This window comes from Ixodes scapularis, unplaced genomic scaffold (genome assembly GCF_016920785.2).
Source record: "Ixodes scapularis isolate PalLabHiFi unplaced genomic scaffold, ASM1692078v2 PGA_scaffold1__304_contigs__length_218370807, whole genome shotgun sequence".
Classification (NCBI taxonomy): domain Eukaryota; kingdom Metazoa; phylum Arthropoda; class Arachnida; order Ixodida; family Ixodidae; genus Ixodes; species Ixodes scapularis.
The window spans coordinates 10,565,263-10,709,441 of NW_024609846.1; the positions used below are offsets into that span (position 1 = coordinate 10,565,263).

Consider the following 144,179-nt stretch of genomic DNA (forward strand, 5'->3'; position numbering starts at 1 on the left):
CCAAACTCTCTCAGTATAAACGGCTCTGGGTATACCGGTGCCATCGGTGCCATGAACAAGTCGCAAGCTATCGATTTTCTGTTCGGCACACCTCCCCTTACAGCCACCATAGCACCGCTTATCCCTACTGTAGTAGGCTGGATCGCGGATCGGGAGCCCGTCTGTGACACCACCGGCGGCCATTGCTTGTCACCAGGCAATACACGCAAGTATATGTGAGAAACACACAGTAGTAGTAATATTAAAACTTAGACCTTTTTAGCCTGCCCGATTTTAGATGAAATCACCCATATATATTGCAGCGGTTAGGTAGGTACGACACCCGGAATCCAGTTCCACAACAAAAGTGTTTATAACCTGTCGACTCCCCAGCGGCGACTGGCAGAGTTGGCCCCACTCATATAGTGGGGGGCGTGGTGCTTTCAGCGCCCCGACTCCGCTTGAGCGCCCGAGCGCCCCCACACTATGTATATATAGAGAGAGAGATTATGTACGCAGCAGTACGAGGTCCATATTTGTACATATACATATTTCTTTCTCAAATTCTTAGTACGGTATATTGCAAAATCAATATACCTCAAGAGCTGCGCTCTAATTTCGCATTACAGAGATTTGTAAACGTCTTTCATTCTTGTTTCAGTTTCTTGCTAGCCGACCCTGGTCATCTGCAGCAAACAACGATTATAATTCCTGCAAACGAGATCATTTCCACTGCCCAACCAGCAAACCTACTACTCCATGCGTGCCAGCAGGCCCAAGCTACCAAAGCAAACGAGAAGGCCCAATAAAGAAAAAAAAAAAGCAGCTCGCAGCTATTTCCGGCGCATGGCGGCGCAACGTGCGTGCCCATTTTAGGGTGCCTACATGTCTGTCTGTCTCAGGGTGAAGACATCCATTGTTGCCCTGAATGTGCCAGCGCGTAACGCTCTCGAGCACTCGGTGCGTGACTTGGGCGGTAAAATGGCATCTATCTATTAGCCGAAGCTACGCGCTCGAGCTGAGCGACACCGGATTGCGCGAACTTCAAAATGCATAAAAAAACGATTGGGAGGAAAAATGGCTGAGATGTCACCACTCAAGCAAAAGCACGTGTGTGTATGAACTCACTCTAGCCCATTTATTAGAGAGCCTAGACCAGATTGTAGAGGGGGTCGATCTCAGACGATGGGGAGCGATTGCACTTTAATGGCGGACGCCTCCTGCGGAGATTGGTCGTAAGCGCGCATGCGCTGCCTTTTTACGTGGCGAGGAGGAAAGAAAAGAGGCGGAAATGCGGAGACATTCGCGGACGATTAGCGCTTTCGGCGCATCCAAGCAGCGCGTATTGCAAGCGCGGGCCAGAAACCACGTGACCGCGAAAGAGCAGTTGGAGTAATGCAGGCTTCCTACCAAATATTTTTTTTTTTTTTCAGTCTTTTTCGGCGATTGGAACGGCCGGAGGAGAGCCCTGCGTGCCAAAAATAATGGAGGCTATAACTCATCTCAAAAAGAAGTTTTCACGCGTTTGCGTCGCGCCATCTGTGAGGAGCAGCGACAACCGAACGGTTCTTACCGTTTGAACGCGGTAGCGTTTACGAGCTCGTGTCTCAGAAAAGCCGGCACCGGCGCCGGCGTCGGAGTCAGTGGGACCGAAAAATCCTGATTGGTCGATAGGGACATGATGTCGCAGACATATGTGACGTCACGTGTGAAGTCACGCGTGACGTCACGCGTTGAATGAAAGTGAATAAAACATGACATCTGAAGCGAAAGTCGACGCACAGCTCAAATGATTTCACTTCATAAAGTAATTCATTTGCGTTAAAGAAAACATTCGAAGATTTTTAGGGGAGGTGGGACTCGAGCCCGCGACTCTTCTGTTGCGAGCCAGACACGCTACCGACTAAACCACGAACACATTTTTTTTTATAGACCACGTAGACACGCTTGAACGATTTGGCCAGTCGTTTCGCTTCTACCATTGGCCACCCAAGCCAGGATAGGACAAGGGACGTCGTGAAGGAGGTTATTTTTCGCTCGTTTTATTTGGCTGTACCTTTTGAAAGGAAGCGAATTTTGTGAAAAAAAGTTTCTATAAGTTATTACGTTCAGTAAGCTCAGTTTCGGTGCAAATAAAAGACCAGTCAAAAAGTCGCTGCAGGGCCGCTTTAAGGGTGAAGCATAAGCGTTCCCCAATTTTTTCCTCCTCTGCGTAGGAAAACCATAGATTTTTATGCCTCATTTTATTTTTCCTGCAGCCTGATCTCATGAACTTTGGATATAATACGTGCGCTCCCGAAAGACCTTTTTTCGAAAAGTTTAATTCCACTCAGTTCATCGCATTGTTTCTACAAGTATTTTACACCATAATATACCCTTTCTGAAATTCAGTCTGGCCACTTTGATCACTATCAGCATCTGTGGAACGGCATCTCTGCCATACCAATGGCGGCCTCCTAGAGACTGATAAAGGAAGACGTTGAAGATGCTCCTAAGCGGATGATGCGAGGCCTGTGTGTTTGGGGGTCAGCAAGACGCGACGTAGGAATAAAAAACAAGAGCTACGTAAGTGTTTAGTTCTAATAACTCAAATTCAGTCAATCTGTGGGCGGCACACAATTTGCTTTAAAGCCCTTTTGTGTATAGAATTTTCGCGAGGCATCTGAGTGGGTTGGAGCTTTGCTCTGAATGCAGGTTCTTGGTCACCATCGACCTGAAAGTGATCGAGAAAGAACTCACACTGAACAATTCGTCGCGTGCCGTTGACTTGCGAAAGTGACGGTGCTGATACAAGTTCATCTCCGCCATTGATATGGCAAAACCTAAACTGCTTTACGAACCACCAGATGGCACTAAATTTCGGAAAGGGTCTATAGCACCTGGAAACATCCTGGCCGTGTTCCAAAATTTACTCGATCTTACTCCAGAGTAAGGGTTTTATTTTTTGGCGTTCCAAAACCTACTCGCGTCCAGCACTTTTCAATCTGTGATGTCACGTGACACTACCCGCGGGAGTAACTCCGATCTATTTGGGCAAGATTTGGAACCTGGGCCGTGTTTTACAAGGGAGTAACCCAATCCTCTGCGTAACGATCTTATTATGAGTGACTGCATATGTTTATTCATTGATTCATATATTTATTTTGTAATGGCTTTCGAGGACCGCCTTGACGAAGTTCCCATTGTTTGGTTGAAGTCAGTGACCTCCCGCCACGTCCCTGGCGGCGCGAAAAAGAGACATGGGGCGCAGCGTCTCCGTCTCGGAGTCTGCCTTTTCGAGCGTCGCCAACACGACGGGACCCTGCTGGTAAGAGTCGACCGTCGTGTCGGCCAGAAGAGGATCGGCGCGGGAATGCTCCGCTTTGCGGGAGCGATTCAAGTGGACTCGGATTTGGAAGAAGGCGATGACACTCAGGCCGCAGATGACGACCGCAGCGATGCCCAGCACCAGGAACGGCCTGGGGCCACGTCTCGACCGCTGCCTCGAAGGGACCAAGGGCTCCGGTTCTGAAAAGGCCATAGTTCGGGACGCAAGCGCAGGCAGAACGGGTTCCATCTCCTTCTTCTTCCTCGTGTAGACTGCTGCGGTAATCTCCCGTCATAACCTATGACAATGCTGAGTTACTTCTTTTTCTTCGCAGATCATAAAAAATCGACAAAAATTTAAAGTTAGTAAGAAAAGGTTCAGAAAAACCAAGGTGAGAAACAAATATATATATTAAAACAAAATTCTGATGAGCTGCCAATTGTATACGCTAAAGTCACTATATGAGCTGCGCTTAGGTTATCGGCACTCTGCTCCCCGATATTGTTGTGGTCGCCACCATCTTGGAGCTTGTGCAGAGCAGACGCAACTGCCGATTGTGATGATCCAAAAGTGCGACTCCCTCAGCATTAGATTCGGTGTTAGCAAGCTCATGTAACATTGCTTTGCTCTGTCGAGATCTGTTCAAACATTTGTGGAGGACGGAAAAGCGTTTCCTCTGATTTCAGGTAAAACTTAAGATAACTAGCAACTATAATATTAAACCAGAAGGATAAGTTAATGTTGTTAGAGTGTACTATAGTGTCGTTACTCTGAAGCGCAGCTCTCTCTGACGTCAAGGCACAGCGGTGGCGCTGCTGTCGACACTGCACAAGCGCACACCTTGCGCAGATCTTGTTGTCAACAAGTATACATCTACGGTGTGTGCGTAAGGTCATCCAGTTTCTTAGTAAAACATTCAGCAGATTATTTCTTTAATGGCCAACAAATCAATAAGCAAGAATCTGTGAGCACCTTACGCGCATGTCGTAGTTCCAGAACATCTGAAGGAGCAGGGCAGCTCCGCGATAGTTACCGAAACAATTTACGCGTTCGCTTCTTCTTTGTCAGCTTCTCCAGTTTGCTTTGACCAGGGTCTATCCACCTCGGTGCTAAAGTCGCGTGTGAGGAATGAAATGCGTAGACGACGTTTGGACACACAAGACAACAATATTACGGATGATTAGAAGATATACACAGCCACATAGAGGTCCGTTCGTTTTCACAGTTCTGTCGGCGTCTGTAGCGGTCCCGTTCCCCCTTTTCGTTCCGATCTCTTCTCCCCGATTCTCCTCATTCTTCTCCCTCGCTCTCCAGACTCGACTCTTGGCCCGTCCGACGCTTTCCTCCTCCAGCAGTTTAGCCCGTGCAGTACAAACTGCTAGCCTGGATTCTTTCACGTGCATCACGCAGTAGTGACGCACGTTAAAGAAAACTGGAGAAATTACTCGGCTCGCTTTTTTTCTGCTGGGCAGCCAAGCGTTTGCAAAGGCCGGAGCGGAGCGCGAAAAAAATATCGGAGGCCATGGTGAGTGTGTTGCGATGTGCAAGCACGCCGGTGCTTGCACATCGCAGAAATGTTTTGGTTGTTGTGCATGAGAACAACTTCCTGAACTTCATTCACGTGGCCCGACATTTGTTCTACATATTTCTCGCTTCGAAATGAGAAATCTTAGCCTTTCAGTCAGCTTCTTACTTTCCGATGGTCTGTGTGTTGCGGCGAGAGGCGGGGCTAGGCTCTTTAAATTGACCATAAAATCGGTTTCTTTTTTTTTTTTTTTTTTTTTAGTTATCGCCCAACGATTTTGCGCAGCGTTTCCCGGGCAGTGGATATTTTCGACAACATTTGCTAAGAGCAAACTTTCCTGAGGAAAAAGTAAAAACAAATATGAAAGACGTTTACAACTTCCTGTAACCCCGATTTAGAGCGCAGCTCTTGAGGAGGAGGAGGGGAGGGTACTGAGGGAAGGGTACGCCCCTCCTCCTCATCCGTACTTTCTCCTCCTCCCCTCCTCCTTCTTTCACGCGCGAAACGCGCGTCGTCACGCGACGTTTTAGCGCGGTGCATTATGGGACGTTTCCCATAATGCAACGCGCGGTTACGCCGACGCCGACGGCGACGGCGATACCGCTCCAGCCGGAACGGGTGCCTAAGAGCTGCGCTCTAAAAGAAAAAGGCTTAACTCCTATGGACACGCGACGAAGGCACAAGTCTTCAAACAATAAGGCGCTTTGCGTTTGAAGAGCGATGGCCTCTAGACGACAACGGCGTCGTATAGAACGCCGTTCTTGACGTCGTCTATGACCCCGTAACAAAAGGATGGGGTAAACATGACGCATGCTATTGCAGTTCATGGACAACTAACATAAGCGGTTTCTGCAGCCAACTTTTACAGCGGGGCTGTTAAGGACTAGGTTCCCCAGGATTGGATTCCCCGCAAAGGAATGAAGACACGGAACTCTGGACACCTACCGCCATCTATGAGCGACGGCAGCAAGCCAGGTGTCTGGTTGCCACCGTCGCTTATAGATGGCGGCAGCCTTTCCACTCTGGCTTGTCGTTTTGCAGCCGGCCATTACTTTCCATTGTACAGCTTCGCTGGGCTTCCTTCTTCACCAGAGTTGAAAGGCTGAAATGTTTTTAAATCGAGGATTCAATCGATAAATGCGATGATCAAAGTTACAATGAGCATGAATGTTGCACTGAAAGTATGGGGTGACTGCCAAGAGTGAATGGGTCTTCACCTCTCTCTTTTAGACAATCAAATGTAGGCTTAGTGCTAGCTTCTAGATTTTATTCACGGATCTAGCTTAGAAGTGCATTCATAATTCCCTCCTCCCCCTTCCGTACCACGAGTACAGGTCTCGACACCATTTACTCTTCCTCTCTCTCTCTCTCTCTTTCTATGTCCCTTAAAGCGGTCTAAATAAATATTTTATATTTCAACTATACTTTACTTGCTCACTCTCCCTGCGCGAATTGCATTACTGAAATCTAATCGTATTTTGAACCTTGTCATTAGCCGAGACCCTTCTATTTTTCGCCGGGATCGGCTGTCTTCATGTTCCGCACAAAAGTAAATTCCCACACTTTTTTTTTTTTTTTAACTGGATGCCCTTTTTGGAGGTGGCGGGCGCACTCGTTTCGCATTTACAATATAAAAGGCGCACCCAGGAGAGAAGATTCATTCGGTTCCAAACCGCCCACGCTTAACTCGTTTATTTATTAACAGAAACACTCAACAACAATGTATCAATATTCTAAACTATGTAAGGAGGGTGCGGTTTGCCGTAATGAAACATTAGTTTCATCATAGGATCATAGACGAGAGCTTTGGCATGGAGGCCTATGATGAAGTCGAGGTGGGTGAATGTCGGGTCCGGTATCTGTAAGTCGAGGACCAGTTTCGGCAAGCGCTTGCTGAGCAGAGCCACGTCTCTGGGATCTGCGAACCAGTCGTTGAGGCTCCAGTAGAGAGCGACGGGAACGCTAATTCCGGTGACGTTGTACTCTGGTGGTATGGCCTGCGTGGAAACGATGTTTTAAGACCAACTGAAAGTACCAGAGCCGGTTGCACCAACGCCGCTTGGCGCAAATCTGAATTTACCGCCTACCCAAGCTGAGTTTGGGTTCTGTTCTTTTGAACCGAAATTGCTTATCGCTAAAGCGGACATTGAAACACGCCTATTGCAAGTTTTCAAGATGGGGCGCTTTGCTCTTTGCGTGTTTCTTTAATCCAGGATTTTAAACATGGCGACTGATTTCCGGCGGTCGACTCGGTGGACAAGACTTGATGTCACACGTGTTCCAGGTTTCAACGGTGTAAAAGTTTTCATAAAATTACCTTCATTAGTAACAAGAATGCAAAATATTGAAATGTGAAGCGTTAATCAACCTTTCTTTTCAATTCAGCTATTCACTCTCAGTGCGTGTTAGCCCTAACCGGGAAAGCTACGCAGCGGTAGGTAGCTGTGGAGCTGACGCTGGTTTTCTCGTCCGCTTTTCTTTCAATGTGCGTGATCGCACGTATTTATTTGCATATATCTGTAACACGCTGCTGTTTACAACCTTGTTTATTTTTGCGTTTAACGCACATCTTTAATTTTTATTGAAGCTTTGGATAGCGGCCGTGCATGCTCTCGGCGACCAGTGGATTTTCGACACATCTGCCTTTCGCATATGATTGTGGCAAACGAGGCGATTAAACAATAAAACTGTGAAAAACACCATTTATTTTGTTTTTAGAGCTTCGGGACCTACTTCAACGAAGTGTCTTTGTCTCTCGTATACAACCTTAGTTTCGAAAGACTGTGTCGCTATAAATTAAAAAGAAAAACGCAAGGCCTACGTTACGTTACAAGAACAGTGACCAAAACACCGCCGACTTAAAAAGAAGAAATAATGTTTTCTCATTTACAAAGACGAAGAGGTTGAAGATGTGTCTGCCGCATACGACCTATAACCACCCCCAGAGATGGGGCCAAGTAAGCTTCGAAACGTCGGGACTATTTATTACAAATTTGTAATTGGAGTTTCTTTTTTTTTTTTAGCTTAGTCATTTTTTTTTTTATTTAGACAGATTTCTTCCGAATATGTTTACCTTCTAATGATCCGTTATACCGTCGCAACTTCTCTGGTGATCGCGCCTTGTAGATACATTTGCCTTTATACCATTCCTTTGTGGCGACGACAGATCTTTGTGATTACGATGCGAGATTTGTTCAGCGCTGTATCGGGGCAGGTTACGGCAGGGGGCGCGAAGAGACGACCATTCTCGTCGATACAATATGATGCCCTAGTTGGAGTTTTCATACTTCGACGACTACTGCCTTCTGTTTGTTCAAATAGATAGAAAACAGCATTGCGCTTAGTGAACTTTTGATCTGCCGGTTATCACTCGCGAACGAGCTTCTGGTTGTTTCTAATCAACAAGAATCAAACGATTCTGGGCGACCTCTGGGTGTTCATGAATGGATAGTCTGTATGATCTTCAATAAATGCAGCTTTGGTATCGCTTTGATAGGTAGGGGTAGTTACACTCTTTGTTATTGTTTTTGTTATAGTAGACGCCATTCATCTCCACGTATTGGCTGGTTTTGTTCGCAGCCGTTTTCTCATTAGGTGTTCTCGAAAATCGCGGGTAGCTTATGAATCGAATAACGGTCCATTGTAGAACTTTGGCATTTGGTTCATACCGTTACAGCTACATTGTGGAGGAGACTAAACGTTCGGCGACGCGTAATCTACCTTTTAAGATAAAAAACATGTTTTTTTTTGCTCCAGAACGTTGTGCACGTCGAATGCGGTGATGCGTAGTCTATTTCTGAAGATTAAAACGCCGTGTTTTTTTTTTTGTTTTTTTTTTAAGGCAGTGGGCACGTTACGTGCATCATTTTGGAGAACACTTTACCATTCACAAAATTGGGAATACAAAGGATAGCGTCCACGTTTTCGCATCTCTGGCCTTGCGCCTGCTGCACGACTGGTAACTTTCCCGCACCTCCGCGTTTCCCACGCGCCGCAAGTCGTTATAAAATTTACTGATTTTGGTGTTTACGATGACGCTCAGCAGGTTTGTGATTGGAACCATATGTTTATTTTCGTTAAGTAAAGATGTTATTTACTAAGTTTTCGGTAATTACTAGAATAGTTAATATTATTTTCTTTTTTTTAGAGTTTCAGAAATTCGCTGTTGTTGGCAATTTGTTCCCGGAAAGAGTTTCTTGTTTTCTAAAACACCCTGGTTTTAGGTTACCTTGAATGCCTTCTCAGAAACACCCGGTGCACGTTTGCAAGTAGGGCCTCGGGGCGCCGCCATCTTGCTCGCTTGGGGTGTTCTCGTTCACGGAATAATCGGATTACGACGCTTTAGAAAGCCGTCATAACCGGATTAGGACGCGCCCAAGCACACACCAAGCGAGCAAGATGGCGGAGACCTGAGACCGTACTGCAAACGGGTAAATACAAAAAAAGTATGCGAGGCCTCGTCGTTCGCCAAACTTCCTTTGTAGATAGCAATGGTTACCTCTTCGGTTTAGCTTTAGTAAAAATGTGCGAGGGAATTTCTTCACAAAGTTACAGCCATGCTTCCTGTGCTCGGGGGTAAAATGCTGCGGCCTTCTTGAAAAGGGGTGGAAGGCGCGAATGCACTGCTATAATATGCACTTTCGATGGGCAAGGGCACGCCCATCGAGAGTACAGTGAGATCGGTCTATTAGTAAAAGAAAGTTTGGCATAAGGTCGCAGACACGACCGTCATCTTACCTGTCCGTAAGCCTGCCGGTTCATGTCGGTTCCATAGTCAAACATTTGAAATCGCTTGTGCAGGACCATCTGTTTTGAAATTGAAATGCACTGAAATGAGCTCCCTTTCACGTATTTGTGCTATTTTCTAGGTGATAAAGTCTACCAGTGTTCTCACCTGTGCATAATGTACCATGTTCCTCACAGACGTTCCTGCCGGTGTGTGGCTGATGAAAACTGGCAGACGTGTCTGTAGGAAAAATCGAACTGTCACCATGTTTGTTTGTTTTTTAATCATATATTTTGGTACATTTTGCGTGATATGTTGGCGTTTCAATGTAGAATAATGATAGTGTTATAATAAAGACACTTTTACACAGGAAAGTCGGAAGTGTTTCGCAAAATGGAGGGGGGGGGGGGGGGGCATGAGATTTTCCTCGTATTTCTTGGGAATTCTGTAGCAGAAATGTCTTATATCTCTGGAAACGGAACCGCCGGGGGGGGGGGGGGGGGGGGGGGGAGACCTCACCGCCTCTCCATTTTTTTCTGCCCTCCCCCCTCTTTGGATGCCACTGTTTGTAGATCAATAGGTTCAAATGGCAGGAGAGAGCAGTCTTTGTTGGAAATTTTGAGACATGTTTTAACCGAGCAGTAGAATATCTCAGGCGCGAAACCCAAGCTTCTATCTTCCCGATATGAGAAAACCTGGTTCCGTCTCTGTGATCTTCAACTTACCAAGTTCATCTCCTTCATTTCGGTGCCGCAGATAATAAACATGGCGTTCTCGCAAATTTCTCGCGAGATGGCGTAGCGGCACATCGTTTTAGCCAACAGCCTTATAAACCAGTTGCTCGGCAAAAAGTCGTACTCGCCGAAAAAACGTAGGAGTATCTGAAATGTAAAATGGAACACATTACTCATTCTCAAACCTTAAGGCACATCTAATTAATGTTTTTTTTTTTTCGTTGTTCCCACGTACCCTATAGAGCCACGACATAGGCAACGCTTCACAGTAACGAAACATTTGCCATCTTGGTGCTAGAAATCCTATTTATCGGTTATTTCAAACTCTATCTGAAATCGCAGGAAAGGGGTTTGAGTCTTCCAGGAACGTTAAGCCGGTTAACGACGAAGCAATATGACATCTCTTGAGCTTCCCGACACCGTAACTGAAGCTCACGGAGCTGCATTCTTGAATCGTAACGATTCGCAATCGTAACGATTCCTGAACCGTTACGAATCGTAACGATTGCAAAAGACACCCACTAGATCTGCACTAAGTACCGAAATGGCGGCGTCCACAAAACAATATTTGGAAATGGAGTGTGGACACTCTAAGCTTATTGTATTCCGCGACTCCACGTAAACAGCTCAGGGATGCTTCCAAGTCGCTTACTTCACCGTTCATTACGGCTGTGACTTGACAACCATGCGCGCATCGTTTTCAGCCGCCTAGACTCATCGCCGTTGACTCTCTCGCGCCGTTGAACTGAGGGAGTGATACCGGCCTGTGTTTTCGTTCAGTAGCACCCCCGCTTGCGATTGTGTTTACACATTTTACAACCACTATTCTCGACTAGAGGTTGGCCAGAGTGTGTGTTTGCGCGCATGCCCTGCCCAATTCGACCAAAGCTTTCCCTCATTTCGGTGCAATAGTCTTGCCACTGAACGACCAAATTCTCTGAATACGGATCTACTTCACACTATGCTTCAGCGAGCACGAGCTAATCATATATTTTAGACTTTAACTCTCCTGTTATATTATATTGTTGTTGTTGCAGCATGACAGTCCCAAAATTTCCTCGAAGCGCCAAGTCAACGACGGGTGTTCTCTTATGATCACTCCCATCTAGAGAAACGCGTAGCGTGACCATCTTTTGGCGTCCTTGTTGGTGATACTTTTCGCCGTCAGTACGGCGAGTAAATATTCTGAAAAGCGTTGTTTTTGGCGCATCGGAACGCAATGAAGAGAACGCCAATCAGAAGGCAATTTAGGGAACGCGTAAGGAACGTTCAATGACGGTCGAGGCAGCCAAGGGCGCGCTGTCATGCTTCGGGTCGGGAGGGGGGGGGGGGGGGGGGGGGGGGGGCACGAAAACACATGGACGCTTTCACGGGGGGGGGGGGGGGGGGGGGTCGAACTTTCACTCCGTATAGTCAGTTTAGCAAGTCGCCGAAGTGACCAGTACCTTATTTCAATGGTCCTGCAGCTGCATAGTTACTTAAGGAATGCAGAGCGCGCACGGAGTCACGAGCGTTTTATTGTTCCTCCACAGCAAACTAAGGTATCTGCCGATTAAAACGCCGAACAGCGGATCGTGAAACGCGACGTGTGAACATGATCATCTGCACTCTGACTTTCTCAAGCTGTCAGTAACTCTACATCGGGCTCATTCGAGTTACCTCAACTATAGCCTGCGCCGGTGCAAAAAAGTGTAGCGTGGTGCAAAAAAAAATTGCAGGGCAATGTAAATGCGGTTGTGTTTTTCTGATGGGCGGCACTCCTAAATTTGTATACGGCGTTTTGGCAGCGAGAGCGGCTGGTGCAGAAGAAGGTGCGGGCGAATTCGAATGAGCTTAGTGGTAAAAGAGATGAAACCCGTCCTACCACTCAGTCTGAGGCACCATTGTAGCCCGGTTGTTCTCGTCACTTATGAAAGACAGAAAGATAAGGAATGAGTGCTTCCATTGCATTACTCAGCGGCACGTGTGCGTCGGCGTTTCTAGATGTGTGTACAGTCGTTCGCGGCGTTTATACATCGTAAACATTTTGTGAGAATTCTTAAGAAGGGTTTTGGCCGTGCAACAGATCTACGGTGTGCGAAAACAGTAATAGCGGTTTTTATCCGGGGACTTTATAAGGCAATCTTCACGTATTGTAGGCACAATTTACATCGGGGACTTTTAGCTTAGCACTACCGCCTGAAGCGCTGTTACTATCGGAAGTTCGCTTTTCGATTTCTAAGCGTACTCTCAATGGCGTGGTCGGAGGAATATCGTGCCTGCTGTATTCGCGACTCCAGAGAAATCGACGCCGGGTAGCGGCAGCGCCGAGAAGTTCAGGAGAGGAAGTCGTTTCGACTCTGTCGTCTGCTATCGCTGCTTGGTTCTCGTAGGGAGCATAGAAACAAACATCGTTTCCAGTAATTATTTTTATGATTCCGCCATGTCATTCCTACGCACTGACTAGAAGAAGGTTTCTACCGTCAAAAAATCCCGTTGCTTTCAAATGTAACACTGATTTTACGTTGCTGTGCAGGAATTTGGGGTGGTCCGCGTACTGAACGGCGAAAACGACCTCCTTTCGTCCGCCATTTTTCCTGAGCAGCGCGCCCTCTATGGTTCGCTGGAGTCGCGAATAGCCACCGGTATAGCTCTGCTCAAACTCTCCAATAACAAAACTTAATGCTAAGTCGAGCGAGGTTTATTTCTGTTTAGTTTTTTTTATAGTGATTGTAATGTATTTGATTATGAATGAATCATATACTCTTAAAGAGGTCATAGCAAAGGTACGTTTCTTACACTACTGTCCTCCGCAAATGGCGCCAGGTATCGCACTGGGGATGTCATGTAGCCCACAGTTGTCACCGGTCCCAGGGCTGAAAACAACTTGATCTAGAAATTAAGGGAACAAGAGAAAGAGAGAGAAAAAGAAAGTGGGTCAGACAAAAATTAAGGGTGTATAATGCTGTGAGCCTTCCAATTCATTCCTCAAGCATTAAAGATGTCCCGCGTACTGTCTTACCTGTTTCGTGAAACCACAGCTGTGGGTATCGCACACTAGTTTGGTCTTATTACATTATTTTGCAGCACCCGAAACTTTTTGTAATTATTGTAAGTTTCCAGGGGTATCTGTGCGTGTTCATATGTGTGGTTGGAAAGGGAAAGGGGGGGGACGGGGGATGGCGGACGTCACACTTTGATAGGTGTCACGTCGTACACAGGTTTGGGTATTTGTAAACAATTTACGATGTAGCCCATACTTTTACGGTAACCCCTAACTATGCCATACAATTTTTTTTACATATACCAATGTCCCTCTGCCGTAAAATCAGCCCCGACTGCCAGGTAGGGGCCCTACCGATCTTTAGACTTTGGTGTAACTGAAGATGGATGCGCAACGAGAAACTGAGAAAGAGAAGAGAGAAGAGAGTGCGCTGGGACGTCAGAACAACGAGCTAGGGTGGCTGAAGAGGGAGGTGTGCTCATCGCCTGCATCGATTCAATGCAGTGATTCAGGGCGGAAGTAGATGGCGCAGTCATCGAATCTGACCAAAATACCTGCCGAGCACTGCGCGCCCTTTTCCTGCGTCGCTACACGTGCTACGAACATCTGGTATTGTAGCAATCGGCAGTACTCAGTTGCATGCTGCTGCTGACCGCTGTGCAACCATTGCAATTTATCTCCTTTCCCGTAAAGGTCTCCCGCTGCGATAATGAACTCGTGCCTTTATGAAAACCAAAACGCTCAAATAGCGAGAGGTCGATTCGCCTCCGAGATTTGGCGGCATCGTTCGACGCTGTGGAGAGGAACTTATCGAGTGCGGTCTGGGACCGTTAACCCGAGGCCTCTAATGTGCTTTGCGCTGCTGTGATTACACGACCGAACGCTTGTACGATTTCTGTCCATGCCAATACAATCAGGGACGCCACTCAGGTAGATGATTGGCTGAGCAGATCCATAACGATTGCATCAGATTCGATCAAAGCGCATCCACATTTGTCCAAAAGTCGTGGATTATTTCCCTCAATGTGCCGAAACTAAATTGGACAATGCGGAAACGTGCGGTCAATGCTGGGCAAGGGCTACATAATTGAAATGGTCCTTATGGTCAAGCGATAAAGTCTACACGTCTTTAGAAGCTTTGAAAGTACACGCGGGTGCTGAAGACAAATAAGATCTGGAGTCATGATGAACAGAACAGCGCACACAAAGACAAGGGCAGAGAAAAGGAACATGCAGGACACACAAGCGCTGACTCGCAACTGAATTTATACACAAAAGAAAGAAGAAGAAACCGTTCTGAAAGACACGCAGGGCACGCAGTGCTTATGACACGCGACACAACACCATCTAACTGCAATGTCTTTGCCCCATAGTCCTTTCTAAAAACAAGGTTTCAGTGTTTAGTAGTGTCACTGATGGGTGGCTGACGCAGCAGTCCCCCAGGCTGTTGATGCAATGTGCTTCTAATACCCCTGTCAGACGGGCTAGTTTAGTGTCACTACAAGCGAGTGCACTTCAACCCGTCGAAACACACTCCAAGTGTGTTGGTGCTACGCGGGAAAACTTAGTGTCATTCCAAAATGATGGCAATAACGATGGGTAAGTAATGGCACGCAACATATTACAGTGCATACGCATTTTTTCATAAATAACTTCGTCGTCTTATTAGAAACACGTTACCACACATTGTTGCGCTAAGTCACGAGTTTTAATCCAAATTTAAATCTAATTTCATCATTACGATCAGCCATTACAAGCCAGTGATACACGTCCGCACGCCGGTACGATACTCTGTTTCACCTTATGATGTACCGCAGAAAAGGCTACAAGTGCGAGCTCTTTGCTCTAGGGCATATCAAGGCGGCACAAGCTCTCGTGCGTTAAGAGTAGCTCCCAACGCTCTGAGCTCGCGCATCTAGCCTTGTCTGCGGTACAACATAAGGTGAAACGGAGTACAGACCGAAACGAGCAGAAGTAGAGATTGAACCCAGGATTCCTGGGTTCTGCAGCGCGAGCCTTCGCTCCACGTGCTCCGAGCTGGTGTGCGCGAGCCCACTCGGCCACTCGCCACTCGCCACAATGAAACATCATGGAGTGTGTGGAGGACGAGCCGGAGGGCAATATCCGCGATGTTGGACAGTGGAAGCGCATGTTTGGGGCACTTTTCTCTGTGAGAGCCCAACGCCTTTCAGATAAGAGGCAGCTGGACCTGGATGCCGACGCACAGGCAAGAATTTCAAGTAACATCGATCAGCAGCTGCAGGCCAATGCCTTCACCATAGCCACTCTCATGACCGACAACCTACCCGTGATCAGTCGACAACGGTGGACTTTCCAGAGGAACGAACGGTGGTTCGAAGACACCTTGCCCCATTTGGGCGAGTTCTACTTCAAGAAAGCCTTTCGCGTCTCTCCTGCCACCTTCAGATTCCTGGTGGAGTCGTGCAGGTGCCTCCTGGCCTTCGTCGGCCGTCGCGCAGGGGCCAAGGCTGGAAACTAGATTAGCCGCTTGTTTTTCTACAATGCACTACTTTCCTGCCAACAGAAAACAAATGCGCATCTAACATTAGTCTTATCAAAATAATACTAATTTTACGCAGCGTTAATTTCTTTTGTTATTTTAACTCATTAAACACTGCTATCGATATTACACACTTCGTCTACCGGAGCGAACGTAGTGTGCTCCCCGAACTCACTTCATTGGAAGTGTGTTCTTCGGGCAGGGCTGGGGATTGAGCTCAGAATCACTGGGTTCTCCTTCTCCAGCGCGAGCTTCCTCTCCACGTACTCCGATCAGGTGGGCGCTAGCCCACTCGGCTTCGATACCCCTTAATAAAGACACTTTAAAAAAATTGACGTTTACAATTCTCTCAAATGGCTGACGCAGCAGTCCCCCAGGCTGTTGATGCAATGTGCTTCTAAGATTTCGCGAGTTGTCTTGTCTCGATAGTGTCCAATTATTGTTGTGCCTTTTAGAATCGGAGCACACGAGCAGGAATTGCAGTGAACGGGAAAGTGACCACCCACCGTAGATTTTAGTGAACGATCATGCTCGAGAAGGCGATCGTTTAGGCACCGTCCGGTTTGGCCCACATAGCTTCTACCACACGTTAATGGGATTTTGTACACCACGCCAATTGAACACGGCACATAAGGGTGGCTGTGGCGTTTCTGGCACTTGCCTTTGTTGAGGTTATCCGCTATCGAGTGAACCTTTGAACAGATTTGCGCCATTCTTTTAGGAGCCGAAAACACCACAGCCACCCTTATGTGCCGTGTTCAATTGGCGTGGTGTACAAAATCCCATTAACGTGTGGTAGAAGCTATGGGCCAAACCGGACGATGCCTAAACGATCGCCTTCTCGAGCATGATCGTTCACTAAAATCTACGGTGGGTGGTCACCTTCCCGTTCACTGCAATTCCTGCTCGTGTGCTCCGATTCTAAAAGGCACAACAATAATTGGACACTATCGAGACAAGACAACTCGCGAAATCTTAAAAGCACATTGCATCAACAGCCTGGGGGACTGCTGCGTCAGCCACCCATCAGTGACACTACTAAACACTGAAACCTTGTTTTTAGAAAGGACTATGGGGCAAAGACATTGCAGTTAGATGGTGTTGTGTCGCGTGTCATAAGCACTGCGTGCCCTGCGTGTCTTTCAGAACGTTTTCTTCTTCTTTCTTTTGTGTATAAATTCAGTTGCGAGTCAGCGCTTGTGTGTCCTGCATGTTCCTTTTCTCTGTCCTTGTCTTTGTGTGCGCTGTTCTGTTCATCATGTCATCATGCCAACTCGCCCAACTTACTACACTTCTGCAAGATCTGGAGTTCACCTTAGCAAAGGCTGATATCCAAAATATCTTCAATGTCTTCTCCTTTTTTCGTTTTGGTCCCAGATAACACGTTTCCTAACTGGCTTGAACAAGGGGAGGTTACCACACGTGACTTGCCTGAAGGCCTTAGCGCCACCTTGCGAATCTGCCACAATGCGCAGAATCGGAGGACACCCACAGCAATACTTCCAGCCTACTATGCCGAACTAAGCAATGAGCACACACACTCGCCAGCCCACCCTAGCCGAGCTCTGACAGGATCAATGAATGGGTAGACGGGAAGCTAGCTTCCTTTGTCCATACACACTGTTCGAACGCGTTCGGACGTGAATACCGAACGCCGGATGTGGGTGTTCGGAAATCGGACGCGTTCCAAGAGCTAGTAGACACAAATGCAGCTATAGCTTTGTGTCTCCACCTACTAATCGCTCCAACCAGAGCTCGGCATTCTGACGTCCCTGCACTATCTCGCCTCGTCCTCTCCTTCAGTTTCTCGCCACATAGTCACTCACAGACAAGGCGTGTCATGGTAACACACCTAGTGTGTTACCATGACACGTAATTCACTCGTGCACGTACGGTTCAGCTCACCTTCTTGCTGTACTCGGGCATCTCTGACAGTAGACCGAACAGCATCAAACTTCCCTGCGAGTGTCCGACGTAGAAGAGCTCTTCCTCCATGGTCTGGGCGAGCACGAAATCGAGCATCGCCGGCAGGTCGTACCTGATCATCTGGTCGAAGCTACCGCAGCAGCCGTGTTAGTTTGGCACGAAATACCAAACATGATTCATGCCCTCGTGAGTCGGAAGGCTTCGCGTCTCATAAGGAAAAGAAATGTGGCAACTAGTCTTGAAAGGTTTACTTCATTATTGCGTAGTATTGTTTCTCATCTGAAAACTTAGTTCAACCACACTACCTGCCGCGGTTCTGCCTTGACATAGGCAGCTCTCCAAAGCATAGTCCGAATTCAGTTTAAAAAAAATGAATATAAGTTGTCTAAGTAGTTGACAGTCTTATTGTTATATAATTACGAAGAATATGAGGCGTCCCTCAAAAAGCAACTTTACTCTTATGAAGGACTAAGGACATCAAATTATTAGGAACAAGCCACATCACGTGGACTGTTTGATTTTTTTGAACTTCGACTGACTAAGCTTAGCCGAGTGTGCACTCTCTTCGAAATTTTTTTACGCAAGGGTTGTCAAAGCGCCGTCTGAGAAATGTGGTAGCACGTGACATGGAAAGTAAAATTATATATTAGCTTATTTAAGCTTAAATACACACAAATCTACACCTTTTGGCTTCGTGGAAATATTTATAGTCACTGACAGAAAAATGGTGAATTCGCGAGGTGCTTTCAGCGCGCTCTAGAGAACTTTTTCGAGAGCGCTCCAGATCGGAGGTGAAAAAAGAGCGCGGCGACGTGATCAGCTGGTTAATTCCGAGGGCTTCCCTCCCTTCGAGAGCGCTCCCTGGCACTCTAGAGCGCTCTAAAAGCACCACGCGAATTCACCATAAGAAACGCCGGGCGTGGCGATTCCCAAGCATCGTAGTATGGCTCTGCGCCCAATGAAATTGATGCCTTAACCAATCAAAACGTCACACAACGAATCAACAAGTAAAAAAGCGCGAACATGATAGCTACTGCCCTGCGTCTTTTTAACTGTCAGTAACAACAGTGGGTCGGTGAAGTTTACCCACCTGAAGTCCCAGAATTCTTTCTGCTTCCTCGTGTGCCTGAGATGACGAGAATACGTATTCCCACGTACGTTGCCCAGCCAGACATCATACCCGGCGTCAGCCAGGAGGTAGGCTAGCAAAACAAATTGCGTTGCAAAGAACAAAGTTAGGAATTTTATTCTCAATGCTGCGAGGTGAATAGCTACCACTACAAATCATTCAAACTCTTCAAGGGCTTTATGGGATCCATAACAATGTCTGAAGTTTTCTCATTCTCTGGTAATCGTATTTTGTTTCCAAATATTACAATGCACAGTAAAACTTTGTGATTAACTTTGTAAACAAAGTTAATTTGAAGCTTTTGCATAGTCTGACGAAGGGCGTGCGCCCGAAACATTGCTTATTGCAGCGAAGCTGTTTCTGTCTAGGGTTCCGTGCATTTTTAGTATCCGTGTGCAGAAAGTAAATCACATGTGAAAGCGCAAACTTTTGTCACCTCGATATGCATCTTGATATCGAGTCACCCTCGTCACCTCGATGTGCATTTTGATAAGAAAAGACGTCGAAACGTGTGATAAGGACGATCCATTCGAGAACAATGGGCGTTCCCCGGCTCGAGTCGGGTGACGTCACTGCTTTACAAATATAAAATCAGCGGTTTTTTTGTAGATGTAAAGCATCATATCTATAGGTTTTATTTTAGCAAAGAATCTCACCAAAGTTGTAATGGAACCCATTAGTGCATATTATAGTGATCACAATGCAATCATCACTACCGTTTCAAGACTATCTAAATAAGCATTTGGTGAACTGCTTGTGTGTGTCCCTAGGTGAATCATGTGGGGTGGTGCTCTACAGCTTCGCTGGCCACCCACCTTCACAAAGTGGAATGGCTCACAATGTTTTCCTTCCTCCTTCCTTTTGTACGTCTTATCTCTCATGCTTTTAGATTTGTTTCAAAAGTATCCATCTACTTTTTTATAAAAGCTCTGTTAGAATCTTCGGAGTTTCATCACGTGTTTAAAAATTAGCACATAGTGATGTGGTTTTTCTCTCTAAAACACGGTTAAATTAGATATATGCTTCACGAGGCGCCACTTCATTACCTAATGGGTCGATCATAGTTGCCTAAGTGTGTACGTCAGCAATAAAATTAAGAAACTATGATCACAACAACTGAACAAACGCCAGACGTGGCGAGTCCCGAAGATCTTCTAATTGCTGCAGGGCCAATAAAGTTGCGGCTCTGGCCGAAAGGATCCCTGAAGAACCAATCACGGAGCAGGAAGTGCGAGTCAGTTATTATAGTATCACGCTGGGTAGAAGGTGAACACGTCGGTTGCAATCACAGATTATTGAAAGAAGAAACACAAGGACGGACAAAAAGAAGCGCTCCTGTAACCTCCGGTATAACGCAAGGATTTGTCCCTGGGCCCCTACTTTTTCTCGTGTATATTTAATAATAATAATAATCGTTTATTTTTCATGAAGCATGGTGGAGCAAAGGGTAAAAGCCTTAAAGGAGGCTTGACCAGCCCTCGGCCCCATACATTGGCATTGCAGCTAAAAAAAAAACAAAAAAAACGTTATACACACACATATATATATATATATATATATATATATATATATATATATATATATATATATGCACCAGATTACAGACAGTTATTAATCACCTAAACAGATGGCATGCACAGTTGTTGCAGACAGAAATCCGAAAAACACAAAAAGAGTGCATTATATATAGCATAAACAATTTTAAAGATTCATTTAACTGGGGGAGGTAAATCGGTGGTACAGATAAAGAGAACGCAAAGCCTTGAAGGAGGTAGTGTCAATGAAAATATCTTTTTCTAGAAGGAAATTTAACAGTTTTAGTATGGTATATCGCAACATTTGCCTACCATAGTTAGTAGAACAGTAGACAACCTTCCAATACTCCATGTGTCTAGTTAATTGAACGTGTAGATTTGGTGTCAATGCCGCTAGAGTCGACAACGATTTATAATGTTTCCTGTTTTCTGACTTTAAAGGGGCACTGACACATCAAAATCGTAATTTATTTTATTTTCCGAAACGATTGAAAATGATGCCGGGACATTACCCTCAAAATTCGAAACTTGGGAATTCAGTATTTGTGAATTAAAAAAACAATTTCCAAATGCCGAATTTGAAGTTCCCGCGCGATCCGCGCCAGCGCAGTGAGTCAAATTTTGCGGTCTCCTGCGACTCGACTTTCTTTCGGACCTCCGCACCACGCTGTGAAGCAAAGCGCCGTTGCTACCGCGACCCGAAGAGAGGAGGAGGTGAGCAGGCGGGATAGAAGGGAGCCGACGCGGGGAAAAACCGGTCTTCCCCGACTCGGCGATAAGCCTCTGCTCGAGCGCCGCCAAGGTTTCCGAGGGAGAACACAAATTCAGGAAGCGACATCACACCGAAATCTGATTTTTGGTATTTCAAAATGAAAGGCCGTAGTGCGTTCGTCATTGCGTTAAAAAACATGTTTTACGATTGCCGTTATTAAATGTTATAGAAATGTCGCCTACAAAGCTTCTAAATTTCCTGATTTTTGACGTCACCGATCAAAAGAAGCAAGGAGGTTAGCGCGGGAAATATAAACGCCAAAAATAAAAAAGCGCGCGCGCGCGCGCGGGGAAATTTTTTTTCGCGATGCGGTTTTTTTTGCGTGTCTATGACTACAACTTGCATCGTTTTAGACAATAAAAAAGAATACGACCTTTGGGGTGTCAGTGCCCCTTTAAACTCCGAATACCTGTATTCATAAAGGCTATGAATTTTTAATAAGCTAAACATCCTGTATGGAAATCATAAGGCAGGTTGCATATTATTCTAACCATTTTTTTTTTCTGCAATAAAAATAATTTTTGCGGGTTTGTGAATGTGGTGTTACCCCAGGCGAGCTTGCAGGAGCTCGGACGAGAATAGAATAAAGAATTGTAAATTAATAGCTTCGCACTGACTGGGAGTGTTTTGCCGTTACGTAATGTCAGACCTATGATGGTAGATAATTTTGCAAGTAAGTGGTTAATGTGACTGCTCCCACAACACATGTTCCAAAAATATGACTCCAAGACTTTTAAAATTACTGACAATTTCAATTGGCGTAAAGTCAAGCACAATGCTTCTCGTTAGATTTATTATTCTAACTATTTCTTATTCGTGGGTCGAAAAATTATAGCTTTAGTTTTATCTGTATTAATTTTTAAGCAGTTATCTTTTGCCCATGCCCCAAGCTTGGACAGAGTGTCATTGGCGATTGTGACAAGATCATCTCTGTTATCTGAAGAAAAGAATAGGCTACTGTTGTCGGCATATATCACAAATTTTGCAGGACTTATGTTTACAATGTCATTAATGTACATATTAAAAAGAAACGGTCCAAGATGGCCTCCCTCTTTCATTGCCTTCTAACGTCGGTTTTCTAATGACTGTGTGGTCTATAGAGCCATAGCTAACACAGATGATTTCCTTAACCTACAGGTTGATCTAAACCGAATTAACAATTGGTGTTCAAAGTGCCAGATGCTACAAGTATATCAAAATCCAAATGCCTCTCCTATCGAACTCCTTCAATGTTTTCACTCTTCCTAGTCTGTTGGTAATCTTAATAGAGATTCTGTGTCAATTTCTGACTCAAATCGGGCTATACGCCTCGCAAGTGGGCTCATTTTCGTCTTCTGCGCATGAAAAAGGAAGTAGCGGTGACGTCAGAACGCCGAGTCCCGATTGGCTGATCGCGACCCCCTATTGAGCGTCGTCTGCTCCTTTGCAACGTCGTCTGCTCGCAAAATCGTCTGCGTCTGTCTTACCTTTCCTGCGACTTTCGGAGCGAACTCGACTTGGCCTTTAAGGGAGGGCAGACGAAATAACTCGAGCGGTACGTTGTTTTCGTCTAACAACTAGCAGACGCGCATCAAGGAGGGAAGTCAAAGGACTCACTGGCGAGGTGTCCCGGGGCGCCGAGGTTTGTTTGCTTTGTGTCCGCAAGTTCCCTCCCAAATACTTTTTCCCTCCATTCGTGTGCGGCGAGACCCCTCACTCTTTAACGGCGCCGGCGGGTTGGCGCAGTTAACGTCGTCTGCTTTACGTCTGCTAGTCAAAGCGATGGCTGCTTTACCTTTCCTGCGTCTGTCGGAGATTCGCCGCTTTTTCACCGGCGAGAGTCACCGTTGCCTCGGGAAACAAGGAGATAACAAGAGGAAGAAATTGACCTCTTTATCTAAAATTGAGGTCAGCGATCAAAGTATAACACGAGAAGGGTTCACAAGGGTCGCGCGGGCATATTCCATTCAGCACGTCAGCCGGTCGTGGGCAGACGGTCGCCGAGTCGCGGAGTGCCTCCTAGGCCTAACTGCCCAGCTCGTTTGGTCGCGTTCGGTGGAATCGTCGCCGTTGGAGCTTTTCCCCGGTGTCTGTGGATCCAGCGTTCTTGTTCGTCGTGCTCTGTTTCAAATAATTTTTACTTTTTTTTTGCTGCTTGAAGTCAGGACGCGTGAGAAGCTCACGTAGAAAAATAAACGTCCGTGGGTCGTCGCGACCGCGACGCTGTCGGCCATGCTGACTTGATCGTAAGTGCGTAACAGCTTCGGAGCTGTCGTAGGATTTCGCCGTAACCTGCGCAAAACTTACGAAAATTTCGTTTCGTGAATACGAATTTGTTCTTAAGTTTTGTCTTACGCACATTTTTGGCGTAAGATCGTTTCGTGAATCTGGCCTCTGCACTTCCGAAAGTCGCAGGAAACGTAAGACAGACGCAGACGACGTTGCGAGCAGACGACGTTGCAAAGAAGCAGACGACGCTCAGATAGGGGGGCTCGATCAGCCAATCAGGGCTCGGCGTTCTGACGTCACCGCTACCCCCTGCGCAAGGAGCAGACGAACTTGCCCTCCGCATTGGTCTCTTGCGCCGTAGTCTTCGTCTCGCGTCCCCATCTGTGAAGCGACTTGCATATGTCACATTCGTACGTCCGAAAATAGAATATGCGTCGTCATTCCGGGACCCTCATCTTAAATACCTTCTATCCGACCTCCAGCCAGTTCAAAATCGTGCCGCTCGCTTTATAACGTCTTGATACTCTAGGTTTGTTAGTGTTACTGAACTTAAACAAAAGTCATCACTAACCCCTTTGTGTCCACGCAGGCGCGTCGCTAAATTATGCATTTTCCATAGGTTTTACTTCGATGATCATCTACACAATTCATTTATCTTGCCACCTTATCGCATATTACCACGGATTGATCACCATTGAAAAGCTGGCTTTCCTTTCATTCGAAATACATCATTCCTAACTATTTTTTCTCGGCGACTTCTGTGGACTGGAACGGCCTGCCTGAAGCCATCGAAAATGTTCAAGACATCGATTAATTCCGGGTAATGTTAATCTCACTATTTTTTTAACCCACTCCCTTATGTAATACCCTCACTCAGGGTTTTTAAAGTCTTTTAAAAAATCAATGAATTTACACTTTTTTTTTTTTGCGTTTTGTCCGCCCTTGTGTGTATTCCTTCCGCAACATCCAGTATCACGTCGCAGACTATAAAAAAGTTAACAAAGATTAAAAAAAAAATATTTATAACCAAATATAAGTCTTTTCGTCCCATAATTAGATGCGATATAGTATAGGACGCAAGCATATCAGAGATCATTCGCTTTGGGATCTAGCTCCCTCCTCGGATCGAACAGCAAACATGTGGCGAGGATGAACAACGCACCGAGGCTCTGAGACGGGTAATTGACGACCCAGTCAGCCGAGGAGCCCAGCAGACCGTGTTGTAGGAACACGGTCTTCTTCGCTCGGAGATGTGGCCTGGAGGAGCCAGTCTTGCCGGACGGAATCCTCTGCACACCTATGACGAAGCCGTCACTCGTAACAACCTCGAACTCTTGGACCGGGTAGCCCTTGTCGGCAATAATCTGGGACTAGAAAAAAAAGAGAATTATATTTTTTGAAGGTCGGAACAAAAAATTATCTTTTTAAGGGCTGGGGAAAGAATTATATGACACTATTAGTTTTATGTCTAGTATAATTTTTGCCATATACTAAACAAGGAAGAAGTCAACAGCGATAAAATCGATGAAGCAAAGAGCAAATATATACTATACTCCGTTTCACAAGTCCAACACAGACAACGCTTCGATCCGATAGAGCCAATAAAGTAGTCCCAAAAGTGCAACGTCACGCTGCTTATCGCCTTGGTGCGTTTCCTATCACCTGACTACTCCAATCACAACTGTGAATGAGCCTCGGTACTGACTAAAGCAAAAACAACGTTACTAGAACAACTCAGTTGCGAAACTACTGTAGGGCCTGCTTCGAAAAACGCTCCGATCCGTACTCAAGAACCGAACTAAAGGCGATCGCGACGCCGCCATTTCTCCCGCAGCGGCCAGTCCGGGAACTGCACTGCTGCACGTATTGGTTCAGGTCAAGGAGGATAGATGGGTAGGAGAGGGCATGACGTCAGCCGCGTAGCCTGCACAAGCCATGCACCTTTGACGCCTCGCCTCTTTCTCATTTTCCTCATACTCTTTTCACTTATCAGCCCAACATGACCTCATCACGTGACCGTAGCTAGCCTTCGTCTAGCCTTCGATCTGATAAAACCTACCGGACGGAGCGCGAGCAAGCCTGCAAGGAATCCTCCTACAATCAACCATCCATCTCGCACGTGACATGTCACGCGCACCAATCGCCAGAGAGATCTGCGGTCACGTTGGGCACAATATGGTTCAAACTTTTTATGACTAGGCTTCACCAATATTGCAACGTGCCCCCCTATACTTCGTTTCAGCTTCGGTCCGAGCGCGGCAGATGTTATGAGCAAAAGGGTCAATCAAACAGCGAAAGAGGCACAACGTCATGGCGTGCTCTTTGCAGTTGATAGGACCAGCGTGCTCTCTGTGCGTTCTCCTTCGCCGGCTAGTCCTATCAAGCGCAGAGCGCACGCCATGACGTTGCGCTCTTTACGCTGTTTGATTGGCCCTTTCGCTCATAACATCTGCCGCGCTCGGACCGAAGCTGAAACGAAGTATAGTACTCATACCTCCTTGGTTCAAGTCGAGTCACGCATACAGTCGTGCAAGGGCCGGTGGCGCCATCTCGCGGTGCCACATCGCAGTAGCTTTATAAATTACCTTTCATGTCTCGACTCGTCGCTAACGCACGACGCTGTTATCGTATCCAGTTCGGTCTCGGTGGACGCGAGCAGTCCGGGTTTCAGGGGGTGAGTTTTCTAATTGAGTGTTTTAGTAACGTTGAGTAAAACGAAATATAGCGATATTGTTTTGTGCGCATACGATGAAAAGATTACTACATTACATAATAAAACGAAGAAAAACAATCTGTTTTAAGGGATTTGCGATTTATTTATGGCAGGGTGGAGATTTAAATCATTATTTATATCAAAACTTAGGTCTTAATTTCGGTCAAACCAGTTTTCCTACAATAACATAAATCGTGTTGAAAATTATCCGAGACTGTTGTAAAAGGTGGGAGGCATATAGTTGTTTCCTCTCTTAGTAGTTTCCAGTAATTTTAAACAAAATCTACATCCACCAACTCGCCTGCGCACCCGCTGCTTTTTTCTGTTTTTTTTAATTAAATTAAATTTTTTTCATTTTTGCATAAATAATCCTGAAAATTATTTGTGTTTACCTTGTGTCTATCATTTGATGCTGTCTATATTTATTTGTGTTGTACTGAAATCAAAGAATCATCAGGCAAGAAAGTCTTGAATTAGGTTGAGCAAGAGAAAAAAGCAGTCTTCTTCTGAGAAAATCTGAGCAATGATCTTTCGTTCTACCTGACCCTTCGCTCGCCAGTCGTCAATTCAAGAATGTTCTTATTCGCTGATGATATCAGGCTTTTCTAGAGTATCAGCTCGATTGATGATTGCGAACTTCTACAAAGCGATGCCCCGCGTATTCTAACCTCATGTTGAAAAAACTGTTTGGTTACTAATTCCAATAAAACGAAAGTCCTGTATTTCAGTAAAAAATGTGAAACAGTGCCTTATTGATATTATGTTGATGGTAAGTGTATTACACGAGTGTCAATGCTTCGTAATCTCGCAGTCTACTTTGATTGTTCTCTTTCGTTTAGTTGTCATGTAACTCATATGGTCGGTTCTGCAGTTCGAATGCTCGAAATTATTAATCGTTTAACTAAACGTTTTGCAAATCATGCTAGCTTATACTTCTTCTCTTTTTTTATCAAATCAAGACTAGAATTTGGCTCTATTGTGTGGAATTCGCTTAGTGCATGCGATGAAGCGAAAATGTAACATGTTCAGCGGCGCCTTGCCCGTAAAATTATGACAGATATATAGGTCGAAGGCTTTTTCGCAGTTATGAGCTTCTTGCTAAATTCGGCCTGCAAGGACTATCCGCCAGAAGGGTGCATTTTTGGCGCAAATCACTTTACAGGGACATTGACTCTCAACTTTTGTGCACTGTGGATTTAAAAATACCCCTTCGGTCGGATAGGACTGCTATTACTCTTTACTCTCACAAGCACTACATGGCATTACCCATAACTCTGTGGTGGCACGTGCCCTTTTGCCGAAACAACATTCGCCGAAGCTCCTGCAGGCTTCGGGGATCGACAAGTTGAAGGCAAGAAAAAGATGGGACCCGAGCTCGGTAGATGCGCGAGGATCGAAGGAACAGGCAGAAGGCGCGAGACATCACCTTCAATCCCTGCTGACCGACGGACGTCCACGTTCTTTGTCTAGTTAGATTGGTTTAGTTTTAAGTAAATGATTTAGTAACGTTCCTGCTTGTCTGGATTATTACCCGTCGCGCACGCGAGCCCAATAGGAACGCGACAACTATAATGCAGACATTTGTGAATAGCTTTAGTCATGCGTACCTAGGCGTTTTTGAGAACTCTGGGAATTTTAAAAAGGAGTCTGCACTATACTTCGTCTCACCCTACGATGGGCTAAAGGCAAAAGCTACAGACCGCCAGATCCAATCACGAGCCACTCAGAAATTGTGCGGTATTTCGCTTCGATGCACGTATCGGTGCCCGCGTCTCGAATCACTGATGAGGGGACGGGTGGACAGTGGTTCGAATCGAAGAGCACTGAGTGACTCAACAATTTTACATCGCAAAGAAAGCCACGACATATAGGCTCTTTGTAGCGTCGAAGCTATAGAAATGATGTGGCGCTTTTGGATTCAAGCATTATTCGTCCACCCCTCATCAATGTTAAGCCTGTCATAGTATAGCGTGGAACGTGATTGGACATGGCGGCCCGTGGCTTTGGCCTTTAGTCCATCGTAGGATGAGACAAAGTATATATAAATTTTCTTCCTTAGTTATGCATTTTCACTACTTGTCACATGTAAGTTCAGTGTCTCTAGTATATTCGTCACTTAAACTCAATTATGGTTTATATATGTAATACCTACTTCTTATTGTGCCATATTAGAGACCTATACTGGTTGTTTACGGGCAGAAAATAAAGACATTATCATCATGATTATGATTATGTAACGTTCTATTCCATTCAAATCAGAACGCGAAAAGAAGAAACCAAAACTAGAAATGTAATGTAATATTGCAAGCGTATAAGAATACGAAATACAAAAAATTAGGCATTCTAGCTAAGTAAAAAAAAATGTTTATGTTTTAGTATGGCGGGGGTTACACCAATAAAAGCTGTTAATTAAACTGCACTTTAAGTTTACAGAACTTCTTCCGCATCAGCGGTCGGACAGATAGATCAATCTGCCATGTTAAAAATAATGTTGTGATAAAGAGTAACTACTCTCTAGCTACAGTGATTGAAATCATACTAATTTGATACTAGAGCAGTAAGAAAGTTCTTGTTCGAAAACAAAACATTTTAAACGTTGCGATACTCTCAAGTTTGTCACGTGTGAAAGCTGCAAAAATCTCAGGACGTGTCCCTTCTGCCCTTTCGACGCCCAATACTCAAGAATACATATTTTTCAACAATTTTAATTCCCAGTTGTTTTAGACACACAACAATCCACTAACATACATTTTTCAAAAAATTTCGAGGACGCACTTTTTTTTCGAACCATTTCAGATGAAATCACTTTGAAATGAAAAAAAAATTTTGAAACTGAAAATAAATACTTTATTTTATTTTAAATCGTGATTTTTTTTACCCTAATTTACAGTCATGAGTCGGCCTTTTGGAGCGAAACACCTTTGGCACAAGCTTGATATCATCGAATCAGTGCAATCCAGTTTCTATAATGTTTTAAATGCGTTGGGCAATTAGAACTCTCGAAACTAGTGTGGTACACTACGAATCAAGATTGGCAGTCCAAAAACCAGTTCTGAGTACCAAGCTAAAAAAAAATGCAATGATGCAGGAACAGGCAAATTCGAAATTCTAATTTTCTGTACCCGTTTTTTTACATTGTAAAACATATACCAAAAGCTGCATAAGTAGACCATTATTATGTTTTCATTGTGAAAATCAATACTGGTTATCACACGAAAGAAAACACGTTTAGCCCATTATTCATATGCTGCGCGGAGTGGTTCTTACAAGATTCGGTTGTCGATGGAGGAAGCGACGATTTGTGCTAGTCAGGTGTGTACACCCTGATAAAATAACGTAAATCTAATCTGAGACACACGTACATCTACCTAAATGCAACACAGAAAGTGGGAAATTCGAAACGTTACATGAGGAGTAGGACATTCTTACTGTGGTTCTTGAGGTAAATGCGTGCATAGTGGTTTTCTATTTAAAGGTATAGTGACCATCACACCAAACTCGGGCACAAAGGGAACCCTGATCTGTAAAAAATTAATTTGTGTAATAGCATCTGAGCATATTTGTGCGTACCAAAGATAGCGCGAGTAGAAAAACTAAATCATCAGAAAGTCGAATAACTTCTACACTAGCTCAAGAACATGTATGGAATACAACAAAAGACAAAATTATGCCAAGAGTATACCTACGATTTTTTACCCCTAAGAATGAATTATTAGAACTGTACGTATTATTTCTTGTCTTAGTATACCATTCCTTATCACGAAATTACAGCGTTTCTTTGTAACATGTTTAATACATGAGCGGCGTTTAATTCAGCCCAGCTGAGCATACACCTTCCCTGAATTTACTGTGTGCACACTGTCCCGTAATGCCTGCGGGGAACAAGTCATTGGCCTTTATACCATGATTAGTCATTGGCGAGTCCAAGCAATAGCTCGCCCCACCTCCTACAACAGTAACCTTCGGCAGAAAGCTGGACGCCTTCTTTCCGCGGTAACCACATGATTAATGATCTAAAAATCGGTAGAAACCGTTACCTCCAAAGTCCTACAATGCATAAAATGCAGCGCTTAATGAGCGATAGTTCACGTTTATTGCGAAAACATTTAAGCAGTGGCACCTGAGATTGAAGTCTGAATCGCCCGGATAAGACATTCCGTCAAATGCAATGAAGGTACAATACCACTTTATAACGTTGATGGGACTGGGCTTGCTCGTGTTGGTCACACCTATAGTAAATGGACCTTCGGAAACTAGCGCCCATCTCCCCGTATTTGTCGCCATTTTGGTTCCTGTAATAATCAATTTCTTTTTCACCTTTCCATTCTTCGTAATCTGATATAAATTTGCTGGTGAGGGGTAGCTCTAGAGAGACGTTTCTTGAATGCCGACATTTTGTAATCTGCATCCAGGCGAAGCAAGCACGCATCTTCGCACCGCAACCACAAGTGGCCACGGTGCTTGGCGACATTGAAAAATAATTGTATGGTCTTCATATAGGCAATAACAACAATATCAATATAAGAGATGTGTGTAAATAAGCATGATTGATAAGTGTATGGCACGCACAGCTCCAAAAACGCTTATGTTGACGAGGAACGCTTTTAGCACGATGATGCTCCATAACGATTTTGAAGCGACTGGCTCAGAACGATCCTTTGGAAGATTCCGAGATTTCAATGGACCGAAATGGCGATTGCCATGACAACTGAGGCCAATCAACCAATCACCTTGCGAAGTTTGGTTGTCTTCGTGTTAGCATTTGTTTCTGTCCCTCTAGCAGGCAGGGAAGGCAATAGCGCTGTTTTCCCAGGATCCACTGACTTTAGTCACACCGTAAGAGGACACCGAAGGTGGAGAGAGAGGGGAGGTAGGGAAGGGTATGTAGCTGTAGGGGGGGAGGGAGGGGAGAAGAAGGGACAAGGGAGAGACAGAAGGAGGGAGAAGGAGAGAAGGGGAGAAAGATGGGAAGGAATGAGAGAGAAGAGGGAAGAGAAAGGGAAGGATAAGGGGGAGGCGAAAGAAGGGAGAGAGAGAAAGGATGAGAAAGGAATGAGAAGAGAAAGGGAGGGACAAGGAGGAGGGAGAGGGAGAGCGAAGTGAAAAGAGAGTGGTCGGGAGGGGGACTGAAGGGGAGGAAGGAAAGTGGAGGAGGTAGGTGCGGAGAGAGGAGTAACGGAGAAGGGAAAGAAGGGATGTTTGTGGAGAATGTGAAGAGGGGGAGTGGGAGAGGAAGGAAAGGGGGAATAAAGAGAGAGGGAAAAGGGTGGCAGGTGGGAGGGAGGAGGGGGTGCAGTGGGAAGAGGAGTGAAGAAAGGGAGAAGAGAGGGGAAAGGGGAAAGAAGGTGCATGCGTTGTCACTGTACGTGAGTGGGTCACTTGAAATCCCTTTCCTCACTAAATTTAGCGGGGTTTGAATTGGTATATGGATTGCGTGACGTCAATTTTCCCACTACATTTAGCGGGTAATTTGAATCGGTGTATTGGTCATATGACGTCCAAGTCTCCCATTAAATTTAGCGGGGACACTGAATTAGTGGGCAGGTCACGCGACGTCCATTTTCGTCGACAAGTGCCGAAAACATAGACAGGGACAAGAAGTTGACGTAAACACTGGAGCACTCGCAACAAACATTTATTGAAAGAACAATATCTTATATAGCCGCGAAAAACGTCAATTATGACTACAGTTGGTGTAGCCCCCTATCAAGATGTTAATATTTTTGCCGATAATTAGCTTATGGATGTGTCACTTCTACACCTTGTGCCTTTGGCTTTAATCTCAAACGCCTCGTGTAGCTCTCTAGATATTTTATCTTGGTATCTAGCCAAAAATGTCTCATCATCAAATGACGGGGAGCAAGGGCAGCGGCTGCAGTGCATGGCAAGATGTCTTTATCTATAACCTTATCGGCAAAACAATATGAATGCTTGTTCCCCGCCATTTGATGATACCGAATTTTTGTCTAGATACCCAGATAAACTATCTGGAAAGCTACACGAGGGGTTTCAGATTGAAACCAGAAGCACGAGGTGTACAAGTGGCACTTCGAAAACCTTATCGGCAAAAGAATATGAATGTCTCGGTAGAGGGCTACACCGCGTGTAGTCATGACTGACATTTTTCACGGCTATATAAGATACTGTTTTTTGAATAAATGTTAATTGCGAGTGCGTCAGTGTTTACGCGAACCTCTTGTCCCCGTCTATTTTTTCGGCGCTTGTCTATTATTATAAACCAACTGGCCTAAATTGCTACATTAAGACGTTTATTTCTCCGTTAAATTTAGTAAAGGAACTTGCTTAGGTCACGTGACGTCAGGTCAGGTGACGTCTTCTTCGCTCTAAATTTAGCGGAATATGCTCGGACGGACATAATTCTGGGATTTAAGGGAGGAGTTCGTTAAAAAAAAAAAAACATTTTTATGCTTTAATAAAAAGAAAATTAAACACTGCCGAAGCTAAACGTGACTCGCCCTTGTATCACAACGAAGTATTCGCGCAGTTACTCCCGAGAAGTGGAAGGAGTTTCTGGATAAGCGCAAACACTTATGTATCTCCATGAAAGTAAGACCTGGGTTCTTCTAATCTGCACACTCGGCTAAAACAGTCGGCGACGAATTCGACGGAAGTGATTGGTTGGCGCCGTGCTGGACCTCGGCGCCGAACAATCACGGCGCTCGTATTTCTCGCCGACCTTTTCCGCCAAGCGTCCAGATTACGGCCCCGGGGGTCCGAACATCAAATGTTGCGCAATTTCCCGTTGCGCTTGTTTGGAGCTGACGCGAGCAAAGCAAAAGAGAAGTTTATTAACATTTGTTTTCCTTCGAAAAAATAAACAAAAGTAAAGTGAGAGAAGTAGGCGTTTATTAAAACAGCGACGTCATCCAGCGCTTTGTGCTGGTTTGCTACACTGTATAAGTTCCGGACAAAAACTAAGGGCTCAAGCGCAGGGTTAACTGGCGTCGAATACAAAGAGCTTCACTGAAAATAATGTCCGATATCCAAGAACAAATAAAACAACTGTCGCGGATCGACAGATGACAGATGGAAAACATCTGAGCGTGCCTTTCGAACACCCGGTCCCCAGCACGCGCCTTTTATACGTCTTCCACCGTGCTTTGGCTGCGCGCGCGCGCTCGAGGGTCACAAAACATCGAAGCGCCATCAAAGGTAGGAAGCTCCCGCCAATGACGGGCCGACTGAATCTTCCTCCTTACCGTTCTCGCTTTGTCAGTGACTTCAGAGGTTTACACCCCGAGAAAGCAGACATAATTTACGTAAAGGCCGCTTCTCATTTCGATTTCTTTACATATCTATGATTGGCGACTCCCCGACGTATTCCCAGCCCACTCACCACATTCCTGTTCGCGTCAGGATCCACGGGTTTCTCCGTTGGCGGCTCCTGTGCCGTGACCAGCACGACCAGGAGCAGCGGTACGAGAAGACAATGGAACACCGAAGTTCCCATGGCTGCAGTGTCCAGACAGCCGATGAAGCCAGTGGACAGGCGTCGGGGACGCTATTGCTTGGGTGAAAGTCGGCGTAACTCTTTTATCGTCGGAAGGGGCGGGAGGCTGGAAGGGGCGGGATGCGTCGCCGACGCCTGTTTTCAGGAACGAGGCCCGAAGGGCTATCAGCGGCACTGGCGCTTCGTTCCTTCGTATCTTGGCCTCCGGTTGATTAAGTTGGCCAAGGTTGGACGGCACAAACATGCGCACGCGCTCGCTGATGTGGCTTCCCGAGAAAGTTTTTTTTTTTTTTTTTTTTGCGAACTTTTGTGTGCTATGTTGTTTTGTTAATGTTTATTCGTCTTATTTTTAATTTTTGGGTCAACGTGCTCGAGAGGTCAGCTTTCGAGAAGATTACAACTTCCCCCCTGACCAGCCGAGATTTACCAACTAAACTAAGCTCGCGCGCTTAAAAAAAAGAAAAAAAAACTTGCCCATGCAAAACTATTTTGTGTAGGTTTACTCCCATATTGTTTGGGTCATTCCTTTCTTTATTATCTAGATACACTCACAAAAATATTATCCAGGGTCAACTTTTTTTTAAATTTAAAATCAATTTAATGTAAAGTGATTTAGAAGTGTTATTTTTTCTCCTGATACTGTGTTTTTCTGCCGCGGCATTTAAGAGAACGTACGCCATGATTCGGCCGTACCGCAGCCTGCTAGGCAAATCCTTTTTTTTTTTTTTTTCTCTCTCTAAAGTTTAGTTAGAGGTAACGGAATATTGTAAGTGTGCGAACGCGAAAGAAGGCTTATTTTCCCCCTAGCACTCGTGGTATCTTACTGGAAAGGTGTTTTGTCAAGTTTTTAGTGCGCAAAAACAAAATAGAACAATTTATGAGACTAGTTTAAACGTTTAGGAAATATCATACTCTTAACACTGAGTGCGAAGAGGCACATTCGCTAAAACGTTGTTCGGTAGACTGTGCATATTTATTTGTAGTCTCTCGTTAGTTATCAAATATTTTGCATAATCGCGATGTTTGCAAGTGGAGAACTATAAAAGCTGTCTCAGGGGCAATAAATGCAGTAAAAGGCTACAGGAAAACGTGCAGAGGTCTCGTTGAAGTTTGTCCACGCTCTGGTATGGTTTTGCTTTACTTATGACGACGTCTGTCGCTACTCGATGGGGGCCTCCTTGTTTGTTGTTTTTTTTTTTCTTCTTTTTTCAGAGTGACGTGGCTATCAGATAGGCTACCTGGTGATAAGAGTATCGCACCTGGACGCATCCTGTCCCTCTCAAGTTGCTACATCGACACTTTCACGTTTTGCACAGACAGGATACCGGCAAGTTGCTGCCCCCGCCCCGAATCAGCTCCTTCAACCACACTAAAATCGCTGAGTGATAAAAAAAAAATGCCGCCCGTGGTTGATTATACCCACGTATATCATATGCTTCGTGATTTGCTCTTCGGCATTCTTATCGGCTAAGGTTAGGGTTTGCCACGACCAGCGCCTCTTACCGGTGTGGTGCAACAATATTCAGATGGATTTTTTTTTTTTTTTTCAGTTCACGCAAGCTTGGTGGCACTAGTGGGACCTAAGTGTACTCCCACGCAATTCCACTGACCAAGAGACGTCTATATGTTCCGGTGTAATTAAAAAAAAAAAGTTTGCTTATTTTAGTTTTTTTATTTACAAAATTTGAGGACCTATCTAAGATGTCGCGGTGTTGGCACAATCACCCGAGTGACGAGTTCTCAACTTAGCTCATAGACTGAACCCGAGCATAACGCGAGCACTCAATTGGGGCTTGTGATGATCAATGGCTCGACAAACATTCGGGAAGTGGCTCGTGTCCAATCGCTACAATGACGACAACAGCCTAACCATAGCAGTGTCTCAACTCAGCGTGCGTCCTGAGGTTCGCAAACCCCAGCGCCGATTCCATAAACATTGGTGGAATCTAATCTAATCGGCTCTTGATCACGTGGCTTCTTGTTCTGACTACGAATCAAGAAAGCGGACTCTGCTCGTTTTCTTTCACTATAATTTCTGTAATCACTATTGCGTGGAAATAAACATAAACGCGTCTCTCATGGGCTATTACCATAATATATGCATTCTAAACAGAATTTGCGCTAACTACAAAAATCGTCGCAGCGCCTATTTAGGCTGTCACAGACCTGAGCAGATTTGCTCAAAGTCTTTCAATGTTAAAGAAGTACTCCGGCGACTTTTTAGAAACCCCAACTAACTGTACCTTCGGAATCACCGGCCTTTACCCTTTCCGGTATAATATTTAGTATCGCAAAATTCAGAATACTTATGGTGAAATCGACAAGTGACATTGGTGACAAAACCAATATTTAAATATGCCGACGATTTTCAGAGCAGTCACGTTTATTTATTTATTTATTTATTTATTTACTTATTTCAATACATTAAGGACCCATTGGGGGTACATAAAGGGAAAGTAGAAAACACAAAAAAAGGGTGGCGAAAACTCATCGAGAAATAGCGCATAGAAGCAATTCAAAGACAAAACGTCGTAGTAGATGAAAAATATACACACAAAATAGTTCCGCACAAATTTGGACTACGAGGCCTAATAGAAGTGCCTCAAATTCTGTTGTGTCAGGAGTTGCGACAACGTTTGAGGGAAGACCGTTCAAATCAATGGCGGTGCGTGAAAATACAAAAATTTGAAACGCGACTGTTCTTGTTTTTGGGCGTGAGCACAGCCCGTATGATGATGACGGGGTACTAAAGATAAGATGTGTGATAACCGGAGGCAGGGGCTGCAATAATGCGTCCCCTCTCCTCGTCCCCTCCTCCTCTCCTCCACCTTTCTGATCTCCTTCTCCTCCTCCCCTCCTTCGGCAGCTTCATGTGAAGGTCACGTGAAGGTCACGACCTTCATGTGACCTTCACAACCTTCACTTGAGCTTCACTGTGAAGGTCGTGACCTTCACGAGCGAACTTCGTGACGTCAATCGTGATGTCGCGTGAGACCCTGGTGACCTTCGTGACATCACGTGTGACGTCATTATTGGAAACGTCCCATAATGCAACGCGCGGTTACGCCGACGGCGACGGCGACGCCGCTCAAGGCGCCTAACCACTCATTGAGACTGGAAGCGGACCCGCGTTCGCAAAGCGTTTGCGAACGCGATTGTATAAAGATCCAGTACAATTGCACGCGCACTCGATGACATCAAGTGCGCGTGCAATTGTACTGGATCTTTATACAACCGCGTTCGCAACCGCTTTGTGAACGCGGATCCGCTTCCTGTGTGAATGAGCGTTAAGAGCTGCGCTCTAAAAGGAGCCTCAAGATAAACAAGAGTCAGAGGTGACGAACGGGTATCGTATTGATAAACCGCTTGTTTCTCTTAAAAAAAGGATAAAATGAAAGGTCTAGGTGACTATATATATATATATATATAATTATTTATTATAATATTCTTTATATAAAGAGGAGGAGGAGAGGAGAGTACGGAGGACCTTCCCCTCCTCCTCCTCCTCATCTCCAATCCTGAATTCCTCGTCCTCCTTCTCCTCCTGCTCCATACCCTCCCCGTCTCCCAAAGTTTCTCCGCCAAATTTAGCTGGAAAATCGGCGGCACGTGACCTCAACACCAATTTAATTCCCCACTAAATTTAGAGGGGAAACAGAATTGGTGTTTAGGTCATGTGACGCGAGTTTTACCGCTAAATTTAGCGAGAGAACTCAATGCGCAGTGTTGTATTATAGGACGTCACAGACGTACACACCAATTCAGTTTCTTCGCTAAATTTAGCAGGGGATTGAAATGGTGCATAGGTCTCTGACGTCCCATAATGCAACGCGCGCAGTTACGCTGACGGAGACGGCGTCGCCGACGCCGCGAAACACGAGAACGAGCCCCTATGAGCTGTGCTCTAAAACATTTAGCCAATATCACGCTCGATAATTCATTGTTACTTCTCAAAACTTTTACATTTGTTTCATCCATGCCTGCTGAGGAAGACATATCTCTTATATTATGTGGAAGGCAGGCTTTCAGGTCAAGCGGGCAGTCTAAACATGGACTATGCCGAGAATCTGCAGCCAAGCTTCGCCAGTCCACTGAACGTGTCGCGAATCTTCCACAGGAGAGAGCGAGAGATGCAACTTTATTAGGCCCAAAGAATATGAGCAGGGGGCCTCAGTCCAGGCCCCTCTGGTGGGGTACTCCAGAGAGGGCTTGATGCACGCAGACAGGAACACTTAATTTAAGAATGTGGTGGCCGTAGTGATCCGCTCGGGGTTGGAGAGGAAGGTCAGAGAGGTGGGGTTACCGAGGGGTGGAAGAGGGAGATGTGAGATCCATAAAATGTGATGGGCATTGCCCACGCTTGAGCAAACATTGTCAGTTGCTGGGTAACGCTTTTGTTTGCCACGTGCCGCCACGATCTCAAGCGCCCTCATCCAAGTTTGGACCGCCTATCTGTACCGTCATCTCGTTTGTAGAGGCCGCGTCACCACCACGTGACCTCGTCAGAACGTTACGTCAAGGATCGGCAGGACGGCCGCCTCGGGATTTGCAGCCAAGCCAGTGCACTAAACGTGTCGCGAATCTTCCACAGGAGCCTAGCCCACCCTTGAGCGAACATGGTCTGATGCCGACTGGGCAGTGCTTTTGTTTGCCGCGTGTGCTACGATCTCAAGCGTCGTCATCAAAGTTTTGAACACCTATCTCTACCGTCATCTCGTTACCTGAGGCCGCGTCACCACCACGTGACCTCGTCAGAAGGCTACGTCAAGGATCGGCAGGATGGCCGCATCGGGATTTGCAGCCAAGCCAGTGCACTAAACGTGTCGTGAATCTTCCACAGGAGCCTAGCCCGCCTTTGAGCGAACATGGTTTGATGCCGACTAGGCAGTGCTTTTGTTTGCCGCGTGTGCTACGATCTCAAGCGTCGTCATCAAAGTTTTGAACACCTATCTCTACCGTCATCTCGTCACCTGAGGCCGCGTCACCACCACGTGACCTCGTCAGAAGGCTACGTCAAGGATCGGCAGGACGGCCGCCTCGGGATTTGCAGCCAAGCCAGTGCACTAAACGTGTCGCGAATCTTCCACAGGAGCCTAGCCCACCCTTGAGCGAACATGGTCTGATGCCGACTGGGCAGTGCTTTTGTTTGCCGCGTGTGCTACGATCTCAAGCGTCGTCATCAAAGTTTTGAACACCTATCTCTACCGTCATCTCGTTACCTGAGGCCACGTCACCACCACGTGACCTCGACAGAAGGCTACGTCAAGGATCGGCAGGACAGCCGCCTCGGGATTTGCAGCCAAGCCAGTGCACTAAACGTGTCGCGAATCTTCCACAGGAGCCTAGCCCACCCTTGAGCGAACATGGTCTGATGCCGACTGGGCAGTGCTTTTGTTTGCCGCGTGTGCTACGATCTCAAGCGTCGTCATCAAAGTTTTGAACACCTATCTCTACCGTCATCTCGTTACCTGAGGCCGCGTCACCACCACGTGACCTCGACAGAAGGCTACGTCAAGGATCGGCAGGACAGCCGCCTCGGGATTTGCAGCCAAGCCAGTGCACTAAACGTGTCGCGAATCTTCCACAGGAGCCTAGCCCACCCTTGAGCGAACATGGTCTGATGCCAACTGGGCAGTGCTTTTGTTTGCCGCGTGTGCTACGATCCCAAGCGTCGTCATCAAAGTTTTGAACACCTATCTCTACCGTTATCTCGTTACCTGAGGCCGCGTCACCACCACGTGACCTCGTCAGAAGGCTACGTCAAGGATCGGCAGGACAGCCGCCTCGGGATTTGCAGCCAAGCCAGTGCACTAAACGTGTCGCGAATCTTCCACAGGAGCCTAGCCCACCCTTGAGCGAACATGGTCTGATGCCGACTGGGCAGTGCTTTTGTTTGCCGCGTGTGCTACGATCTCAAGCGTCGTCATCAAAGTTTTGAACACCTATCTCTACCGTCATCTCGTTACCTGAGGCCGCGTCACCACCACGTGACCTCGTCAGAAGGCTACGTCAAGGATCGGCAGGACAGCCGCCTCGGGATTTCCAGCCAAGCCAGTGCACTAAACGTGTCGCGAATCTTCCACAGGAGCCTAGCCCACCCTTGAGCGAACATGGTCTGATGCCGACTGGGCAGTGCTTTTGTTGGCCGCGTGTGCTACGATCTCAAGCGTCGTCATCAAAGTTTTGAACACCTATCTCTACCGTCATCTCGTTACCTGAGGCCGCGTCACCACCACGTGACCTCGTCAGAAGGCTACGTCAAGGATCGGCAGGACAGCCGCCTCGGGATTTGCAGCCAAGCCAGTGCACTAAACGTGTCGCGAATCTTCCACAGGAGCCTAGCCCACCCTTGAGCGAACATGGTCTGATGCCGACTGGGCAGTGCTTTTGTTTGCCGCGTGTGCTACGATCTCAAGCGTCGTCATCAAAGTTTTGAACACCTATCTCTACCGTCATCTCGTTACCTGAGGCCGCGTCACCACCACGTGACCTCGTCAGAAGGCTACAACAAGGATCGCCTGGACGGCAGCCTTGAGATTTGCAGCCAAGCTCTACCATTGCACTAAACGTGTCGCGAATCTTTCTACAGGAGCCTCGCCCACCCTTGAGTGAACATCGTGTGTTGCCGGTTCGGCAGTGCTATTGTTTGCCACGTGCCGCCACTATTTCAAGTGTCGTCATCTAAGTTTGGAACGCCTGTTGCTACAGTCATCTCGTTAGCAGAAGCCGCATCACCCCCACGTGACATCGTCTGAAGGCTACAACAAGGATCGGCTGGACGGCAGCCTCTGGGTTTGCAGACAAGCTTTACGTACGTGTGCGCACTAAACGTGTCGCGAATTATCTACAGGTGTGTACACTTAAGTACCTCCTCAGTCATTGCCGTGTCTTTTGAGTTACTTTGGCTGCAAATCACATCTGAGTGTATAAATGGGTGTTGACGTTGTGACGTACCGAATACGATTTGGAATGCTTTCGTCCTGCTCGAAAAGAAAGACTCTTCAGTTATTACAAAAACTGTTCAACATTTTTGGTTTGAGAACGTTTAGTTATTTCATACTTTTCGCTGTCCAGACTTAACTTTTCCTGCGATTTTTAATCAGCAGGTGACGTTGATCTATATTCAGATTCTACTAACGCTGAAAAAAATAGATAAACTGCCTGAATTCATTGATAGTTTGATAGCAAGTAGCAATTAAAACCAGAAGGAAAACACATCAAAACTAAACGAAATAAACAAAGGTATTGCGGACCTGGACAATCTTGTATCCAGCCTGAAAGTCAGAGTTGCTGAATTCGGCCTAACAAGGGAGAACCTGGCTAACGTGACCGAAACACTTGGTATTGTGGAGCGGGAATCTGCGAGCGCGCATGAGCAACTTTCTGTGTTAAGGAACTCTTTGGATGACATGAATGGGCAGATGCGCAGAAACAATCCCATATTTTGCGGTTTGTAGGAACGTGGAAACGAATCCTAGCTGGAGTGACACACAAGAAGTGGTATCTAACTTTATAAAAAAACTGACGCCTAATTTTGGCTAAATAGAAAAAGCACATCGACTGGGGCCAAAGCGTCTAGGTTCTAATCGTCGAACAGTTGTCCGATTTCTCAGCTTCAAAGGCAAAGATAACGTCCTCCGAACGCTGCCAAATTAATAAACGTGTCAGCGAGGGTATAGTTTTTGGAAAACTTTTCACCGAATGCACGTTTCCAAAAAAAAAAAAAGTTGCTGGGTTTTGCCGCCCGGTTTAGGAATCAGCATATGAGGTACAAACATTCGTTTGATAAATTACGTGTTGCTAAAGAAACGCATGTGTATGACTGTGCTACTGAAACTGTTGCACCTGTTCAAAGGCGACATGAACTTGTCCGCGCAGACGAGTGACGAAACCGGAATGTACTTCAACGTTTTGTTAATCCCCCATTGTCCATTCTTGTTGTAAAGTTTCGTAGTTTACCTGCAAAACAAGATGAATTTGAATACATTTCCGCCTCTTGCAAACCTGACATAATCATTGGAACTGAAACCTGGTTGACGTCGCGCGAGTACAACAAAGAGTTAACACTGAACAAATCATATAACTTATATCGTAAGGACCGTCCAAACGTAAGGAGCGGTGGTGTACTCTTTAGAGATAAAGCTAATTTAAAATGTGCGTTAATAACTTATGACACGTTCCTTGAAACGTGGATACGTCTGCAGCTGGTTTTTCCTCAAGTTTTCATCGGTGCCAACGTTTCATCGCCAAACACAAACTCCAGTGAATTTCATGATGCCATGTATAGTTGACTGGGGCTGTTAAGAAAAGCTCAGTCAAACAGCGACGTAATATTAGCAGGCGACTTCAATATTTCAGGTTAATGACTGGGCGACGCTTGGTCCCTCATTTAGTGTGCAAATCCAGATCACTGCAATGTATTTCTTGCCTTGTTTAGTTGTTTCGGGCTGCACCAATTATACCTATTTTTTTCAACAACCCTGACCCAGCAAAGCATAATAATCATTCTTTATTTCATGAGTGATCATGTGATTATTCGCGTTGAAACTACCTTTACCTCCGAAAACCGAGCAAACAATAGCAAGATAATGTATAACTACGCTCCGGCAAATATGTAAGCTCTGAATATCTCGCTAAATGAATGTTTTTTAATACTTTTTTCCACATTATGACGATCGCTTCGTCGAAGCAATTTGTACTCTATTTAAACACGCAATTCAAAATTTGGTGTAAACCAACATTCCCCAAATCAATATCGCATCCGACTATGTCTCACTCTGATTCACAAATTCCCTGAAAAGCATGTTGAACAAAAAGAAGAGGTTGTTCCAGAAAGCAGAAAGAACTAACTGAGACGATGATTGGTTTGCCCATGGTCTTTGGTAAACAAATATAAGAAAAAAATATATAAAGGCAAAAAAGCGGTTTTTCGGAGACAAACTGCCTGAACCCCTGATCTTCAATTTACGTTTCTCGTAAGTTCAGGAAAATATTAAATCTTAGTGAAGCTCGAAGTAATCTATGTGTTTAATAGCTTTTTCTCGATTGTGTTCACTCAAAAAACATGTCCGCTTTCTTCGCCCCCGGAGTTTCAATTTTTACCCATGCCTCCCATTTCATTTACAAGTACCTGTATCGCCAGAATTATTAACTTCCGTCTCACTGCGCCCCCGGCAATGGTGCCATATCGTCGAAGGTACTAAAATGTTAAACCACTCGGCCTTTGTTCTTTTATTTCTGCTTTTTCAGCAAAGTCTGGACACTGCTACTGCTCCAACTGACTGGGGTTTTGCTATCATCCAACCAATCATCATATCTGACATAAAGTCCGACCCCTCCAATTATCGGATTATTTCACAAGCGCTCCGTGCAGGGTAATGGAGCACGTCAATTTTACAGCTATCATGTCCAACCTCGACGGCAATGAATATCTTCTTTCGAATCAGCACGGCTTCAGACAAAACCACTCACGTAACACTCAACTATTTGGGTCCATCACAGATCTGCACTTTGAAACTGATGCTGGCACCCAGGTTGATGTTATCTTCATCGACTTTGCAAATGCAATTGATACAGTTCCGCATGGTCGCCTACTTTTAATATTGTCCCATCTTCAAATAGATTTATATATCCTAGAATGGATTGCAGCTTTTTTGCGTGGTAGAACACTATAAGTAAAGTTAAACGATACCCTTTTCTCCAAACTTTCCGTGATATCAGGCGTTCCTCAGAGTAGCGTAATTGTTCCCCTATTGTTTCTCACTTATATCAATGATCTACCATCCACCTTAACATCAAAAATGAGATTTTTTTGCACACGATTGGGTCATATACTGAAAATTAACTAATACAGATGATACTCGGCTCGACAAAGTGGCCTTGACAAAATTAGTGATTGATACTTAGAACGGAAACTTAACATTAAAAGTAGCGAATACCGGCTAACGAGAGTTAGCAATAAAACGAATTTGATATTGACCCAGTACAGCCTCCTCTCTTTCGAACTGGAAGTTCCCACGTCTTAAAAATATCTAGGCGTTCTTTTCAAGTCCAGCTTAACTCGCAACGAGCACACTGATCAGATCATGTTAAACGCACCCAAAACACTCGGCTTTCTAAGACGTACACTGTACCAGGCACCCCAGGAGACACGCCTGCTTGCCTGTAAAACTTTAATTCTACCAAAACTATAATATGTAGTTTTAATCTTTAACCCTTACCAAAATTACCTCGTCAAAAATCTTAAAGCCTAACAAAATAAAGCCGCCCGCTTTATTTCTGGAAAATACTCTTACCAAACCAGTGCCACGAGTTTAAAACAAAATCTGAGTCTGCCTTCTTTGGAGATAATAAAAAAAGCTTTTGCGCTTGTGTTTTTTTTTTTTTTTTGCGTCTAATTCATTACAGTGACTCTACTTTCAGAAAAGCTTTATGTGGGCCTGCAACCCATATTTCGGCCCGATGTGATAACATCCAGAAAGTGGAATTGTCTGCATCACGCACTAGTATATTCCTCTCTTCTTCGTTAGTTTGCAGTCTTACAGATTGAAACGCGCTCTCAGACTCTGTGGCAACGGAACGTGACGTGTTGTTGTTTAGAAAGAAATGGCAAGGTTTATTGTTGATTTAGTTCCAAGACGATCAGCGGTTTCGGCTTCAATATACTTGACGTTGTGTACATAACTTGAATCAATCAGGGGCATCTCTGATCTTGTTATTTGTTGTTTGATCTTTTTTTTTTCAACCGAAAGATTTATATGTTTTTTTGCTGCTCGCAAATCCTCGCTCATATAAAACGTTCGAAAGGGTGTCTTTGAGGAACAATAAATAAAGTGAGACGAAATAAAGTTAGCAAATGCCGTGCTGCAGCGCGGGTACTTGAGCGAGCTTCTAAAGCATTCATTTGACCCCATGAAACTGCATGTAATTAGTTGGAAACAAAGTTTACAGTCCGAAGTATGAACCCATGCGACCCGCTGACGTCACCTAGTTATTGTGTCCAGTAGAATTTCGCTTTGAAGAAGACGGTGAGTACCAACATTGTAAATTGAATATATTTGCAAAAACAATTATATTGAACCAATGTTGGGGTCATTATTTCAGCTATGTTTGTTGGTGCGTTTCGAACATTTTCAGGCAAATCGAGGACTCTGAAGAAATCGCCTATCGCTTGTTGGAGGTAACTATGTCGCATGTTGTATTTGTTGATGTATAGATCTTCGACAAATACTCAAATGTCATGTGTTTATTGTGATGACGTTTTCCAGGTCCTGACCAACAATACCAGGGAGGGCTATTCTCCGGCTGATTTGTAGCTCGCCATCAGCTTCATCATAGGCTCATAGACGAGCGCCTTAGCGTGGATCCCGGCGGCGAAGTCTATGTGACTGAACTTTGGTTGGGAGACTTTAAAGTCCAGAACCACGTTGGGCAGACGGCGCCGCAGCAGGGCGACGTCCCTGGGATCAGCCATCCAGTCGCCCTCGCTCCAGAACAGAGCCACGGGAACGGCAACCCGCGACACGTCGTACTCCGGCGGCGTGCTCTGAAATTGGACCATGAAGTCAATTAGCCCTTTTAAAAACTACATCAAGCACCATGTGCGGCCGCAAATGTTTGGGAACGAAGCATGTGATTGGGCTCGAGTGCTTCTACAATTTTAAGTAGAAGAAACATACACGGGAGTGGAAGGTCTCAAACCTACAGCTGAATCATTTATTTTTCTTGCTCCGTATTTTTAGAGGGTTTTGTTATTTCTGTGAAAAACATCTACAAATGTCGATGTCTTCCCCTTTGTTAGACAGACTGTGCTGTTCATGTGAAAGTGTTCTATCGGTCTCAAGGCCTTCCTTTTAAAAATCGCGTGTTTTGTTAACAAAGTATTTGTCTGTGAAGAAAGTCGGTAGCGACGGCTTCATCTGTACATTTGGAGCCAGAGAAATCAATAGTGTAGCGTAGTTGGCGGCGTTCCTCTAGTGTTCCTCTTTCTTCGACTTAAATTTTTCTTCTTTTTTACTCTCACCACAGTTTCGGTTGCTAAACAATATGATCAACTGTCCCCAACTCGCCTGCAGACTTCCCGTATTTTCTTTAACTGATATAAGCAAGCTAAAAGAATGTCGGACAAGCAAATTGCGGAAGAAAGAATTCCCAAATTACGAAAGTGCAAGAGTGCTTTAGAAGGTTACAGTGTTTACCTAAATCGAGGGTCACCCTTTCAAGGCTATAGGCACTTACAGGTGAAGAAACATAGGGCGAGGCGAGTATCAATTATCTTCGTATCTCTGCGCAGACGATGAAAAAGCAAAATGATAAGAATGCCGAAGAGCAAATTGCGAAGCGAAAATCGTGAACGCAATAAGCTGCGTCCTGCATTCCTTGAGCTATCAGTGGATGGGCACTTTTCCAGCGCTCATCGCCGAGACAAAAAATGCCGAGCCACTGGGCCGAGGACGCACACGTGGAGCCCGACATTTCTCGAAAGAGTGCTAATGCGCGTGACCAGAACGTGGTCTTGTTGCACCCTTAACCGGTCGCCGACTTTAGATGAGTTCACTTGCAATCTACATAGCAGCGGTGTGACAGCAGCCTTGACTACAACAAATCGTTTGACTCCTGGAAATTGTTTGAAGAGCGGATTTCTACTGGCTGACTGCATGCTTGACACTGCTATGTTTTGTCAACAAGATCGCGCGATCGTTTCATCGACCCCTTTTGTTGACCATTTTGTTTTAAGGCGAAAGCCTTACTTGTCCCATTACACGAAAAGCCAGCGGCGTTGTGCCCGAAAGATGAAAAAAATACGTGATTGAGCTTAAGGTCAGAGCGGACACGCTTCAGAAATAAAACACAGAAAAAAACACAGCAACGCAGATGCTTCGCCACGGAAGCCGTGGATCCGGCGGGGGCGCCGCGCATGCGCAGTGGGGGAGCGTGACGTCAACACCGGAGCGCCGTGTGCAAAAGGAAGACACACACACACGGAATCTAATACCGGCAGAAACAATTTGAATACGTGTAAAAATATCACTCGAAAACATTTCCCCTGTGGGACTATAGTGTTTTCGCATTCTTATACGTAAGCAGTGTTAAGTGCCTTCGCCTAATTTATTTTAGAGGTTTCGCCCGAACGAAAATATTTTAGCATTGCGTGACATAGGTCAGATTAAGTTATGCGAGGATAGGATAGGCGAACTTTTGCGAGCATGTTATGTTGATCTTAGCAAGCACGTTATGTTAACTTTCGCTTTTGCTTCGCATTGGTGAGCACGTTAGGTAAACCTTTGCAAGCAACTTGGTTTAACCCATTAGGTTAACGTCCGCAAATGCAGTTGGTTACGTTTTGTATTAAGTTGGGGCAACAATCGCAAAAACGTTAGGTCAATCATTTTATTACGAGTACAATTGCCTTCCTAAAGTTGCTAAGCACGTGGTTTAACTTTCGCTTTAAGTTAACGTTCACAAAGTCGCCAGGTTAGCATTGGAAACCATATTAGGGTAATCACTTCAAGCTTGTTCAGAGAATTTGTTAAACCCTTTAGAAACACTTTACACACGCACAGCCAACGTTATCTGACCTCCCTGTCTACCTTCTCCGAGCTCAGTGAAACCAGTACTCTGGTCTAATTTACCTAGGGATACAAATATTTTGGCGGCAAAACGTCACTGCACTGATGAAATGGGCATTGATGAAATATGTGTCGATGAATAGTTGTCGATAGAATATGCGTCGCCGAAGCAACACGGACCCCTAGTCAACAAACTAATGTAATGATGTTCCTCTCCTGCGTTGCGTAATGAGCAATGATCAAAGGCAAACCACTTTCACTAAAAGCAACTAAAAGGTTATAGGTAATTTACAAATTTTAACGACTGAAACAGATCTTAAAAGTAGAAGAGTTTCCTATGGTTGTGGAAAATTATTTGGACAGCAAGCACATAATTTGAGCTATATGATCAATTTTATTACCCGATTCAGGCAAGCATAAACGGCATTTAATTCAGGCATCTTAAATAATGTTGCATTAAACAAACTCACCGCCCCGTAGACCAACTGATTCCTGTTTTCACCAAAGTCAAACTTCTGGAAACGGCCGCTTATTAAAATCTGAAATTCCAAACGTAATATAACAAAAACGCTGAGCAATACAAGCAACAGTGATGGCGATTGTTTATTTAAGCGTGCTTCGTTGATTTGATACGCGTTAAATTGTCATATAAATTTAATAAGTTAAGGTTCTTAAATAAAGCTTCTTATGGCTTCGTCAAACAGGATTTTAGTTGGCTTTACTCCAGAAGCTTGCGGAACTCGTTGCTTTCCTGAAATTATTAAAATTAACACGAACCGTTTTCAAAAAGGTTATTGCAGAGTAGAAACACATAAATTTTATTCGACGTAAAAAAAAAGAATATAGAATGCTATATTGTTTTTAATATTCTTGAAACCATGAAGATTTTCTCCCATCGCGATTTGTAGAGTTTCTCTCAATGTTTAGATAATATCAATGAAGAAACGCAAAAAAAAAAAAAAGGTCAGTTTGATCTTTCTGGAAAAAAACGCACGGCGGGTCCTTTGCATTGAGTTCCTTCTCACCTGAGAATAGTGAACCATCGTTCTGACAGAGGTTCCGGCTGGCACGTGGCAGAGGAAGACCGGCAGGCGCGTCTGGACGATAAGAGCGACGAAATTAGAAACCGCGTGCCTTTGAGGGAATGTGATCTACCACCATTCGGTAGTTTTCTTTTGCCGTCAAGAGCACACTTAAATTCAAGCAATATTTAAAGACCAGGTATTTTTTTATATCATCACTCAACGACGGCCACTTTCGCCGCGCACAATAGGCTTCTGGCGCATACCCCTAAGCCCAATGTCTTTAAAACTATCGTTGTCCTTGGGAAGAGGTTCGCCGAACATTTGGCAAGTCTCGAGCTGCTCATCCATCGGCTTAAGGACACAAAACCTGAAGCTAATTTCTAAAGGATTCACCCTCTTCGCTCAGAAAACTTGGTATATGAGACACATTATTTCCGCCAGTGGAGTTTCTCATGAAACAGAAAAGTTATGTCCTAACAGACTGGCCGGCCTCGATACCAATTGCGGAAGTTCTCAGCTTCTCTGGCCTGGGGACTTACTACCGGCAATTTGTCACTGGTGTTTCACTAGTCACCAAACCTCTTTATACTCTGACTAATACGTCTAAAGTGTTCAACTGCTCCGCCGAATGTCAATAATCCTTTGATGCACTCAAGCATGCATCATCATGACCCCTCGACTGGCTTACCCAAGGAATGACGTATTGTTCATTCTTACTACATATGCAAGTAACACTGCGGCCGGCGGCATTCCATCTCAACAACAAATGTGGCCACGAACAAATTATTGGGTAGTGCAGCAAATAATTTAATGAACCAGAACGTAACTACTGCATCACAACACGCGAGCTTCGTTTTTATAGTCAAGACGTTCTCTCACTTGAGTCACTATTGTGCGGCAGAACATTCACCATTCGTACAGAGAACATGACTTTGACATAGCTGCTTGGTTTCAAAGCGCCAGAAGGTCAAGTCTCCAACAGTAAAACTTGGAGACCAAGCCCCTTGCTCGATCACATCGCACCAGCGCTGAAGCCCTCTCCAGACAATAATTTAAAGAGAGCTCCTGTCGACAGTGCTTGGTCCGACGTTATTAGGCCCGGAAAGACTCCCTCTGCCAGGTAACCACTTCTGACAACATGTAGTCTTCTCAGGAGCTTCAAGAACGACAGTTGCGCTGTCCTGGAGTTGGCCTAAGTGTCGAATGGAAGCGTAGCGGTGCTCCTGAGGCACATGCCAGAACCGCCTGTTATAATACTATACCTTTAGTTATTTATTCATACACCTGTTAATTTTATATTTAGTTGTTATGTGTAGAGAAGTCACCTGATTTCATGATTAACATGGCTCTTCCATCCACAATACAGATTATGCTCAACACACCTTAAAAGAAGCTTGGTGCAGCCCTAAATGCTGCCTTGGCTGTAGTCTTCATTGTAGCTCGAGCATCATTTGCTCGAGCAAAAGATATAAATGTGAAGGTTTTAGGGCAAGCGCTCAAAGAGTTTCTTTGTTCAATTATTTCTGTCGAGTCTTTAGTGAGTGGTTCACGAATTTCGCAGCTTCAACATGTTGCCGCAGGTTCGTCATTTTGGACATGGAAACGTTAATGAAACAATGACAAATTAAGCGGCAGAAATGAATTTTATCTCGAAGTTTTAAACTCACCACGTTCAGCTCCATCGTTTCGGGGCCGTAGATGAGGAAGACGATGTTCCCGCACACGTCCCGTGGGCCTTCATGCCTACACACGGCGTCGACGAGCAACTTCATCACGAAGTTGTTTGGCAAGAACTCGTACCTCCCGAGGGAGTTGACAAACGCCTGAAAAAAAACTATACATAAAGCGAGGAACTCTATATGTGAGCGCAACATGAGGTAATCCTGACCTTTTACTTACTACATTGGAAAAAGATAGGCAACCAATTATACGGAGAAGAGCATCATTGTTCTTTTTGCGGTGAGCGACAGGGACGCGACTTACCCCAATGTATTTGCCGAACGGACTCATGTACCGCATCGGTGACCTTGTATTCGTGATGGCGGACACTGGACCTAAGGCACAAAATAACTTGATCTGAAAAAGAAAAAAAACGGCAGAGAGTAGGTGTGCAGCGCTAAATGATCGATATCTGGGTGCGACAGATTAATTCTTCGGATACCCAAGCGCTTTTCTGCTCCATGGCTCACTGCCTCTAGTAGAGCGCGAATCGTCGAGCATGACTCGCATGATAAGCGAGCAACATTTCGAAGGTCAGGAGGAAGGTGTATTAGACAGAAGAGGCCAATTACTGAGTTGTTTCCCGCGCAAGTTCTGAGTAATGGCTCCTAGATGATAGCAAAATATTCTGTTTCATATTCAACCTTACCAAACCGAAAATTGCGTCCACGTTTAGATGCCGCTCAGAACATAGCAAGTGCCATTAGCTGCGGCGAATGAAGGAAGCTCCTCAAATCACCTCCCTCCTTGATCAAGGACCAAGGTCTCGGCTATAACACTAGCAATGACTAAGCACGTGTTCATGTTAAATAATTTTACTAAGCTCAGACGTCAGTGATTTATCTTTTAAGTTCTCTTTGGGCATGTATATAGACTAGCGGATATGGGTTAGACTGACTACTGAAGGCAGTATTCATTCAACAATAGAACGTTGTAGACAGACGAGCGTGTTTGTTGAGTTGAGGAACACCGAAAGCATAAGACACAGGTGGCACGAGGAATGACGTGCACTTTCCTTCATAAAGCTTTCACTTTCATAAAAAAAAGCGTACGTCGTCCTTCGTCCCACCTGTGTCTTATTCTTTTGGAGTTCCTTAGTTGAACGTTTGTTGTTTTCAGCGGTGCACTTGCCTTCGCAAGTTCAGCGAGTGCATAAAAAAGCGACGAAAAAAGCGGAGGGCTTTAGACAAAAAATGAATGGAATAGCGCACACTTTGTGCTTGTATCTGCATTAGTTTCAACCTAGATTGTAGAGCCGCAGCCACACGGCTTATACATCATACAAAATACACGTTGTTCGCTATAAACATGATGACAAAATTATCCGCAGACGCTCCTCCAACCATGATTGAAACATGTTTGCATCATACATATGTTCTTCGAGCATGTCTTAAGTCAGTTCTTGCATGACCAACGGGACAAGAGCGTCATACAGAAAAGACACACACTTCGGACAGTGACTGCAGACTGCCGTTTGAATTATGCCTTAGGAGTGACCATGGCCAAACAGTACCAATGTTTATCCCCGATGAGCCCATAAGCGCATAAACTTCCAAGCTTTGTATGGTACAGTAGGACCTCCTAGAGCCTCTATGAGCTCTGTGCGACATTCCCTTGCTGTGGTTTCTACCACAGCATCAGGAATCCCTCGAAAGCGGAGCCTCCCTAATGGGCTTTCGGCCCGTTAATAAGGCTAATACAGCTGACTGTCAATAAGCAAACGTGTGAATACAGCGACAACCAATGGCGATCACTTCGGAAATCGTGTTATGGTGTTCCGTTGCGGTTTCGTTCATTCGACCAAACGCGATGAAATGTGATAGCTTTAGAGGAGCATCGCTAGTGGAAACAATTAGGAAACAAAACTGTACGGTGATGAAATGATTGTAATATGCTGTACACACGTTCCTGTCCGTGTCCTCGTCTTTTTGTGCGCTATTTTTTCATCGTGTTCAACCAGAACCAACTCGCCCAGCTTACCACCTTACTGCCGTACACACATTTCTTTTCTTTGTTTGACGTTGAGGACGACATCAAGGAAAGGATCGTTTGCTAAAGACGCCGGCTCTCGGCGCTGTGTACTCGTTCGTTGGTGGCAGTTGGCGTCGCGACCACTTGCGCCATCTCTTGTCTCCCGCCCGAAGCGGCGCGAGAGGGCGCCACTAAAGCGTGTTCTGGATAGGCTGCATACAGCGGGCGGCCAGAGCGGCTCTCATTGCATTTGCTGCACGATTAAACACTAATTCGGCATGGCACTTCATTAGCCACAAACGACAGCAAACACGGGGTAAAGATCAGTTCAGAATGGAAGCCACTTCGCGCTGCCGTATCGCGAAACAGCCAAAAACGCAAGACAAAGCTGCTCGCTGAAGGCCTTCGGAACGCTCGGAGCCGGTCGGATCCTCCAGACCGTAAACAACCGCAGCGCCGCCGCGTACATCCGGGACCTTCCATAGAAATCGAATTTTGCGGTCAATTTAAAGAGCCTGGCCGCTCCTTGAATCACCCAGTAGTATGCGGCGGCTTTTCTACTGTTTGGTGGCGGGTATGTCGACGTGTCATTTCTTGTTTCCGTACTTTGTGAACTGCATTTGTTTCTTTTCTGATCTAAAATACTGAACAAAAACTACTTTCATACATAATAGAAACGGTTCGCGCCACTTATATTTTGTATTTCGGCTAAAAAAAAAATTAAAGAAAAAAGCTTTTAGCGGATCTAACCAGTAGTAAGGCCAGGACCAAAGACCTCACATGTCGCGTGCTTTCGGCACCGCGTGTCGCCCTCGTCGGTGGAGGAGGTTTCCGCATCGTCCGGTTAAAATATGACGCACTGATATTTAGTTACTTTCTCCGTTCCCGCTGGCTTGCCCGAACCCCAAGAGACGTGGAAACCGCAAAAAAAGTTTGACGCGTAAATATGATTGCAGCGCCCCTTTAAAGGGGCTCTGAGGAGATTCCTGAGATGGCCTAAATATGATAAGTCACTCTAGGGGCTCTATGTGTCGTAGAACTTCATAAACGATAATGATGTGCGGCCGATTGTTTTATTAGAGAAGCGATCAAAGAACGAACACACCAAGCCCTCTCTGGCGATGGAAGGAGTATTGTTCCGGCAGCCAGGACGACTTGTGCCCAATGAAAACGCGACATTTCGTTGAGTTGGCAAACGCTATTTTTAGAAAATATGTATGCTTTTGCAGATAGTAAAAGCAAATACGAGTAGTCGGAACATGTTATCTTTCACGGAGAGGGAAAATAATCCTGCTACAATCTTCTAAAAATAGCACTTTTTGCTGTTGTTTTCTTCCGCGGGAGCGATGTGTCTGGTCCACGGTGTAAGGTACACTCTTCAGGTGAGGGCACAGCGGAGCTGAACGAGCGGCGCGAGGAATCAGATAGTGTTCGTTCGACGGGCATCCGAAAGGCGGCATTATTCCGCGGTCACCGTGCCCGCGGCTGACAGTGTCGCCGGTGGCTAAACGGCGAAACTACAACACTGTAGCGAAACTGTGTGAGAGCGAAAAAAAATTATCTCGTCGCCATGACACCCCGGTACACCGTGGTCTTTCTGCACGAGCGACAACCTCGCTGGAGCTCTGCCCGTGTGGAGCATGAGGCGGCACGAGCCGTCCTTGCCGTGCCCACGGGTCGACGAGTCCACTTCCGGCGCCGCTTGAAACCATAGTGAGAGAGAGAAAGAGAGAGAGTGCAAAGCGAACTTTATCTGCACTGCGCGAGGAGCGCGCTGTCCTCACCTGAAGAGTACTTATCTTACACCGTGGTCTGGTCGCTAGCTCTCGAGCGCTCGCTCGCTGGGTGGAATCGCAGTCCGAGCCGTATGGGCAACGAGCCGTGCGCATTCGAGATATCACTCCGCGGTTTCACCGTTCGGAGTCGCGAGGATCCTTCGCTTGCTGACAGTAAAACACCTTTATACGAAAAAGCAGCGACATCCTTTGAAGAATGCCGCCTGCTATCTTGGGCCAAACCAGGCAGCGCAACCGTCGACGCGCTGGTGTAAAAAAGCAAAACGTAAAGATAAAAAGTGTGCGCGTTAGAGGAGGAGGGACAAAGAGTGCCTATGATGTCGGAGTGCAGTGCATCCTATGAGCTCATGTCGCTAATCAAATAACGCCAACTGTGCAACGTCACGGCTTTCCATCGTCTTTCTTTGAGCATATCCTTCAAGGCTGGCAGACCGTGACAGTGCGCTTTTAGCCTGTGTGCATGTATTTGCGTGTCTTTCAGCCTTTGACTGCGCTCTGACTCAAGTATAGGAAGGCCGTCTGCTATCTTGGGCCGATCCAGGCGGCGCTACAGTCGACGCGCGAGTGTAACGCGTGGGTGTAAAAAAGAAAAACATAAAGATAAAAGGTGTACGCGTCAGGGGAGGAGGGAGAAGATGTCGCTACCTTTTTTTATTTAGGGGCATCAGCAGACGGTGGTCTGGGTTTCGGAACATGCTCCTCCCATCGCCGTAGATGACCTTGGTGTTTCCTGATCTTTCTTTTTTTTTTTTTTTAAATCGGCCACGTATCGTCGTGATAATGGATATCCAGGATGCTTATCACCCGCAGAGTGAGCTATCGCCATATTTAGGCGATCTCAAGAACCTCCTCAAGGCACAGGGGTCAAGAAACGATATCGGATTGGAATGTTCATGACTTTGCAGAGGCACTTAAATCCTAGTCTCGCCCAAGTGTACACGCACAGACCACCACTGATTCAGAAGCTTCCTTGTTGAGGTGGAGTTGCGAGAATAAAAGGGCACTATTTATTTCAGTCTTGCCATCGCAAAGCTTGATGGAGTAATTTTGGGATCGAAACCACCCGCATGACGATAATCGACAGCGGCTCATGGATTCGACACGAGAACTGCGTGGGCACTCGACTTCCTCTCGTTACAATCGATGTCTCGGAGAACACTCGGGTAGTGACGCGTGTCCAACCACTGCAGTGATGAGAATAGCCGAACTCTATCAATGACTGGAGCTCAGTGCGCATTTTCTACTTTGCCAACCCCAGCACGTGGCTGTAATTAACGTTGGCAGTCCACGTCGCCGCTTGATCTGGCTCCGAGTTCAGGGGATGAACGATGCTCATATTTCTCGAATTTTTGGGGCGACTGCCATTGAATAGGAAGAAGAACTCAGACAAGTTTATTTAGTTATGTACGTTAGGGAGCGATGCTAAGTAGTATTTAGTGTTGGGACCGAGGGGGTTCTCCGGGTAGCGTCACGGAGGGCCAGACCAGGAAAGGAGCAGCGGGCAGACTCCCGTCCAGGAACATGACGGGACGGGAGGGTCTCTCGCAACGAAACTTTGTTTAATACATATGTACAAAGTATTTACAACGTCCGAGAGCACAGATGCAGCATTCTGTTTGCCCCCTTTATAGGGTCGCTCTTCGGTACTCTCGCGGCTGGCAGCCAATGGTGGCCGAGCTGCCAACAAATCATGTTCAGGCCCCGCCTCCACTCATCCCCTGAACACGCACACACCCACATGCACATACTGCAGCTGTTGCCGGACTTTGCACTCCGGCGCCGAGGCACCCTTGCCCTCGAAAGCTGCGCCGAGGAGGCGACAGCAAGGGGTCCATTGTTTGCCCGGGTGACGACGTTGGCCGTGGTGGTGCTGACCCCTCCATCAGACGGCGTTGAGGCACGGGAAAGGGCTTGGCCGGATCATCCGCAGGTGGCGTCCGGGGATAATCCCACCCTCACGGAGGTCCCGCAGCTGGCGCGTCGTTACCCGGAATCCTGGCCCGGCAATCCTCCCCGTTCTTGAGTCGGCTGACCCCGTTTCGGACCAACGTTAGCGCAGCCAGAAAGAGGGGTCCGGCTTAGCTCCGCGCCTAGGTGGGGCGACGCCAACACGGTGGTCCCACGGCACCCCCTTGTCGCCTCTCGCCTCGTTTCCGGGCAAGCCGCCCAGAGCCATGTGGCGATGCTTCTCAATGAGTTCACCGTTGCCGGACGGATTAGATGGGGAGGGTCTGGTCCGGGGCTTTTCCGTTTTCACAACAGCTCCTCCGCCGCTGGGAAGAGTGTCTTGAAGGGGAGCAGTCCACACTGGTCCCTTGAAAGACGCGGTCTCACGGCAAGGCTGGCGACTGAGGTCCAGGCTGGAGTCAACTCTGGGAAGTGACAGTAACGCAACCCACAACACCGAACCAGACTCCGCGCAGCCGAGCGCCCAGCCCTCCATACCTTCAATCCGCCAGACCACTCTCAAACAACAATAAAAAATGCCACTTGAAAGTTCTGTGCTATTCTATCAACGAAAGACACACAGAAACTTATTTCCTACGACAGGTTGCTTTAGCGAAAGAAACTTTTGTAGACCAATAAAAGCCCTCTAACGCTCAACCCAAAATAAAACGGACTCCCGTGAAAAAAACACATTACAAACCGCAACGTAACTCACATAGGGCATATCCCTATCAAATTCGAGCACGTCCTTCAGAACCCAAACATTACTGAGGAGAAAACCGCTTTAAAGGAACAACGCTAACACAACAAGCTAAAGTCGAAAGAAACGCAAAACTCGGACTCCCGAAAAAAGAAAAGCTAATAACCTTGCCGAATAACCTAATCGACTCAATTACACTATAAAAAACACGTTTAGCCCTCCCTTTTTCCCTCAAAAGTCCCTCTCTGCATCTAACCTACGCCCAGTTTGTCCTTGGCTTCACTCGAACTGTTCAAGCTTTTCTCCTTGGACTTGCGTACAGGCCCGAAGTTGCAGTCTCGGAGATCTCCCTTAGTCTCCGCGTCCGACGTGACGCCAGGCTGAACCACAGGCGATGAGCTGTGACTCCGTCTGGAACCTCGCCGAGTCGTTCCAGGCTCGTTGTTGCCTTCTCCAGGATTCTTGCTCGTACTTGAGCTGTGGGTCCGTGGCTCGTTGGGGTGGGGGTCCTGGAGTTTGCCCCCTCCCAGCCTCGAGAACCGCTTCCTCCTCTTGAAGTGGCGCTCGTCGCGCTTGCCTCGACGTTCTCTGCAGGAAGCGTTGCTGCCAGAACGTACAACGCTAATTCGGCGCCGCCTCTTCTTCTTCGGCCTCGGTCGCTTGCTCCTGACGGCATCCAGGTTCTCGGTATCGGATCTCCCATGCCGCGAGCACGACGACGTCCTTAGATGCACCTGCGACGGGTCTGCTCTGTCCCGCCCGGGCTCCATCGTGTTCCCGGTGGATCCCTTGCTCGCGCAGCCGCCTCCGGTTGCAGGTCCCCTGGGATGGCCGGTTTGGGGTCTCCCGTCCTCCAACCTCGACGACTCGCTGCGGGACGCGTACTCGTCGACGTCCTCCTTGCACGTCGACTCCGTGAATGGTCTGGAGTCCGGGCTCCGCAGCCGTACCAGGCAGGTGTGGTTGACCTTGTCGAAGGAAATCCCAATCACCTCCCTCCTGGTCAGCCGCGTGGACTCCTGCGACGGCGCCGTGGGCTTGTCCTCAAAGCCGCACGGGTGCCGATCAGAGCGGTCAGGATCCTGGCTTGTTTGCTGAACCGCTGTTTGTTGCATCTCGGCGCCGCTCTCCATGAGCTGGCTGGACTCCCCCGGCGTCGCTTCTGTCTTGGCATCGCCTTCGTCCTCCGGGAAGTCGCAGCTGGACGCCCGAAGAGCCTTCTCTTCCTTTTCTTGCCGCTCGGGCGTTCGGCAGGTCTTGCGCGGAACGGCGTCGGTCTCGCGTGGAACAGCGTCGGTCGCGTCGGAAGAAACCCGCTGGTTTCCGGTCACCTCGGTGTCCCCAGCTCCAGTTTTCTTCTTTTCCTGACACACCAATTCTGTCGCTGCCTCCACGTCACTTTCGCCGTCCCGCCGCTCGGGGTATGGGTCGGTCTTGTGAAGCTCGGTGACGGTCGTGTCGGGAGAAAGACGCTGGTTTTCGGTCATCTCTGTGTCCCCAGCTCCCACTTTCTCCTTTCCCTGACACGCCTTTCGTGTCACCCCTTCAACGCCTGTTGCAGCCCGAGAAAGAGCCTCCAACTCCCGCGCTTTCTTCGCGAGCTCGAGCTGCTCGAACTCGTAGTCGAGCCTCTCCATTTCGCGCTTGTACTCGCGTTTCTCGAGTTCCCATCTCTTACGCTCGAGAGCCCACTCGAGTTCTTTTCTAGCCCTCTCGCGAGCCTCCTCGTCGGCCCGCTTTCTGCGTTCCTCCCGCTCCCTTTCGCGAACTTCCTCCAGAGCCTCCGTGAACTCTTCAATGCTGACGTCTTCGGCCTGAAGGAGTTTTATAATATGCGGTTTGCGTTTGGTCTGCCCTAAATCGATTCCCAATTCGGTACAAACCTGCACTAACTCGTGCCAACGGAATGCCTCGAGACTCATGATCTAGCTTGTGTTGGCTCTCTTTCTCACAAAATTCTCGCGTCAGAACGGTCACACAGTCCTTCTAACAACGACTATCTCCAACCCCCACAGGCAAAACTTAGAGCTAATGGGTCTGGCAGATTGAGAAAGAGAGGGCCGGGCACTCACCCACACAAGAAGTCATGGTCCGGCGAAGTCGATCCCGTCGCTGCCATCCAGTTGTTGGGACCGAGGGGGTTCTCCGGGTAGCGTCACGCAGGGCCAGGCCAGGCAAGGAGCAGCGGGCAGACTCCCGTCCAGGAACATGACGAGACGGGAGGGTCTCTCGCAACGAAACTTTGTTTAATACATATGTACAAAGTATTTACAACGTCCGAGAGCACCGATGCAGCATTCTGTTTGCCCCCTTTATAGGGTCGCTCTTCGGTACTCTCGCGGCTGGCAGCCAATGGTGGCCGAGCTGCCAACAAATCATGTTCAGGCCCCGCCTCCACTCATCCCCTGAGCACGCACACACCCACATGCACATACTGCAGCTGTTGCCGGACTTTGCACTCCGGCGCCGAGGCACCCTTGCCCTCGAAAGCTGCGCCGAGGAGGCGACAGCAAGGGGTCCATTGTTTGCCCGGGTGACGACGTTGGCCGTGGTGGTGCTGACCCCTCAATCAGACGGCGTTGAGGCACGGGAAAGGGCTTGACCGGATCATCCGCAGGTGGCGTCCGGGGATAATCCCACCCTCACGGAGGTCCCGCAGCTGGCGCGTCGTTACCCGGAATCCTGGCCCGGCAATCCTCCCCGTTCTTGAGTCGGCTGACCCCGTTTCGGACCAACGTTAGCGCAGCCAGAAAGAAGGGTCCGGCTTAGCTCCGCGCCTAGGTGGGGCGACGCCAACACGGTGGTCCCACGGCACCCCCTTGTCGCCTCTCGCCTCGTTTCCGGGCAAGCCGCCCAGAGCCATGTGGCGATGCTTCTCAATGAGTTCACCGTTGCCGGACGGATTAGATGGGGAGGGTCTGGTCCGGGGCTTTTCCGTTTTCACAACATTAGCGGAAGTCAAAAAATTGTTTCATTGCTCTTTTAAGCGTGGTTGGGCCTATGAAGCTACCGTTTAAAGCGTATTCTAGATAAGCCGAGTTTTTCAGCGATGACCAACATACAGTCGCAAATTTTAATACTTAACTGTCATGACGATATTGACCACGTTGCTCGGAATCCACACCTTTTCTGGACCTATTTTTTATGCACGTGAACTGTTTCAACGTACATTTCTGCCGTAGAGCAAGCCTTGAAGAGAAAGCATCAAGTCACTGTGCACATCTGGGTTTGAATATGTTTCTTTTAGTCGTTATTATTATGATTTGAATTTGGGTTACCTGTGAGAGGATACGCAGCACGGTGTTTTGGCTTTAAAAGGAATCACGCTACGGGTAGGAGTGCCAAATGTATTGAATGCTGTCGCACTAATCGGAGATTTTTTTTAAAGCATACCTTTTTTGTTGTTAAGATTAATTTTCTTGTGTCGGTAAAACAAAATGGGGAAACATTTCTCTCACCTTCTCGCTGTACTCCGGGCGCAGTGAAAGAAGTCCGAACATAATCGATGTTCCTTGTGAGTGCCCAACAAAGAAGAGCTTTTGTCGTCCGGTCCGCTTAAGAACGAAGTCCAACGTTTCTGGCAGGTCTCGCTCAATCATTTCGTCGACACTATTGGCGTGAACAGCAAGTGTTCTAGTAAATCATTGTACCAAATATTTTCACTTGTCACCAACATTACTGTATGCGAGACACATTCGTGAAAATAGCTTATTTCTAAGGAATGCTAGTAATACTAACAAAATGAATACTAGTAACAGGCAACTTAAGGAACGTTGGGCGTTCCGTGTTCTGAGCGTTTTATTAGAGCTTAGCAGCTAATGAAATTGCGATATTTGTCAGTTAGACCGCCGAAAGACTAATTTCAAAGGGAGAATAGTGAACACAATAAGCAACGCGCTGCATTTTTTAAGCTGTCAGTATCTTTAAACTTCAATCTAAGTGTCTTAGCTTAGCGCTCCCTAACATTATAAGCTATTCTGGCTTCCTGATTTTTACTTTGGGGTTAATTTCAGCTAGCGGCGGATTCTCATCGGCTGCAAAGCGATAATAAGAGGTTCAGCATTCGACACGCTCTGCGTTCAGTCTGCATCTCAGTGACTACGCGGGGAGCAAGTCGTCTGTTTCATTTGCAGGGGCTGTGGTGACGTCAGAACATTGAGATTTGGTTGGCTCTGATTGAAGGATAGGTGGGCAGACCTCAAAGCAAGCTGTCTCGAGGTCTACCCACTATCCTTCAATCAGAGCCAATCAGAGCTCGGGGTACTGACGTCACCACAACTCCCGCAAAAGAAGCAGACGAACTCGCGCTCCGCACAGTGTGTTAACCGATATGAACATCGAAGGCTGTAAACTCGTTTATACAGCGTGAAGACTTAAGACAGGGTTTCGTTTTAATACTCTAAATAAAAACAAGTGTGTCAATTCAAAGGTCGAACCCGGCTTAAAGCTATTAACACGAAAGCGAGTACGCCGCAATTTCGCATTTTGTTCGTGCTCTTTAGTGTTGGACCACACATTTACCTGCTCGAGTAGGTGCCCCAGATTATTTAGCACATTCGACTGCCCGTGTATAACTAAAATAAAATACACCAAATTTCTAAAACATAACAACAAAAATTATTAGACGTTTCGTTTTATATGCGGGAACCATCATCAGTATGTATACAGCAAATGCGAGAGTTTATATACACACAGGGCTTATTATCCCGCTTAGACCTTCGCCCTTGATGTACTACAAATACTGATGATGCCTCCCGCATAGTAAACAATACGTCTTATAATATTTTTTTTAAGGGATAGTTTTACGGATAACACTTTGCAGCGACTTCTAGGCCGTCGGTTGTCGTCGCCGCTATGAGAAAAACCCTTCTTTGCATCCCTCTTGGAGCGAGGCCAGGGAAGACGAGTCTCCCCGTCGGCCACGCCTCGCGAAGAGAAGAAAAAAGAGTGGCGCCCGAGTCCCGCCAGTCAAGGCGCGACGATGTGAGACTCTTCTTGACGTCTGCTTTAAACACTCGTTGTCAAACATTACTTGCGTTATACAAAATCCCACTTTGGCCGTATTCAGTTGCTACGCGAAATGTTTTATGGTGTTAGAAACTTCCACCGTGCTTGCCCACTTCACGGATCACCGAGAGCTCGTGGCGGTCGTCAGTGTAATCCACGACTCGAATCACGACGGCATTGAGAATTAACCACGTCGCGCGACCGTCCTCAGGTTCGTGACGGCACAATTTCGCTCGCATTGCGCGACCGTGATAGAACTGGCGCATTTTCTTCATTGCTGAATGTCGGCGAACAATACGATTTGTTTTTTATGGTTGTGTGTTATTAGTAGTGACGTCTACATAACTCTGAAGTATTCTCATATATTACTAAGTAAGCTGTGACGAGAAAAATATTTAAAAAAAAAACTGGGGATTTCGTGTTCGTGTTAATTGTGTAGCGCCCTGTGCATGATCCACTACGCCATTTAAACTCTTCATAGTCGGCGTTAATTGTACATAGGTAAAAAAAATGTTATTGTAGTTGAGGTGATAATAAAAGTAACTAAGAAAAGCAATACAGCTGTGAGCATACTTCTAAAGCATGAAAGGCCTTTTAACGGGACCCCCCCTTGCCGAAACTGTGCACGTTTGTCCAACCGTCTGTTCGTCCATGTACCTTTTAATAAATTCAGCTGGAGACTTGATTAACGTTTAGGTCCCGCGAAGTCAATTGATGCCACCTGATCTAACGTGCGTCAAGTGATCTGTACTCCGATTATGCTTTCCGGCCAAAGTCGGCGAGGAAACTGATGGCACCTCACCTAACATCATGTGACCAATACACCGTTTCAGTTTCTTCTCTAAATATAGAGCGAAAATCGACGTAACATCACCTGACGTCATGTGGCCCATATACACCAAAATTGTTATCCCGCTAAATTTAGTGGAAAATTGACACCACGGGACTAATGCGCCAAGTTTCCCCACTGAATGCCTTCTAAATAATTTTAGACGATTGCTCCTTAAATACTACATTTTAGGCATTAAAGAGCTTTGAAAATAAGCGTCGTTACTCCTTTCTTTTTATGAGAGGATGTTCATATTATTACACATCACCGTAAAAACAGTGCGCAGAAAATAATTCAACCGGCACCGAGAAAATACCTATCCCTTTTTTTTTAATTCTCGCAATTCTAATCGGTTTGAAGTCGCAATTATCAGCAACTAAACAAAAGGAGACAAAAACTAATGACATTTACTTAGGTCAAGCGAGAGGAACGTCGAACTATACGCCATCACCATTTTGAAAGGCAAATAGCTAGGAAGCCTCTGAACCAAGCCTACACCGCAAAAACTGCACCCCAAATTGGTCACGCGTTGTAACTTACAAGGGTCCGTTCTGCCTCAGCATGGAGAATTCCGTCGTATTCTTAGGACGTATTGAGAACGAACGCACATTATAATGTGCGCTTAGTTTAGCGAGGTTAAAGCAAGATTTCGGCCTGACATCTGCGTCCCAACTGGCCGTGGTCAAGCCACATCGAGCCATCGCTGTGAGCTGAATTCATAGAAATAAAAAAAAAAAAAAAAAGCTGTCTACCCACCTGAAGTTCCAGAACTCTTTCGAGCGCCTGTTGTATTTGACGTGACGGGAATACGTGTTTCCGCGGACATTTCCGAGCCAAACGTCGTACCCGGCATCAGCCAGGATAAAGCCTGTCGAAGGAACAAAGTAGTGACTATACTTCGTTTCAGCTTCGGTCCGAGTGCAGCCGATGTTCTGAGCCAAAGGGCCAATCAAACAGCTTAAAGAGCGCAACGTTATGGCGTGCTCTCTGCGCTTGATAGGACTAGCCGGCGGAGGAGCACGCACAGAGAGACGGCGAATACCGGCTGGTCCTATCAACTGCAGAGAGCACGCCGTGACGGTGTGCCTCTTTCGCTGTTTGATTGGCCCTTGGGCTCATAACATCGGCCGCGCTCGGACCGAAGTTGAAACGAAGTATAGCATCCAATTATCACTCCGCAGCCAACGGGATGGCGACGTTAGCCGACAAGAACGCCGAAGAGCCAATCACGAAACCTAAACACAGTAGGTCACGCCCTCTTAAACTCTCATTAACTTATCTTATCCCTACGGCTTAAGTCGGGAGACACGGAATGTGCCGGCGGGTTTTGACGCCGCGCCGCGTTAGCGTGACACAAACACGGTGTCACAGGACCCTGTGCCACGTGACACGTGGGGGGAGAGTGGGAGGAATGGGACAGTAACAGGACTGGAAGAGTCAATGTTTTTCTTCGGTGAATAGTCCCAAAAAGTTGGTGAGCCGTTAGATTGAAGAAGCCGTGGCGACAGTACTTTAAACCGCAATGGCGTACCTGCTTAGCGTGGCAGACACGATCTGGGTCAGTGGTTGCCACTTCGGTACCTAAAGGTAAGTAACACGGATTCGTTTTTTCTCAATTCTTGAACCAACAAGGTTTGGCCAACGGCTGTAGTAGACTAACCTAGTGGGCATGGGAACAGCTCAGGTGCACCATGCGGGTGAATAACGCCCCTCCGCTTTCGCTCACTAAGGTACTCGTTTCGCTTCCTTTGATTGACCAGAAGACATATCAAAGCCCGGCGGCAACCGTGTTTTCCACGTCGCCCGCGCTAACGCCCAAGGAGTTCAGCGAAGGATCCGTCAGCACTTTTGACTGCTTCGCTTTGCATTGCATCGTTCAGGCAGCTTCATCGACATCGACAACGGCTTCGATCTTCAACAAAATCACTTGGAAGAGCGTTCACTTTCGTAGTGAGCATGGGAATAGCTGCGCCATGCAGATGAATAACACCTCTCCGTTCCTGCTTATGCAGGTTGACTCGGTTCCTTCATTGCATTCTAAAACGTCAGACGACGCTTTACTTATTCTGTTCCCGTGCCCACAAACGTTACTGCTTCTAGCATATCAATGATTTGGTGTTTATTTATTTATTTATTTATTTTACCCTCAGGGCACAAAGGCATTACAGAGGGGAGTGGGGAATAATAGCAATAAGAATACACAAGGAACAATGAACAAAATCTCAAACAACTCAAACAATAGGGAACATCAGGTTGGTAATAGAATTACAAAAAAGAGCGTGGTCAGTCATTGATGTGAGAGATGCAGGTAAGCGGTTCCAATCGTTCGAAGTTCTTGGAATAAAAGAAGCGTAATAAACGTTAGAGTGACAAAATGGTACACCAACTTTTTGACGATGATCAAGGCGTGCTGAAATAAAGTATGGGGGGATTATCATCTGGGCTTTTAGGTAAGGAACATGGTGATAGATTTTATGAAAAAGGGAGATTCGAAAAACCATGCGACGATGTGCGAGGGTCAGAAGTAATAATGTGCTTTTCATTGACGTTACGCTTGCTGTGCGGTTATAGTTGGGCAGTATAAAACGTGTAGCTCTGTTCTGAACTCCTTCAAGTGAGTTGATGAGGTAGATGGTTGAGGGATCCCAGATGGAAGCTGCATATTCGAGCTTAGGCCTAACTAGTGTTTTATAAAAAGTCAGTTTTAATGACGATGGACCTAAAGGAAAGTTACGTTTGAGAAAGCCAAGCATTCGGTTAGCGTTGTTAATCACATAGTTAATATGAAGTTTCCAGGAAAGGTCGTCACTTAAGATCACACCTAGGTACTTGTAGGAGGTCACAAGTTCCAGGGGTATGTTGTGAATGTTATAAGCAATAGTAAATTTAACTTTGCGGGCTATGCGCATGATTTTACATTTGTTAATGTTAAGCTCCATTGACCAGAGTATGCACCATCTAAATATGGAGTCGAGGTCATGTTGTAGTTTTTGCGAGTCCGAGTCATTAGTTATTACACGATAAATAGCACAATCATCAGCAAAAAGTTTAATTGAAGAAGAAACCATCTCATGCAAGTCATTAATATAGATCAAGAGAAGTAGAGGCCCCAAAACTGATCCTTGGGGTACGCCGGAAGCGACGGGTGCGGAGGAAGAGTTCATGCCGTTACATGTTACGAATTGCGAGCGATTTGTTAAAAATGATACCAACCAGTTAAACACGTTAGAATCAATGTTGAGTTTACTTAATTTATGTAATAAAAGTCTATGCGATACCTTGTCGAACGCCTTGGCAAAATCTAAGAATATGCAGTCCACCTGAGATCCCTGATCAAATGCTGAATGAAAATCGTTAGTGATAGACAGTAGTTGTGTCTCACAGGACAAGGATTTCCTAAAGCCATGTTGATTTGGGGAAAAAAATGAATTGGACTCTAGGAAGTTAACAAGTTGTGTATAAATTATATGTTCTAGAACTTTACAGGGAACACTGGTTAGCGAGATGGGCCTATAGTTGATAGGAAAGTGCTTATCACCAGATTTATGTAGAGGAATAACTCTACCAATTTTCCAGTCGCGAGGTACCAATGATGTGTCAAGTGATTGCTGAAAAAGATGGGCGAGAATAACAGAGGAGTACTGATTTGTAGCTTTAAGAAATTTCGAGTTAATTTCGTCAACACCAGTTGCCGATGACAGCTTTAGGCCGTTTAGAATGCTCAGAACACCATCGGGGCTGATTATGATAGAGTCCATCAGTGGAAAAGGATCAACATTATAGCTTGGGTTCAAATTGCTTGGGGTGCTAGAAAAGGATTTAATAAACACTTCCTGGAACATTGTGGCACATAAGGATTCATCGATCAAAGTTTCGTCAGGTGCTTTCAATAAAATAGATGAAGGCTTATCTCGATGGGACAACACATTCCAGAACTGACGCGGGTTATTTTTTAACATAGAAGGTAGTAAGGTGAAGAAGAAGTTGAACTTAGCAGACTGTACAGCATTCTTGTAGCACTGAGCAGCACTGAAATAATTTTGCCAGCGAACTGGGCAAGATGTGAGTCTCGCAGCTCTAAATAGACGCTTCTTTTTGTTTGACAATCTCAGGAGCACCCTGTTGAACCACGGATAATTAGAGTTTACAATTATGGTTTTCAAAGGTATGTATTTCTCAGTGAGCGAAATCACTTTTTCCTTAAAGCGCGTCCAGTTGGATTCAACAGAGCATTCTGAGAAGTTACCCAAAAAAGTATCTAAAAAACTGCATAATTCAAGATTAATGGCATCATAATTAGCTTTGCTGTAGTCCCGAATGACTTTTCTTTTGTTTTTAACACAAATATTAGGAACACTCAAGTAAAATGCAATAACAGATGGTCACTGAGGCCAGGTAGGTATGCGATTGGACCAATCAGGTTGGGCATCGTAGTCAAAACAAGATCCAAAATGTTTGAAGTAGTGGCAGTTATTCTAGTTGGGCTATGAACTAGCTGAGTAAGATGAAAATCAGAAAGCGCACTTAAAAACTTCGCACAGTCTGCTGAAAATGGGTCAGAGTTGGGATCCCCCGGACCCCAAACAATGTTAGGGTAATTAAAATCACCTATCAAAAGCAAGGGCGTGTTAGCAAAACGCATTGTAATTACATTTAATGCATCGTGTAGTTATCAAAGAAAAACTTTTTTGATTCTAGAAAATTGACTATATTAAAATAAATGACATTTTCCAAAATTGTGTATGGTACACTGGTCAGTCCAACCGGGCGTATATTATGAGGATTAAATTTGTCGCCTCATTTGTAAACTGGGACTACCTTGGCTACTCTGCAGTCACCTGGCAAGATGCCCTGTTCAATGATTGATCTTAAACTACTATTGCTATCTGGGGATGTGGAATTGAATCCATGGTCCTATGTCGGCAGTCCAGGCTAAGCAGTTCAATGAAATGTTTGAGCTGTTACAAGACCTAAGCACTCGTTCAATCAAAATGTAGGAAGGACAGGCGTGCATAATTAGTGCAGCGAAAGAATTAAAGGCGGAGGAAACAATGATCGAGACGGGACTAAGCCCTATTGATGAAAGACTAGCGGCAGTCGAGTCCAGAACAAGAACGATTGACGAAGTTCAAAGGGGTCTAAGCGCCACGCGCCAGAACATCGGGCACCTTCAGGATAAGGTTGTTGTTTTTCGATTTCGTCGTGATGAAATGGAATGCAGGTCACGTCATGACAATTCATTCTTTCATGGCATTGACCATTTCTCCGGTGAAACTTAGTCGCAGATTGAAACCAAATTTGTCAATGTTCTTTCCGATGTGGAAATTCCTTGTGAACGCATTGCCCGCGCCCATAGATAGGCTCTTTTTGTAAAGATAAATGTTCACCTGTTATCGTCAAATTTGAGTCCTCCAAAACCAAAGATAGTGTTCTTGAGTCGAAATCTGCTATCAAAAGGAGCGGTTTATCGGTGAATGAAGAGTTTTCACCGGCGACAAACCAGGCTAGTTCTAAACTAATAAATTTCGGAAAATAAAAACATGCTGCGTTTTCACTAAAATATAACAAATTGCACATTAACAAGAACACGAATTACTTCTACGTCAGCTAATTTCTTTACACCCTGTGTTAATGACATGTCCAGATTTGGTATCGTCTGTATTAATGTATTGCTGAACACGCTCTACAGCTGTACAACTGTTTCACTGCGCCACTTTGCAGACTATTATTGGTTGTTTATTGGCACAAATAAAGGCTTTATGATGATTATGATGTTGAGGAGGAGGGCCTATTTTGTACGTGCCTAGTTTCAGCAATCATTATTTGCTGCATATCGATTTCACCTTTGCAAACTTTCTCCAATAGTGTTAAACCTCTTCGTGATTATAGCAAAGTAGACTTTAATGGTATTAATAATGAATTAGGTTCCTTTTCGGACAGCTTTAAATGGGTTTTTAGACGTTCTGTCAACGAAAATTTTGAGATATTCAAACCAAAAGTAAATGAGCTCCTTGAGTCGCACATCCCACCACTGTTTACTGGAACGATCGGAAGACTTGGGAATAAGAAAACGTGTGTTCCGCGCCGCGAAGACTAATCTCGCAGGTCACCGAAGGGACGCATACCATGGCACTGCCGATTTGTACATGACAGATCTGAGTAGTGCCAAACTCACTTACTTCACTTCCACGTTGTCATCTATGCTAAATAAATAACTCCCACCAGTTTTGGAACAGCATGGAAAAGAAAGGTAATGCAGTTGTAGAGCTCAGAGCTCATGATCGTAGCCCTATTTCTTGTGAACTCAATGCTATTTTTGTGAGCTGTGTTTCTGACTTCTCCATAAGTAATGATCAAACAAACATGTCCTGTGATTATCTCGCAATGTACCCCTTAAGTAACACTCAATCCTGAAGGTATTGTCAACCTACTCAATTCACGTAGACTACCTTCATCCTGCGGTATAAACTGTATAGAACCCAAGTTTTTGAAAAAGTACAAAAAAGTGCATCTCAATTTTTTTCGCGAGTATACTTGATCAATCATTGAACAGGGCATCTTGCCAGATGACTGCAGAGTAGCCAAGGTAGTCCCAGTTTACAAATGAGGCGACAAATTTAATCCTCATAATATACGCCCGGTTGGACTGACCAGTGTACCATACACAATTTTGGAAAATGTCATTTATTTTAATATAGTCAATTTTCTAGAATCAAAAAAGTTTTTCTGTCCCTTTCAGAAAGACTTTTGATAGACATTCTCAAGCTAAACACAACTCGTAAAGAAATCAATTTGTTTACGCTTGGTTCAAAGTAGACTGCGTATTTTTAGATACCTCGAAAGCCTTTGATAATGCGCCACATTCCTTGCTCTTGTCGAAGCTTAGTAAGTTGACCCTTCAGTACTCACAGAGATGCATTCATTTTAACTAACCATAAACAATTTGTCAACCTTAATAACGCTAGCTCTTCATGGTATCAGTAACATCATGCGTTCCTCAAGGCCCTATGCTCGGTCCGTTATTATTTCTCATGTACATTCACGATTGACCCTGTCATTCATCCTCAAAAATGTTTTTATTTGCTGAGGACTGCGTTATTTCATAGAGAAATTACTAGTGACTCTGGCTCTGAGCTACTACAAAACGATATTAATTCGGTTTCTAATTAATGTGACTCATGGTCCATGGTGCTCAACTGTAGTAAAAGTAAAGTTATAAGAGTTTCCCGTTGTGCTTCATATCGGCCTTGTTATACGCTAAAGAATACTCCAAAGACACTTCAGACTTCTTACGTTAGGAATGCGAAAGAATTGGAGTCCCGCAAATCCGGCGGTGAGCTCACGCTCCCCCACTGCTCCGGCGGGGCGCCCGCGCCGCCTTCCCGGCATCCATGACGAAGCATCTGCGTTGCTCTGATTTGCTTTGTGTTTCCTATTTGTGGCGCTTCCGCTTTGACTTTTAGAGGCACGTGCTTTTCTTTCCCGCCGGCTTCACGGTTGTCGTGATCGAAGCATGTCTGTTGCTGTGCTTTTCTCTGTGTTTTATTTCTAACGTTTTTTTATAGCCATCTTTCGGGCACAACGCCGACGGCTTTTCGCGTAATGAAACATATAAGGATTTCGCCTTAACAACCATCCCCCCGAATTAGTTACGGCCTATAAGTATGTAGGAGTTCATATTCCCATATTACATCTAACCTATCATGGAAGACTCACATTAACTACATCATTAGCAACGCTAATCGCATGCTGGGTTTTCTTAAAATAATTTTTTTCTTTAGCACCCGTTTTTTAAACTGATTTTAAACAAAACCCTCGTACGATCAAAGCATAAATATGCGCCTTCTGTTTTGGACCCTGCTCACTGTATGCTAACTGATTTGATGAAAGCTGTACCAAAATTGATCGGTTGGGTTTATATTTTTAGGTACCATCGAACATGCAGCGTAAGCACTATAAAATCTAAAATTTATCTCCTTCCATTATCAACCCGTAGAAGAATAGACCGTCTAAGTCGGTTTCATAAACTTTATTCCACTGGTGACACGCTGCGTAATAAGCTGATCATACCTCCCCGTTAGAAACTTAAAGTTGGAACTCTAACAAATAGCACCGGGCAATTGATCGATCAACCTATCGATTAATCGATTAATACTTTATTCGCGATTAATTTTTTTAACCGGCTAACTGGAATATTTTGACGAATAGAAGACAAAATAAAAATTAATCACTGTCACCACGCGGACGTAGACGAGTCTACACCTGTAAGAGGAGCGAAGTTTAGGGAAATTTTTACTCTAATGTAAACTGTAGGGGCGATATTTGTAATCCTAGATAGTCCAGACAAATGCAGAAGGTTTAACGTGGCTCGGTCACTTCAATGTCGTGCGAATGTCCGTTTAGCGCACCATAGACCATTGGGAACAATCAGAGGAAATCGCCTTGTTGGTATGCAGCTGAAGTAAGAATCTGTCAGTGTGAATGTCCTTGAAATGTTCTCAACTGCACATCGAGGTTGGTTCATAGCCGAAACTTTATATTGCGCCGTTTAACACAAATTTAGGAGCAAAAAATAAAACAATAATAATAATATTTTCACTGTTTAGAACTTTGTGCATGGAAATGAACGAGACAGATTAATCGATTAAATAATCGATTAAAACTCGACGATTAATCGGGATAAAATGTTTAATCGACGCCCAGCCTTACTAACCAAGCGTTGCTAGGGTTCCAAGTTTAAGTTTCCAATCATTTCTAACCATGGTTAGAAATTTTTGACGGACATCCGACTGCAGTCGGATGTCCGTCAAAAATGTTTACATTTACCCCCCCCCCCCCCCCCGTTATGCTTCACCTAGACTCGACCATCAACACAAATTTGGCCTCCCATATGCTTGCTCGCACCAGCGTCTTTCACAATTCTTCCTTACCATCTACATCATGTGACTGGAACCCTTTTGCTGCGCCCGTAGTCTCCATCATAAATAATGACACCGCCACTGTAAGCTTAACGTCTCACCTTTTGCCACAATTGGCAACTTACCGTGTGCGAGGCATTTTGGGAATGATGGTACAGTGTCTCAGATCTCCCTTTACAAAGTTTGGGGTCTCTGACGTAGATCAACACTAATGTTAACCTGTAGCAATGGTGAATCACCTAATTATAGTTCATATGGTGTTTAGGCTACCAATTATTTGGTTTGTGTAAAATTTTACCGCACACTCAATCCCCGGTGTAAAACAGCAGACAATCTGAGGGAAAAAAAAAACTGTGATTGGGCTTCATATCTGATAAGACCCGTCTGCCTATATTATTCACTCGTACAATTTTTTGCGCAATCTTGGATGTGTCCCATTCTTTCATGGAGGGAAGCGCGGAATAGGATACATTTTTTTTTTGTCTCCAATTTCTTTTTTTTTTTACGTTTCTAGAAGAGTTAGGACCAAGAGGTCTTCAGCTGATGTGAAGGGTCCTTGACCCTAGGTTTAGGACTATTAAACTTGTTTCTATATATCCATTAAACTACAAAAAACTTATAGAATGAAAACTGTTCCATTCCTCGATCCCCACTCTTCCCTAACGTGACGTCATGCTCTGACGTGACGTCACAGTGTCACGTCCTGGTATCTCATGACGTCACCGTATCACGTCATGTTGTCACGTGACTACCATCACGTTGATGACGTCACATGAAATCCAACTCTTCTCGCTTCCCGACACTCCCGTGTTCCTCTTAATATAAGCTCTAGAATGCGTAGTGTTTTACCCAGATCTGCATCACAATTTTTACTGGTGTCATGAATCCAACATTGTTTAAACACAAAGTCTCGCAACGTTAATATTTCTTTTGACAGAATACAGCCATTTTAAGCATGTGTATGAGTTTTAAGCATGTGATGAGTTTTAAACATGTGAATTGATTTTTGCTTCTGTATGACTTTTCAGCATGTATATTTGTGCTCAGAGATGGGCAATATACATGCAGATATGTATCGAAATACAAATACAAAATACTTCGTCAAAATGTATTTAGTTACAAATCTAATTACATTTCCAAAAAAGCATTTAAGTGCGAGATACAAATACAACCAAATGTATTTGGTCTCCTCCAAATACTTTTCCAAATACATTCCTTAAAATTTGCATCAGCGACTTCAGGGCACCTGCAACGGGTTTCTGGGTATCTCATTTTAATTTTGCATCGCACACTCGGGAGTTAGTGTGCGAGGCTCTAGTAACGTAACAGAAATATATTCACAAAAAATGTAATGAGCTTGGACGTAATAGGTGAAAAAAGTACAAAGCTTCAAGCCGCTTTTTTTGTCGATTACATTTTTGTATAAACCAACAAAGAACCGAGACGACCAAGACATGTAGTACTAGCTAGAGAATTTTTTATTGTTGCAACTCGGACCAATCTGGATGACCCGCGCATTTAGAATGTTCGAGGCAAGAATATGGATGGAAATCAGGCTGGAAAGCATCACAAGTTGTCACAGGCTTTTATTTAGCCAGTCTGCCTGTGAACGTCGATTTCGTCACTATTCTTGCCCTGGACTAGCACCGTAATCACAAAGTCACTATACGCTTGTGCTTGATTGAAAGACACTGCATTCGGTGCAGAAAATAGTTTTCTTCCTGCTCTGGACAATGACAATAAATTTGGGGGATGTATTTTCGCCTACAAAATTGTATTTAATTACAATTGTATTTGAAATACCCAGGTTTTTGTATTTAAATACACACAGCAAATACATTACCCAATTTGTAATTAAGTACTAATGTAAAATACACAAAGTATTTGAAATACGCATTTCAAATACTTGTATTTGAAATACTGCCCATCCCTGTTTGTGCTGAACATATGTCGCACGTTTTGCGTTTTACTTCAGAGGCCTTCGGGCTGTTGGTGATTTCGAAAAAAATAAGCATTGAATTTAATTTAATTTAACATCGGCCCCTGAAGTGACCGGAACTTACGTCAAGTACGCTCAATTTGACAGATGGGAGACGGTTTTCTGGGGTGTTTTTTTTCTGACGGGACTGATTTTTATTTTTTTTTATTTTTGACGTCATGTTGAAATTCTCTCAGCTTTCCAGCCCTCAAACATAAGTTGGGTTAGAGAAGAACAATATGAGTGTCTCGACCGGCCCCGTTCGGCAAAAGTTCATACTCATATTTTACACAAAACTTTAAAAAGTAAGAGCAATAAGCAGTAAGCTCTACCTTGATGTACGGAAGTGGTTGTTTTTTCTTTGACGTCAAAATAAAAAATGTTTAGTTTAAATTTATATTTTACTGGTGCCACATTGTTGTAAAACCGGCAAAATCAAAACGAATCATCACCTCCGTAGGTGTTATCTAGCTACAACAATCGTATGCCTAAACTTTTTGTCAAATCTGTGTGACGAAAATGATCCCTGGAGAAGGAAAACACGAGGGACATAGGACAAACGCGAATTTTCAAACAAACCTAGGTAAAAATAATCCAACCCGGGAGCGCTCCATTTCCAGTGGAGCGTTCTACCAACTGACCTAACCAGGTGTTAGACGCCGGTAAAGCAAACAGGTTTCATAAGCTGCCACTTGTCTAACAGCAACAAGGGTGAAAGGCTTGCATTTATGGTTATGATTATAATTCAATTCAATACAAGGGTGCAAGCAAGCTGGACGAGAATGACGAAAATAATCCCCGGAGAAGGGGGACAAGAGGGACCAAGGACGAAAACAAATCTCCAAACACAGATAGGTGACTGTTGCGCGACCGAACAAATCCGCCTGGTCCGGGTATCAAACCCGGGACCTTTCCATTTCCAGTGGAGCGTTCTACCAACTGAGCTAACCAGGGGTTAGACGTCAGTAGAGCAAACAGGTTTTATCAGCTGCCACCAGTCTAATACCAACAAGGGTGAAAGGCTTGCATTTTAAGGTTATGACTATAATGAAATTAAATGCAAAGGTGCAAGCGAGCTGGACAAAAACGACGAAAATAATTCCTGGAGAAGGTGAACAGGAGGGACAAAGGACAAACACAAATCTCCAAACGCAGCTAGGTGAGGGGTGCGTGACCGGTCAAGTAGCTGTAAAGATGTCCGGACATACTGAACTTATATTATTTACCCAAGCTTTGTGGTGGATAGTTTAGCACCCAGTCCGCGGATGAGCCGAGTAATCCGTGCAGGAGGAAGACCACCTTTTTGGGACTGTCCTGATTCCTGAGTGCATTACTTCTTCCCTCCGGGATCCGTTGCACTGCCAAGATGTAGCCATCGCTCGTGGTGACTTCGTACTCTTCGACCTGATAGCCCTTGCTCGCGATGAGGGATGACTACGGGAAAGAGAGGAAAGGCGCACTCAAGTATTTAGAATATGGAATTACCAAAGTATCTTGAAAGTAGCTCTCTGTAAATTTTATAGCGCCATCTGACATTTCTCAAAGTGTCTTAGCTTCCTCGTGGTCTATACTAGATAAGAGCCCAAAACATTTGTCAGACGGGCGTGTGAAAGGATTCTAGAATTAACTCATTTTAAGGATGGCGAACCTGTGCACGCCGATAGCCACGAGATCTCGAGCTGATACGGCGTTTTTTTTTTTTAAAGGCCGATGACCAGACTCGAGATTCTGCAAGGCAGAAGATCCTCCTCACCATGGAGGAAATAGGCAACGGTGGACAGGGTAGAAGGGGGGAGAGGAGGAAGCGGAAGAAAAGGTGAAAGCGCGAACTGATCGTCGGTCTTTAAGGAATTTGTTCTGAAGACTTTTCACGTGCCCGTCTGGCAGGAGTTCGAGACTCTTGTAGTGGCCGCGGCAGCTTACAAATCGCAGTGCCTGGCGTGTACCGATCATATTACCGTCGCTCCACGGCCTATAATATTTTGTCATTAGCCAATAAAAGTGAGGACGAACAAAGAAAGAAGCCTGATCATATGAAATTATGCCTCCCATTACTTTAGCCGTCAATGACTACATTATTAAATGCCAGCTGTCGCTCTGTGCTTTCAGAAGACCGTTTTCTAGTTTTTTTCCTACCAGCTTTGACTACACCCGGGACTTATTTGGCAAGTTATAAATTTTAACAATGCAGATTAATCGTTTGGGAGGATAACATGTTTTAAGTGCATGACAGAGTGCAATGAATAGTAAAAAGGTTCAGCCGGAAAGGAGTGTCTGTTCCGCGAAACGTAACAACAGTTGTAAGGCTGGAGTATAGACCTCGTCGTACAGAAATATTTGGGTACGAAGGATGGCCCCTGTCTTGCCAATTTCACCTTAAAAGACTAATATTGGTGAGTTAAATTGTGATTGTGGAAAACACAAGGCTCCCCTTCTTTTTTTTTTTTCTTTTTTATCGTGGGTCGACGATTTGTCACCAACATTGTTCTCGTTTTCCTCGTATTTTCGGTTGCTTTCATTCGGCTTTCTAAGGGCAGCAAATACAAAAGCAATGATAATTATCTGGGTATATTCGTGGTCTAATAATGACTTTGTCACCTACATTTGTGCACTTCACAACTTTAGTTAAATGTCTTATTTTGTTCAGAATCTAAAAATACGCTAACACTGACTAAGGTATAGGTGAATAAATGAAAACTGAAGTGCTTCTTTCGTTCTTTTTTTTATATGTGCTTTTACTCCTGTTCTAGTTCTGCAGTCACGAACTAAATTGCCCATACTTATTATCTAATCATTTGGTGAGATTGTGTCATTATCGCATTAGATAGATGCTGAGGGAATTTTTATACTGTGCTCTGCTAATTGTCTCAGTGCAGATAAGTATATAATTAATATTGTTTTATGCTCGTCATCATTGCCATGGTGAATGTTCATTGTTTTAGTTCATTTCTTCATTGTTGATAGTCATTTCGTGTGCTTTGCATTTACGTTTGGGTATGCCACCACCAAGGCCGTATAGACGCTCCTGGACTAAACATGAACTGATAACGTACTGTATTAAATTCCTTAAAACCAAAATTGGAAACGCAGTTCCCGCCGCCTTTCCCTATCACCTGCTTCACGTAAGAGTTTATGTAACCTTAGCCCCATACCATTTATTAGTGTTGGCAAAACATATACATTTTGTTCTTTATACCCATATTCAGAGCCGTAAATCTCTCTTCCGTGCTCATTGCGGGATACAGATTATTCTAGGCGAACTATATCTTCAGTTCTTTATTTGCACATATAAAAACGCTCCTGTCTCATTATTCAGGCAAAGCAGTTGGCTTACCTAATTGTATAGCCAGCAAGTATGTAGGTAGGGTAACCACTCTCCCTCAGGTTCGTTTGAGACGCCTCAATAGTAACAGCTTAAGAAATGTAGGGTGGGCAATAATTACTATCTTTACACTTATAGCGCAACTTTTTTTGTAAGTTCTAGTGTAACTTCTAGCATATATTTACATTCACGAAGACAAGTTATGTATAAAAGGACTGTACCAATGTTCCCCATTCGGAAACTTTCCCAAACAACACGAAGGATTCACACAAAAGAAACTAATCTTTTGTTACAACGCCAGCCACAGTTCGTATCATTTGAATCAAGTACTTACCGCATTTCTGTAGCAATCCATATCGATTGCGTCACCGCTGTCCTGCTCGGTATGCCGTGCTCCAGCAAACACCATAACTACGAACAAGACCAAACCGGCCCTTGTGTAGCGGTGGCTTTCCATGTTCCTTGCTCAGAGAGACGTGGACGGGCTCGGAACAAAAACCAAGCGATTCTTGTTGCGAAACGCTTTACATCGACATTCTTCCCTAAGATGCTCGAGCAAAATATCTTGTGCACGCGTCTCGACACAACTGCCAATATGACAAGCGTGGATTCGGCGAGACTGTCTTCCCAGAGTCGGCAAATATACCACTTGTACTTGTTGCCGGTGACGAGTGGCGAGATTTGGTTGCAGGCGATAAAAAAAACGCTTTCCACCGAAGGGTTTCAAAAGTGCTGGCGTAACACGTTTTGTTTGACACGTGTTCTTGGATGAGGTCAGCCGATGCCCGACTTTTTATCACGGGCTGGGCACGCAGTTTTAGAAGGAGAAAGCAGTGTCGAAATACTACTACGAGGGAAAGAGATTAAAGTAGAGGGAAAGAGACACACAGGGTGGTCTCGTTCCTAACACTGTCGGGGTGTTTTGCTGTTGTTGATGTTTTTGTTGTTGTTTTTGATGCTTTTGTTGTTGTTGTTTCGGTTGTTCTTGTTTTAAAAACGGAAACCATTTTGACGTAGGCTTCTACCTCTAGCACCGTAATATAAGTGGCACTCCTGTGAGCGTATAAAGCTGGAAAGTATTTTGAGTTCATGGTAATAAAAACCGAAGACTCAGGAACACAGAAGGGGAAGACCACATCATTACCATGAGTCACCACCAGCTCGCTTCTTTTTTAAGTACTGTTGCAGTACTTCGGGTTGGCGATCACCAACCTCTTATCTGCGTAACCAAGTGTCACACTCTATAAACTCCGTATATACAATTTGAAAAAAATAAGCCCCAATTTTATTTTATATTTTTAGGAAACGGCGAAAATTGCGACCAACCCATTCTTCAAATTATTTTAAACATCATTTAAAAGAACAGCTGTGAAGCTGTGCGACAGTTAAGTGTGCGTCGAAGTACATTTCTGAAAATTACGTTTATATGTTTATTGGCTTTGAAAGGTGGATGATGACGCAAAAAGAAAGATGCAACAAGTGTCCCCAATTTATGTCCACTGTTTTCTTTTCTTCATATAATTACGACTGGAAATATATTTATCGTGAATCATGAGTATATACTAGCGAGACAATACTTGATGTTAACGAGAAGCGGAAACCCATAAACCCTATCACTACGAACAGAAGTTCATTGCTAAACTCGTAAACCTTTCTCGTTTTATTGGTAGAATAGCAACTTCATCCGGCGCAAAGAAACAGAAACTAGTACTGGTATCAGCGGCTTTCATACATTAATCTTGAGTAACGGAGTTATTGATCCTTCCACCATGAAGTCTTCAAGAGGAAATACCGTATTTACTCGAGTAATAGCGGCAGTGTTTATGAAGAACACATGAGGGTTCGTTTTCTAGCAGAGCACGCAGATCGCCAATCACCGCGATCGACAGCGTGACTCCAGCTGTTTACACGACAGAGATAACGTCTTCGTGCGAAGATGCGATCTGTGAAGATTGCATTTGTATGGAGAATCGTGTTATCGATCTGGTTATTTGCTGTGTTGTTTATGCTCAACGCAGTGATTGGCTGTATATGTTTTCTGCGGGACAGTAGACGCAAGGTCTTTGTTCATAAATAGTGCGCCTATTACTCGAGTAAATACGGTACAATCCACACCGCGTCATTAATGGTAAAACACAAGCATACCGCGTTATAAGTTTAATAAAAAGAAATTAGAAACTCACTTTATTGATGATATGCACGTGTCAGTGCACCTGCGTTTTCCTCGACTACTCGTTTACTATCTCTGTTCGCTCATTCTCTAGAATCCAAGATGCAAATGAAAATATGAGCAGCCTTAACAAATTAGGCTAAAATTAAACTTCGTAACTGGAATTACTAGTAATTCACCTGTACACTCGTCAGGAATCTACACCATATGATTTGACGCAAAGAACTCGGGAGGACCTATAACTGAAATGTTTGCGGGGACCTCGGCAAATGATGAAGCTGATATTATGTTTAGGCCTAAAGGAAAAAGTCTGCGCAGCGACCATACCATGTACAGTGGCCCAATTCTTTAATAATATCAAGCGAGCGTCGACCGCTAGCGCCGTGCCGCGGTGGCGTGCGGTGAAACGGGAGAGATTAAGCGCGTGCGCACAAAGCCCTTTCTGGTGGGAGCGTCGTCTGCTAGGCTATTCCTTCATGGCACACCGCCCGTGCTCCGTATAGCAAAGGAGGGCAGGGCGCTTGCAATGTCGAAGTGCATCGCCGATACGCCCTTCCTCTTGGAATGCGTTCGCAATCCTATTGACGGTAGCCTGTATAACCCCGATTGTTGTTTCTATATCCCTTTGCGTCATGCCGCCCATCGACATTCTCACAACACGTTCCCATGTTTCTATAGACCGTTCCATTAGGGTCATAGCAGAGAGGGTAACAGACAGAAAAAAATGCCCTTCCCCTCTCACCCCGAATGTCGTCTGCTCCGTCGAGTGGGCTGTACCTAGCATCCGGCTGGCGTGCAAACTCTGTTTAAAATCGCGTCATTTTGGAAATTTTAAGCGCAGATGCGCAGATTTTGGTATGCCAGTTATCGTGTAATACTATGCTAGATAAAAAGACTTACAGGGTCCAATTACGCTGTTATTTGCGCTCAAATAAAAAAAATAGGGAAATCTGTGTCAGATTGGCCGGTCTCTCCGGCGAAAAGTAAATCCGGTTGCTTTACCTTGTTTACTAGACAAAGTTCGTACTGGTGTACGCCTTTAGCGACCATGAGTCGAAGTCTGAAATAATAAATGGAAACGTGCTCTCCTGGCGCAATACACGCAGTAGTTGAGGGTAGTACTGCCGACTGACTCAACTGCTATTTAAGTAAGGAAAAAAGATATGCTAGTCCGCAAAAGTCTCTGTTGTTCTATTTACTGAAATAGAACAACAGAGAGCTATAGGCTGATTTTGGAGTAGCCACAACTATTCTAAGAACGCGAACTACTTTACAACGGCAGCCACGAGCGAGAGTTCGATGTTTCGTACGGCCCGCCGGTACAGCCCAAAGATGGAGAATGGCAACCTCCCGGTTTTTCGTCTGGTAGCGGAGTCGGGCGCGTGCCCTCTCCCTCGTTTTACCCCGCCGAACCCGCTGAATTTCCCGGATGTATGAGAGGGCGCTGCTGTCGAACAAAATGGGGCCGCCTAGAGAGCGCTAAATGAAATGGTCTCTAGGCACTCGAGGAGACATAAAAATGTGCGCGGTGCGCCCGGTGTTCAAAGAAAAGTATGATTACCCGGCTACATAGGCTAGATGACGACAGCAACAACGCAGTCGATAATACAAAGCACCGAGCGGAAACCCTGTCTATACTCCGTTTCACTTTGCGTTGTACCGCATCCGACGTTGTACCGCATTCCCGTTGGGTACAACCGCACGGGGAAGCACGATGCCACGTGGCAGGGTGAAAGCACTGGATTGGGTTTGATGGCTCGTAGCATTGTCTGCGGTATATAGTTTAATGCATCGTTCCGTTCAGTTTGTCGCGTCACCGTATTGTTAATTTTTGTTGGTGTTTACAAAAGTAAACGCAAACATAAAATAAAAAAAAAGTAAATTAAACTCGAAATGACGCGTGGTTTATGCCACGCCTGAGCAGTATCGAAAAAAAAGAGAAAATAAAAGCAAGCGCTCTTCGGATCTTTGCTTGAAGGCGGTTAGCTATGCCAGCAGATAATGAACAGGGGCTGTGTGCGGTCAAATAGCCTAGCAGACGACGCTCGCAATGGAAAGAGCTTGTGCCGTGGCGCCGTATTTTTCCGGAGCACAGCGCTGGCCCTCCCGGCGGTTCACGTTCGCTTGATATTATTAAAAAAAAATTAGGACACTGTACATTTTGACTGGCAACGAATTTGTTTAATTTAAGGCCTACAAAGGCCCGCAAGAAAATAAAAAGCACCAGCAACGTGGAATAATTAGGGTTGATGCGGGAAACTTATCAGGGTCTAGTCGGCTTAATGCGCTAGGAAGACAAAAAAAAAAAAAAAAAAAAAAAACGAAACTATTCTTACCTGTTGGAAGGTCAGAAAATAAAACGTCCGAGAAAGAAAGACGGCTGACATTCCGTCAAGGAGATGACTCGCTTTAAATAAAAGGACCACGGACAGCACAATAAGACATTTAACGACAGTAGAGCTTTGTTCATTAGTTATAACTCAAAAGGTGTAGCACCACTCTAGTGAAAATGAGCACCAGGTTCAAACCTCAGCCTACGGAAACCGCTTTTGCACACCCGATGCGGTAAGATGGAACCTCCGGTATGAACTGCGCATGCGCTACCGTAGAAGACTCGCGCATGCGCAATTCCTACCGGAGGGCTCATTGTACCGTACCGGATGTGCAAAAACGGTTCCCTAAGACTATCTCCAATGCCCTCCTCTACGGTGACTAACAACTTCAGAAACGCAGGTCGTGGCGTTGACACTTCTCGCTCCGTGATTCACTGTTCGGCATTTCTCATTGGTTGCGGCATTAGTTGCCGCAACCAATGAGGTTGCAGCAACTAATGCCGCCACATCATTGGCTCACGGAGCATTAATGAGATGCTCAGGACTCGCCACGTCCTGCGTTTCTTAAGCAGCTAGAGACTATGCGGAGCGCAAGTTCGTCTGCCTTTTGCACAGGGGTAATGCTGAAGTCAGAACGCCGCGCTCTGATTGGCTCCGATCGGGAGGATAGTGGGTAGACCTCAAGGCAGCTAGCACTGAAGTCTACCCGCGCCCTATCCTTTCAGTCAGAGCCAATGAAAGCTCGCGGCGTATCGACGTCAATGCAACCCCTGTGCATGCAAGGAGCAGACGAACTAGCGCTCCGCATAAAATGTGTGAGGGGTACTCAAATACAGTTGAGCGATAGAGTAAATAAGCGAAGGAACCGAACGCGTGTGTTTTAAATATGCTACACGCGTCTTGATAGTGCTCTGAGGCCCAGAATTAATGATGCCCACTCGAATACATGTCGCGGGTTTATATCGCATGAGCGAATGACGTTGTAGCGAAAAGTGGTCATTTGAGCGAATCGACATTTTAGCGAATTACTGGGGCGCCTGTCAAGCCCCCCCTCCCCGTTCACGCCGCTTCGCGGGGACAGTCTGCGGCGGCTCATTACAAAACTGTGAACTCACCTGGCGCACCCGTAAACTTCGTGGCGGCCGACTATTCGCTAAAGTATCTTTCAATGAACACTCGGCGTTCCCTAAAACATCGTTCGACCAACTGAGTGCCACCCATATGTCAGACATCTGCGCTAGCAAGCATGAAATGCTGTAACACTGCGTGCTCCTTCCTGGTGAAGACGACCGAAAGTGAGATCTCCAGAAACAACAGAGGATAGCTGGTGAGTATGCAGTTAGAGATGCGACATATACGAAGGAGATGGGTACAAAAACTTTATTTGAGACTGAAAAAATTTTCTTCTGTCAAATTTTATTCCTGCGTGTCGGTGTGGTTTTGTCACATTGCTCACAAAATGAGGCTAAGCTGCATAAAAATCCGCGCCATGCTCAGTCCTTTGTTGCATTTAAACTATTCATTTTTGCGTGCCAGAACGCGTGCCTTCCTAAACATATTAGGCGCTTTACTTGCACACGTCATATGCCGAGTTAAGATAACATTAGACCCCTCTGTGAATACGACGATGCGTCATGTCATGAACATACCGAAATGAGCTTCTTTGTGTTTCAGACATACTATGGTGTAACACTCTTCGGTTTTACTTTTCATAATTAACTGAGAGCATGAATTCTTCTTCTGAGCTTGTAGGAGCAGAAAAGGTTGGAAGGTGCATACTTTGACGTGATCTGCAAAACGTGTGACGCGTGAGCGTTGTGAGTTGTTTGAAATTCCGGCGCGAGCTTATGTGGCTGTGACGTCATGAACCTATCGACCAATCAGGATTTTCCCGTCACAACGCCACCGCCACCGGCTTTTGTGCGACACGAGGTCCTAACGCTATGGCGTTAAAATGCTGGGGACGCTCCAGGCCCCGCGACACTTAAGTTGTCTGCCACTGAATCCAGGAAGGGAACACTCATGATCAATGTAAATTATTTAGGCTCACTTTTACGACGACATGACCCTGTTTCGGCAAGTGTGACTATATACTGCTTAAGTCAGCTTTTTTGACAGTCGCTACAATCTTTAGAAACGCTTGGTATGACGAGTCCGTATTGTCGCTCCTCAGCTCCAATGGGGTTCCAGCATTAGCCGATAAGGACGCCGGAGAACCAATTAAGGAGAAGGAGTGAAGAGATTAAGTCACCCCCTGCGCTTGGTAATTAGTCAGGGACTATAACTACAGCATGTAAACTAACGCTTCAGAGGCATTTTAGACGGCCCGCAAAGATCGGGTTCTAAACGTATCGTGTTGCAATTTATTACAGGGGTCTAAGCAGGTGGTGGAAGTTTAGAGTGAAACAATAAAGGAACGATCGCAGGTGTTGAGAGAAGGGATGCCGAAAATGATGGCGTACTCCGCGTCGAGGGAGCGACGGCCGATTTGGGTTGAAGGCAGACGATCTCGCGAAAAAGAAGCCGAATCGGCAGGCGCTCCCTCGACGCGACGTACGCCATCTTTTTCGGCATCCCTTCTCTCAACGCTTGCATCGGCTGTGAACTGGCGGCGCAGATTGCTCCGAACACGTCTTTGTTGTTTTTCTTTTGAAAGAGGTATGTTTATTCTACAGAATGTTAGGGCGCAAACGAGCTGGTGTTGATTAAACGGGATGAACTATAACACTGAGACTAGGGACAAAGACGACGATGAAGAAGAAGAATAACAGGAGTCTCAAGGTACTCCTGCTCTTCCTATTATTCATTGTTTCTTTCTTCCTACTCTCAGGGTTATAGTTTATTAAGTTTATTCCCTGATTTTTGTACTGTACACTTTCACCACCTGCTTGCACCTCCATAGTAAATTGCAGCGCGATATGTTGAGAAACCGATTTTTGAGGGGTGTCTAAATTGCTTTGGAAGCGTTACTTTACATGTTGTGTATACAGTCATGGACAACTTCAGAGATGAAGGGCGTCGAGACTCCCGGACATCTTAATAACGCTCGGCTGTCAATCAAATTGTGGCATTGGCTGACAAGAACGCCGCAGCGTGAATCGCAAAGCAAGAAGCTTTGACATAATAGACCACTTCCAAAACTCCCTGCATGCAACACTGCGCGCGTTACATTATGAGAGCTTTTTGGCCTAGGAGGGGAGTTGCATAGTTCCGATTTCGATATCCCCGATGACAAAGTAGAGCATCTCAGCACTGCATGAAAATAAAGCCAGTACTCGCTCGCATATGACACCTGTTTATCCTCGTGAGAGCCCCCCGTCCCTCTTTAAAACACGAACCTACAGCGGCCATAAAAACCTGCCTAGACTTAACGAGCAGTAGGAGTAAGGCCAGCCACGTCCCGTATACCTTTCTGGAGGTCTGTTTACCACTTCAGAGTGCAACATAACGCTTCCAGTTTACGGATTGTTTAAGAAGCCTATAGGACATTAAGACGATCAAACAGGTTGATGGGTTTAGTGCACTTCTCCTTCCTGCGTTCACCTGCGCACAAACTCTGTCTGGTACGTCGGAACCCACCCCCCCCCCCCCCCCACACACACACACACACATAACGTGCCTTCGCATTCTATCGGTATTGGAGGGGGCAACACCTACAGTAATATACAATTAAGTAAAATCACTTATTCGAAAATTCGTGCACTGTACTTTGCTCGGGACAGGATATCGTGAATTGAGGTTAAGAAATCGAAACTGAAACTGTGACCATTCGGTTTCCCAGATGCTTTGCGCGGCACCACCCCAATCGGGGGCCCTAACTTGGCCAGTTGGCGAGAAAGTCGGCGAGAAATTCGGCGCTCGTGATTGGACAACGCCGCACTTGGCCTTGGCGCCGGCCAATCGTAGAGCCGCCCGATTTCTGGCCGACTTTTTTGCCAAGTGTTCAGATTAGGGCCCTAGATTGCTTCGATTTTGCAAGGGGTCTGTTAGCCACGCCCTCCGTTTCTTAAGCTTCCGGTGACTCTGTAGCCAGCAGTTGAACAGGGTTGACGCGACACGTCATATCGCGCAACTTTAGAATTTTTTTTTTTTTTCAAATGCCAGGGGACGATTTTTTTTTTTTTTTTGATGAATTGCGCAGCGGTCAAGAATGAACCATTAACTTGCTTAACGCGCTTCCTCAACTGCGACAGTACATTTTTTTTTTCAGTTCGTTTCTAAAAATTAAATAGCTAGCATTTGTTCTGCTTATTTTTTTTTAATTCTATGCATATAAAAGGCATTATTAATTGAACGTTACTGTAAGAGTCAATTTCAATCGTATTGTGCAATCGTGTGGATGTTATGGGCGCGTGTTTTTGTATGGCATCGATTAGAACACACAAAACATTTGGTGCAGCTGCGCTCTGGCATCTGAGTTTAGTTGTTTTTGTTTGTTTTTTTCTCTCCGCTTACCTTTTGAGCAATATAGTATAACTGTGTTCTGACTTTTACTGTTTACGAGAAACTAAATGTAAACCAAATGAATCGCCACCCTCTCTATGATACGGACCAGTTGACTGTTTCAAAACTTGACAATTCTAAATGCTCCGTCTCGGCCAATCTTCAAGGCGGAATTCTCAGTCCAGTAATGGATAGCGGCAGCACTCTCAATAAAAAATTCAATTCGTGCACAGTTGCTTTCACTGACAAACAAAACAAAAACAGAACCACGAGAAGTGAAAACGTTGGGCTACTTTTATCACTTCAGTATAAGTTGCCCTTCTTTGTGACGGACTACGTATCAATAATACTGGTTGTGAGCAGTTTACGAGCTCGTAAGAGCTGCATTTCGCTTGAGTTACAAGATACTGCAACTAGTGTAGGCTAAAACCACACCGCGGCGCTTTACTCATCTCTTAATGCATTCGCGGCATATGAAAGAGATTGCGATTTATATTTATTTTGACTAAGCATACTCGTGGCTTTCAGTATAGAATAGAGGCACATGGTCGCTCATACGACGTATGGATGATAGGATATCTCACTGCGAGAGCCTACATGGCATATCTACAGCTGCGAGCGTCTGAAGTAAGGGCAGTCGCACGGAAGTGTACCATCACTTCTTGCAGACACAGTAAAGCTCGAGAAAATGGCTTTTAACACACGACGACTGCGCTCCGTACCAGTCGAGACGGCTAACGCGTTCTGCGGACATCCCCTCTGTACTGTTCACCGCAACGGTCGCTTCTAAAAATGCGCCTCCGGGAGTCGCACTTAGTGTCACCCAGAAGTAGCGAGAATCGCCGTTGGGGTCCACGGACACCTCGTAGACGTCGATGAGGTTCTGCAGGCGAAGCGTCTTGCACTTTCCGGGCGCCCCTTCTTGCAGCCAGCCGTTGACGGTACCCAGCACGAAACGTGCCATCTTCCGCGACAGCCTATGGGCTGCCGGAAAGTCTCCCGTCTCGTGGCAGCAGCACCAGTGCGCGTCTATTGACGCCTCCTTGCACGTCCGGCTCTCTGGAATCTCGTGCAGAAGGCTGAGTCCATGCGACGTCTTGAAAGACGAGTTGCGGTTCGGAAAGTTGGCGAGCTCCAGGAGTGTGGCGTGGAGATCGTAGTGCGTCGTAAGGCGGTACTGGTTAATCTTCAGGTTGCGGACGGCCTCCGGGTACTTTCGGCGGAATTCGGGAGGAAACATGAGGAAGGCGAAAGGCAGCCGGTCCTCGTATTTGCCGACGAGCGTCCGGCGGATAGGCCCGTAGCGCATCCCGTGGTCGCTTAGGAACACCACGAGAGACTTGTTCATGACGCCGTTCTTTTGCAGCCTCTCGAAGGCTCGCAAGAAAGGAGTGTCGGCGTAGCCGGCGGAGTTGAGGTTATCGTGCGTGACGTCGGATATCCAGGTGTAAGTAAAATAAGAACGGTTACCCAGGAAGGATAACAGAGACGTAGTGTACTCGAGGTACATCTCGGTTTGAACCCTGGAACCGACGCAGCCTTTTCCGCCACCTATGAACCGTTTTTGTTTGGACGTGTCTATCGCTAAAATCGCTGGACGGGTGTAGTAGTCCGTGGGGATCTCCCGAAAGCCGTTAGAAAAATAGTTGAAAAGTCCGAACCTAGGACTCTCTTCCATGAACAAGGTTCGATACCCCAAGTCCGCATAGGTGTCCCAGATAAAATCTTGATTGTCGTAGTACCTATCCGGGCTCAGGGATAGAACTTCTTTGTCCGAAAGTCCCGTTAATAGTGGTAGCTGATTTGGAAAGGAGTTATCCCCGACCTTGTTGTAACCATACAGCTCTATGACGTCAAAGTTATCGAACAGAAAGCTGCGAGTCTTTTTCAAATGGCGAAGCGAGTTTAGTCGCGAAACGGAATCCAAGCCTATAATCACTACGTTGAGCCGTTCAGCACTAGAGTTTGCACGGGCAGTCGCTTCTTCGCAACGCGTCTCGACGCTTTCTTTCAGGACGGGCACTATGAGGAATTCCTCGTGAAACTTCGCTCCGGCAGAACTGCACTCCACAAACACCCGCTCTTTCAAGAGAGGGACACCAAACACCAGCCTCGTTCTCGTCGAATAGAGAACCTCGGAGTCTGGCACGGTCTTGTTCTCGTTCCTCGTGATGTCCTGGTAGAAGCAGACGACACTCTTGGGCTCCTTCTGATAATAGTCCCAGAGATTGACCTCGTTGATAGAAGGCACGTTTCCCACGAGTTTGATGAAACTTGGCCTTCCGGGACAAGCGTACATGTGCTGCTTGCGGTAGATGCTGGCAACGGTCCAGTGGAACGGATTGAAGTCGGGGATCTTACAACCAGCGGTGTAGACGGCGTAGCCGGGGCGCCTCGTGTCTAGATCTTTGTCCACGAGGACGGGCTTCAGCCTGACAAAGTCGTCTTGCCGCCAGTAGAAGAACAAGGAGGCAACTCCGACTGCCCCGATGGTGATGAGGGCGACGTTTCTTCTGCGGGAGGCCATTGACGACACCTGCGAAGCAGAATAGTGTTAGTCTATCGTTGAATTCATCTCGCGCAAGCGTGAAGAATGAGAGATTCTATCATCCTGTTCTCTACAGACACAAGTAGACTAAGCATCACAGTGTCAAAGGTTAACGTCGACACCAAGGACGAATAGGGCAGCTGTCACGGGGGGGCATTATATGATTCAAGTAGATGGCGAAACCATAAACGTGGCAGAGAAATTGAAAACAAAAAGAATCATCAGTGTGCTACGAACACCCTGATGTGACGTGGCACCATGACGTCATATCATAACGTCACGAAAGTCTGTGACGTCACGGTGTCCCGTGATATTAAACCGCCACGTGACACCATCACGTTGTGTGGCATCCCAGTCTTGTGACCTAGTGGCGTTATGGAACGTCATTATGTCAAGAACTTCACGATGGCTTTTGAGCATTGGGCGATCAACGCAACGACAGGAGCCCTGCTTCGTCCTTTCAAGTGGGAGGAAGAGTCAATAACTGTTCATTATCGCTGTAAAAACTAAGTACGCGACTTGTCGAGTAAAACTCCTTCCAGCATTCGGTTGCTAAAGAAGGATGGCATCAGAACCCTAGGGGCAAACTGGAATATTTATAAATATTAAAAAAAAAAACCGAGGCACGAAGGCAGGACAGACGTCTTTAAGGAACGTTTCAATTGTTCGGTGTTCATGACTGTTCAAATTAGGGCTGGACGTCGATTAAAATTTTTAACCCGAATAATCGCCACCCTTTAATATATTAATTATTCGATTGATCAGGCTCGTTTATTTACATGCATAATATTTTTTTTTATTCTAAATTAATATATACTATATATATATATATATATAAAACTGAGAAGAAAAAAACCCTTAGTGAAAAACAGCAACAACGGACGATTTAATCTTCGACGTTTCGGCCGGAGTCCGGCCTTCGTCAGGAAGGCCGGACTCCGGCCGCTTCCTGACGAAGGCCGGACTCCGGCCGAAACGTCGAAGATTAAATCGTCCGTTGTTGCTGTTTTTCACTAAGGGTTTTTTTCTTCTCAGTTTTATACCCACGCCTTCGGCCTCCCGCCACCATGCCCGTTATATATATATATATATATATATATATATATATATATATATATATATATATATATATATATATATATATATCTTTTTTTTTAACTTTGCTGAATATTTTATAAACGGCGCATTATGTAATTTTGATTATGAATAAACCTCGGGGTGTAGTTAAGAGCACTTCAAAGACACTCAATCACAGATTCTTACTTCATCTGCATGAGGCAAAGAGGTACGTTGATATTCTCCGGCCAGAGTGGCCTCCTTTGAATGTTCACAATAACCTATGCTGCGCTAAACGGGCACTCGAACGGCGCTGGCGGCCTGGGCACGTGTAACGTTCTGCCCATGTCAGGAGCCACAAGTCTTGCCCCTACAGTTCATTTTAAGCTCACATGTGGCTAAGTTCGCCCCTCATGCTGGTGTATTCAACGTCGTCTACGTTGTAAAAAAAGGTGTAATTTTTACCCTATTTTGGTTAGTCGAAATTTTACCGATTAACCGGTTAAAAATTATTCTCGATTAAAGCATTAATAGTTCGATCGCTACGTCATTCGATCGAATTACCAGCGCTAATTGGAACCTTTTTTATTTATACGTACGTTAATTGAGAGCGTTCTCCACGCCGAGTTGATCACTCCAATCATCTTAAGATGGAATGAACTCGCAGTCTTTTTGCCTGAAAATAAAAACTTTTTTATTGCATATGAAACGGGATTTGTTTTCTCTCCACGGACAAATCTTTAAACAAAAGAAACGAGTCTTGACTCTGCCTTTCTCCCAACTTTTTTTTTTCTTTTAATTTACTATGATCAGACAATTGTTGAATGAGGGTGGCTAGTTGGGTTAGTTGGTTTTGCATCGTCATGTAATACGCGAAAACAACGAGGCGTTTTGGCGTATTACACCATGAGACAAATCGAGCAAGTCTACTATAAATTTCGACGCCTTTTGAACGAAGTAAAACTTTCTGCAAAAAAAACGCTTCTTTTTTATTGTTATCTTTTATTTCACCAGTTCTCTTAGAGATGCACCAGTCTCAATTTACCCTGGATAGATGGATGGATACGGCTGAACGCTTTTAATTGAATGGCAGCATCAGCCACTTACCCAAAGATTTTTTTTTCGACAGTTAACTGCTTTGTGAATTAAAATTTAAAAGAGAAAAAAAGTTAAGCATTTTAGATTTTAACAAAAAAGTCCTTTAACGCGAAAGTAGTATCACTCATCGGCAAACGTTGTAACTTCGCGATGATTGGGTCAAAGTCCTTTTTCGGTGGGAGATCACGTGCATCATTAAGGTGGCCTTCCGCGCGTGTCTACAGGGACGTTTCTCCGGCACGTCGGCTTTCTCTCTCGGTTTTGTGACTTCGCTTCGTTTCGGAGACCACCGAGGTTGTCCGAGGGCGACGACATTCCGCTACCATTTTCACTCAGCGACTCGACGGAAAAAACTCCGCAGTTCGCGGGCCTATCGCAAGGCGAAATGCGGCAATGTAACGCCCACGCAGCTTTATAGCCTGCTCTTCGCAGGTGCGGTGAAAGCGACAGTGCGAGGAGAAGATAAGCTTCTCACATTCGGGACTACTTATTTGACTCCCAAGCATTTGTCGTGTATGTCGGGTGAACCCTGTTCACCGCACAATCGATGCCGCTTTTCGAACGGAGATAAATTGCTCCAATAACCCCCCCCCCCCCCTTCCGAAACAAATCATGAACCATTACACTCGGTTAAGGTGGATGAGACCAGCGAAGCTGTTTAGCCCTCGACACAGACCCGCCTCGAGGAGACAGAGGGAACCCGACACGCGCGACAGCAGCGCCCCTTGGCGGAAAGTAGACACCAGAGCCGTATATGTAGAGAGCTTGGCCATTCGTTGGGACGTATAAGAGACAAATCAGGAGGCGCCATTGGCCGAAAGAGGGCTGGGCGTGTTCCAGGGCGTCTTTACAAATTCGAATGTGGCCAACCAGAAGCCTTAAATAATACCCTGGCGGGGGTCGCGAGAAAAAAAAAAAAAAAAAAAAAACTTAATAAGTGCGTCAGAGTAACTCTCGGTGACTGAAAATATGGTACACGTGATGTTTCAATCACGGCCATTCAAAATCATGGTGGAAGAGTGACTAGCGGAACGATCGACATGATCCGTACGCCAAACGCCGAGGGCCTGGACTCTGCCGTCCGAGTGGTAACACTTTGTCCGAGCAAAACTGAGTTCTAGCTGCACATTCGTTTCTTACATCTTTCTGCATGATGATAATCGAAGCATCACGGGCACCCTATTAGCAACCACGAAGGTTTACTACACTTCACTCTCAGGCGCTTATTAATACCCTAAACCGAATGCCGGCCTTGTTTGCTAGGTGGTATGCGGAGTGCAAGTCCGTCTGCTTCTTTTGCAGGCGTTGTGGTGACGTCAAAATGCTAAGCTCTGATTGGCCCTGATTGAAAGATAGTGGGGAGACATCGAGGCAGCTGGCTTTGAGGTCTGCCCACCTATCCTTCAATCAGAACCAATCAGAGCTCGGCGTTCTGACGTCAACACAACCCCAGCAAACGAAGCAGACGAGTTTGCGCTCCGCATTGGAATCACACGCCGCCGCTCGCGTAAAGCAAAATAGCAGTCCTGCTTCCCCACCGGCCGAATCCGGCCTGCGCGAACGCTGCGTACACTCCTCCTCTACCGGCAATAGACTACTCGCAAAAATCCCTGCACAAAACACTGCGTGCGCTCCGTTAGAGGGCTTGCTTAGCCTCGGAAAGACGTGGCGTGGTTTCTGTTTCGATAGCACCTTTGGCAGAAGGATAGCGACATGGTCCTTTCAAGTGTTCATTTATTTCGAAGTTTTGCTTTGTAAGCGGACTAACTTGCACTAAAGTCAGCATCGTCACACTGAGTAATCTGAGTTATCAAAAAGGAAGCATCGACATTCCAGAGCTCTTAAGGCTGGACTTTATGGGGCGAATATGTCGCGAAAAAGCGACGAATATTGCCCGGCGGCTTTTTGGTGGACAAAGCGAGCGTGCCGTCGGGCAAAGTTAGTCAGTTAACTATAAGGGCCCGTTTACACACTTGCAACCGAGTACGATTGAGTGAGACAAGGCCAGTTTCTGAGCACCTTAATTGCGACGGCGGACCAGACGCGTTGCTGCGGAACAGGTCATAAGCCGTCGTGAGAGGCTTAAGAACCGGTCTTGTCTGCTCCGTCCCACTCGGTTGCAAGTGTGTAAACGCCGCTTAAAGCGCCGTTCACACACTTGAAAGCGATTTGGCGAGCGACGAGACTACCGACGGTGATGAGGACCCGCTGTCGCTCGGTCAGAGTCGCGCGAATAGGCAGACCGCGTGAGAGCGACGGGAGGAAGCAACCAAGGTGACGAGCGACGTTTTCTAGAAATACAAGAACCGAGTGACGCGACGAGCGACAGTGGCAAATCTCCGTCGCTTTTCGCTCCTTGCATTTCAGCGTCTAAGTAGCTCAGATACTAACACCATCACTCACTCACCTCGGGGGTCCATATCACATGAGCGAATGACGTTTTAGCGAACAGCGACGTTTCAGCGAATCGACGTTTTAGCGAATAACGGGGGCGCGCGTTAACCCATGTATCCGCCGCGCTGCGCTTATGCCGCTTCGCGACGACAGTCTGCGGCGACTCATTACAAAAATGCGAACCCAGTTGGCCCACCCTAAAACGCCGCTTCGCGGCGTCCGACTATTCGCTAAAGTGTCATTCGGTGAAACGTGGGCGTTCGCTAAAACGTCACTCGATCAAGTGAGTGCCTCCCGCTCTCGGTGCGCGCGTTGTCTTTAACCGAAACACAAGCACGAAGATGCTCGCAAACCTGGACGGCGGCGATTCGAAGGCCACGTCCCTTGGCAAAAGGGACTGTCTCCTCAATTCTCAATAGGCAGCCGGCAATGGCCAGGCGGCGCCACGATAGTACTGCATTCAGCGCCACAAGCGGCGGCGCCTCTGTTGCTGGGGCGGCCTATCTGCCCGCCGGGCCGTTGCGAGCGACGGCGACCCCGATTTCAGCAGTCCCCGTGTGCACCTGCGTGCGTCCCTGGGTTTTTCGTGCGGTTTTTTAAGACCATCGGGAGCCCTGATAGGTCCAAGTGTTTAGAGAATATTCTAGAGTCGTCATCTGGACACCAGTTTGAGTTGTCTTCACTACTTGTGGCCGCCCGATCGGTCTGTGCTTCGCTCGTCTCCCAGGAAGTGACACAATAAAACGAGAAGGCAGCGAATAGGTTTATTGTACATTCCGGTTGCCCGTCTTCGAGAGCCGGCAGTCCGGACCCGCCGACCCTAGTTGTCGCCCGTCGGTCAGAACTCAGAGTCGGAGCCCGTGTCCAGGTCTGCGGATCGTCCTTCCCACGCCAGTACGGCGTAGGCTAGCTGTTCCGGGCTATCTCAGTCAGTTTCGCTGCGGAACCACTACGGGATCGTCATGGCCCAGGCCGGTATGGCCAGGGCTCGCCGCTTCCGCCAGTCCTGACCCGAACTTCGCTGGTGGAATGCTCCCGGGAATCGCCATGGGCCAGACCAGCCAGAACAGCTCTATCGTTCCTGCCCGGTCCCAGCCTCGTGCAGCACGCTCTTCCTCTTTCCTCGCCGGCTGGCCCCGCTCGCGCCTTGCTCGGCCGTCCTCTCCTCCTGACGGCCACACACACTAGAATAAAATTTGGAACTCAGCATGCTACATAACCGTACGCACATCGCAAAGCCTGGTGTAAAAAGGCGACAGGCAACGAAGTGTATACGTGGAAGGATATTTACGCTTCGCGCGAGATTTTTCCAAACAAAAAACATTAGCAGCCTGTTTCTGCACGCCGTCACATTTGTTACTAGACTCAGCATTAAATTTAGTTGCTGAAACAAACAAAACTTTGTGCTACGAAAATCCACTCGCAGGTTTGGAAGGTTTTGGTTGCGACCACGCGTGCCGAACGGCATTAGCGGTGCCGGAACGGGCCGACGGGCCTTTCGCTTGAAGACCTGATCGCCCGATCCTCGACGTCACAGCGAAGCAGCAATCGGCCCAATTGTTCCTATCGTATTTCTCTATGTGGCTGTCAAAGCGACTTGTAATATAACTTGTAATATGTTTTTTTGCCGAGTAGTCTGCAAAACGAGTTCGTCCGACCACTTTCCGAGCCTGCACATATATTTTCGTTCACTTCCCCCCAAAGAGTTTCTGTAAAATTCACTTACTTGATGCGTCACACTGCAGTAATCCACTTCTGTCGCCGTGTCGCTTCCCAAGATCTCGAAGGGAAGCAATGAAGTTTGACGCTTGAGTCACCTTCGCGACTGTGGCCGTGTTTCACGCAGCAGTAGCAGCGTTTATTTTTTGGGGGGAACTCTAAGAGGTAGGCGAGATGTTACAGGAACCCGGTGAGGTCGTAGAGACTTGAAGTTGGGACTTACTTTTACGAAAAACGGTTCCAAAAAAAGCTCACGCCGACTCGGAATGCAACGTTCACACGTGGTTTATGGATGCGCCCGCCCGCTGCACCCGCGACCCGCGCAAGCCTGGCCTACCCAGTTTCTTTATTTTGCAGCCGCTAGATGGCGCAACGTGTAGCGCCAAACTGCATTGCAGGTTGCCTATAGGCGACGGGATCGACGCCGGCCGTCGCCATCCGATTGCAGCTGAAAGTTTTTTTTTTTTTTTTTTTGTGTGTGTGTTTTGTTTTTTGCCGTGCGGGGAACGGAACATATTCGACCGTTTTGAAAGTGGCAACAGAAACCGCTTGAACGGACACGCTGCCATTTAGAATTGCACAGAAATAAATCGCGTTTGCTTGTGGATTTGTGGGGGCGGACGCCACTAACCACGCGCTTTTCTCCTTTATTTCTATTGCCGAGATTGGTGACATACGCTCAGACTCAGCCGCATTGACGACGTTAAAAATACTCGAGCATAGCTTTATACTATGCAGAATATATTTACGTGGGACTAGGTTTTGTGGCACTAGAAGTAAAACTTCATTATGTGTGCAGCTATATTTTGTTCTGGGAGATATCAAGGCGATCTACAGAGTGATAGGTTATTACATAGAAAGCATATTGGACGATAATATGAGATATGCAGTATGTGCCCCCTGCATCGCAAGCCAATACAGTACGTACTTCTTGAAGAAGAAAAAAAATAAATTACTTTGTAGGCAGCGTAAGGCTCGTCCGGGAATGATCGGCGACGCTGCAAATTAGAAATTTAGTCAGTGCAGTACGACTGCTAGCCTGGAGTCCTTAACGTTCATCACGCAGTCGTGATACTCTACCGCACGCCATATTGATGGTTATTCAGATCGAAACGGGCAGCGTTGGGGATTCAATCCAGAATGCCTGGGTTGGCTTGCTAGAATCAGCGTCTCAGCTGACACTGTGTGAAAGAAATCACAGAAAAGTTAAGACTGAGCTTTCACGTTCTTTTTAGTCGTGCTTACATTATGTGTAATCTGTAATTTTGTTCCGCAAAATTTAAATTATTTGCACTGAGTAAATATGTATGTTCGATTGGTTTTTGACCAGGCTGCGAGGAAAGTTTTTATGTACTGTACCTGGTATTACGAAGCATTCTGTCAAACAAATAAGTGCGTTTAACGACTTCGTTCACTTATTTAATGATCATCCGTCTTGCAGGAACGAGGAAAGTTCTCTTTTTTTACAGTAATCTGACTTCGCTTGCCCTGTTTATTTCCCCAGAAAGTATGGGGTGTGGGAATAACATAAGCCCTGTATTCTAACAGATAACGTTACGCGATGTGAAGTTTCTATTTAAAGAAAAAAAACTATGTTTTTTTGTTGGTGTAATCAAAGTTTTTTTTTTTTTACCGATGATACAAGTATCTTTAGTATGTCTATTTACCAAAAACGTGTGTCTTTGACGAATAACATAAACACTGTTTTTTAACCGATAAGCCTGTTTGCATTTTAATATAACAGAACCGTTTTCTTATTTTGACCGAATATTTTTGGATATTTCCAGTTATATTACAACTTTTTTTTTTTTTTTTACAGTTTACTTGCGTTTTGCGTTTTTCAATTTTTCTTGTCACGCGACACGACCCGCCGGAGTAACTCTGATCTATTTGGATGAGCAAGGGAACACAGCCAACGTAGTGCATCTCAGCACCGCTTGAAAATAAAATCAGCGCTCGTTTGCATTGCAACCATCCTTCTTCGTTAGAGCCCTCGCTTGTAACAGGGACTTTCAACGGTCGTAAAGGGCCTGCCTACACTTAGCGTAGAGTAAACGTACGGCCTGTCGAGTCCCGTATCTTTCTGGCGGCATGGATACCACTCCAGTGTGCTACCATAGCCTCCACTATACTCACAAAGCCTGGCAGTTTGACACTGGAGCCATAGAATGTCCGGTCGCAGATTTGGAGCGCAGGGATCTGGTAACACAGAGCATTCATCAAAGAGCCATTTCTTGGGGAACCTAGACGTCAGCGCACAGCTTTTGCAGCGGCGAGGACCCGAAACACATTTGTTCGCTCGGGAGAAGTGCGTTTCGGCGTCTCGCCGCAGCGGGGCGCCATTCACGTGGCTCTCCTCTCATCCGTTGTCTAACCGCTCCACCTTTTTCATTTCGGCGGCCGCTTGTCGTGGCGATCTGCTAGGCTTTGTCAGTATATAGGAGGCTATGGTGCAACATAACCCTTCGGGTTCGCGGATAATTTAAGACTCAAAATTGAGAAGCCGGTGCAACAGGATGATCGGCCCAGCATACTTCTTCCCTGTGCCATTGTCGGCCTGCGTTTTCCCGCTGGCACAAACTCCGGCGCGTCGGGAGCCCAAAAATGCGTGCCCCAGAATTCTATCTGTAACGGTAAGCAACGTCCACAGTATTATAAGTTTAAGGAAAGTCGCATATTTGAAAATAGAAGCACCGTATTGGTCGTGACGTGATGTCGTGAAGTGAGGTTGGCTAAACGAAACAGAAACTTAGTGGCCAAACAGTACCCAAGATGCTTCGCGTGGCATTTAGTCGTTGGGATCGCTTTGATTTTGAAATCTGTCTGCTCGGAAAAGGCTGGATTTTATTATTCCTCGAACAAGATCAAGAATAAAAGACACAAAAACGCTCGAACGCATAATCGGAGAAGAAAAAAACATCTTACCACCGTTGATCGTGACGTTTTCTGGGCAGGCGGTGACTCCACCGCATTAGGACGAGCAGGGCTCGGAACTCTGCAACGAGATGTGGTATTCTTGAAAAATCATCCGTAGTACAGAGTGTCACCAAAAAAAAAATGTACAGGCTTTTTTTTTTTTACTGCAAAAATAAACTAGGCATCCCCGAACGCTCATTCTCCGCCCGAAGGTAGCGCTAGAGGTCACAACCAGATGCCAAAGTTTCAGCCCGATCCGATAACTTAATCAAAAGTTATAAGTGATTTTCTGAAAATTTCAATGAGACAATGGAGCCCATTTTTGCTTGTTTTCGGTTTCTGGTGCCATAAAGCCCCATTTATTCAAAAACTCTGTCGGCCGCCATTTTCCCCTTGAAATATACTTTTTGAATAAGATATCGAATCGGGCGGAAACTTTGGCATCTGGTTGTGACCTTTCGCACTACCTTTGGGCGGAGAATGAGCGTTCGGCGATGGCTAGTTTATTTTTTTTCTGTAATAAAAACGAGGAATTTTTTTGTGACACCGTGTATATTAAAGTAAAGGTCTATTTACGGTATAGCCTCGTTGCACTAAAGCAACGGGCGCGAGCGCGTTCACGAGACGCGACCAATTAATGTTGGCTTTGGCGTCTGCAAGACGCAAACACGAAGGCGCCGTTGTAGCGTTCAATATGCTAGCGTCAAATGCTAGCGTCTGTTGCAGTACTCTCATGGGCAAAAAAAAAATCGTCAAAAATGGACAGCTCGTGGTCTTGACGTCTTACCAAAACGCCAAAAATGCATTCCTTTCTGCTGTTTTGTTCGTGCTGTCTTTCATTGCGCCTTTCGGCAACGTGAGGGAGCGTAAGAACACGCATCTAAAACGCGACCTAAAAATATTCGATTCCGCTCGCGAGGGTCCCTGCTCAAAAGTTGAGAGCCACATGTCTGTAGGCTTGTGATGTGCGCGGTTTTATGCGACTTGTATTGTGCATGTGCCAGGCGCGTGCGAGTGCGAGGACGACGAGACGAGAGACGACGTTCAATTTGTTCGAAACGCGGGACAACGCCAAAGGGAGCAAGACGCAGAAGGGGAAGCCGTCGGGCGACGGACCCGAGCTCTCCCACTTCCCACTGGCCTGCACTACGGTGTGAGAAACTCTTCAGGTGAGGACACACAGCACGGCGAACCCTGCGACGCGAAGGTGGGTCGGTGGCCGAGTGGGCTAGCGCACGCCAGCTCGGAGGACTTGGAGCGAAAGCTCGCGCTGTGGATCCTGGGTTTGATCCCCACCCCTGTCCGTTTCGATCTGGATGAGCATCGTACTGGCGTGCGGTCGTGTACCACTACTGCGTGCAGCACGCTAAAGACCTCAGGGGAGCGGTTGTACTGCACTGGCTACATTTCGTATCTACAGGGTGATTCAAGGAGAGACCAGGCTCTTTAAATCGACCGCAAAGTTCCGTTTCTTAACCTATCGCGCTACGACTTTGTGCAGCGTTGCCCACAGCTGGTGCATCTTTTTGTGTAAAATTTGCAAAGAGCGAACTTTCCGACATATCCGCGGTTCGTCCGTCTCCCAAGCGCATCCACACGAGGGAGACGACGAGCAGAGGCCAGTGAGGACGGACCGAACCTGTTCACACCCCACAGTGCCGTGAAACTCCAACATCGCACAGTAGCACCGTTGTCCAAGAGAGAAATCGACGGTTGCTACCGCGATAAAGAATCGCACGCCGCTGCTAGGTACAGATCGAGAACAAAACACCGGGGCGCCCTTCGCGCGAAGCGGCACTCACTTTACTAACCCAAAGCATGACAGTGACACAGGCATGATTTTGCCCGAGAAAGCTTCGGCGTAGACGCGACGAACTTCTGAGCTCGCGGAGGGGCGTTTGGAGATGCCTTCACACACTCCGCGCTCGTGCACAACACTCAAGCACACCACATCCACAAGAGAGGGCTTGCTCGGTGAAATCCTGATTGGACGTGCAAGGATTATCGCGGCGTGCTAGACTAGTTTTGACGGGAGCTTCTTGACACGGACCCGGAGGAGCACCGGAACCTGCGTCGCGTCAGCCGGACAAAGTTTCTGTCCACGAATCCGCGAGTGTAAACGCGCCATAATGCTGCAATCTGATTCGCTGCGAAGCGATATTGAGATCCCTGGGAGCCGCCACGTCCAGCGGTTCTTAACGATCTTTTAACGACTACGCGAAGAGACAATTCGTCTGCGTCTTGCGCAGGGGGTTGCAGTGACGTCAGAACGCCAAGGTCTGTTTGGCTCTGATTGGAAGAATAATAGTGGGTAGAGCTCAATGCTAGCTTCCCTCAGGACTAACCCCTAGCCTTTAAATCGGAGCCAATCGGAGCTCACCTTTCTTACATCACCGCAACTCCTGCGCGACAAGCAGACGAACTGGCGCTCCGCGCACTCCGCTTCGCTCGACGTCTGACCGCGGCCCACGCCGCGGTTCGGCAGCGAAGGGAAGCATGCAGCGTCAAAAGTGCTTCGTCATGGTGTTCATTGTCTTCGCGGGAACGCTATTGCCTCCACCACATAAATCGATCACGCTCAAAAAAAAAAAAGAAAGAACAGCGCAGGATTGAGGCGCATTTTCTCTGTGCCTGATTGGTTTTAGCTGGGGATAGTAAACGCAGAAAGAAGACGAGTGCCGCGACAACGGACTTTTTTGCGTTCGAAACTTAAAGTAGAGCGGAGTGCATGCGTAGTGCAAGTTCGTCTGCTTCTTTTCCCGAGGTCGGGGTGAAGTCAGAACGCAGAGCTCCGATTGGCTCTGATTCAAGGATAAGGAGTAGAGCTCAAAGCAAGCTGCCTTGAGGTCTACCCACTATTCTTCGATCAGAGCCAATCGGAGCTCGGCATCGTTCTGACCTCACCACGACCCCCTGCAAAAAAAGCAGACGAACTTGCTCTCCGCGCAGAGTATTGTGAAAAAAGAAAAAACGAGGCGGGTGACTTGCCTTTCTGCGCCGGACGGGCGAAAAAAGCCCGCAAGTTGATCAGTGCGGACTCCATCTTGCTTGTCACGCTCGGCGAACGCAGTAACGAGGTGGCTTGATTGTTTCCCGCCCCCCGGGAGCACTCGCAGCCTTCCTGTCACATCCTTTTCCGCCTTGTGTCACGGCTGTCTCACGACGTGCGCCCCCGACGTCGAGCCGACTCCGTGCTGCGCGTCGGCTGAAATAAACGAAAAGGGGGCAGGGTGCAACGCATGGACGGTTTTTAGTATAGAGTGCCGGAACTTACGATTCAGTCATTATTGTTCTTTGGGCAGACCCGGCAGACTAACTTTGCCATGTTTAAACCTGCGTAAAACGAATTCCTTACTAAGTGCTACGCGCACTCTGACGCTCAAGTTACGTTTTCTTCTTTTTTTTTTTTTTGGTGTATTTGTGGGAGTCGGGTGAAAAATTTAGTAAATGTAACGTAAGATTTTTTTTCTTCTTACTTTCTCCATCTATTTTTTTTTCTGGAATACACAAAGGTTTTACTTTTCCCGGCATGCTAATTTTTATGTTTCAATTCGAAATAGCTACTGAGACAATTTCAAACGAAGGTTATGTCCAAACGAACATACAAATTTTCGGATCGCTCTTTTTTTAGTTTGACGTCGCGTGTTATAAAAATGTAAGTCAAACGGGCAATCTAAAAAACAATAATTTGTGCCAATTTTCTTTTTTTTTTTTTGCTGACATGATTTTTTTTAATTTATTTTACATCATTAAACTTATTGTAACTTGTCGGAAACAAGCTTTACTGACCCCCCCCCCCCCCCTCTCCCCTCCACTACAGCATTTAACGGATGAATGGACAGGTGCTAAAGGTTTTACCCTTTAAACCGGGCGATAGCTTGCGCCACCTAACCTACAAATTAAAAACAAAAATAACGATTTTTGACGCCACGCTTTTAGCGTTGCCAGAAGAGCCTTTCAGCATCTCAGAGCAAATTTGGAAATTCAGTAACTTAAAATATAAAATTAGCGTGACTTGTAATTTCAGTTGCAAGTTCACGTGCGTATATCAACATGCTGAACATATTTTGTGCAAGTCAGCGGCTTTCAAAGTACCACCGGAGCTTCCCTTGAAGAGCAAATTTTGCCCTAGTGAATTGTGTGGCTGCTTCCGTGGGTCCAGAATGCCACCAAGGGATATGTTGTAAACTCCAGTCATTAAATATCTGCTAGAACGAACTTCAATTTCCCGTTTCCAAAGAGTGAAGTCGCATAGAACCAAACTATTGGATTGAAGGTCAATAAGATATTTTTTTTCTTTTCAAGTAAATTTTCTGTGCACGTGCGTTTCTGGAAACACCTGCAAAGTCATCAGTTACATTAAACAGTACCGGGAGCTGAAGCAATTGCGTTTCGTATAGAAATGTTACTGTCTCCATTGCCTCCGATTATTTTTTTGCTACAGCTATTACTAGGAGATAAATTATTGCGAGTTTCGCATCGTTTGAAACTAATCATTCATTCTAAATTATCTTTGGCGAAACTTTGTAAAATTGATTTTGTTCCAATCTTAGAAGTTATCTCCAACCTGACACCACATTACTGAATATACGACGTTTGTGAGGCAGAGTTGAAGACTACCATTGAATTGTTCAGAGTACGGGTTACAAATGTTTATATATTGTTTTGTACGTCCCAAATGAAATTGAAAGAACTAAAGAGAGATATTCAGAGATTGCATCATGTACTGTTAGACATCTTTGTCTACACTGTAATATTTACTCGCATTTGGGGTAAAGTTTAGTGGGGTCCTAAGGGTTATCACTTTTAATGTTAGTAATTTTGGTGATTGGACAATTTTTATACATGTATTGCTGTTGAGCAACTTAAAAAAGGTTATTTTGACTTCGCTCTCCGCACTGGAGAGACTGCTTGATTGTATGTTCCTTTTGGGTCGGTTCATATGACGTATATCTTTTTTTTTGTGTTCCCTACATGTTGCTTGCTGGTCAGCGACTGCTTATTGCAAGGTTGCAGAGATGAAACATAGTCACACCATGTTTAACAGCGAAACATTGTGTCACTAAGTTTATTTAAACATATTGACACTCTAGTGAAACACTGAAACATAGTGTGACTTTTTCAAGTGAAACAAAGCGACATTAGTAAACCATTTTCATTTTTACCATCGGTGTTCGATGGAAAAAGTAATTGATTGATTGATTGATTGATTGATTGATTAAAGTGTTAAGGTTTTATTATGTATCTATAGTGATACATTTGTGATTTCGTATGAGAGATGTGGCCTGCCCACGTCCTGTGACTACACTCTAAGAAAAAACGTGCGTCTACTTTCCCGCACAACTCTCGGAGAGCCAGTCATCGCAACTTACGGAGGCAGCTCAGCGAATGACGATGCCGAAACGTATTGTGACAGAAGAAGAAGTGATGTTCGGATTGGAAGGATAGAAGGGAACATCAGGGGCGAGGTACGCTTAGAATAAAGCGTAACAAGTGGTGTCAGAAGTGGAGCTCCGTCCGGGACACCGTCTTCCTGCAAGCATGGACCCTCCTCGACAACCTGAGGATGGGCTTTCGCGACCTGGAGGAGGAGCCATCCCGCCCCGATCAGTTGCTGATCCCGTTGAGCCTAACATTCAAGCCGGTGCCTTGACCGCCATTGCAGCACTGCTGGATGTCCACCACCAGAGGGCTGCCCAAGAGCTCAGGCAACGCGATGCGGCTCTCCTGGGGGCCATTTGAAGCTCCTTCGAGAGAACATCAGTAGCAATCGTCAAAAACGTTCGAGCGCTGGCACAACCAAGATCTCTACCAACCGGTGAAAATGAACTTCCACCCACGGCTCAACCGACCATCGTTCCGTCTGCTACGGATCTCAAGCTACGGGCGCCACGATTTGACGGCACCGGCACCTAGTCCGCCTACATGACTCAATTTCAGATCCTCGCTGCCGCCAATCGATGGACCGACGAGCAAAAGGCACAGGTACTTGCAGTAAATCTCAAAGGTCCAGCACTACACGTCCTTCACCACATGTCGCCAGAACCTCGTACGTCGTACACCTCTTTAGTTCAACTGTTGGAGCAACACTTCGGTGATGGGCATTAACGCTACCTAAACCACACCCAACTGCGCCACCGGCGACAAAATTCGGGTGAGTCGTTGTCTCAGCTCGCTGACGACATCGAGCGTCTTACACGCTTGTCGTTCGTGGGTTCGCCTGAAGAGACAAGATGCCGTTGGCACTGCGGATTTTATTGATGCAATTGCGTCAATTGAGATCCAAGATGCAGTTCGCCTTTCTCGTCCTCAAACACTCCGAGCCGCCCACATTTATGCGCTAGAAGTGGAGGCCGCTCGTAATGCATCACGATTGGCTACGAGGCATCCACCTGCAGCACCAGCCTCAGTCCTACCAATGATGATCTGCTGGAACTGCCGACAAGAAGGACACAGCAAGACGCAATGTCCCCTTACACCCCCAGACGCCCGACCAACGGGTGCTCAAGGAGCGTCACGAACAAAAAAAAATACTTCTACTTGCTTGGTAGCTTCACCCTCATCTAACTACCTCCAAGGTACAATGAATGCCGTCCATGTGCGCGCATTGATAGATACCGGAGCGACAAATTCAGTCGTCCGATTCACAGTCTTCGACCAGTTACATCTCTCAGCCATGCCTGTGGGACCTGATTCCAGTCTTCAAAGTGCAACTGGTGCTACCCTTGGAGTTTTGGGACAAGCCAATGTTCCCTTCCAAATTCGTGGCCTGCAGGCGACACTACCTGCGGTCATAGCAGAAGCCAGTGGTGATTGCATACTAGGAATGGATTTCTTAAAGACGCACAAATGCCTGCTCGACTTTGCTCAAGCGATCCTTCACGTTGGGGCACAGGCATTTCATCTCGGCTCAGCGACTGTATCAGTGTGCTATGCGAATGGGCTGCCATTAAACTCGCTAACACCGTGTTCCCTTGGTCTCCAAAACTCACCTTATACCTCTCTATGCTGCCACTGATCCTCGCCTTCAAGATAATGACGCTGTTCAACTGCAGAATTTACTTTCACGTTTTTCGGCTGCATTCAGCAGTAGCGACACTGACTTAGTAAGTACCGATTTGACTACGCACCGCATCATAACCGGTGATGCAGACCCCACTCGGCAAGCGCCTTGCAGACTACCACTGGCGAAGCGTTCACATGTGAATGAACTCGTTGAAGAAATGCTCAGACAAGGTGTCATTGAGCCAGCCTATGGACCCTGGTCCTCGCCGATCACCCCGGTAAAAAAAAAAGGATGGATCAACTCGATTTTGTGTCGATTAGAGGAAGCTAAATGAGGTCACAAAGAAAGATTCTTTTCCACTACCACAGACAGATGATATCCTAGAGGCGCTCGCGGGATCTACTTGGTTCTCCACCCTTGATCTCAAGAGCGGCTACTGGCAAGTTCCTGTGCATTCATCAGACCGCGAAAAAACAGCCTTCAATATCGGCAACGCGCTCTATCAATTCACAGTCATGCCCTTTTGGGCTATGCAACGCTCCCGCAAGATTTCAACGTCTATTGAAAAACCTCCTCGAGGGACTAACCTGGTCCGCTTGCCTTGTGTATTTAGACGACATTGTTGTCCTTGGAAAGACCTTCACCGAACACCTGACTAATCTTGAGTTTGTGCTCAAGAGACTCCAAGACGCCAACCTGAAGTTGACCCCTAAAAAATGCACCCTTTTTGCTCGGGAAGCCCGATATCTAGGACACGATATTGCAGCCAGTTGCGTCTCCTGATCTACTGAAGTTATCAGCAATCACCGACTGGCCAACTCCAGCATCAGGTTCTGACGTTCTGAGCTTCCTCGGCCTGGCGACGTACTACCGGCGCTTCGTCCCTGGTTTTTCACGAGTCGCCAAGCCTCTATATGCCTTGACCGAAAAGTCCAAGGTATTCAAATGGTCTACTGAATGCCAAGACTCTTTTGACGCACTGAAGTGTGCGCTAATGTCGCCCCCAGCGCTGGCTTACCCAAGATACAACCCGTTGTTCATTCTGGACACAGACACGAGCAGTATCCCGGCAGATGCAGTACTGTCTCAAAAACGGGAAGGCTATGAACGAGTAATTGGCTACTACAGCAATGCCTTCACAAAGCCAGAACGAAACTGTTGCACCACAAGACGTGAACTACTCGCTATTGTCAAGGCTCTTTTTCATTTCAATCACTATTTGTGCGGCAGGAAGTTCATAATCCGCAGAGACCACGCAGCGTTGACATGGTTTCTTGGTTTAAAAGAACCAGAAGGTCAAGTTGCCCGCTGGATAGAAGATCTACAGCAGTACGGCTTCGAGATTAAACATCGTGCGGGATCCCACCATAGTAACGCCGACGCCCTCTCTAGGCGTCCATGCAGTGAGGGTTTCTGTCAGCAGTGCATGAGCACGATTTGCCGTAATTCAAGCCTGAGCCGCACCCTCTGCCTGTCACCATCTCCAACAGCATGTGGTCACCGCAAGAAATACAAGAGGCCCAGTCACGTGGTCCTGCTGTCAGCCTGTGCATCCAGTGGAAACGAAAGGGCCGTCGGCCACAACGTACTGAGATATCCCACCTATCTCCAGCAGCATTAAGCTACTGGGCCCAGTGGGGCATACTAGAGTTACGTGACGGACTTCTGTACCGACGCTGGGAATCACCCACTGGTGGCCGAGTTGTATGGCAGCTAGTTGCCCCACCCGAATTCCACGCGCAGATATTACGACAGCCTCACGGCAGTCCCGAGGGAGGTCATTTTGGCGTCAAGCGTACCCTTCAGAAGATTTCTACTGGTTTTCTACTGGTTGCAATGCCACAACGATGTCAAGTTGTGGTGCCATCAGCGCGACCTGAGCGCTTCGTGTGAGGGCCCACACAAAAAAGTACAGGCGTCATTGCAAGAACGCGTCAGTGGAGCACCATTTGAACGGGTCGCCATAGACGTTCTCGGTCCTCTAGCACGAACACAAACTGGTAACAAGTTTCTCCTTGTCATGGTAGGTTAATTCTCAAAATGGCCAGAAGCCGTCGCTATTCCTGACCAAACCGCCCCTGCCGTGGCAGATGCTTTGGTAACCCACTGGATATCATGGTACGGCGCACCATTGTCATTACACTCAGACAAGGGACGAAATTTCGAGTCACAGGTTTTTCAAGATGTCGGTCGACTGTTCAACATCATGAAAACAAGAACGAGGCCGCTGCATCAACAGTCCAATGGCCTGGTGAAGCCTTTTAATCGCACCAGGGTGCAGCATTTGGCGATGTTTGTCAACAATAATCAAGACGACTGGGATAGCTTTGTCCCTCTGTTCCTCTACTCCTATCGAACCGCAGTTCACGAAGTCACCGGGTACACACCCGCCATGATTTTTTTTGGACGGGAAATCCGTATGTTGTGCGACCTCGCTTTCTCAGGATCACCAGATCGTTCCTCTGACCCCGCGTCTTATATTGGTGACTTGATGATGCGTCTCGAGCGGACATACGACTTCGTTCGAGGGCGCCTGTCTATCGCTTTCCAGCTTATGAAGGCACGATACGACGAGCACACCACACAAGAAATGTTTCAGCCGGGAGACGAAGTGTGGCTTTACAACCCTCTACGAAAACGGGGGCTTTCGCCCGAACTACAGCGTAACTGACAAGGACCATTCATTGTTGTCACGCGCTTGAACGGTGTGGTACACCATGTGCAACGCAATGCTCGTTTGCGCATGCTCGTGGTTCACAGAAACCGCCTTGCTCGGTACGAGGGCTGCTCAGCTTGAACTGAACTTACTGTCATTAATTTTTTGTGAGAGGATAGTGTGACAGAAGAAGAAGAAGTGATGTTCGGATTGGAAGGATAGAAGGGAACACCAGGGGCGAGATACGCTCAGAATAAAGCGTAACAGTATGTTTAGAACAAAAAAGGCAGTCTGCGTTGTGACAATAAGCAATGCAGTCGTGACGTTTTGCATTGCTTAATGTCACGACTCAGTCTACGATTTTTTTCTAAACATATGTTTCGGCATTGTCATTCGCTGAGTTACCTCCGTAAATTGCGGTGAACGGTTCTCCAAGTGTTGTGCGGGGAAGTAGACGCACGGGCCTTTTTTAGAGTGTACGAGCACTCACTAAGCGTTAAGTCAAAGCATTTCACTTCGTTTTTTTTTTTTTTTTTTTTTTTTTTTTTTTTTTTTTTAGTCGTTCACGTACAACAATCCTATGATATGAATGCGAAATTACACAAAGAAAACGATATAACGAAGTTCAGGTCAAAACTATGCGAATCGATCACAACAGTACACCCAGAAATAAGCATATCTTGGGGCCATGCACGGGAGACGACCGCTCAATTCTTCGCCGTGTCAACCGCAGCGCGATGTCTTCGGGCGACCGTTGTCACGGACGTCAAAATCGATTGTGGAACTTTCTATGCACGACAAAAGAGGCCGGCACGCGAAACAAAAACAAAAGAAAGGGTATGCTGTGCGTCGCGAAGCAAAAATTGGAGACACAACAAGAAGCAGTATGCCAATGGCTCTTCGTATCACGCAATGCTCGCAGTCTCGCCCAAAACGGGTACCGTCGCAACACCGAACAAATCTTTGTTTCGTCCACTTCCCGTTCTGGCCGACGCAGTTTGAAATGCGCAGCATTGGTATGTCCGGGTCCCGCTGTCGTACATCACGCTCGTGCGTCACGCTAAAGGAACGCCGTTCGCCGGAGACACGACGACAGAATCGTCTGCGGAAGAGGCCTCACTCACGTTCGAATTAAGCGGGTTTGCTTCACACACGTGCATGCTGGGAACATGCCTGCGGGCCGTTTTCGTACGACCAATATGACGTCATACAAGGAGGGCCTCAGACAGCGTCAGCAGAATGTCTCTTGTGCGACGTATTAGCCAGCGTGAACGGGGCCTTCGGGGTTTCCGTGCCCACGTTTACGCGTAGCCTCAATGGCGATGCCACGCTGGTGACGTCGTGGTGCTAACGACGGCTGGTGTCTGACCATATGGGGCCGAAACGCTGACGAGTCCTAAGAAAAGTCCCATTAGGGTAATTCTTTTTCTTTGTTTACGTGACAAAGTGACGTCACGCGACATTACGACGTCGTACGACACCGTGCCGTCACAAAAGACCGTAACGTCGCGTTACACTACGACGTCGCCTTGCGTGACCTGACGCCACGTCGCGCGACGTCGCGACTTTTCGGACAACACCGTGCGCGACGTCGAGGAGGACATGTGTCTTCTATATGCATTTAGAGCGCTTTTGGGGATGAAGCGGAGACAAAGAGACGGACAGGTTCTTATTCTAACTTTGTATAAACCTTTCCGCTGCCTATCACCAACGTGACTGATACAAAACAGAAAACGAAGCAATAATATGTTCCCGTGGATATCGCTTCCCCGGTTTTTCGACGGAATTCAATTTAGAACTCGCGGGATTCTCGGTTCTCTCTCCCGCCGTTTCGGCATCGACCCGAGGGTGCCGCTCCGGAAACATTCCCAGTGTCAGCAAAACAACCGGAAACGTTGATTGCGCGCTTTTTCTTTTTTTGTGTGTGTGTGTGTGAAAGGGCGCAATAATTAGATTGCGTTCATTCAATAAGGCTTTAAATAAACGATAGTACGCAAATTATCCAAGGCCTGCTACCTTTTCTTTTCTTTTCTTCTTTATTAGCGTGCCAATTGTGGCAACGAGCGTCGGCTGAGGGCAATAAAGCTGCAGTTTCACCCCACCCTTGTCATTGTTTAGCACGAACCTGCGTGAGTCTGAACTTGCTCACAAAAACTAGAAAGAAAGTATCTTCCGCCCCCCAAAGAATTAATCATGGTCCGGCGGGCCAGCCGACGAAACGTATCCATAGCTAGCAAGGTTAGCGTTGTGCCTAACGATTTGTTTTATTCCGCATTGACCTCGTGCTGTGTCTAGCTTATTTGTAACTCTCCGTTAGACCAGCCTGCAACTGTCTTTCAATTGGTGTTGCATAATTCAAAAAGTTTTACGCTATTGTGATTTTCTTTTTCAGCTTTTATAACTATTTCTTTTTCAGTCCCAAACGTCTTTGCCCCTACTATAATCCTTCATGACACTGAAGGTGGACTTGTACGTAATCCGTTAGAAGTAACAAAACTACTTGTAATCTCTTAAATATTTCAGTATTTCGTAAAGGAATAATTACGTATTTTTGAAAGTGATTCAAAAGGAATTTCCTTACTTCTTTTACGTGAGGGAAATATTGTAATCCCATTACACATTCGTGTTCATTCAGGAAGGAAAAAACTAAAATTTTTAATACTAACCCCCCCCCCCCCCCCCCAAAAAAAAAAAAAAAATTTTTTTGTATGTGTAAGAGTAGGTTTTAGCGCAATCACAGTCACCTGGACTTACGAAACGTAAGCCCTGCCGCTCAAAGCCTTTATTCACGTCACCTTACACCTCGACTCGAATCTTTCTTTTTCTGTGGCTTGATTGGCTCTAAATAGTACTTCGTCAACTCGCTCGCCCACAACGGAGAGGAACGCACACTGGTACAAAACGTTGGCCTCCTCTGGTGACACAAAACTATCAGTACTTCGGCCTTGTCGTCTATGCGGTGTGTGGTACCGCAGCACGCTTGTGACGTCACGCCGCGGCCGTACGGCTGATGATCTGTGTTGCCATCCCTTCAGCAGATAGTTTCTGTTTCGTCGTAGACGCCCGAAACCAAACTTTGAGTCGTGATATTTATAAAACTATACACAATATCGAAAGAAAAACAAATTATACTTTGTAATTCAGGGATGCTGCTTTAGCTGAGAATAGTCATAATCTCGAATTCAAAAATATTGACCAGAGTTGCCCTCAACGTTATTAAATACTCACTTGGGAAACTCGCCCTTCAAGCCTGGGCCGCTGGAGTCCACCGAGACCAAGCTAAATGCGATAACAGCGCCACCCTTTAGCGACGAGTTGAAACATAAAAGTTGCTTTAGATGGCTAATTTTTTTATAGAGGACCATCCCTAAATACATTCGCTTTTTTCGTACGGAAAGCTTAAACCGAAAACGCTTGCCAGCATGGCAGAGACCCAAAAATATGCAGCAAGCACGTTTAAAGACAAAAATAGAGCGAATAAGAAAGAGAAACACACCGAGTGAGAATGGCAAGCCATCACAATACTACATTATGCCTTTTTTTAAAGAAAAGTATAACACTTAACACTCGAAAATAACAGCAAGAAATGAACACTGAAGGAGTGCAACTACCCCAGTGCTACCTCCAATTGCCCAAGTGCAACTCACAAAGGTCACAATATTTCATCACAATACAACATTATACAAGTTTTTCAACAAAAATAAATAAGAGAAAGAAAGGTAACGCTAAACTTTTTAAGAGAACAGCAAAAGGATAAACACAACAGCAGCTCAACTGCTCACAGTGGTACGTCAGATGCTACGAAGATAGAAGTACGCAACACATGAAACTAGGGGGTGCGCCGCCATGCTCGCTGCGTCCCCCGCATAAAATGATAGTGACAGCGTAGTATACCTCTTGCCACAAGCAGGCCTAGGTATGACGCATCTCGACGCGAAAGGCCCAGTGAGACCAAAACCTCAGCTGATTTCGGGCACACAATACCCCTTCCGGTAGCTGTCAGGACATAGACGCTAACTCTCCGTACCGAGAAATCTATTTTGATCGCCTCAATGAATTCGGGCCTCGGGCACTTCCGAACCTTTTCGGCATATAGTGAGTTCATGGACTTGTATTCGCCAATCACTTGAGCGTCGACAATCATTACTTGCTCCCCCTGAACTAACACCAGGTCTGGCTTTAGAGTCTCATTGCCAAACCTGACCCTTGGTTCTTCGGTCATCTGGAAGCACTCTGAATGTAACTTCGACATAAGTCAGGAGACCATATAGTTGTGTCTTTTGGGGCGTGCTGAGTAGGTGCGGGGACATATCTGGACAGTGTGAGTGTGGGTTTTTGGAGCCGCACACCCAGCTCGACATCTACGGTCTTTGTTTTGCCCCCGGGCACATCCAACCTTAGTCGGGAATGCATGGATCCTGAGTTTGGTCAGGTCTACATACTCCCTTCCAGACAAGAATTTTGGAGGGTCTCTGACCCACAGTGCTTTTGCCGCAGTCCTTGCTTCACGCAAACCACGACCATCCACCATGCCCACGAGAGCACTCCTCCAGAAGTCTTTCTCCTGGACTCTTGATCTGATAAGCATTTCCCCAAACTTGGCGTTTCTCTCAGCCTTCGCCACCATTTCCCTCCAAGTCTCCAACTCGACCATGTGCACTAGCATGGAGTCACTTTTCTCCTCCACATTCAGCAGTCGACGATAGCGGATACGGGGGATCATCGTTGTCATACAGTGAACCCCGAGCCCACCATCATCCACCGCTGAGTAAAAGAATGCTAGGGGTATCATTGGGGAGGTGGAGGAAGTCCCTAACTGATGCACAAATTTTCCTATCCATCTTGAGGAGGAAAACCCTTGGCCGTGAACTAATTACAAGTTGATGTATGAGGCGAGGAATTACGTAGAATATCAGGATGTTACGTTTTTGTTGCGGTTTTATAGGGGCCTTACCCAAACGGCCTAACATTCCCGCCAAGTCAGCATCGTCACAGCTCACGGTGCCAAGAGCATGCATTTTTACTCCGAGATACGCCCAGGAGTCACTGATTCTGATGATGGGAAGCTCGTGTCCCTGAACTGTAAAGTGAATGGGAACAACATTCACTCTTCTGAATTTTCCATCCCCCAGCATACTGAGCGTTGCCTATTTGTCAATATTAATGCTGAACCCTCATTCCTCCAGAAAAACCGGAAAAGCCTCAAGCAAGTAGTGAAGGCCCTGTTGTGTCTCTGCAAGAATCACAAGGTCATCGGCAAAAGCCAGGGCCACACACTTTCTCTCCCCCAGCCTGACCCCAAACTCCTCAGGGATTCCCGCGAGGAACTCGTCCAGGACTGTATTAAAGAGGAGAGGTGACAAGGGATCGCCTTGCCGCACCCCCCTCCCCGGCCGCACAGCCGTAGAGACTCCACCGTGTGTGAGTGTCGTTGTCGAGTTATTGTAGAACACGTAAGGTAGTTCACCACTGCGGCGCCTACTAGTTCGTGTCTGGAGATTCCGCTGATGATACTGCTGTGCGTTACACTATCAAGCGCCTTCTGCAGGTCTATGTTCGCTAGGAACAGACTATGTCCCTCCTTGCGTGACGTCTTGAGGAGCGTGCTCAGGAAAAAGATATTTTCGAAACATTCATTCGTTGCCTTAAATGCTCTTTGTTCTGTCTGGAGCACCATCACCCGCCGCAGTCGTTGGTCTAATATCCTGTGGAAAACCCTCATAAGGAGGGAGCTTATCGTGATAGGGCGGAAGTCCCCCGGATCTTTGGCATTGTCTTTCTTTCGTATAAATACCGTACGGGCCACAGTTAGAATAATTGGGAGTCGTTCCCACCACAAGAAGAGGTTGTACAGTTTTGCCAGGAATCTCAGTGGTAGTGTCTTAAGCTCTTTCAATGTAAAGCCATCAAGGCCTTGGGGCCGTGGCATGTCCGGGCACAGCATCTTTTACTTCTGCCATTGTTACGGGTTACACTGTAATATTGTGTAGCTCGGTGGGCAGGCCTTCCATTCTTTGAGCTCTCAGTCTCCCCCTCATTCATGATATCATACCTGTAGTTCAACAGTGCACCCGCATCCACCTTACTTTCTGTCCATCAAGGATTCGACTAGCACAGACCTTCCTGTTCTTACTGTAAAGATCCTGCAGCTCTCTGTATTCTTTTCCATGGGCCTGCCGATTGCTTAGTTTCTCAGGAGATCTGTCACTGATACCACTTTGCGTTGTTGGTTGGCCCCTTATCAGCACTCGGTCAAGCTCTGCGGCAAATGGGTTTCCTTTCAGTGCTAGTCTGATAACCTGGTTGATTTCCTTTTTTTTTTTTTATGTGCCCGAAGCCTGGTTGTTGTGCAGCCACTCTTCGAGCTCTTGTTTTCGGCAGAACAAGCTGATATCCTCTTTCGGATCCCTTGAGAATGATACGTTTCGTTGATCCTGTAGATCATTTGTACTCTTTTTGGGTTGGTTGCGATCCGATGGATGACGACCCGATGAATCATCTGGTAACTCCTTGGGCTGTTCGTCAACAGTGACCAGATCCTGCTTCTCACTTCCACTTATTCTATCTCCCGTTATAGAGGGCAGCGAATTGCCCAACGGGCGATCCCTTCTCCTGGCTGTTGCTGCTGGCCTTTCTATCGGGGCAAAGTCGCCGGCTCTGTCACGGCCAACAAGCCTTTCGACCAACTCTCTATGTGCCACTTTACGTCTCTGTTTCTTCACCGCCTCTTTGCTCCATTTTGTTTGCAGTTTTTAAAGGTAACCACATATATCTTTCGCTTTCACACCCTTCATGATGGTATCCGCTTCAGATCTCGCAGAGAAGTAGGTTTCCTCAGCCGACCAGTGTGGAATTTTTTCTTTTTTAAGCACAACTTTATTATTCAAATCTACCATATCACACTTTCTCCTATGGCATGCCAACCCTCTTCGTTTAAAGTGCTCGCCGCATTTAGGGCACTCTACCATGTCAGCATAAGGGGCATCCATATTGATCCAATATGGAGTGAAGCAAGTATTGTCGGAAACTCTAACCCCTGTCTACACACCTAGAACACTACTCGGTGTCCCCACTGCGAGATGGCGCCACTGGCCCTTCCGTGACTCGACGGAACCAGTGCGTGCAGCCGTGCTGTTCACGGAGTGGCCGCTGCGGGAGAAATGGCAGCGTTGCGCGCGATCGCCATTAGCTCGGTACTGGGATAAGGATCGGCGCCACTTTTTCAGAGCAGGCTCTACGGTAGTTTCCCAACAGAGTGGGTTTAGTAACGTTGGTTGCCCTTTACGCTGCCAGTCGTTAACTTATAACTGTTAGAGATGTACACGACCAAAAGCTTCGCTGTGGTCTCCATTCGCGATTGGCCAAACACTCACCGCGTCGTCTTTATTTTTATTAATTTTATTTTTTTGTTGACGCAAATCAGCGCTATGTCAGAGTGTCTGTTAACTGTGCCAACGTTGGTTTAAAAATGCGGTTATTCCAAACTTACGTTGTTAGCTTTACGCACATCATCGAACCGTAACCGATAATATATGTAGCCAAATAACAACTTCACGGCGAGGCAAACCCTTGTCATGACGTCATGAACGAAAACCATAAGGGGGCGCCACCGAAACATTACGGCGCTAATAGACCGCTCCACTAGGAAGAGCGGAGAGAGAAAAAATGCCCTCCCCCTCTCACCCCACGTGTCGTCTGCTCCGTCGAGTGGCCTGTACCTAGGATGCCTTCATGTGCGCTTCGCATAGAGTGATGCCAACTGCCTGTTTCCCTTTCTCACACCCTCGTCCGCCGCCATTTCGTTCCTCTCATTGTTTCCCCGTGCGCCGGAAAGTGGCCTTTGTGTCCATAGGTCCTCCCATCCGAGGGGGAAAATGCCAATCTTCCCTCCGTGGGTTCCACAACGCTACTGCGAACCTGTGAGCTAAGGTGCTTGTTCCCGGGAGGGTTATGAGCCCCACGGATTATCACCGAGAACCAAAATGGCTGTTGGTTTGTCGGCGAGTGGTATTACAAAGGGAGGCATCACCCTAGCAAAGCGCACATGAAGGCTCCCTGGGCTGTACCTAACGTCCGGCTGGCGTGAAAACTCGGTTTAAAATCACGTCATTTTGGAAATTACAAGCTCAGATGCGCGGATCTTGGTATGCAGGTTATCGTGTGATACTATTCTCGATAAAACGACTAACCGGGTCTAAATGCGCTGTTACCTGCGTGCAAAAAAAAAAAAAAAAAAGAAAAGGAAAACCGTGTCATATTGGCCGGTCTCTCCGGCGAAAAGTAAATCTGGGTTTTGTGCCTTTTTTACTATACAAAGTTCGTACTTGTGTAAGCCTTTAGCCACCATGAGTGAAAGTCTCAAATAATGAATAAAAACGTGCCCTCCTGCAGCAATATACGCAGTAGTTGAGGGTAGTACTGCCGGTTGACTCCACTGCTATTTAAGTAACGGAACAAAGATGCGCTACTTGATCATTTACCGAAATAGAACAACAGAGCGCTATAGGCTGATATTGGAGTAGCCATAACTATTCTAAGAAGGCGAGCCACTTCACAGCGGCGTAGTGGGAGAGGTGAGTATTTCTAGGCCTTAGTCCTGGAACAAATTGCTTCAACTTTACAAGGATAATTTAGGCGAGAGGAGATATGATATGTCGGGGAAATAAATGTTCTAGGTGACCATGGGTTATAGTACAGTTTGTGCATGTAAGCGAGCCGGTCAATTTTTTTACGAATATAGAAAGTTTGGAGAGTGACTCTTTTAAAGAAGAAACTCTATTCTGGGAAAAATTGCCAGTACTAAAACGGGCCGCACGGTTCTGGACAGCCCCGAGTTGGTTAATGAGGTATATTTGATAAGGGATCCATTTGACAGATGCGTATTCTAACTTAGTCCGTACTAACGTGGTAAAGGCTAAACACCTGGCATATGAGTCGGCGAGGTAGAAATGGTTTCTTAAAAGTCCCAACGTTTTGTTAGCTTCAGAGGAGATGTAGTCAACGTGACACTGCCATGATAGATCTTCAGCGAGGTACACTCATAAGTATTTAGATGTGGCCACCCGTTCAGGTTCGGGATATGAATTAGTATTTGAAAAACAGACTTTATTTATTTATATAGACAATGACATTATTTTAGATTTATTCTGGTTAATCGTCATAAGCCAAGAGTCACACCAAATTGCTAATTTTTTTAGATAAAAATGTAAGATTCTACGATCCTCAATGGAAGAAACTTTGCGATAGAGCAAAAGGTCGTCAGCGTACAGTCTTACGGAGGAAGAAAAGGAAGAAGCAATGTCGTTCACATAGACTAGAAAAAAAAAATCTAGGGCAAAGAACTGAAACCTGAGGGACACCAGAGATGACGTCCAATGAAGTGGTATTATTCACGGTCACAGATTGAGTGCAATCAGATGAGAAAGTCGTAATCAAGGAGACAAGATTATTATTCACGTTTTAATTGGAAATTTTGGGTATTGATCCGGTATGAGTACCGCGCTCAAAACCCTTATAAAGTCTATGAATGTAGCATCAGTTTGTTTCAGACTGCATATTTCTATTATTTATTTTTATTTATTTTATTTGAAAATACTGCCAATTCCATAGGGATTTCATCAGGAAGGAGCACACAAAAGTAAGTAAGTACACACTCGTTCACATTTCATCAAATCTACAACAAAAAATGCAAGTAACTTGTACAATAAACACTGGGATATAAATTGGAGTAGAAATACTTTTAAGCTTAATACACATGGGTTAACATACATTTCCAAAGCCAAATTAAACAACCACTGTTCAATCACACGTAAAAAAATGCAATTAAAGTCATTCATAATTACACATCACTGTGCAATAAAACATCCAATCGAGATAGAAATGATGTGATGGAGGTGCTGTTAGTAATAACAGGATCTAGTTGATTCCATTCTCTGGTAGCTAAAGGAAAAAAAGAGTAGCGGAAGCAGTCATTTTTAAAGCAGTATTCAGTCAAGGTTTTACCATGTTTGTGCCTGGTCTGTCTAGTATTTGAAAAAGAGACGTACTTGGATTTGTCAATTTTGAAAGCATCATGCAGCAAAGAGTACAAGAGCTTAAGCCTAAGTCGCTTTGCCCTGTTAGCTAGTGTAAGAAGACCACAATTTTTAAGAAGTTCAGTTGGTGAGTCGGTGCGCCTGTATTTGTTAAAAATAAATCTTACTGCTTTGCGCTGTATATTTTCAAGCTTAGCTATATTATTCTTCGTGTAAGGAAACCAAACGATGTTTGCATATTCTAGTGTTGGTCTAACAAGGCTAGTGTATGCTAAGAGTTTAGTGGGTGTAGCGGCTAGCTTGAGTGTTCTTTTTATGTACATAAGTTTTTTTAATGCCTCTGATGTTACATGATTTACGTGTAGATCCCACCTTAAATCTGAAGTAATAAATAAGCCTAAATATTTACACTGAGTCATCCGTGAAATCGTTACATCATCAAAGCCGTACTGAAATTCAGAGATAGATTTCTTTCTTGTTACAGACATGCAAACAGTTTTGCTCACGTTGAGGGACATCTGCCAATCAGCGCACCATTTATTGATTAACTGGAGAGAGCTATTTAGTACAAGGTGATCATCTGATGTGTTGATTTCCCGGTATATGATACAATCATCTGCAAATAATCTAATTTTAGCATGAATTTTAGTTGTAATATCATTAATGAAAAGTAGGAAGAGAACATGCGCAAGGAAAGAACCTTGCGGAAAGATCGTAGTTGAGTTCGAATAGTTGAGTAACACAGGGTAGTTTTTTACGTACTCCACGCTGATGAAGCGAACAACAATTTGTTACAATCCAAATGTGACATTATGTTGGTGAAAACAATGTGCTCTAAATTTTTGCATGATACACTAGTTAGTGATGTAGGTCTGTAATTAGTTAGCCCATTCGGATTACCTGATTTAAAGATGGGCACTACGTTCGCATTTAACCAATCAGATGGTAATTGAAAAAGGGTTAGAGATTTTTCGGCATAGCCCAAATAAACACCAATTTTTGTCTCACACTAAAAATTTACTCCGAAAAATACCGGATCCGTAGGAAAAATATTAACCCCCCCCCCCCCTATTCGAAAACAATCCCCCCTCCCTCAAAAAAAGAAAAAAAAGGAAACAATTAACCAACACAATGTAACATTACTTCTGCCAACTGCGACTACATCCATTGAACTTATCGATGAAGATCGGTGACTGGTGTTCTTGAATAAATAACGTTCTTTGCCGGCGTAAATAAGCTTTCGAGGCTGCAAAAAAGACAAAATTTTTTTTTTTTTTTTAAAAACACTACAAAAAAAAAACGTAGTTAATGTTTAGAAAAAGGATCTGGCCAAGCAAAGTGGTTCCAACGAACAGAGTCATCTGACGCTTTCGAGGGGTAATGCACGTGGGTCTTGTGTGGGTCATTAGCAAGGCCTAGCTAAGATTGCTTTCATCTGGATTTCTATGACTTAGTGGCGCCTAATTCGCGAAACCTTAGATGGTAGATTGCTCTCCCTGAAGTACAGGCGCCACCAAGCTGAGGGCTGGAGTCGGCACTCAGAACCCGCAAGGAAAAAACCACAAACTTCCGTTGCCTGCAGTACCTTTCTTTTCTTGTTTTCTTTTAGAGAACACCTCGATCGATGGTTTCCCGAAAAAGTGCTTCCGGATTTGCAGTTTCGACTAAAAGGGAGCCATTAAGGAGCAATTCGGTAGAGAAAAGGCGACGCCTTGTGACACGTTCGTTAAACAGAAGACTTTCTTTCTTTGTAAATGTGTTTTTGTTCAAACAAGCTCGATGCTAAAATCGCTTAAGAAACACAGGTCAAGCCGTGAGCGGAGCATCTTATTAACGCCTTGCGCAGCCAATGAGATTCCTGCATTTGCCGATAATAACTTTTTTAACCTGCCAGTGACTAAAGTTTTTGAACCAATGTTTCGGATGCTATAGCATTAAGGCTTGTTCACACGCTCACGACCACTTACGACCGAGTGTCTTAAAACCTCTTGGGATCACTTGCGACGAGAGAAACCACTGGCGTGATCTATCGGGCAGTCGCCGAACACTTGGCATTTCCGAATATATTCTTTATTCTTTTTTATTTTTTCGCGCATCATTCTTTAACTAATGGCTCGAGACACTTTTCACAACGTTACAAACGACCATTTCTCGTAAATAGTACGCACATTTTATCTCGCAGATACCGCAAAGCCTTCGCTCTAGTGAAATTCAGTTCCAGGATCACCTCATAGATGGCGCCTGCGTGCCAAAAATCACGAGAACTTGGACCTAAGCAGAAGGTGATTGCACGAACGGGAGGCCTTTAGTCTAAAAGTAATATCGGGTGCCGAGGAGCCACAATCATGTTTTGTTCGTTGCTTTCTGGTGATACCAGTGAGTTTTAGTATTGCGTACATACGAGCGAACGCAAGCACCGTGCGTTTGTGTTTGCGTAGCGTCCTCCCGTACTGCGCGACGCGCGCGGAGCACAAGCTGGGGACTTGGGATGGCGCATGGCGACGACGCGCTTGCCGAAGGGTGGAGCGCGCAACGCTAACGCAAAAGCAGAGCGTTTGCGTTTGCTCCTATGCGCAATATTAAAAACGCTCTATTAGCCTGGGCCCTTGCGGTTCATTATAAACGCTTCAAATATTCGCCGAAGAACACGTCTGCTATGCAACTATAGAGCCACCGACGGGAGAATACACTCAGGGCAAAGAGCGTATCGTCAAAAAATGAAAGATAAAAAAGACCAAAATAAAAAATAAACGGTCGAAAAAGAAAAAAAAATATAATGGTGTTAACGGTGGGCTTGCAGCTTGACGGGGGCATCAACCTTCGTTTCCAACAAAATATGGACGAGCTAAAGAAAGACCTGGAAGAACAGAGAAAGTGCTCCGCCCTTGTCTTATGCCTTACCATGCATGCTGGCGCGAATCCTCCAAGGCGGCGTTTATCGCCTTGGAGGATGAATGGCTTCCCAATTGTTGCGCGGTTGTATGATGCTGCCATCTCGCATGGAATGCCAGCGGAAGTGAGAGAACCGGGCCTCTTAAGGTCGATTCTAGGCTTACCTTGTTATTAAGACGGACAAGCTCAATAGCCGGAACGTTCCCGGTGACCATCAGATCCCTCATCATCGCACCCCTACACGCCCATTAGAAAAATTCCCTTTCTTCCGAGGAGAATTACCTTCCCTTCAAACAATGCTTCACTTTTTTTTTTCGTTTTGTTTTTTCGACCGTGTTCTCGCATCAGCCTATCGGAGAGCTCTCTCATTTCGCTCAGAGGACCCGAGATGCCCCTTTTGTGGAGACCGCGGTCGATTTTTTCTGTCTGGCTGAAAAGGGTGGAGATATCTTCAAAGGGAAAAACCCAGAAACGCCAATCTTTTTTTTTCTTTTTTTTTTTTTATGCATGGGGCTTGCTTATTACGATGCTCCGATTGGCGATGGTTTGAGCGAAGCAAAAAGTAAACAAATAAGGCGATCAATAGGAGTGGTAAAACGGAACTTTTTTCGTAGTTATGATTTAGATTTTTTAATCTTGGAGTCACATATATCTTCGTTTCCTTTTTTTTAAGTTTTATTGTGGAAAATGACGACGGACGTTAGTTTATAGCACGGAGCGCTAAGTCGACGTGGGTATGTGGTGGCTGAATAATTTATCCGATGGCATTATAAACCATTCTCTCATTTTTTTTTTTATTTAAGCGTATATTTTTGGCAGGAAGTATGTAGAAACATGCGGCTTTATCATCTAAAGTGAACTATTTTCAGCAGTATCTGTACATCTTTTCACCTGGCGCGGGATTAAGGAGTAGGGCAAGCATTTTAGCCTGCTTTGCATAACCGAGAAAAGTCAGAAATGTTTCCGCGTTTTTTAGTTCGCTCCTTTTCAACCCGGATATCCGGAGTATTTCCTTTCTCGGGGAATATTTTTTTTTTCTGTTTAATTGAAAGTGTGTTTACTGAAACTAAACCTAATCCTATATGTACAAAAAAAAAAGAAACAGTCGCTTGCATATGGAGTTTGCAAAGACGTTTTGGTGTCTTGCAAAACCTCCCTCGTCAGTCAAGCTAAGCGATAAAACGTTTTACCGAACACAAAATAAACATCACGTTTAGTGTCATTTACTTATTCAGATCTATTTATGGTGCTTCTAAACAGCTTAAAGGCAAATAGGGTTGCGCGTACACGTAATTTATAAAAATAAAAGAAAATATACAAATATACTTAAAACCTAACAGCAAAAATTGATCGTACAAATTTTTTCAACATTTCAAAGGGCATACAAAAAAAAACCGAGATCAGCGTTATCTGACTTATCGCAGTGAAGTCACATACAATTCCAGGGAGTTTCAGATTGTGAGGAGCGTGGGTAAAAAGTATGTTGTACCTATTTTGTCGTCGGGAAACATGAAACAAAATCTTATCAAGAAACAAAGGGGAGCCAATAAGGGCATTGAATGCTTCGTATAGGAACACGAAATCATGAATGAATCTTCTTTCAGAAAGAGGCGAGAGACCAAGAGTTCATGTTTTTGTTTCTAAAGCATAAAGAACATTTCAAGTTATATAGTAGGTTCATTAATATATTATATGAGAGACGTAATTTTTTTGTTTGGTACTTGTTTTTGTTTCTAGTTATGTGTGCACCTTCGAACTTCCCGAACCCACTGAGCCAACCGGTGCGCTTCCCCGCGTCAGCCGCTTCTCCGAAGACTCTGGTGCAAAGTGGCGAAGCTTGATGCGAAAGGACGTATGGGGACTGTGAGTGCCACGGTGCGGGGGTGATGATTGACCATTCTGGAAGTTTGGGCGATTACGTAGTCACTTAGTCACGTAGTCATGTAGTCACTTGATCGACAAGTGTCATTTTCGCTAGGGTGACTAGGCTGCTTTTAAATAAGTATTTGTAATAATTTGCCTCCCTTTTATACAGGGATGGGCAAAATACATGCAAATATGTATCGAAATACAAATACAAAATACTTCGTCAAAAATGTATTTAATTACAAATCAAATTACATTTCCCAAAAAGCATTTAAGTACAAGATACAAATACAACCAAATGCATTTGGTCTCCTCCAAATACTTTTCCAAATACATTCCTCAAAATTTGCGTCAGCGACTTCAGGGCACCTGCAACGGGTTTCTGGGTATCTCATTTTAATTTTGCATCGCACGCTCTAGAGTTAATGTGCGAGGCTCTAGTAACGTAATAGAAATATAATCACAAAAAAAATGTAATCAACTTGGACGTAATAGGCGAAAAAAGTACAAAGCTTCAAGCAGATTTTTTTTTCGATCACATTTTGGTATAAGCCAACAAAGAACCGAGACGACCAAGACGCGCTGCACTAGCTAGAGAATGTTTTATTGTTGCAACTCGCACCAGTTACGAGAATCTGTACGACCCGCGCATTTAGAATGTTCCAGGTAAAAATATGGATAGAAATGAGGCTGGAAAGCATCACAAGTTGTCACAGGCACTTATTTAGCCAGTCTGCCTGTGAACGTCGATTTCGTCACTATTCTTGCCCTGAACGAGCACCGTAATCACAAAGTCACTAAACGCTTGTGCTTGATTGAGAGACACTGCATTCGGTGCAGAACGTAGTTTTCTTCCTGCTCTAAACAGTGACAATAAATTTGAGGAATGTATTTTCGCCCACAAAATTGTATTTAATTACAATTGCATTTGAAATACCCACGTTTTAGTATCTAAATACACACGTCAAATACATTACCCAATTTGTAATTAAATACAAATGTAAAATACACAAAGTATTTGAAATACGTATTTCAAATACTTGTATTTGAAATAATGCCCATCCCTGCTTTTATATTTTTGAAAATCGAAAAGGACATTATAGTCGAATCTCTCTTTGCAGCTGGTAGCATTTGTCTAACGCGACACCGTAGCCCCTTATTGTCTGAACCCTAGCCTACTCAGGCACGATGGTTATCTTCATTCATATCATATAGGTAATTCAAAGCATGGCTAAAATGGTTACAAATAGCAATAAATAACATATATGTATAACATACATAATTACAGCTAAATTCACCAACGAACATACTTCTTTTTTTCTTATTTTTTTAATGGGCACTCGGCATAGTAAAATTATTTCTTTGGTATACCAATATCAACTGCGACAGACGTCAGGTTGTGAGTGTAAAGTGGGCATAATTAGCAAATTAACTATCGAAACGTCAAGTGTTAGCTTTTCACATATCTACTTTAGCTGGCACGGTCCAATTGTTGAGATCTGTTAGCCGTCGTCAAAGCATACCATAGCCGTTGTTAGGATCCAAACGACTCATTTCTGCTCCCCACTATGCTTTGCGCTTTAAGACGTTTGGAGCGCCCACTTCAACAGAAAGTTGTTGGAAGATCCGATCGCCGAGATATACAGAGGAAATGTCTTCCTAGTTTAAACTTGTCAACGGCTGGATCCACGCAGCGAGAAGCGTTAATCCCCGCCCCTGCCCATTTTGACCTGATTGAGCATCGTACCACCGTGCGATTATCGAAGACTACTGCGTGATGCACGTTAAAAAAAAACCTGGGTTACCAGTGGTCCAGCACTGGCTAAATCTCTTATCTACAACGGTAACACCATGCGCCCACTGGGACTAATCCAACTACCCACAGACTAAACGCATGCACACAGCACAATACCAGCGAACAGCAACGGCTTAATAGCGGTATGTCTCTGTGTACCCTTGATCAATAAGAAAGTTCCATTTAACACTAAGCATAACTGTCAGTCTTCTGATTCGTTCTCACAAACGCGGAAAAAAAATTGAATGAGAGGCAACAAGTTACATGAAAAGAGACTTGCCACACGACCTGCCCGATGTGACAACTTCGCACTAAACCCTACTTCTCAAGAAAGACCGCATCACAAAAAGACACGTGCCGCTTCGTCTATAACAAGCCCATACATCATGGTGCATGCCACTAAGCGCGTGGCAAAATCCAATCCACATTGTTATTTTTATACGCAAACTACAGAAATCTTTAGATAAACATCGGGACAAAGTCTTCTCTGCAATGCAGACGAAGTTTGTGTACGCGTGGCGCATCACGAATCAAACAAGCCTTCGCGAGAACCTAGAAATCGGCCGCCCTTGAAACCCAAAAGGTTTTCGCCCCGGTCCGATATAGAAACGAGAGCTGTCATCGCGGTCCGATACATTTCTCAGCACGCCGTCACGGACTAGCGAAATCGATTGACGTATACCAAGAGTACGGACATCGTACGCCGTCGTTCGCATCGCGACGCTGCGCACTGTTCTCTCACGCAATATTCGTATCGAGAGCGAAAGCAAAACCCAGAGACCTCGACAACCGGAACGATACCGGAACCGAAACCAAAAACATCGCGTTTGTGAAAGAGATACAACGCGTGACCCCCAACCCGAACTGACCGACTCACCTCGGGTCATAGGAAGTACTTGCTGGAGACGACCCCGGGCCAGGTGTCCGGGAAGAAAGAGCCAGCCGCCAGGAAGCTCGCTATAGGCACACGTCACGGCCGGAGCCTCGACGCCAACTACGACGGGTCGCCGGGCTGTCCAGGTCCCTCCGACTGCCCTCGGCTGCACGCCATGCATTCATCGATCCAAGGGGTCGGCGGCGGCGGCGACGGTGGCAAAAGAGCCCAGAACTAAGAGTGGGAACAACTCAGACAAAGGGGGCAGCCTGCAGTCTAATGGCGACTGCCTCCCACAAACATTGGGTATACATGGGCGAGTGCGTGTGTTGTTACGGGGCGAGATCGAGAGGCTGAACAAATAGTCGGAGACGCTGGCAATCTATCGATGCCTTTCGACCTCTTCCTCATTGCGGCTTGTGTATCAAACGCCTTCCATAAAACCACGTTACCCCACATCGAGGAGTTGGAAACACTTTCGCATCTGGGCGCACTATAGCGGATGGTGGAGTCGATACAGACGTCGGGTGTGTGTGCGTGTGGGTGCCACCACCAGGGGCGGCCTCGACGAGGCTCGCAGGGACTCCAGCCGAGCGTGGAGTCCGCCTTTCTCTGAACACACGCCGTTGGTTACAGTCGCTGCGTTCGTTTCAATCTTGTTTTTTGTTCTTCGTTATTTTGTTTGTAATTTGTTTTGACGCTATATTCGCTTCGAAATTTTAGTGGCTGTTTATACGCGTGTCGTAGTGAAAGTCGGTCGCTTAGAATGATGCGCGTCAGCCGCGTAGAGGTGCGTCGGGTCGCGCATGGGTTGTGGTGGCGAGGCTTAAAATGAATAGTTGGGTAATGAGACACACGCATAAAATCGTGCTGACGAGAAAACAACAACAGAAATACGAAATATGAAATTTACTTTGTAAAAATTAGGGGTAATAACCTATGTTTTATTAAGGGTCATCAACTGGTGTTTGTATTATTCATATCCGGAATGATGGCTTCACTTTTTCAAGGGCCGATGTGATTGCGATGAACAGCTCGCCGGAAGATATTTCGCAACAGCGCAACTCGTGGCATGACGCAAGTTGAAAAAGGATAATTCGTCCCTAAATACAAAGTAGCCGCCTCGGTGACTCGGAGGCAGAGCTCCGGCTGACGGATCCCTGCGGTAACCGGGTTCCAATCCCGACCGAGGTGCCGAAATTTGATGGAGGATCATTAGAAAGAAGGCGCCGTGCAAATGAGATTTCGGTTGAACTTCAAATGATCCCCAGGTGGTCGAAACTAATCCTTAGTCTTTTGCTAGGGCGTGCCAAATGCCATTTCGTTAATATAATACCCGTGACTTTTAAATTTGCTTTACGACAAATTGTTCAATTTGGCAGACGAGCTTCTAGAAAATAGGTCCGAGGCGGTTTGCAAACTCCCTTTATTTTCGTAGAATTTAATGCCTTAACGGGAACATTACCCCGAAAGGAAAAAAAGCACAAGGCTCACAAAACGTAATTCAGTAACACCTCTGGGGCGCTAATCTAAACATTGGACGAAAATTTCGGCGACCAATTCGGCCCCCGCGATCTGCCGGTGCCAATGTCAAGCGAGGCGCCGAGCAATCATGGCCGCCAAATTCCTGGCCGACTTTTTTGCGGCGTGTCCAGATTAGAGCCCTCGCAATATCTACAATATTAAAAGTTGACAAAATCGCTTTAACGTACCCAATAATCACTCACTAATTTCGAAGAGCAGAAACGCTTTTGGGCTGCATTTGTCTCAGTAAGTAACGAAAGATACCGACAGACAAGTAAGCTCGCAAAACATCACACGGGAGATGTATTAGGTTATTGCTATATTTCCGGCACCCTACGCGGTGTACACTTACTGTCCGGTCCTACAGCAACGAATGATCACTTGGTCGACTCTCGTTTTAATAACTTTAAGAAGTGCAAGGCCTGGCGAGCAACAGGCGTCTTATTATCACCTCCTAGCCATTCAAATTGCACCATTAGTTGATAAGAACGCCGAAGAACAAATCTGGAAACAAGAAGCGTGAGTTACGCACAACGCCTATTGAGTTGTAGGTGGTATTAGAATTACGTTTCCGTGAAACACTGTTGAGATGACTTGGTTATCGGCTTATCTCGGCTTTATTTCAGTCAAACTAGAACGCCGGGATGTTCGCTCTTGGAATTTTGCGATATCCTGTAAGGGGATATTAAGGACTTTTAGCAAACCGTTACCGTACTACAGCTACCATACTTACCGTTACCGTGGGTCCGACTGCGTATGCGCGACCGCGTACCGTGCAAATCCTAAAAAAAAAATTATTTTGTACTCGATTTCCCTTTTAGTGTGAGCGCAGCAGAAGCAACAAGCGCGAGGTGCGGGCCTTCAGCGTCCCTGACAAGCACGCGCGCTCGTGCAGTGCGAGCCCTGTTCAGGGCCACATGCTCGCTTGTGTAGCATCGGGGACTTTTTGGGCTGTGTGTATGTTTATACAGCTTGGAGCTAAGTTTGCCTCAACGGGCGACTTGTCTCCCAGTTGTAGATGAGGAATTTAACCAGTGCAGTGCAACCGCTAGCCTGGGGTCTTTAACGTGCACCACGCAGTAGAGATACACGACCGCACGCCGGCACGATGCTCAACCAGATCGAAACGGGCAAAAGTGGGGATTGAACTACCGAGGACTCGTACCGTGGTATTGCAGCAACCGGAGCTTAACTGGAGTATACCCTGGTGACAAAAGTTGTAAAAATCACGAGCCATTCCACTTTGTGAACGTGGATGAGCAAAGAAGCTGTTTAGTCCCGAGGAGCTGGAGGAAACTAGACACGCGCGACGGGACCGTCACCTGGCGGAAAGTAGACACGCACGACGGGACCGCCACCCCGGGAGAGCGGAAGGAAAGGAAACTTGGCCCGCAAGCGGCTTGGTACGGCGACGAAGAAAGGACGGTGCGAGCGTAGACATGGCCGACGCCGGTCGCACAGCGGCAAATCTTGGAGAAGCCTTTATCTTCTACCTGAGAGTCTACTGATCTTGAAAATGATGAGTATTAATAACTAATGTATTGAAAATGCATATCCAAGTGATGAAACGTATAAGCTTTTGCGTAGCGTGAAGCGATTTTGCATCAAATTCGGAACCTGAGTTTTTGCTGACGCACATGAAAAATCTATGGAACCCTAGCCATAAACAGCTTTGCTGTAAAATGGTGGCACCAAAAAGTGGAATAATTATAAAGCTAAGTATCGGCATAACCGGTTCTTGATACTCAGGGAGAGCTTTTCCTGGTAATGCAGTGAATGCTATGGGCGTACTTGAGCTCGCACACCCCGTTTATCAAATCTGTGCGTGTGCCCTGGTTATTTCTGCTGATATGTCATGAAAAGCTGCCCTCGAGTAGGAAGCACCGGTATCGTGCTCGCCACGGAAACAAAATAAAAAATGAAATCAGCTTGGCCTTCTGCCCAAGTGTAATGCACTAGTTACACAGGTAGAGCTCCCCGTAGTTTGCGGCCACTAAACACGGTTAGACCCAACTCTAGCCAACACGAGTATCTTGATCCATGTTGTCAAAATAAAGGCAAGTGTTGCACAAAAACGCAGAATAGATATAAAGTCATTTTGTCTTGTTTACGTGTGCAAGCACGTCCTCTTGGCGCCACCATCTTGCTACTGGTGCGGGTAGATCGCCTGATATTCAAGCGTTGCTGACGCGTACCCACGGTTTCCAGACTGGCGCCCAAACAAAGCGTTTCCCATCTACGGTGGCCAGACTAGATCTCTAGACGCGGCTACATGCAAATGTATATATGGCGCTTAATGGCATTCCTGACATCGCGCCTTGCCCTTTTTATGGAGCACAAAACGAACACTATTGGCGACGCGCGATCGAAAGCGTCGCTCTGATCTGCCTTCCGCGATTTGCCCAGTGTTGACTATTACGTCAGCAAATGATTTCTCTTCGACGGAAATAAGACGAGTGGAAGAACTTCAATGTTGGCGGTGAGGGCAGCGTTGGTGTCAGAGCGCAATGATTTCAGGCTTCCACCATGCTCATTACAACCACCATCGAACTTGTTCGCAAGGTTATGGCTTCATAAGAGGAAACCATAGTAGGGCGCCACCAAAACATCTCGCCGCTAATAGGGAGCATTCACTGGCGGCGATAGCTGTGTGCGCAACTCATGAGCGCGTGCAAACATCTAGCTTCCACAGTTCTGTTGCATCGTGCATTCCGCACCATAGAGATTGGCGGTCTTAGCAGCCTATTATTGTGAGCTCGTTCTGAGCATGCGCTCTAAACATCGCCCTCAAAAATGACGTCCAATGAATAATAAATTATTAATATTACAGCCGAAGCTCCGCCTCCAGCGCGAGCTTTCTCGTCTTGAAATCAGAAGAGTGCTCACGCAGCTACACGCAGCCGAAGCGCGGCGAAAGAAAAGGAGCGCGTGATAAAGGCACTGACTGTAAAAGACGTCGCCTCCTTGGGGCCTCTTTTCTTCTCGTCCCTTTTCCGAAATACCCCAGTCTCGGGTTAAACAAAACTATCTTTAAACAAATCAGAGCCACTGAGGAAGCCACAATGCCATCGAAAACTTTTTTTTTTTTGTTTTTTTGTGTGTGTGTGTGGAATGGAAAGAGGAACAGCCCCGTTCTGCGACGGGCCGGGATCGCTATAAATGCAGCTCTCACCACTAAATATGGCTCCTCTAGCAAATATTCGCTGCTACGAGTGTTTCTATAGATGGCTCTTTCAGCATTCTGAAACAGTAAGTTTGTCGTCAACGCTTGCAGTGTTGGAGCGTGGACGCCGTCATGTTGAACCAGCGCCCCACTTTATATAAAGGTGGCGTTGGTTGAACACAGGGCCCAAAGCCCCTCGATGCATTTGCGTTTGTCTTGAATTTTATCGAGGGAATTTTATCGAGGGACTTTAACAGGGTCCTGGCCGCGGTTTCACGGTAAGCCGACCACGGTAACGCGTTTCAGGCACGTGACGCCGGAACGAGTCGCGCATTCGCAGTCGGGCCCACGGTAACGGTACGGTAACGGTTTGCTAAAAGTTCCTATTAGTAAACCTACAAGCACGATACTGTAGTATTCGATATTTTTTAAGTGTTAAAAATATAATGAATACAAATATCTCCAATTACTATTTGAAGTATACAGGAAGGTGGCTCGACCACTACATGCCATCAAGCGCCGACTCGTACGCGAATCACAGGTTCATGTACCAAGCGGATATTGTTTCCCCGAAATTCAACAAATCTGCAAAATCTCATTGAAAAAAAAAAAAACGCATGCTTTTCCTCGAAATTTTTATCCTCTTGGAAATGAACCAAAACATTCCCAACCATTGGAAATAAAAAGCGACATATATATATCGTGAAAGCACAACCCTGGGGAAGACGTTCGAAGTTTAATCTCGTTTTACATTCACGGGAGTGTTCTTAATGTTCATAGGACTCTAAGAAAGACATTCTAATTGTATACGTTAGCGCGCACGGCAGTTTTTCAACGCGTTGTTTACTACCAACTGTGTTCGACGAAAGGCCCACACCTCGAGCCGTGCGTGTCTGCAAATCTACTGGCGTTCTCCCAGAAGGACACCCAAGGACTCCATCCGAGCGTTGAATCATTGTATGCATTTAAATAGTCTTTTTGTTTTTTTACGCTTTGTGGTGTTTTTCTTCTTTTTTTTATAAACAATATAGTTGCATTTCTTTTGTGTTTGGTTTATTTTATCGTCGCGAAAGTCTACCGCTCGAATGCGTGTCGGCCATGTGTGTAGACGCGCATCGCGAGTCTCGCATGGCTTGACGTGGCCTGACATGCGATGAATATTTTGGTAACGAGGCGACGAATCGGGCTGGTGAAAAACGACAACAAAGAAGAAAAAGAAATGGGGCGTGACGTATAATTCAAGATTATACGGGAGTATATTTGTATTTGCATTTATTTCGGCTCCGTAATATTCCAGACTTCGCAGTCTGGAATATTACGCCGAGGAAGCGTATACGCTTTACACAACCTGGAGTGTCTACTTGCCAGCAAAGCACATGGGAGAATGATTCGCTACGATTCGCCAGGGGGAGCTCCGCAAAATGACGAAGCTGTTAAAAATGTTTTGACGTAAAAAAAGAAAAAAAAAAAGGTCAGCGCTCTGGCACTGAGCACGGTGAAATGTCGTGCTTAGTAGCACAGCGCAGACCACATTTTTAGGCCTAAATATATATTCTGCCACGTCATTCGGCGGGCTAGCTCTTTCCGAAGACTGTGGCGAATGGCTCTGCCAGGTGTTCCGAGATAAAGTACACGCTCCACATTTCTTATGCCCGAGTCCCACTGGAGCGACGAACAGAAACAGCAGACACCGACAAGCCTCGAACGCGTGCAGCATGCACACTATGTGGTATCGGGTGTATTCACTGGTGGCCATAGCTGTGTGCGCGACTGCTGGGCGAGTGCTGACGGCGAGCTTCCACAGTTCTTTTGCGGCGTGCATTCCGCACCATCAAGATTGCCTGTCTCGGCAGCTTAGTAATGCGAGCTCGTTCTGAGCATGCGCTCTAAACAGCACCGACAAGTATGGCATCCAGTGAATGCACCCTATATCTTTGGCCGGCGGCTTTCAGTCTTTCGCTGCTAAGCAAGCACGAGTGGTTGCAAGTGGGCCTGTCAATTGTATACGGAGAGCAAGTCGTCTGCTTCTAGCGCAAGGGTTGCGGTGACGTCAGAACGACTCCGAGCTCTGATTGGCTTTGATTGAAAGGATAGTGGGTAGACTTCCATGCTAGGTAATTTGAGGCCCTATTATTATTATTTTTCAATCAGCCAATAAGAGCTCGGCGTTCTGACATCATCGCAACCCCTGCGCAAAAAGCAGACGATCTTGCGTTCCGTATACCTTCGCGTACACGATGCACCTGTTTGAGGCTTCTCGCTGTCGGCCGTTTCTGTTTGTCGCTCTAGTGGGACTCGATCTTACGGAGCCGCGTAATAGTAGAGTGGAGATGTTGGGAATATAAACGTACGAGTAAGTAGTGATGCTTTAGCCCTGTACTCGCTTGGGCACCTGCCGACAAACTGGTCTATTATCGTCATGGTCGTCGACTCGTCGGGAATACTTGAAGTGAACTCGGGTGGTAGCGACTTCCATATCGGCTAAGCGTATCAGGGAGGTTCTTGGTGGAGTAGCGTACGTGCTAACCCGCGCCGGAAGCAGTCTACCGGTGCGGGCGTTTAGGCCAGGATTATACTGCAGCACTCTAAAAAAAAAGCCCATGTGTGGGCTTTCTCGCACAACACCCGGAGAGCCAATCACCTCAACTTACAAAGGCAGCTCAGCGAATGACGATACCAAAACATATGTTTAGACCAAAAATGCAGTCTGAGTTGTGACATTAACCAATGCAAAACGTCACGCGTGCGTTGCTTATATGTCACAACTCAGACTTCGTTTTTTGTTCTAAACATATGTTTCGGCATCCTCATTCGCTGAGTTGCCTCTGTAAGTTGCGGTGATTGGCTCTCCGAGTGTTGTGCGGGAAAGCCGACGCACGGGCTTTTTTTAGAGTGGTGAGCTGCATTTATTTTAAACGCTGTAGAAATATTTTAGTTCCGTCTTTAATTAAACACTATGTCTACAGCAGAGTTCGAAGCAGGTACAACATACCTATGGCGCCGACGTTGAAACAAAATCAATGTGCAATTTTTGCATGTATGAACACAACTCTGAGGGGTATATATATTGTAATTGGGCTAAGTTAGAAGCTACTCAGCACGCGTTACTAAGTTTAACAGATACTGGTAACGACGGAAGCATTTAGTTACTGATATCTGAAATTCATTAGAGTAACGTTTTTTTTTTTTTTTTTTCAAATTTCAAACCGCTTTGCCACTCTCATACGTGTCTCCTTTTAGAGCTGATGGTCCTACCTCCAGCGAGACACAGAGATCCGAAGTTGAGGAAGTGCATGATTAGCGTTAGGCATGTTGCGAACTTTTGTCGAATATAATCCTCAATGTCGAACCTCAAGGTTCGGCTGATTCGGCAAACCTTCGAACTTTTAGCAAACTTCAACGACGTTCGCCTTAAAGACAGTGCTGTCCCCCTTAAGCACAAAAGTTAAAGTTTTGGGGAGATAAGAATTATACGATGGTTTGTTTTAAATTTTACAAATTTAATATAAATATTTACGCAATATAAGCGCAAACATATGCAACGTGTATAATTTGAATTCGAACATATTCCGTAACGATAAACCGGATAATTAACGAAAATTTGTCAAATATATATATATATATTAAAGTAGTGAAAATAAACATATGGTTTTACTTAAAAACTTGCCGAAAGCGTCTTCAAAAAGTCACTAAAGTTACAATCGTGCAAAAACAGGCGCATGGCCGGCGACGCCGAAACACGGATAAGGTTACCATCCGCGTTTTCGCCACTCCAGCCTTTCGCTCGTTGCACAAACAGGAACTTTAGCGCATCACAACGCTTTCCACGTGCTTCGAGTCATTCTAAAATAGACCGATTTGATTGTTTCTACGTTGACGCTCATAAAGGTAATTCACAAATCTAAGCTAATTGTCCGACTTATCGCGACGAGCAGCCGCCTGTCGCCGTGCATATCGCATAATCATTACCACCTAGAAAAGACAAGATCATCACCACTGGTGGATGCGTGCAGCACACCCCAGATGGCGTTAGCGTCGCCGCCAGCGCATTTTCTAGCGTCACACGACGAGCGCGACGCCGGCGAGCGCGTCGACGCCAAGACGCACTCGTCTGCCGCTTTGCACCGTACTCTCGGTCATGCTTTCGCGCGTCTAACGGTTTGAGGCGGGTCGACGAGCCACTAACGATGACGTCATTTACCGGCCTTGTCTTCTATGCGGTATTGCTCGGCGTCGGCGTCTCCCCGTTGTGTGGCTGCCACCGCTGCTGCGGCTATGCGAGGCAATTTGCCAGACACGAAACGGGCTGGGTCTGTATGCATCGTGCCGTCGGTTGACGGGGATTGTTAGGGCTGGATCTTCGGAACCGGGCGACACACGCGAGTGGGAAATACTCGCAGCTGCTCGCGAAATGCGTCAAGCTTTGTCGTGTCCATCACGAAAACGGATCGTTATGGACAGAAACAGAAAAAAAAAAATGAAAGAGTAGAAGACATTAGGGAAGAGAGGGAAATAAAGAGGTTGGAACAAACAAATGCAATAGTATTTCAAAATTTAAATGAGTTTTCGTTGAAGTGTCGAACTTTCCAGACCGTGTCAAGCGCGTAGCGTATTTCCCGGACCACAGTCCGCGGCTAGCGCTTTCAATTTCTCTACTCTCTGCGGGCAATCTAAAGTGGCACCGAACTACAGACGGATTTGTGATTTTGATAATCGCTGCGTATCAGGGCCGATGTCGCCCAGTGCAGTTGCAAAGGTGGCGCTGTCTCCTAGTAGGTGTTGGTCGGCGAGAAAAGCTGAGACTTTCAGGGTGTTGCTTTCGCTCTCGATACTCCCGCAGGTGACACGCAGAGTATGCAATTGCGGCTAATCGTACAATGTGGATCAAGCTTGATCTTGATAGCATAAACACTCGCGGCTCACGGTTTCAAAACCATTTTCAAAACCATTTTTACTTCAAGTCCGACCGCAGCTGACGCTACTATCGCATAGATCCCATCAAGCATCGCAAAACTTGTGTCGTCGGGGCAGTCGTTGTCTTTGTGGGTTTGCTACAGACCCGTAGCTCTCAACTTTTGAACAGCGCCCCTGGCGAGCAACATAAGATGTTTTTAGGTCGCGTTTCCGCTGTGCGTAGTGTTGCACCATTTTCAAACGCCCTGTCAGTGCGCGTGAACCACGAGCAGACGCTGAAGAACGGCGCTCACAGACGCTAGTCTACGCCCGCGAAAGGTGCATGATTGATGGGACGCTGGGACGCGATTTCACGTCAGCATTAAATGGCCGCGTTTCGCGGACGCTAGCGGAGGCGCCTCTTTTACCGCTCATTCACACTGGAAGCGGATCCGCGTTCGCAAAGCGGTTGCGAACGCGGTTGTATAACGATCCAGTACAATTGCACGCACACTCGATGACATCAAGTGCGCGTGTAATTGCACTGAATCTTTATACAACCGCGCTTGTAACCGCTTTGCGAACGCGGATCCGCTTCCAGTGTGAATGAGCGGTTATGGTCGCGTCTCGTGAACGCTGCAACACCCCCTGGCCGAGAGCAACAGGCCTATATCACTGGCTAAACCAATTACGCATGCCCAGAAAGCGCTGCATGAAGACGCCTTTCCTGCGCGTGATTGCTTGAGTTGGTGATAGCAAACGCACAATGACGACGGGTGCCATGACGAGGCACTTTTGGCGTTGCTTGATTTGACTCTATCGGATTGTATAGCATCGGCTATGCGGAGAGCAAGTCGTCTGCGTCTTGCTCGAGAGTTGCAGCGACATCGGAACGACGCCGAATTCTGATTGGCATTGAGGGGAAGGATAGTGGATAGACCCCAATGCTAAATGCGTCGTTGTCTACCCATGTCGACACGCCGCGGACAAACGGCGTGTCGACACAAAATTCCAGACAGTTACTGCCATCTATGAGCGACGGCGGCAAACTTTCCAGCCTTTCCACTGTGATTTTCATCAGAGTGGAAAGGCTGAATTTCTCTAGGCGTCGTCCAGGAAGTCGTCCTCGAGGTCGTTCCAGACGTCTTCCTTGAGGTCGTCCTAGATCGTCCTTGAGGTCGACCTAGACGTTGTTCCTGATGTCGTCCTAGAAATCATTCTCTAGGCGTCGTCCTTGAGGCCTTCCAAGAGGTCGTTCTTGAGGTCGTCCTAGACGCTGTCCTCTAGGCGTCGTTCTGAGGCCCTCCAAGAGGTCGTTCTTGAGGCCGTCCTAGACGCTGTCCTCTAGGCATCGTCCTAGACGTTGTCCTCTAGGCATCGTCCTAGACGTCGTAAAGATAAAAGCTTCGCTGGTCCTTCATCTTCACTTAAAGTGGAAGAGCTCAACGTTTTTTTTTTTTTTTTTTTTTTTTTTTTTATCAGCCAATAAGAGCTCGGTGTTCTCACATCATCGCAACCCGTGGGCAAGAAGCAGACGAACTTGTGCTCCGCATCCGATCGGACTTGAGTTAAACGGCCGGTGTACAGGTGAAGTGATGCGCACCCTAAGAAATATGGAGCGCCGACTTTCCGCGCAAAGCTTTTGGGAAAGCCAGTCGCAGCAATCTACGGGGGGATCTTGGCGAATGGAGGGGCTCATTATATGTTTAGACACTTAAGAAAAATTGTCTGCGCTGTGGCGCTGGCAATATGTCGTTTCACCGTGCTCAATGCCACAGCGCAGACCGTTTGCAGGCGAAAGCCTCGAATGTCCCATTAAGAGAAAAGCCGTCCGCGTTGTGCCCGAAAGATGCGCACAACAATACGTCATCAAGCACGCGCTGCTGAAGATTAAAGCGGACGCGCCTCAGAAATAGAACACGAACACCATGAACACCATGATTGGTGTACAACGTTTCGCGCAAACTTCTTCTAGACAAAATGAAAACTCTAATTGAAGTTCCGCAGAGCTTAGCAGCATCGTTTCGGCGTATATAACGCGCAGATTTCCACAATTTGGCTACGGAACAGTTACCTGAGACTTCTATCTTCAAAATTAGGGGAGTGAAGTGCACCGTTTATATGTTTTTTCGATAAACTTAGAGGGACGAGTGACGCCACCTGACCTGACGTCACGTGACTTTATGGTATACCGGGACGCGCAACGACTTGACACTGCGAAGTCGCGATGTCACAAGGCATGGCGTCGCATGACGTATTGACCTTACAGTTTAATGACGTATCATCACATAATACGCTAAAGTCACGTCACGTCAATGCATGGACGGAACGATGGATGGTGGGACGGAAAGACAAGCAGACGGATGACCGAATTCATAATATTAAAAAGTTCCGCTAAAAAAAAAATTATATTATTCCTTTTTTTTATGTTTGACGCATAAACTGCAATCGTCTACCGCATAAAGGCTGAGCTCCATGAGACGAATATGCTGCGAATAACCGACGAATGTTGCCCGGCGGCTTTTGCTCTGCGCGTGGCACATGCGCAGTGGCTGCTACGTCGCGCGCAAAGCGAGTGTGCTGTCGGGCGACGTTCGTCAGTTATTCGTCACTTAATTCGCTTCGTGGAGTTCAGCCTTAAATCAGAGCGGTTCCAACTCTCGTTACGTAAGTCTAAATACTCAGCCTTGCGTTCTTAAGCGGAAACTGCGTTCAAAAGAGATGGATGTTCTTAGCGATCTCGGTTGCACTAGAATGCATCACCGCTTAGCGAATTATCACGTGCGAGCCTGCTATTTTCGCCAATCGTAGAGCAGTCAGCCAAGAGGTCAATCCCGAATGCGTCGTGCATGCGGTCATTGGATGGCCCATTGTCACGGCTCTGCTATTATGTTGTTTTTAACCGCCGGAGTTACGTAGCGTAGAGCGATACCGAAGTGTTCGTGACTTGTGTATCGTCCCTGCAGTGCACACCATCGCGCCGCCTCCGTGTTAACGAACGTGAGTTGAGCGTCAAACACGCGCCCACGTGCCGCGCCTATTGATCTGCAGTGGCATTGTGGTACCGTCGAGGCGTCCCAGAACGCCTGAGCTCGGTGCACTGATCAAATCAATTACGCAATGGGGAGAGCAAACGCCGCAAGACTCCTTGTTGCGGGCGGCGTTCCGCACAAGCGACGCATCGATCAGCGCGAACATCGGAGAAGCTCTCGCACCACTAACCACCGTAAACAAAGCCTACTTGCCTGCCGCCGTCGTTGTAACGCTAAAACAGCGTCTACGATCACACTCTAAACCGTCTCTAACGCTAATCTAAAGCTTGGATATCTTAAACGAAATTTTACATCAGCCCCTATGTCATTAAGACTACTTCTGTGTAAAACTCTAGTTCGGTCAATTAAGGCTCGGATATGCAGCATCAATCTGTGACCTCAGACCCACGACACTGGTGACTAACCACGAAGCTCTGCAAAATCGCAGCGAACATTTTATGTATTGTAACTATCATCATGTATGAAAACCACACTATCCCTTCCTCTTCTTTCCCTGCGTCGTAAAATATCTCGTTTTGGCCTTTTCTATCAAATTTATCATTTGAACCTTTCATTAAAAATAATTATTTATTCCTTAACTTCTCACACCTTTCTACATGAGTTGGTCATAATATGAAAGTTGATATGCGTCATTCTCAAACGTCAGCATACATCGACTCCTTCATACCAAGAACGTCATCTGGTTGGAACCACCTTTCTGCACTCCTGGTGAACATACCATCAATCTAACTATTTAAAGAGGCCTTCACATAACCACCTTTGGCAAGACGCCCGCCTAATCACTTTCTAACAAAATTGTTTACTTTGTACAGGTACTGTGTTAATTTTTTTAGTGTCAATTTCTATGATCTCCTATGCTGTAATGCCGTATAAGCCCTGAGGGTATTCAAATTTAAAAAAAAAAAGTAAAATAAGAGCCCGTTCGCACACTTCCGCTTGCATACGACCGAGTCCTTGGGATCTCTTACGACGAGAAAACATTCTGGCACGCTGGCGCCATCTATGATGTAGCCTTGGAACTGCATTTTACTAGAGAGAAGATTTTGCGGTACGTGCAAGATCAACTGTACGTTATATTCATGAGAAACTGTATTCAATACCATTGTCAAAGTTTTAGAGCGCAGCTCTTAGGCGCCCGTTTCCGGCTTGAGCGTCGTCGCCGTCGGCGTAGCCGTCGCCGTCGGCGTAACCACGCTGTGCACTCTGAGATATTTCCCATAATGCACCGCGCGGGGAGGAGGGGAAGGAGGACGAGGGGGAGGGGAGGAGGAGGGCGAAGGGAAGGGGAGGAGGGGGAAGGGGAAGGGAGGAAGAGGGGGAGGAGGCAGAGGAAGTGGAGAAGAGGAGGGGAGGACGAGAGGGAGGAGAGAGGGGGAGACGGAGGAGAGGAAGAGCTACAAGAAGGGGGAGGAGGAGGAAGAGGAGGGAGAAGGAGTAGCAGGTAGGATGAGGAGGTGAGGAGGAGGGGGAGGTGTGTACCGTCCCCTCAGTACCCTTCCCTCCTCCTCCTCAAGAGCTGCGCTCGAATGCGGCGTTACAAAGTGTTGTAAACGGCTTTCATTTTTTTTGTGCTTTTTTCCAAGCGAAAAAAACAAACGAGAATGATGGCCGAAAAATAAAAGGCATATACGAAAATGCCAAGTATTCCACGGCTACCCTATAGATGGCGCCAGTGTTTTCACTCGTCGCAAGAGATTTTAAGAGGTTTTAAGGCGCACGGTCGTAAGCAGTCGCAAGTCTGTGAATTAGCCTAATAAATCTGGAGCATCTTCCTTCCAGCGAAGCACTTGCTGCAACGTGCGAATCGATGTCGGCGAATGACGAGGCTGATGATATGTTTAGACCTAAAAAGATAAGGTCTGGTCGGTGGCACTAAGCGTGGCGTTTCACCTTGGTTAGTGCCACAATCCAGACTACTTTTCTCTCATCTTTTCTTTTTATATATATATACATATATATTTTTGGTCTCGGCATTTGTCGAGCTCCACTGAATGCAGCTATTGGTTCTCTCAAAAGTGCTTTAGAGGTAAGTAGAAGCTTTAGGTTTCTTAGTGGGATATAAGCCTTACAAGCAGGTTTCGCCAGCAAGAATGGGACTCGTGTCATTTCTACAATTCTACCACCGTGCACGATAGAGAGGAAAGCTTGTCTGACGAGAAATCAAAATCAGCTTCTTATAGAACCATTTCTTTAAATTACCGGAGACTGGGGCGAGGAAACTGAAAAACATCAAAACGTGGAAGAGAAAAGCAAAAAAATAGGAAGACAACGTCTCGAGCACAGCTAAAAGGTTTATTCAGTTATCGAGACGTTGTCTTCCTATTCACTTTGCCTTTCTCTTCCACGCTTTGATGCTCCATAGGGTTCTCGCCCCAGTCCCAGGTAACTTGAAGCTCGCCTGCGCTCGCTCTGTTATTTCTTCTAGACGATGACGCAGCAGTGTATAGAATAGAATAGAATAGTATAGTATAGAAGTTGTATAGGAGTATAAAGAAAAACAGTATAGACTCTTCAAACAAGCGCGAAATTGAGCCGCCATTGCCGACCTTCTCTTGTCTTACCGAGATGCCAAGCCACTGAAGCGGCATTGACGAGTTTCCACAAAGGCCTATGCTGAAGAGAAGGAAACAGTAGCACCTGAAGTGGCAGGAACCTGTCCCGCTGTTATAATGATGAAGTGAAGCGAGCGGAAAAAGAGGGAACAAAAACTGAAGGTCGGTTATGACGGCGCCCATGCACAGCTGCCTGAAAGCGTCTATAGTATAGAAGATAGCACCGCGAGCTGTGCTGTATTATATACAACTATATTAACCATTTTTTGTTTCAGATATCCGTCATCTAGTATAGCAGCCTATGGAAACCAAAGAAGGCCATGTGCCGCCATGCACTCTAACAAAAGGCCGTGCGTGTACTTCCCGACACAACACTCCGAGAGCCAATCACCACAACTTACGGAGGCAGCTCAGCAAATGACGATGCCGAAACATAAGATTAAGATGCAATTAATGCAAAGCTGCGAGCGAGCTGGACAAAAATTGCAAAAATAATCCCTGGAGAAGGAGATCGAAGAGGACAAAGGCCAAACACAGATCTCCATACAAAGCTCTAGGGGACTGGTGCGCGACCGAAAAATTCCGCCTGGTCCGGATTTCTGCTCCTCTGGAAATGGAGAGGTTCCGTCTTCAATACCCGGACCAGGCGGATTTTTTCGGTCGCGCACCAGTCACCTATGACACGTGTTTGGAGATTTGTGTTTGTCCTTTGTCCCCTTGTTCCCCTTCTCCGGGGATTATTTTTGCCATTTTTGTCCCGGTCGCTTGCACCTTTTCATTAATTACACCTTAATCATATCTTTCGGCACCATCATTTACCGAGCTGCCTCCGTAAGTTGCGGTGACTGGCTCTCCGAGTGTAGTGCGGGAAGGTAGACGCACGGGCTTTTTTCAGAGTGTATCACCCTAAAGGCCCGTTCACACTCTTGCGACCGAGTACGACTGAGAGAGACGAGATCTCGTACAACTTCTTAAATGTTTTTAGAATGAGGGAACATACTGACATTGTGGCGCCATCTATGCGGTGACCCTGGAACTGCATTTCACAAGAGCGAAGGTTTTGCGGGATTTTCGAGGTCAAATGTGCGTAATACCCATAGAAAGACTCGTTTATAGCATTGACAAAAGTTTTTCGAGCCAAGAAAGAAAGAATAATTCTCGAGAAATAAAAAAAAATATGCCGGACCGCCGAGTTTACACTGCTTCCCAATAGATGGCGCCAGTGTGTTTTCTGGTTTAACAAGTTTTAAGGAACCCAGGTTTAAGAGGTCGCAAGAGTGTGAACGGGCCTTAAGAAAGCTGGAGCGTCCGCTGTCCCGCAAATCACTTGGAAGAGCCAATCGACGTAATCTACGGAGGGAACTCGGCCAATGACGAGGTTGATTTATATATTTCAGCCCCGTCATTGATACATACATGTATAAACGTTAGAAAGCTGTCCGCGCTGTGGCAATCGGCTTTACGTTTCACCGTGCTGATTGCCAAAGCGCAAATCGTATTTTGGGGCCTAAACATACTAGCAACCCCGTGATTGGCCGAGATTCCTCTTTAGATTACACTGATTGGCTTTTCCAAGGGCTTTGCGGGAGGGACGCTCCAGATTTTATAGAGGGTATTGGGGTAAAAGATTGATTAAAGTAGAGTGGTGATTTGGGCCAGTTGGTAAGAGTTGAACATGATGAAAAACAGCCTCAGAAAAACGGGGGAACAGGGGCAGCCGTTGTCCTGTCTTTACTCGTTATTCGTCCCTGTTTTTCTGAGGCTGTTTTTTTATCATGTTCAAAAGATTGATTTATTCATCTCTATTAACCATATTTGCCATTACCAATTAAGCCACCTTAGGCGGTCTAGACCTGCTATCGTATCTTGCTTTCGCCAGCGTTGCTCGATGGGGTTGTGCGGAGGAGGTATTCGATTCTGAAATGACTCATCAGCTGTCGGTGGATCGAAAACCAAAGGCCCGATTGTTGTAACTATGGAGATTTTGGAAAGACAGCAACCAGTAAGAGACGCAATATATTCACGTGATCCCTCTGTGGTAACGACGATGATGATAGCCCCCCCCCCCCCCCCCCCCCCCAAAAAAAAAAAAAAAAAAAAAAGATCGGATATCGATTTGGTGTGCCGTGAAGATCATTTCCGAGGGTTGGATCAGGAGTGACAGTTAGTATTCACAGTTCTATTTTCCCGATACAAAATACGCGATTAAATAGCGTCCTTTTTTGCATAAGTATTGCACGAGACATACATTTCTAATTGCGAGGAGAATGAAGCGTAGGAACGCATCGAGGTTTCGAGTAGCGGTTGTAGCGTCTAAACAAGGGAGGCCAAATTATACGGAGACGGGCGCGTTATGTACCTAAAGGAATTTACTCTTTTCCTGCGCGCCTACTTACCCGCAAAACACTCAAATAGTCAATCATTGCAATCTAAGAATTCAGGTCAGCGAACGATGAGGCGGAACATCTGTTTAGACCTTAAAATTAAGCCTGCGCTGTCGCATTACGCAATACAAGCATGACGCTTTGCATTGCGTAATGCTACAGCGCAGACTTCATTTTTAGATCTAAACGGGTGTTCCGCCACATCGTTCGCTGAGCTGATTCCCTAGGTCACAATGATTGGCTCTTTGAGTGTTTTGCGGGTAAGTAGGCGCGCAGGCAATAATTAAAGTGAAGGGTCAGCGAACCAGTGCACACCGATAAGCGCAAGATCTCGAGCTGATTCGCCGATCCTGTAAAGGAGTTCGTTCTGAAGGCTTTTGACGTGTTCGTCTGACGAGTAATTAATTACACCTGAGGTCAAGACGTCGCGAAAATGATGCTTCGTGCAAAGTCTACCTAAGCCACTAGGCGACGCTTCAGAGTAAGCGCACTTCAGCCTTCTTTGTGCGTAAAAGCATTGTTGCCAATTATCTGAAAGCCTTATATCTGAAATCTCGGGAATTGCGTTTTCGTACCGCAAAAATTTTACAACAATACGCGACAGAGCAAAACGATATTGCCTCCCGACACCTTATCAAAAGTTCAGGAAGTCGCGTTTTCCAATTATAACGATTGACAATTCCGCTCTCTCCGCATTCAACACCAAAATAACAGCGCCCGCAAAACAAAAACAAAAATAGAGAAATATAGAGCCATGCACTCGGAAAAACGCCCGTGCGTCTACTTTCCCGCACAACACTCGGAGAGCCAATCAGCGCAACTTACGGAGGCAGCTCAGCGAATGACGATGCCAAAATATATGTTTAGGCCAAAAAACGCAGTCTGAGTTGAGACATTAAGCAATGCAAAATGTCACGCTTGCATTGCTTAATGTCACAACTCAGGCTGCGTTTTTTGGTCTAAACATATGTTTCGGCATCGGCACTCGCTGAGCTGCCTCCGTAAGTTACGGTGATTGGCTCTCCGAGTGTTGTGCGGGAAAGTAGATGCACGGGCTTTCTTTAGAGTGTGCATAGATTAAGTAAATACTCCCGTCGGTCAATCGCCTACCTACAGAGAGCTATAGGGAAAGGAAGGAACTTGAAATGTGTATAAAACAGTGCCGTAGAATGAACACTGCGAGAAGTGAACATCGGCTTGCTTCTTATTTTCCTTATCGTTACCTCGTAAATTATTTGTCTCCTGTGACGGAAGATAATTTTGAAGGGTCGCGGAACTCCTAGAAAATGCGATAAAACTAAAAATTCTCCAAAAGAAGACTTCTGCGTAATATTTATGTCCCGAGTCAAATTTTGAGTGAGGGATGATTCCAAAACGTACTAATGTTTTGAGACGTCGGAGTTGAATGGAGCCACTTACCGAAGACATGCGTCATTCTCCATTGAAATATTCGGGAAATTACTTGTAACTTTTGAATAAGATAACAGTAAATTCTTAAACTTTGGAACCTGGCACAGACCGCTAGCGCTACATTGGGGCACATAATGTGCCATCGACAATACGTCGATACTTTTGCGATAAAATTTCTTTTTTTTTTTTTTTTTTTTTGAGAAAGAAGGGAGGGAGTTTGGGTGCGAACACGCTGTAGAAACTTATTTCGGAATCGCTCAACTGCATCTCGCGACGCAATTATTGCGCTTTTTTTTTTTCGGGGGGGGGGGGGGGGGGGGGGGGGGAGTGAGCAGTTTTCTTCTTCCAGTGTTAATACGATGTGTTACCACTGGATCAGTAGCTCCCTGTGCATTCATAGACAATCAGCATAAAGTGAAGGCCCAGTAATATCGTCCAATTTGCAGTAAATATGTACTGCTTTATTTACACTGCTCATGCAGTGCGAATACGTTTTTTCTGCGTTTAAGCCATCATCCGAACGCACGAAATCTTTGAAAATTAGGAGAGGCCAGGGAGCTGGCGACCGGTAAAACCTGCCTCTCATGGGAAATAAAAAAAAAAAATACTATGATAGCTCACGTACCTTGTTCTTTTTAACAGCTCGTAAATATTCTCGACGAGGTAATCTTCATTTAATGACAGAGCTGGAATGTCAGCAATACATAAGCCAACCTTGAACACGATCTACATTCCTCTATATTCTTATTTTGCTTAAAATGGTGGCTCGTTTTCGACACACCTGCAATGAAACAAAGGTTTGGGCCTTAATTGTAGCAAAGTTTAACATCGTTACTGGTGAAGAAATGTACTGTAACTAAAGCAATAGACCGCTTTCGAAATACTGCCCTCTGTTCGCAGCTGTCGAATTTCTCCACAGTAACGGACTAAAACCTTAACGTCACGGCACACCGGAAAAAAAAACACACTCGTAGAAAAAGCTGATTAGCACAGTGACGTGGCACTTTCGACGCGGTTTCATTGGCGCCTCGGCTCGAAGTGTCGGCCGTGTTTCTGGGTTCGCTATCTTATGGAATGACTCGCACGTTCCT

General features: G+C 45.9%; 3 protein-coding genes across 3 annotated transcripts; all 3 read right to left on the bottom strand.

Moving 5' to 3' along the window:
* Nucleotides 1-6,476: 6,476 nt before the first annotated feature.
* On the bottom strand, nt 6,477-33,708 carry LOC120842766 (gastric triacylglycerol lipase). The gene is made up of 9 exons (XM_040213941.3): nt 33,416-33,708; nt 24,508-24,715; nt 18,792-18,903; nt 17,681-17,831; nt 13,050-13,142; nt 10,263-10,418; nt 9,706-9,777; nt 9,549-9,617; nt 6,477-6,808 (listed from the first exon to the last, which is right to left on the bottom strand). Exons 1-9 carry the CDS (start codon nt 33,527-33,529, stop codon nt 6,545-6,547), a joined length of 1,239 nt encoding a protein of 412 aa, XP_040069875.1. The 5' UTR covers nt 33,530-33,708; the 3' UTR covers nt 6,477-6,544.
* Nucleotides 33,709-44,790: 11,082 nt separating this feature from the next.
* Nucleotides 44,791-76,860, bottom strand: LOC120842767 (gastric triacylglycerol lipase). Its single transcript, XM_040213942.3, has 9 exons — nt 76,644-76,860; nt 74,214-74,421; nt 62,848-62,959; nt 59,714-59,864; nt 50,106-50,198; nt 49,790-49,945; nt 48,123-48,194; nt 47,568-47,636; nt 44,791-45,074 (listed from the first exon to the last, which is right to left on the bottom strand). Exons 1-9 carry the CDS (start codon nt 76,764-76,766, stop codon nt 44,823-44,825), a joined length of 1,236 nt encoding a protein of 411 aa, XP_040069876.1. The 5' UTR covers nt 76,767-76,860; the 3' UTR covers nt 44,791-44,822.
* Nucleotides 76,861-85,602: 8,742 nt separating this feature from the next.
* On the bottom strand, nt 85,603-100,186 carry LOC120842768. The gene is made up of 4 exons (XM_040213943.3): nt 99,975-100,186; nt 96,996-97,065; nt 89,459-89,535; nt 85,603-87,791 (listed from the first exon to the last, which is right to left on the bottom strand). Exons 3-4 carry the CDS (start codon nt 89,501-89,503, stop codon nt 85,911-85,913), a joined length of 1,926 nt encoding a protein of 641 aa, XP_040069877.1. The 5' UTR covers nt 89,504-89,535; nt 96,996-97,065; nt 99,975-100,186; the 3' UTR covers nt 85,603-85,910.
* Nucleotides 100,187-144,179: the final 43,993 nt, after the last annotated feature.

Excerpts from the sequence above, each read along its gene's own strand:
- LOC120842766 (XM_040213941.3), bottom strand. The coding sequence starts at position 33,529 with ATGGGAACTTCGGTGTTCCATTGTCTTCTCGTACCGCTGCTCCTGGTC. Across the intron at positions 10,419-13,049 it reads CATTTGCGGAGGACAGTAGT|ATACTCCTACGTTTTTTCGG; the intron begins GTAAGAAACGTA and ends TTTACATTTCAG. Across the intron at positions 9,778-10,262 it reads AAATGAAGGAGATGAACTTG|ACACGTCTGCCAGTTTTCAT; the intron begins GTAAGTTGAAGA and ends TTTTTCCTACAG.
- LOC120842767 (XM_040213942.3), bottom strand. The coding sequence starts at position 76,766 with ATGGAAAGCCACCGCTACACAAGGGCCGGTTTGGTCTTGTTCGTAGTT. Across the intron at positions 74,422-76,643 it reads TGGATTGCTACAGAAATGCG|TCATCCCTCATCGCGAGCAA; the intron begins GTAAGTACTTGA and ends TCTTTCCCGTAG. Across the intron at positions 49,946-50,105 it reads CGTTCGGCAAATACATTGGG|GCGTTTGTCAACTCCCTCGG; the intron begins GTAAGTCGCGTC and ends GTTTTTTTTCAG.
- LOC120842768 (XM_040213943.3), bottom strand. The coding sequence starts at position 89,503 with ATGATTGGAGTGATCAACTCGGCGTGGAGAACGCTCTCAATTAAC. Across the intron at positions 87,792-89,458 it reads GGAGAACGCTCTCAATTAAC|GTGTCGTCAATGGCCTCCCG; the intron begins GTACGTATAAAT and ends TCTGCTTCGCAG.